This window comes from Lepus europaeus, chromosome 2, assembly GCF_033115175.1.
Source record: "Lepus europaeus isolate LE1 chromosome 2, mLepTim1.pri, whole genome shotgun sequence".
Classification (NCBI taxonomy): Eukaryota; Metazoa; Chordata; class Mammalia; order Lagomorpha; family Leporidae; genus Lepus; species Lepus europaeus.
In genome coordinates, this window is record NC_084828.1 from 67,547,311 (window position 1) to 67,691,464 (window position 144,154).

At 40.3% G+C, this 144,154-nt stretch overlaps 2 protein-coding genes across 2 annotated transcripts; one reads left to right on the plus strand and one right to left on the minus strand.

The window, feature by feature from the left end:
- The first annotated feature begins 4,752 nt into the window (after positions 1-4,752).
- Positions 4,753-121,451, plus strand: CD96 (CD96 molecule). The gene is made up of 15 exons (XM_062207887.1): positions 4,753-4,985; positions 6,823-7,179; positions 20,671-20,795; positions 45,626-45,830; positions 50,136-50,191; positions 61,001-61,091; positions 62,580-62,765; positions 69,433-69,501; positions 97,372-97,434; positions 97,555-97,614; positions 98,446-98,517; positions 113,709-113,774; positions 114,831-114,920; positions 117,240-117,363; positions 119,280-121,451. Exons 1-15 carry the CDS (start codon positions 4,925-4,927, stop codon positions 119,386-119,388), a joined length of 1,734 nt encoding a protein of 577 aa, XP_062063871.1. The 5' UTR covers positions 4,753-4,924; the 3' UTR covers positions 119,389-121,451.
- On the minus strand, positions 55,317-55,973 carry ZBED2 (zinc finger BED-type containing 2). The gene has a single exon (XM_062176607.1). The coding sequence runs from the start codon at positions 55,971-55,973 to the stop codon at positions 55,317-55,319; it is 657 nt and encodes a 218-aa protein (XP_062032591.1).
- Positions 121,452-144,154: the final 22,703 nt, after the last annotated feature.

The following is a 144,154-nucleotide window of genomic DNA, read 5'->3' on the forward strand; positions in this document are numbered from 1 at the left end:
GTTGCCTATTCACCTGGGCCCTGCCTTGTATCACCAGATCTTTTAGAGCACATGGATGCTATCTCTGCACCTAAATTTGAGTTTTATCCTTTGTATTTCTAACTATTCTAGAACTATACCTTAAGAATTGGCTCTAGAATGGCACCATAGCTCAACAGGCTAATCCTCTGCCTTGCAGCGCCGGCACACCGGGTTCTAGTCCTGGTCAGGACACTGGATTCTGTCCTGGTTGCCCCTCTTCCAGGCCAGCTCTCTGCTGTGGCCAGGGAGTGCAGTGGAGGATGGCCCTGCACCCCATGGGAGAACAGGAGTAGCACCTGGCTCCTGGCTTCGGATCAGCGCGGTGCGCCGGCCGCAGCGGTCATTGGAGGGTGAACCAACGGCAAAGGAAGACCTTTCTCTCTGTCTCTCTCTCTCACTGTCCACTCTGCCTGTCACAAAAAAAAAAAAAAAATGACTCTCAATACATATTTTTTTAATTACCTGAAACATTAAGCATCTTAGTTTCTAAGCATTTTGGGAAAATCAATCAAGCAAAGCTATGATACTTCATTTTTAATGTAAGTAAAGAATAAATTCCAAGAAAAAACAGTAATAGTTGAGTTGATTACCCTGCAAACCACAAAAGTAGGTTTACTTTTTGCTCAGGTTCCTATTTCTGAAAATGTCCTTTTATCATTGAGTATGTTTAGATAGAGCATTTAAACAGTTTGCCCAAGACATATAACCATGGCTTGCTTGGTAGCAAAAATAATGTGTGTTCCTGCTTCCCTTTGTGAAGAATTGAATTTCCCTCTGAAGTTCAAGAAGTTCAGGATTTCTTTTTGTGTGTGAAACTGGCTGCTTCTGTTTTCTCTTTACATGCCGCAGACTGTAATCTAAGGCAGAAGAAATGTTGAGCAATTGGGAGTTGGTGAGTAGGCAGGATAACAGAAGAGATTGACATGACTTCCTCAGAAGAGTTATTTTTAAGTATAGAGAATGCCTATCCCCATGCTGAAAGGGCCTTTAGAAAATATTACCAGGACTGAAAGGCAATGGGGGCAACTCCCGCACCTGAGGTGTGCTGTTCTGCAGGGCACTGCTGCCACCTGCTGCATGCAAACAGCCATAGAGTAGCTGTTGGCTGGCTCTTGTAGCCACCAAGCACCACATGCGTTCAGCTAATATTTTGTGAGTGTATGAAATTTTTCTTCTCTCTTAGCCTGGGAAGATTGCGAAGAAAACTCAGTCAAATCTGATGTCTCCAAGCCACAGAAATTTCTCAGTTTAAGAACCGTGAACCAGGCCCTTGAATAACACTCAGGCAGTGCAGATTTGCTTAGTAGCCATTGATCAGGTACCTTATATAGGGTAGCCCAACTCCAATAAGAAGGATTCTGGGGTCGGTGTCATGGCACAGCAGGTTAAGCTGCTGGCTGGGACATGGGCATCCCATATCAGAGCGCAGGTTCAGTCCTAGTTGTTCCACTTCCAACCAGCTCCCTGCTAGTATGTCTGGAAAAGCAGCAGAAGATGGCCCAAGTGTCTGAGCACTGGCCACCCACATGCGAGAACTGATAGAGTTCTAGTCTCTGGCTTCAGTCTGGCCCAGCCTCCAAAAATGGAGACATTTAGGGGTGAACCAGCAGAGAGAATTTCTCTCTCCCTCTCTCCTCCTCTTTCACTCCCTCTCTCTCTCCCTCTCTGTCTGTAACTCTTTCTTTCAAATAAATAATTTTTTTTAAAAAAAAAAGCAAAGATTCTACTTAATGTAATTCTATTCTATGTAGCTCTGGCAAATAAATTGCAATTCTCTTTTTTCCTAGTGTGAATTTTTTTTTTTTTAATATTTGCTTCACTTTGATGTAATTAAATATAGGAGACCTCTAAATACTCCAAAGCTCTTATTGTTCAACAAAGTTCAATTTTATTTGTTTCTTCTTAGGTAATTTCCTCCTAATATGTCAAAGAGAGTGAGGTGATGGAACCCCTTCTCCTGGCTTGTAATATATCCTGATCTAATAGGGACACCAGCTTGCGGACCAGGGTTTTCATACTATACATCCTTGCATCTTTTTGAAGCTAAGTGGCATCATTTTGCTATACTGGGATTTTCACCGGGGAAAAGAAAAGAGGAGAGAACCCAGAGCAATCACGTCCCTTCCAGTCCTTTGGTGAAGGACTGTAAGCCTACTAGCCCTCCTGGAGACATCATTGTTAGCAGCAACTGACCCCATGTCCAAGTGACCTGAAAAATATAGGGAGGGGGGTGGCAACAAAGGTTCGGGGAAAGTCAGTAACTTCATCTACTGGCCTTTGCAGGAAACATCATTAACTGAGTAGTAATGAATCAGCATGGTAATTATCGTGGCAAGGGTTTGCAGGGGTTGTGGTAGGAGACAGCCTAGGCATCCAGGAAGACAGTAGCCCTTGTTTAACCACATGCAAGTCTCTCCTCCCTCTGTAGAGTCTAATATTCCAAAGGGGAAGGATGATTCCTTATGTCTTAGCATTACCCATACATAAAGACATTCTACCCAAAATTAGCTCTCCCTGGGCACATACGAATAATTTCCTTGGGAAGACAATTCATCCTGCTGCTTTGTCTTCAGTGTTTCATGGTGGTGCTATATTCTTTTTTTTTTCAATTACAGGTATATTTATTAGTTAGGTTTAATATTTTTTTCTTTTTTTTAACTTTTATTTAATGAATATAAATTTCCAAAGTACAGCTTATGGATTACAATGGCTTTCCCTCCCCCCCCCCATAACTTCCCTCCCACCCACAACCCTCCCCTTTCCCACTCCCTCTCCCCTTCCATTCACATCAAGATTCGTTTTCAATTCTCTTTATATACAGAAGATCAGTTTAGTATATATTAAGTAAAGATTTCAACATTTTGCCCCCTCATAGTAACACAAAGTGAAAAATACTGTTGGAGTACTAGTTATGGCATTAAATCACAATGTACTGCACATTAAGGACAGAGATCCTACATGATATTTTTTAAAAATTGATTAATTTTCTATGAAATTTCCAATTTAAAACCAAGGGTTTTTTTTTTTTTCATTTTCAATTATCTTTATATACAGAAGATCAACTCAGTATATACTAAGATTTCATCAGTTTGCACCCACACAGAAACACAAAGTGTAAAAATACTGTTTCAGTACTAATTATAGCATTACTTCACATTAGACAACACATTAAGGACAGATCCCACATGAGACGTAAGTACACAGTGACTCCTGTTGCTGACTTAACAATTTGACACTCTTGTTTACGGCATCAGTAATCTCCCTAGGCTCTAGTCATGAGTTGCCAAGGCTATGGAAGCTTTTAGGATTTGCTGACTTTGATCTTATTCCGAAAGGGTCATAGTCAAAGTGGAAGTTCTCTCCTCCCTTCAGAGAAAGGTACCTCCTTCTTTGATGACCCTGTTCTTTCCACTGGGATCTCACAGAGATCTTTCATTTAGGTTTTCTTGCTTTTTATTTTTTCCAGAATGTCTTGGCTTTCCATGTCTATAATACTCTCATGGGATCTTGAGCCAGATCCGAATGCTTTAAGGGCTGATTCTGAGGCCAGAGTGCTATTTAGGACATCTGCCATTCTATGAGTCTGCTGTGTATCCCGCTTCCCATGTTGGATCGTTCTCTCCCTTTTTGATTCTATCAGTTAGTATTAGCAGACATTAGTCTTGTTTGTGTGATCCCTTTGACTCTTAGACCTATCAATGTGATCAATTGTGAACTGAAGTTGATCACTTGGACTAGTGAGATGGCATTGGTACATGCCACCTTGATGGGATTGTATTGGAATCCCCTGGTGCCTATATTCTCTAAATGAGATTAGGACCACAGTGTTTCACCAGTTTGCCATATGGTTGTACGGAGACACATGTTGATTCATTGGTTTTCTTTGTCCTTTAAATTGTCCTGCAGTTTTCATCCTGGTGTATTTCTTAGTGCCAGAGGAGTGAAGAAAGCCTGCTGTATCTGCAGCCCTGATTTGGCCAGGGATAGACATGGTGTGCTTGCATGAATAATCCAATGTTTTCTCCAAAGGGTCGCTTCCCTGAAATCCAGCAGCAGTCCTTTATAAGCAGAAGCACCTGGACAGGTGTAACAGGCTGGGAAGCTAGTTGGGCTGGGAGATTCTCTGCCTTTGGAGTCTCACTGTTGCTGTTTTGCTCTATGTTGTTTTTGGCTTAGGTAGAGATAAATTCTTCTGCCATCAGCAAAAAGGAATCCAGCTAGTGTGGGGGAGACTTCCCACTCTGACTTCCAGCCCATCCCAGAAAAGCGGTAGAAAAGGAGTCCCCACTTAGTCACTCCCAGGAGCTGTGGATTTCCCCCCAAAAGAGAGATCAGAAAAAGAGGTTTACTGGCAGCCGCGACTTACTCCTTATTACTTTTCAGATTTTATTAAAATTAAAGGTGTCGATTCTTTGTTCTTTCACCCCAGAGCAACTCAGGAAAGAAAACATATCTTCAGATTGAACAGCAAAACTATTATGAAAGACACCAAGTGCACATTTGTTAGATGACTTAACGCTCTTGAAAAAAACGTATAAACAGCACGCTGCAGATTTCCTTCCTTTGGATTTTAGAAGCAGCTTGACTGACAAGGAGATTCTGAGTGAGAGACTTTGGATACTGAAAAGCCTTTCAAAGGTGATACACAAGATTTCAGAGAACAAGTTCAACATTGTTCTCTTGAATGTTATACTTAGCCCTGAACCACAATACTTTCCTGTCTGTGTTTCATTTCCTGGGGGCTTGCCAAGTGATAAACAGACCCACGCATGTGGTAGATTTGGGGTTTTGGTTTTTGCGTGTTTTTTTAGCACGAATAGGGGGCTGACGTTTGCTTAGTTAAAGACATCAATTGACTTCTGGGATGATTGTGGAAATGCTGGTGTAAGGTCTTCAGGAGACAATGGAGAAAACATGGACATTCTGTGCTGTCTATTCCATCATCCAGATTCATTTTGTCAGGGGTAAGCCTTCTGGTTGTCCTTTCTTGTCAGAACGGCTGCTTTCAGGGCCTCTGTTCATTTAAAATGCCTTGTGACTGCTACTGAAATTGATCACAAAGGGCGAATCGTTACTGAGGTTTTCAGTTATGTATGTAAGTGGCAGCTATTGCAGAGATGTTCGAGTTGGAAGGAATGACTAACGAACATTGCAAACAAGAAAGGAATGAGTGGTTGGGGCCTCAGCTCCGAGGCATTTTCACCCGTTTCCTGCCTAAAAGGATCTCTGGAGTAATTGGGAAATTGTGCTTCTTGGAAACGAAATGCTCTCCAAATGATATAACAACACCGGAAACTGAAAAAATAAAAATCATATCGTCCATGCTCAGAGAGCTGTGCTTAACTATTCTGTCTCAAATATCCCTTTTCTTTCGGATGTAACAAGCATTTCTCCTCCCAGTACCAAGGTCCTCGGGAGTTGAAAATATGTTGAATTTTAATGAGGCATGTATTGGTACAAATCCGGGAGACAAAGTGGAGTCCTAATGACAATGGGAACCAGAGCCTACAGGACCTACTTAAAAACAGAAGGAAGAAAGATTAGTTCTGCATTCCATCATGCGAGGGGATGTTAGTGAGCCTGAGTATCTTAAGAATTAACTGTGCTTTTCTGCTATAGCCAAATAGCTTTTAAGTAGAATTTCTAAAGGAAATAATGTAGATAGCATCAGAGGCATAGCAATAGGCAAAGGAGAGCTCTCACAGGAAGTTAGAATAATCTAACTGCTGTCTCCCCAAACTTTTGCATCCACAAAAGTGTAATAATCCCCATTTGTCAAGTACCTTTGAGAGTCTTGTTTCTTCTCAGTTGCTTGTCATCTTTTATCTTTTCCTGCTGTGAGCTTCCGGTGGTACTTGTCACAATAATATATCAGTTCTGTAACAGTGTTCCATGTTAATTCAAAAACGGAGGCCAACACTATTGAATGTGTGTCAAAGGCACGATGCTTATCAGAGTTGAAGTGAGCTTTACCACTGGGTCAGATTACTGAGGCGAGCAAGCATCTTCTCCTTTATGTTGATTATTTCAGAGTGTTAATTGAGAGGTATTGAGTGGAATTTCAATGCAGGTGTTTTCTTCCCTCTCCACCTTAGTGATCTAGCTAAATGGAAAAGATGGTCCTTTGAATTCTCATATACAGAAAGTCAGATTTCTTATCCTCATCAACTGTATTAAATTTGGAGGTTAGACAGGTTATAGAAGGATTAGTTTTTGGACAACCAAGTTCATCTTTCTACTGGATGTGTGACTTTGAACAAAGAGCTTCATCTCTCTGATTCAATTTCCATGTTGTTGGAGGCTTAAAAACATCACTTTCATATTGTGTAAGCAGGATTAAACAATCTACCATAAAAAAGCACTGTATACATATGTACTTATGTATTTTCTAAACTTGTTGCATACATAGCCAGCATTTTTACAGTTTCAGAAAGCACTACTTGGATGCTATATTGAGCTGTTGATTTATAACCAAAAAAGTCAATTATATATTACATGTAAGAATCATTGTCTTACTAAGTTTGCCAGTGGGATTCAATTTTTGAATAGGCTTCATTTTACTCAAGTCAGAATCCCGAAATCAGTTTTTTACAGAATAGTATGTATTCAGAAGTCAGCAATTGCTCTAGTTTTCCTAAGTAAATGCCTTCTCACACACATTGAGTCTATGCCTCTCTATTCAGAGAATATCCAGCTCCCTTCCCACTTGCTCCCTCACCTCACTGAAGTGACCAGCTTTCAAATTAAGAGCCAACTCCATGTGAATTGTGCAAACGGATGACTCCTATCTTTCCTTTTCAGGAGTATGGGAAGAAGTAGTCAACGCAAGAGAAGACGTTTATGCTCTGCCTGGCTCTGATGTTGAACTGACCTGCCATATTCAGAATAAAGGTCTCTTGGTGCAGATGCAGTGGTCCAAGGTCACAGATAAAGTGGACATGATCGCCATTTATCATCCCCAACACGGCTTCTACTGTGCCCATGGCAGTCCTTGTGAGTCTCTAGTGGCTTTCACGGAAGCTCCTGGAAAAGTGACAAAATGGACACTCTTCTTAAGAAATATATCTTCCTCAGTAGGTGGGAATTATGAGTGCAGCTTTACTGTGTTTCCAGAGGGCATTCAGACTAAAACCTACAACCTTCTTATTCAGAGACATGGTAAGTATAACTGGCACAGGGAAGGAAACCCAAGCTTCCATTCAACTGTCATTCATTCAACAGATATATTTTATGAACCCATCATGGTGCTGAGCATAAAAAGGTTGAGAAGAAAGATGTACTGTCTGAAAAGGGAGATGGGAATTGATCAAATAAGTCCACAGTTAAATGCAAAATTTAATAAATGTAAAATATATCAATTGTAACAATGAGTGTCAATCATAAGGATTCTGACAGTCTCATAAAAAAGCATAGAACAGGGGCCAGAAATTTGTCCCCGAGGAAATAATACCTGATAGAAGTCTGAAGAGTGAGTAGACATTAGTACATCTGGGGTAGTAGTAGTGGGTAATCCAAGGACAGGAAACAACTTGAATGAATTTCTTCCGTATATTGGAGGAAAATGTCAGTGGGGCTGTAGATATGGTAAGGGCCAGATCATACCCCACCTGAAATCATGTTCAAAACTTTGATTTTTGCTAATCTATGGAAAGACATTGAACAATTTCCACCAAAAGAGTGGCTTTGCATTTCATAGCCTTATTATATTTGTGCTATCAAAAGGTGATACTGGATTCAGGATGAACATGGGGTGAAAGTAGAAGGAGAAGGTAGAGACAAATTAGAAGACCATCCCACTAGTCCAAAGGAGAGAAAAGAGTAGTTTGGGTGGACACAGAAAGAAAATGACATATTTTATGTATTGAGCATAAAAGATATGACTTGATTACAAAATGGTCATATGACCAAGGCAGTAGAATAAAAATTGAAGGTGACATCCAAATAGCTGGAATGCATACCTGTATTATGGTACCTTTCACTGAGATGAAGGCAAAGGAAGTGCATTGGGTTTGACGGTGAATTGATAAAAGTGATGTGGGTTTATTTAGTATGTAACGGTGCCAATAAAATTGTTGGACATGGAACAGTCACATCATACATACTTCAGGGGTCTGCATTTAGAGCATGAATCCTACATTTAGGTTCTAGCTTCTTTGTGGCTAGAAATAAATTTGACTTGGGGCCTGTTGTATAAATTTTCTAAGCCCATTTGGAAAATGATGATAATGATACTTGCCTTAAATTACCTATGCTAAAGTAAGTTATTTCCATTTCTACTAAAGGAAAGGAATGAAAATGAAAGTTAGCAAATCTAAAATATGCTGGAAATGGGATATTTTAAACCCAGAGGCAAAGTGGCCTGGTAATATAAGAAAAACCAACAATAAGAACACAAAACTTATGAAGGCCATGCTAAAGCTCTCTTAGTCAAAGCTTGTTTTTAGAAGAGAAAATTAAACCTAGTTTAATTCATAACTGAGTAGAGTGGGTGGAGTTGATTTGAAGAGAAACAGGAGACCTATATAGAGCAATGTCTAACTATACATACTTTGGAGTCAGGTAGCCTGGAACTTTTTTTATTTATTTGAAAGTCAGAATTACAGAGAGAGGAGAGAGAGAGAGAGAGAGAGAGAGAGAGAGAGAGGTGTCTTCCATCCGATGGTTCAGTCCCCAATTGGCTGCAATGGCTGGAGCTGCACCCATCCGAAGCCAGGAGCTTCTTCTCCCACACGGGTGCAGGAGCCCAAGGGCTTGGGCCATCTTCACTGCCCTCACAGGCCACAACAGAGAGCTGGATCGGAAGTGGAGCAGCCAGGTCTCTAAACGGTGCGCACAAGGGATGCTGGCACTTCAGGCCAGGGCATTAACCCACTACGCCACACTGCCGGCCCCCGGTAGCCTGGATTTGAACATTGACTCTGTCACTTACTGTGTATGTATATTGCTGTTGAGTTATTTCAAGTCTCTAACTTTTGTTTTCTTACATAAAACCTCCTTTGGGGGTACCATTAGATGACTAAATGAGATTATCTGTGTAGAGCACTTAGCACAATTCCCACCAAAAGGTAGCAGTCTGGAAATGGTAGCTTTTGTTAAAAGTAGTAATAATAATACAGAGTGGACTCTATTTCCTCAATTCTTATTTTAAAAAATTTCTCTTCCCTCTTTTTGTATTGTGGCCTAATTGGGAATCCAATATGGCATTTTCTATACATTAACACGAGTACATATTGATCCTGGCTTTGGACACACATCCTGTTCTTCCTTTCTGTATCAGTAGACAATACTATTATGTATGTGAGATTCAACCACTTCTCCACTGAGAATTAGCAACATGGACTGATGTACTCAAGAGAAAATAGAGCATGTGGTAATTCAAAATGAAAATAGCAGTGGAGATGAGGTAGCGTATTATTCGGAAAGAAGAGTGATGCTGCCTTCAAGGAAAGCATAGCCTTTGTTGTTGGAAAATTTCCTATCTTCTGATTGGTACTGTGCTGCTGATCATCTAGATCAGATGAAAGCTACTGATTTCAGGGTTACAGAAATGGTTCTGATACTGTGTTTTTGGATACAAAGGAAGAAAAATAGAAAATAACAACACAGAAGTGAAACAAATTCTTCAACACAACTGAAAAAAAATGTAAGTGTGGTATGGCACTAAGGAACAGGCACTTAACCCAGAGGAGTCAACTGCCATTCTGGAGTCCCACTGAGTCACTACCCAATGGCAAGCCATCTTTCTCGCCTCTGCTAGTTTTTTCTTTCCTTGCATCTTCTCCTCTCACTTGTATCATTCCCCTCTTATGCCTCTGTCATCTTTAAGTTTGTGAACTAGTTGGGTAAGCAAAGCACACATGCAGTACAAACAATTTGAAGCACATAAACAGATGCAAATTGAAGTGGTGTGTTAGAATTGAAAATGAAAATAGTGAGGGACCAGAGGCCGTTGGGTTAATCACCTCTTCCTGTTTCCTTTCTGTTGTCGTTTGAGTCATTCTCCCTTGTCTACTCACAAAACAGTGTGTGTCTAAATCCTGTTCCCATATTCCCTGGGGGCCTAACTGAGAAGGGATTCTGTTCTCTTTCCACAGTATTTTGTCCCTGTGTCTTAGCAGTGGATGAGAATGGGGATATAATAAACAGTTCGGCATTTGTTTCTTTTTCATTTTCATTGATAGATGTCCCTCCTAGTTTAGGAGATGTTGAATTATTCCAATAAATGCAGGTCTCTGAGTTAAGCCTTGGATTATTATATATACATTTCTATAATTTGAATGCTACTGCCTCTCATAGATTTAATATTTTTAAAATTTTTTTTGAAAGGCAGAGAGATATCTGCTGATTCTCTCCAAAATGCTCATGACATACAAAGCTGGGCCAGACCCAAGCCAGAATTCCAAAATTAAATTTGGGTCTCCAATGGGTGTCAGAGTCTCCAAGTATCTGAGCCATCATCTCTTCCTCCAAGAGTATACATTAACAGGAAGCTAGAAAAGAAAGAACCAGGACTTGAATTAGCCACTTTAATGAGGGAGTCAAGCATCCCAAGCACCTTCTTAACTGCTGTGCCAAAGGTTCACCCCAAGACTGTAAGATTTTGATGCATTTAGAAATCTGTAGTTATTAGGATCAATTTTAAGAGTACAACATGGCTTTAGCTCACAAAATTACATCAAAAGCCATAAAGAATTGTTAATGTTATTGGAAGGAGTATTAGTAATGGGAGTACTAGGAAGAGAAGTAATGATGATACAAGTAGTAATAATAGTATCAATATAATCCTGATAAAATACTGTTAATAAGCTAACACATAAAAATGGTCTGTCTGGAGACCAGTTTGCTATCAAATTTGAATGTTGACTTACCTTAAATTCTTGTGTTTGGTCTTCATCTTCCAAATGTTTTTTGAGTTTTTAAGAAGCAAGGCATCAAGGACACAGCAGTGTGCACTACAGGCAAATCGTGTCCTCACGAAGTCCAATCAGAGGACACAGACATTAGTCAAAAAACAGCCAAATGCCAAACTGCAATAGTGAGAAGTGCTCTTGCAATGAGGAAGTAGACAAGATGTGAGAGGCTGTCACAGGAAAACCAGGAATGATTTCCTGCCAAGTACTGCTCAAGCAAGAGTTAATCAGGAGAGAGTGGAGAGCACAGAAATTTACAGCAAGGAACAGGACGTAGAAGGCTCTGTGATAACAGTAAGTTATGGTACTCGATTATTCCAAATCTTTGGTACAAAATGGGGAACTTTAAGAGGAATTATGACTGGATCACAGGGATTGAAGGAAAGAAAGTTGAAGATGAGACTAAAGAGACTGGTTGCTTCAGTGAAGCGGTTTGGTTTTAATCCTAACAGTGGTAGAAAATAATTGAAAACATGGTTGTTTTGATTGGCTTTTTGGTTGTTTTGTTTTAAAAATGCATTTTGGTGGCCAAAGTTCAGGAAATTAATTGTGAAAGGTATAGAAGATAGAATAAACCAATTAGAAGGCAATAGCAGAAATCTAGATGAGAAATGCTGGTAATATTTAGTAGAGCCATGTGAAGTACTTGGATGTGAAGCTGAGACATGGGAAATATCAGATAACCAGATGGATATACAATTCCTGATTTAGGGAGGATGTGTAAATTAAAGACACAAATTGATGAGTCACCTAAGTATATGTGGTAACTATATAATATGGCAGTGAAAGAAACCATCCAGGAAGAGAAAATCAAGTGAGGAATGTAATGTGGTGCTTTAACAGAGTGATGAATGGGAAAAGATGAGTTTTTTTTTTTTAATTTTTTATTTCATAAATGTGAATTTACAAAGTGCAACTTTTGTATTGTTGTGGCTTCCCCCCCAACCTCCCTCCCTCCCGTGGCCCTCCCCTCTCCCTCTCCCATCCCACCCTTTATCAAGTTTCATTTTCAATTACCTTCATATACTGAAGATCAACTTAGTATATACTAAGCAAGGATTTCAACAGGCTGCCCTCACACAACCGCACAAGGTATAGGGTATTGTTCGATTAGTAGTGTTTTTAAGTTTCATAGTAAAACACATTAAGGACAGAGATCCTACGTGGGGAGCATGTACCCAGTGACTCCCGTTGTTGATTTAACAATTGGCACTCTTATTTATGATGTCAGCAATCACCCGAGACTCTTGCTATGAGCTTTCTAGGCTATGGAAGTCCTTTGAGTTTACCGACTCTGAACTTGTTTAGTCAAGGCCGTGTCACAGTGGAGGTTCCTTCCTCCCTTCAGAGAAAGGTGCCTCTCTCTTTGATGGCCTGTTCCTTCTGCTGGGGTCTTGTTCACCAGGGTCTTTCATTTAGATTGTTTTTTGCCACCGTGTCATGGCTTTCCATGCCTGTGAGACTCTCATGGACCTTTTAGCCAGATCCGAATGTCCCAAGGGTTGATTCTGAGGCAGGAGTGCTGTTTTGGGCGTTTGCCATTCTATGAGTCTGCTGTGTGTCCTGCTTTCCCCGCAGGATCATTCTCTCCCTTTTAATTCTATCCTTCATTATTTGCTTACACTGGTCTTCTTTGTGAAATCTCTTCGACACATACCCTAAGGAAAAGATGAGTTTTCAAAGGATAGAGAAGAGTAACCAAAGAGACAAGAGTGAAGTCAGGAAAGAATGAGGTCATGGAAATCTAGAAATAAAACATTGCATACAAGAAAACATAATTCATTCTGAGGTTTCTGAGATGACAAAATGATTATTGCATTATACATAGAAACATAGAGGTTACTATCACCTAACAGGAGCTGTTCTGGTGGCATTGTAAACTGAAAGTCGTGTTACAGAGAGTGAAGAGCAGTGAGTAGGAAGCAAGGAAATGGGGACAATGAGTTTTGACACAACTTCCAAGAAATTGGTCAATAACAATGGGAAGGTATGAATGTCCAAATGAAGGTCTCAGTCTTATTATTGTAGTGATTTTAATTAATGTAGAACACTTGGCTGCAACAGGTCAACAGGCAGGATCCTTTTGAGAAAGAATAGCTAAGTACACCATGGAGAAGGTAAAATAAATCAACTAAGGTTTTTAAGAAGATTCATAATAAAGGTAGTCTGACTAACATGAAGGGGCAAATAAAGGACAGCTATTTTGAAATTGAAACTGGAGAGAGGGAAAATAGAATGAGAATATATGATGTGGGGTGGAGAATGTTGTCTAAAATATAAAACAATAATTTTAAACTACAAAAGGAAGGAAGTTTTGGTGAAGGAGGCTGCAAAGTGTTTAAAGTAGAGCTATGGAGAGGGGAAAATGAGTTCACTAAGTAAATGTATTTTTATAATAAATAATGTTATGTGCTAGGCCATTTTTTCTTTAAATATTTAAATACATGTTCTACTCCCTCCTCTTTCAGCTCTCTTTTGAGAACTCCTATTACTGATGTGTTGGTACACTTGATGTTGTCCTATATTGTTCTGAAGCTCTGTTTATTTTCTACCAATTTTGTCCTTCATATTAGATGATTTATATCAACCAAAGTTCAAAAACACTGATTCTTTCCTATGCCACCTCAAATTTGCTGCTATGCACCTATAGTGACGTTTTTGTTTTTCTTATTGACTTTCCAAATCTAGAATACTCATTTGTTTCATTTGATAGTTTTGCATTTCTCTGGTAACATTTCCTATTTATTGAGTCATTGTCATTGTATTTTCTTTAATCACTTGAACATACTTATAATAGCTGCTTTGTAGTCTGTTAAATTCAACATTCGGGTTCACTTAGAGTCAGTTGCAATCAACTAATCTTTCACTTTCTTGTTCCCTTCATTTCTTTTTGTTGTTGTTGTTGTTCTTGAAAATGGATTCTTACATATATACAATGTATATATTTATATATGTATATAGAGTTGTTTTATAAATTATAGTAGCTTATCTGTATGTAAGTTATAAAATCTCTCTCCTTTGTAATTTGTGGCTATTGATGTCTCTGCTCCATTTTTTATAATTCTTATTTTTCAGTTTGTATTTCAAGGAGTTGCCTTGCATTTCTTTTGTGGATCTATCAATAATTTTGGTTAAAGTTGTACTCAAGCACCTTGCTCCTTTAGGAGTCTGCTCTTAGATGGGGGGGGGGGGTGGTACATTGTGTGTGGATTAGGGAGCGCTGGTATGTTGGTTAGGGCTACATTGTGTGTGCAGCTGACAGTTGCAGCCAGTTATCCTTGGCTTTCGGGCTGGAACTTCTCAGGTCTCCTCATTGAAGTGAGGAAAACCTATCACCTCCTAATACCACCACAATAGGAACATTTTGCATTTTGGAGGGCAGAAACTTTCAAATTATAGCCCACATGAGCCATTTACTCCATATGGGGCTACCAACTCGCGTTTATCAACTTTTAGTTGCTTTCTGTTTCTTACCAAGTTTGCTCCTGTGGGAGGACAAACCAAAGGGTTTTTGCCCCCATTCCTAATTGGCATTTGCCACTTTTGGAGGAGAAGTCACTGGTCGATGCTAATAAAATTACATATCTCAGCGACTAAACTGGAGATAGGAACGGATGGAGCCCTAGACATGAAGACTGAAAAACACCTGCTGTTTTTACTGAAGCTCTAGTGAGTGGCTGTTCAAGAAGAAATGGTTACTCAAATTAATGTTTACCTTATACTATACCTAGTGACTGAAATGCTTTTAACACATTTTCCCAGTGCTAGACTTGTATTTTTTCACTGAGCCCTTCATGCCCCTTAACCAGAAATCTTTCAATGCTACTCCTCATTTTTTATGGTTATATTGTATATTATTTTAAATATATTCATTATTAGTCCTTTGTTATAACAAGTATTTATTCTCTATACTAGAAGAGTACACCATCAACACTTGTCACTAGCCCCTGTGTAAATCTTTCTCCAGTATGAAATGTGCTCATTTGGAGAGTCCTCAGGAACTGCTCTTGAAAGCACTATTCTTTGGTTCTTGCATGGCCCTAACATTTTTTTGGTGGCTTCATATCAAGAGATTATTAATTTTTCAGGACACAAAATCCATGATGCATATTTTCTCTTTTGAGCATATTAGATACTTTATTTCATTATTTTCTGACATATGGCGACTATCAAAAAGATAATACAACCCAGTTTGCTTCCCCCATAGTTGACTCTGTTTTATACTTTTATCGGAATATTCTTAATGTTGTGCATTTTGGGTCTATTTTCCTGCTTTTTCAGTATATTCTTTTAATATGTATTTTCTGTTATTTTATGTTCAAATAAGTTTTTCTTGAATTATAGTTTTTAGTATTTGTTTTGTTTCATTGCTTAAATTTTTCCTGTAATGGTTTCTACTATATGTGCTATATATTTTGTCTTCTTTTCATATTTGAATTTTTATGCTTTTATTTTAAAATCATTATTAATTGCAAATTTTCTCTCATTCCATTTTAAAATTTATTTTAGTGCATTAGTTTTTGTATTTATATATTTTCTAGTTTGGTCTTTATCTCTGGAAAAATTTTTAAAATTATTATTTCCAATCCTGTCTTGAAGTCCGCCACCCATCTTTTGTAAGCTTTCTTTTTTCCAATAGATTCATTTACCAGTCTTTCCAAAATTTTCCACAGCTTTTATTTGAAAAATTTCTTTTAGCTCATTTTGAATAGTTAGGGTGTAGTTTGTATTAATTTTGTGGTCATGTCTTGCTTCTATGCTGTCACTGTTGTAGGAAAATTATTTTGTTCTCTCTTCTCCTTTTTCGAATCTTTGCAGGATGATTCTACCTCATTCCGTTTCTATTGCTCATGTTTAGGCTAGATGAACTTCTATTCTTATGGTAGAAGGGAGAGCCAGACTAGCTTGTTTAGTCTCTAGTGTCTCTAGTGCCCCCTCTTCTGTTACATTCCAGGTACTTCTGTACTTCCTTTGTTTCTATCCCTCTCTTTAATGTAAATGTTCTCTTTGGTTTCTGCTATTGCTCCACTAATTTGGATTCAGTTCTTTGGGGTTTTTTCTCAGTGTGGGATATGTCCGGAGATGTACCATCTGCTCCAGCACTGATAGTATTTTCTTGTTTCCCTTGAAAACACTGATGATTTGGTGCCTACAAACTGCCTTCTCCATCTCTGTTGCTATTCTCAGCTTAGTGTGCCTGTCTCGGTGATTACCAATTATTTGTTGAATGATCCATTTTCTAACTCTAAGAGACATAAGAAACCCAGCTGATTTTCCTGTTTCTTTCTGCACACTTGCTGATACCACAATGATCTAATGGCTCTTTGCCACTTATTAGTGTGGATATGCTATTATTTAATGTTCATGTAGATACTGTCCATGTTGTTTTAGTTTTGCTGTCTTAGTTACTTTATTTTTATAGGGAATTATCAAAAAATTATGCCACTTTTTACTGCTAATTTCCTATAATCTGAATATAGTTTACAAAAATTTAAGACTTATGTACTTGAGTAATGTGTACTATAATATAATTAACACATTGAGAGGATTTCATGGGCTTCACAAATATTAGAGCCTGTATAAATATCTGGTTAAAAATATAATTATGTTAATAAAACAAGGACAATAATTTCAAGAGTAAAATTAAGAAGCAGAAATGGTGATATGGAATACAGCCCCAAAATGTGATATTGGTGTACAAATCAGAAGTAATGTAATAGTTAAATACCTTTAAGGAGCAGAACTTCTTAAAATAAATCATGGGGCTTGAGTAATACAGTTGTCTCCCCATATCTTCAGATTCTGCACCTGCACATTCAATTAGTAACAGATCAAAAATATTTGGAAAAAATGTTTTTCCTAACACATACAAACATATTTATTGTCATTATTCCATAAATTATACAGTATAATAAGTAATTACATAATATTTATACTGTATTAGATATTATAAGTAATCTAGAGATGACAAAGTATTCAAGAGTTGGCAGGAATTTAAAACAGTGGTTAAAATGCCCATATCCCATATCAGAAGGCCTAGATTCCACTTAATTATAATCAGGTTCCTCTTGTCATTTCTATTTGCCTCCTAATGGGAAAACTTCTTCATGCTTTAGACAACTTCTTTCTTAGGTCCTCTAACAATGACCTTGTCCTTTGTTTTAGACCCTAGGATTTTAATCTTCTTGTTAGATTCACTTTTTCCAGACTTGAAACAGTGAAATTCTAGATGGCCATGTACATGAAACCTCAGATGGAAGCAGTTTCTGCAAGTTGGCACGGCATCCCCCACCGGCTTCTGGAACCCTGTCTTTACTGCTACTCTGCCTCTACTCAGCTTGAAGAAGCCAGAGCTGTCATTATCCCATATTCCCTAACAGAAGTTAGGCTCCATTCTTCCAGGAGAGAAAATGTAGGGAGTTAGACAGGTTAGTGGGCAGTCAGGTGTTCCTGATGGAGGTTTAAATGCGAAATGTTTTCCCTCCCTAGAGGTTGTCTTTAGCAAAGTCAAAAATGCCTGCCTGTCTTATTTCCTTAGGAATTTCCAGTCTTATGAGAATATCCTAGGACTGTGGATTCCCACTGAGTTCCCGGTTTACTGTAAAGCAAATTAAGCATCCCACCTATCTGATGGCTCTTTTTGTTTTATCATGAACAAGCCAGACAGGATAAAAGATTGCAAATCAAGTCTTTTTGATGGGTTTTGTCCCCACCTTATAATTGAATGTCAAGTTTTTTTCTTCCCTAAAATTGTGCTTAAATCTTCAGAACCATCATCCCCTTTGGGTTTTGCCTCTCTTGGAGCACCCCACTTCATGTACCCTGGCTGGGGGTCTCTGACTCTAATAAATCTTGCTTTCAAATCTCAAAAAAAAAGAAAAGAAAAGAAAAAGAAAAGAAAAGAAAAGAAAAAACACCTAGGTTCAACTGCCAGCTCTAGCTACCTATACTAGCTTTCTGCCAATGCCAAACTTAGTGGCTCAAGTAATTGAGTTCCTGACACCCAAATAGAAGATTTGGTTGAATTCCCTGGCCTATCCCTAGCTGTTGCAGTCATTTGGGGGAGTGAACCAGTAAATTGAACCTCTCTCTCTCTCTCTCTCCCTCTCTTCCTCCTTATCTCTCATTCTCTCTCTTGCAATCTCAAATAAATAGCTAAATTTTGAAAACTTATAAGAAGTATTCAAGAGCATATGTGTAAGTTACATGCAAATATTCCAGTGTTTTTATACAGAGTCTTCTACACATGTGGATTTTGGTATCTATTGGGATGCTAGAACCATATTTCCAAAGACACTGAGGTAAAACTGTATTTAAAAGCAACACTGGCAAACAAGGAAGGCACTGATCCCTCTCCTGAGCTTTAAGAATTAAGGGTACTAGAAAATACCATTATTTGATAATGATCTAAGAAGGTTTATCCTAATGAGAGGACCTGGATTCAATTAAAGAAAAGAAGAGGAAAGAGTTATCAGTAAAAAAGATAATGACAAATTGAAATATAACAAAGTTCAAAAAAGCTGGATATGGCATTTTTAAATTTATGCATTGTGGACTGTAGTATGAGAGTTCAATGCATGTATATATTGTATGCTGACCAAACAGGGTAATCAATTTTTCCCCTTTTTTTAATAGTACTTTGTGACTGAAGGCTTAGAACTCCTTTCTTCTATGAGTTCACACAGTATCTACTAGGTTATTATGAAATATAGTTTCCCACCATGTTGAGTAACTTACTCCTTCAATCTAACTCTGATTTGATATTCATTATCCAAACTCCAAATTCTATCTCCCATACCATTTCTAGCTTATAGTAATCAATATTTTGTGTTCAGATTGAGATATTTTTTTATTTTCCACATATGAGGGGGGACATGTGGCATTTGACTTACTGTGTCTGACTTATTTCACTTAACATGGTATCCTCCAGTTCCATTCATTTTGCTACAAATGACAGGATTTCATCTGCCACTGAGTAGTCTACTCAGATTTGCTGGAAAGTCACATCACATTTGCTTTACCCATTCATTTAGTGATGGACACTTTGGTTGATCTTATATCTTATCTATGGTGAACAGTGCTGCAATAACCATAGTGGAGAAAGTATCTCTTAAATACAATGATACAAATTTTTAAAACTGAGATACACCACATAGTAACATGAGAATGCTCCCATTAATAATACTTCTGGGAATTTATCTTAACTAACATTATAGTAAGTACTATCATTGCTAAATATCATATAATGGTTTAAAATTTTTTAAAACACTGAAAGAGGGCCAGCACTGTGGCACCATATGGGCGCCAGTTCATGTCCCAGCTGATCTTCGTCTGCTGCAGCTCTCTGCTCTGGCCTGGGAAAGCAGTAGAAGATGGCGCAAGTACTTGGGCCCCTGAACCTGCATGAGAGACCCAGAAAGAAGCTTCTGGCTCCTGGCTTCGGATTGGCTCAGTTCCAGCCACTGCTACTATTTGGGGAGTGAACCAACAGATGAAAGACTTTCTCTGTCTTTCTTTAACTGTCTGTAACTCTGCCTCTCAAATAAATAAATGATCTTTAAAAGAAAAAAAAAACTGAAAGCCAACAATTGTTTAATTAGAAATGATGAAAAAAAATATTAGGGCTTTATATGATGGAATTACATTAAGTCTCTAGATTGACAAATAGCTCAAGAGTGATGCAAAATATTTTTGCATAAGAATATAGTTAATATTTATTGGTAAATAGAATTGTACATGTACACAAAAAAGCTACGTGTGAGTAAAGATAAAATACATAAGACTTCTATCATGTTAGGATGATAAAGTTGCTTTCATTTATAAACTGTGCTTTGATGTCATTTTGGTTTAGTCACAAATGTGCGTGTATGTGTGTATATAATTCCCAAAGGGGGAATCGGATGTTCATCTCACATTATTTTAAAATCAAAGTGGTTCATTAATAATATGGATTCATAGTTTCCTTACATTTTTTCCTCATCATTTCTTTGTTGGCGAAAAGCTCATAAGCTCTAAAAATATTATTAGATAGGAAGACAGTGGAAGCATTGGGGTGCTATGAGTTGTGGGAAGAAGGGATGAATGGGAGCAGCACAGGACTTCTAGGGCCATGACACCACTCTATAGTATGGCAATGATGGATATAGGCCATGATACATTTGTCAAAGCCAAATAGAAAGATCCATGCTAAGAGTAAACCCTATGTAAACTGTGGACTTTGGATGATAGTTCAGTGTAGGTTCATGAATTATAACAAATGAGCTACCCTGGCTGTGGGTGGGTAGGAACAGGAGGTATATGTACATAGAGAGTCTCTGAACTTTCTGCTACATTTTGCTATCAATGCAACACTGTTCTAAAAATAAAATCTGTTAAAAAAAAGTTAAAGAAGACAATTAAGAGACTAGATTATAAAATTGTATATTCTATCTTATCAAGGAAAAGTTAACTTAAGATTAGAATTGTCAATTTAGAACAAAAGCAGAGAAACAATTCAAACTATAAAGTACATTCTATTAGTGTGCTTCCCTGTAATTTTTCAGTAATAAGCCACTCAGTGGCTACATTTTGCCATCTATACAAGGAGGACAATAGGAGGGCTTTGGCTTTTTACTTTGTAGGTGGACCCTGAAGATAAATGGATCTCTATACAAAAAAAGTGTTCTTGTCCTTTTGATAAAAAAAGCACTTTACAAACTAATTAAACATCCACATGTTTTCTCCCTTTGTTTTGTTATAGTTACACAGGATAAATGGAGAAGCAATCATACAATAGAAACAGAGATGAATCAGACTCTGAAAATACCATGCTTTCAAAATATCTCTGCAGAAATTTCATCTGAATTCACTGTTGCCTGGTTGGTGGTAAGTGTTGCCCTTTTCGGTAAATAACTGCAATGATCTTTAAATATTAATGAAGTAAAATGACTATCAACTAATAATAGAAAAGGGAGCATCCTGGATGAGAGGCATGCATTGTGCTGGGGGAAAGGGGAGGGCAATGGGAGGGCAGAGTGGACACTAAGTTCCTAATTACCAGGCAAGCCTCAGGTCTGTGAATGCAGTGGATTAAATTAGAATTAGCTCCATTACAATCTGTATAAAATTATTCCTGTGCATAAACTACTGAGAGGAAATGGCTTAGAGTTTAGATGAAATTAATTATTATCTGATAACCACACTATTACATTGTCACTGGCTCATTGAAAGAAATTATGAATGACTAATTGACCAAAAAAACCTGTACATGGATGAAATGGTCATTTTCCCCTCATTTCTAGTTTATAACCATTGTCTATATTTCCATTAAATTAGGTTCCTTTTATTTTTTACCTGTGAAATGTCTTCTTTGGTGAAGTCTTAAACCTTTTTACTATAACATAAGTTTTAAATAAGTTATCTAAAAATTTTTTAAAAAGACAATAAGAAAGGTAGAAGTAAGGAGAGTGGGAGGGAATAAGGGAATATTATTATGTTCTTAGACTTGTATCTACAAATCATACTGAATCTGTTAAGATTAATAGCAATGAAATATAAAAAAAACATTTTTTCATTTCAAAAAGAATTAGCTCCTGAATGTTAATTTCTGTATTGAACTATGTACCAAATTGTGATGACTATAGTTCATAATAACTTACTATGTATTTTGCAAGCATACAGAAGAAAGGGTCTCCAAGACTCCAGTGATAAAGTAATATCAGAAAAGAGGAAATGTTTATTTACCAGTACACATTCTATATAAGTACTGAAATATCTCGCTGTAACCCATAAATATATGCACTTATTTTTAGTAAAATAAATTATTTTAAACACAAAGAGAACAGAGTGAAATGGTGCCCTTGATACACACCACTTCAAGTAGAAGGCCCTACTCAAAAATATTTGCCTTTTAAACAACATAGGCAGAGCTATGGACTCCCTTTTCCTGGAAACCTTGAGAGTGAGTCCTATAAAATATACAACATTGATTTAGACTGGTAGGACAAACTTAATGCTTATAAAATGCAAGTAAAAAATATACATGAGGGAAGCAGGACTTTTAAAAACACAGTTATTGGTCATTTCTATTCATTTTGCAGGTGGCCTCAGGCCCACAGTCAACATGCTTTCTAACTTTTATCTAAAGCCATAAATCTAGAATGTTATGAAGAAGTTTCTAATTTTAAAAATGCTGTACAGAGAAAAAATAAGTAGTGGCTTATTATTTCAATGGAACAAATTACTTGGACACTCCAATATAAAATATTGTTAAGTTAAATTACAATAAGAGATTAGGAAAATATTAATAACTATTAACATGATAAAATGGATTTAAAAAGAGAGAAATCTATATGCTGCCTATAAGAACACATCTCACCAACGAAGATACACATAGACTGAAAGTGAAAGGATGGAAAAACATATTCCATGCAGATAGAAATAAAAGCCAAGCAGGAGTAGCCATCTTAATACCCATTAAAATAAACTTTAAGACAAATGCTGTTGGGGCCAGCATTGTGGCATAATAGGCTAAGCCACTGTTTGCAATGCTGGCACCCATATGGGCACTTGTTCAAGTCCCAGCTGCTCTACTTCTGATGCAGCTTCCTGCTAATGCCCCCTGGGAAAGCAGTGGAAGACGGCCCAAATGACTGAGCCACTGCACCCATGTGGGAAACCTGGATGAACCTCCTGGTTCCTGAATTTAGCCCAAGCCAGGCCAGCTGTTGTAGCCATTTGTGGAGTGAGCAAGGGAACAGAGGTTGTATCTCTCTATCTTTCTCTCTCTCTCTCTCTCTCTCTCTCTCAAACTCTGCCTTTCAAATAAAAAGAACTAATTCCAATTATTCTTAAACTATTCAAAATAATTGAAAGGGAAGGAGTCTTCCCAAACTCCTTCTATGAGCCAGCATCATCTTAATTCCAAAGCCAGAAAAAAAAAAAAAAACAAAGAAAAAAAACTATAGACCAATATCACTGATGAAATAGATACAAAAATCTTCAACAAAATACTAGCTAATTAAATCCATTAACATCAAAAATATCATCTGCCCAGACCAAGTGGGACTTTTCCAAGGGATGCAGAATAGTTCAACATACACAAGTGAATAAATGTGATACATCACATTAACAAATTGAAGGAAAAAAAAACATGATTATCTCAGCAGATGTGGAGGACATATTTGATAAAATATAACATTGTTTCATGATAAATACAAAACTATTAAAAAATGTGTATAGAAGAAACATTCCTCAACATAATCAAGAAAGTAAGACAAACTCTCAGTCACAATCATATTTTTGTCAAAGTTTATTTATTTATTTGAAAGTTACAGAGAGGCAGAGAAAGAGAGAAAATTCTTCCATCAGCTGGTTCACTCCCCAGAGAGCTGCAACTGCCAGAGCTGCATTGATCTGAAGCCAGAAGCCAGGAACTTCTTCCAGGTCCACCATGCAAGCACAGATGTACAAGGACTTGATCCGTCTTATACTGCTTTTCTAGTCCTATATATAGCAGAGAGCTAGATCAGAAGTGAAGCAGCAGGGACTTCAACGGGTACCATATGGGAGTCCAGCACTGCAGGCAGCAGCTTTATCCACTATGCCAGAGCACTGACCCCAAAATCATATTTAATGGGGAAAAAACTGGAAACATTTCCACTAAAATCTAGAACCAGACAAAGATGTCCACTTTCAACAATACTATTCAATATAATTCTGGAAGTTTTACCAGAGATATTAGGCATGAAAATAAAATCAAAGGGACACAAATTAGAAAGGAGTGAGTTATGTTAGTCCTGTTTGCAAATGACATGATTCTATATAGGGAACAAAAAGACTCCATTAAAACACTATTGGAACTCATAGAAGAGTGTGGTAAAATTTCAGGATTAAAATCAACACACACAAATCAATAGCCTTTGTATACACAATCAATCCCATAGCTGAGAATCAACTTATAAAATCAGTACCATTCACAATAGCTACAAAAAAAATGTAAATACCTTGGGATAAATCAAACTAAGGACATGAGAGACCTTTACAATAAAAATTAAAAAACATTAAGGAAAGAAAAAGAAGAAAATAGAAAGAAAGAAAGAAAGAAAGAAAGAAAGAAAGAAAGAAAGAAAGAAAAGAAAAAGAAAAAATTCCAGGTATGTGGATTGGAAAAATTAACACCATCAAAAAGTCCATACTACCCAAAGGAATTTACAGGTTCAATGCAATCTTTTTTTTTTTTTTTTTGGACAGGCAGAGTGGACAGTGAGAGGAGAGAGAGACAGAGAGAAAGGTCTTCCTTTGCCATTGGTTCACCCTCCAATGGCCACTGCGGTAGGTGCGCTGCAGCTGGCGCACCATGCTGATCCAAAGGCAGGAGCCAGGTGCTTCCTCCTGGTCTCCCATGCGGGTGCAGGGCCCAAGCACTTGGGCCATCCTCCACTTCACTCCCAGGCCACAGTAGAGAGCTGGACTGGAAGAGGGGCAACCGGGACAGAATCTGGCACCCCAACCGGGACTAAAACCCGGCATGCTGGTGCCACAGGCAGAGTATTAGCATATTGAGCCACAGCGCCAGCCTCAATGCAATCTTAATCAAAATAACAAGGATATTTTTCTCAGATCTAGAAAAAAAGGATCCTAAAATTCATATGTAAACAAATACCCTGAAGAACTAAAGTAACCTTAAACAATAAAAACAAAGCCAGAGGCATCATAATACCAGATTTCAACAAAGTACAGGGCAGTTATTCAACAAATGGTGTTAGTGAAATTGAATCTCCACATGAAAAGTATAAATAACAAGATCCTGGGGGAGCTCCAAGATGGCAGAATAGGGAGGGGGTACACTGATAGTCCGGGAAAAGATAGTTTAATAAAAGTGGAGTTACTGTAGTTTCAGGGAAGAGTTAGGGAAAAAACAGCAGAGGAAATTCTTCTGGAACTAGTGGGACATGGTGGACCTACATGGAGGGCATGGGTGTCCACAGCTTGGGAACCCAGCCACAGAATCTATGCACAGCACTGGAAAGGGAGGTGAGGTGAAACCTCAATACCCTGAGACACTGGTGAGAAAGTGGAAGGAAGAGCCTATAGGGAATGAGGCTTGAAGCCTCGTGGGGGAAAGTTCACCAGCCTAACTAGGAGAGAGAGAGAGAAAAAAAAATATATATATATATATACACACACATATAAATAAAAGGGGTCAGTATGAACACAATTCCCTCTCTCCACTCACCTTACAAAGGCAAGCAAGACAAAGAGCAGGTGCCCTTTTGGACGTACGTAAAAGCTGCGCGACCTCAGGGCTGCTCCCACCATCAGCCAAGCAGTAAAACCTGACTCTGGTGGGGAGAAATAACAGGAGGTTAGGACCTAGTGAATGTGTGGAGCTAATGAACTGAGACTGTGGGGAAAAAAAAAAGAGAGAGAGAGAGTGTGTGTGTGTGTGAGAGGACTCACGGAGTACTGGAGATGTGAGGACTCTCCAGAGATGCCACAATCTCAGTAACAGTGTGAACCGAGCTCACACTGAAGACTGCACAGATCCTTTGTGTGGTCCTTGGGACAGAGAAGACGAATATTATACCCACAGCGGCCAGAGCTCAGACACCCAATGCCTTCAACTCCACTCAGATGTGCAGAATTACTTCCCTTCTGAATAAAAAAGAGACAGACAGAGAGAAGATTTACCAGGCCTAACCTAGGTGTGTCACCTTTGGCATACCCTTAACCCTGAAGAACCAAATGGAGCTCCCTGGTCACACCCATCAGAACCCTCTAAGGATCCATCAAAAGCAGACAGTCCACTTAATCTAGGGACATAGAATACCAAGAAGACCCACCACAGCGAGGGTAAAAAAAAAAAAGAAGAAACCGAAGAATATCTCCACAATGCCAAGCAACAAATGCAGAAACCAAGGAAACAAGAACAAGGATGACATTGTGATGCCCCCAAATGAACAAGACACCCCAATTCAAGATTATGAAGACGATGAGATAGAAGAAATGCAAAACACAGATTTCAAAAAATTTATTATAAAAACATCTAGAAGTTCTCAAAAACAAATTCTTGAACTACAGAAATCCTTAATGGACAGGATAGAAAATCTCTCTCTTGAAAATGAAATATTAAGGAGGAATCAAAATGAAATGAAGCAACTAGTAGAACATGAAATTGTGATAGTGAAGAGAAATCAAAATGAAATGAAGAATTCAATAGATCAAATGACAAACACATTAGAGAGCCTTGAAAACAGAGTCAGTGAAACAGAAGAGAGAATATCGGACTTAGAAGACAGAGAACAGGAAAGGAAACAGGCAAACCAAAGAAAAGAGGAAATTAGAAATCTAAAAAATATTGTCTGGAATCTACAGGATGCTATTGAAAAAACCAACATTTGGGTTCTAGGAGTTCCTGAAAGCATGGAGAGAGAGAAAGGATTAGAAGGCCTTTTTAGTGAGATACTAGTAGAAAATTTCCCAGGTTTCGAGAAGGACAGAGACATCCTAGTACAGGAAGCCCATAGAACCCCTAATAAACATGAGCAAAAGAGATCCTCACCACAACACATAGTAATCAAACTCGCCACAGAGAAACATAAAGAAAAGATTCTAAAATGTGCAAGAGAGAAACGTCAGATTACTCTCAGAAGATCTCCAATTAGACTGACAGCACACTTCTCATCAGAAACCCTACAGGCCCAAAGGGAGTGGTGAGATATAGCGCAGGTACTAAGAGAGAAAATCTGCCAGCCCAGAATATTATATCCTGCAAAGCTCTCATTTGTGAATGAAGGTGAAATAAAGACCTTTCATAGCAAACAGAAATTGAAAGAATTTGTCGCCACTCATCCAGCCCTGCAAAAGATACTTAAAGATGTGCTACACACAGAAACACAGAAACACAGTCATCAATATGAAAGAAGGTAAAGGAAGGAAACCACACAGCAAAGGATCACAGGAAGTTCAAAGCATATACTAGAAAATTTCTTTGGGAAAATGACAGGGCAAAGTTACTACTTATCAATACTCACATTGAACATTAATGTCCTCAACTCTCCAGTTAAAAGACACAGACTGGCTGAATGGACTAAGGAACAAAACCCATCTATTTGCTGCCTACAAGAAACACATCTTTCCCACAAAGATACATGCAGACTGAAACTGAAAGGCTGGGAAAAGATATACCATGCCAACAGAAATGAAAAAAGAGCAGGCGTAGCCATCTTAATATCGGACAGCATAAACTTTAACACAAAAACTGTTAAGAGAGACAAAGAGGGCACTATATAATGATTAAGGGATCCATTCAACAGGAAGATGTAACTATTATAAATGTATATGCACCTAATTACAGGGCACCAGTTTATTTAAACGATATGTTAATGGACTTAAAGGGAGACGTAGACTCCAATACAATAGTACTGGGGGACGTCAATACTCCACTCACAGAAATAGACAGATCATCCAGACAGAAGATCAATAAGGAAACAGCAGATATAATCGACACTATACCCCAAATGGATCTAACAGATACTTACAAAACTTTCAAACCTACATTTAAAGAATTTACATTCTTCTCAGCAGTTAATGGAACCTTCTCTAGAATTGACCACATACTAGGCCATAAAGCAAGTCTCAGCAAATTCAAAAGAATTAGAATCATACCATGCAGCTTCTCAGACCACAGTGGAATGCAGTTGGAAATTAGCAACTCAGGAATCCCTAGAGCACGTGCAAACACATGGAGACTGAACAACATGCTCCTGAATGAACAATGGGTCATAGAAGAAATTAAAAGAGAAATCAAAAACTTTCTGGAAGTAAATGAGGATAGCAATACAACATATCAAAACTTATGGGATACAGCAAAAGCAGTGTTAAGAGGAAAGTTTATATCAACAGGTGCCTACATCAAGAAATTGGAAAGGCACCAAATAGATGAGCTTTCAATGCATCTCAAGGATCTAGAAAATCTGCAGCAAACCAGACCCAAAACTAGTAGGAGAAGAGAAATAATTAAAATCAGAGAAGAAATCAACAGGATTGAATCCAAAAAAAAAAAAATTACAAAAAATCAGCCAAACGAGGAGCTGGTCTTTTGAAAAAATAAACAAAATTGACACCCCATTGGCCCAACTAACTAAAAAAAGAAAGGACCCAAATCAATAAAATCAGGGATGAAAAAGTAAATGTAACAACAGACACCACAGAAATAAAAAGAATCATCAGAAATTACTACAAGGACTTGCATGCCAGCAATCAGGGATATCTATCAGAAATGGATAGATTCCTGGACACATACAACCTATCTAAATTGAACCAGGAAGACATAGAAAACCTAAACAGACCCATAACTGACACAGAAATTGAAATAGTCATAAAGGCCCTCCCAACAAAGAAAAGCCCAGGACCAGATGGATTCACTGCTGAATTCTACCAGATCTTTAAAGAAGAACTGACTCCAATTCTTCTCAAACTATTCAGAACAATCAAAAAAGAGGGAATCCTCCCAAATTCTTCTATGAAGCCAGCATCACCTTAATTCCTAAGCCAGAGAAAGATGCAGCATCGAAAGAAAATTACAGACCAATATCCCTGATGAACATGGACTCAAAAATACTCAATAAAATTCTGGCCAATAGAATGCAACAACACATCAGAAAGATCATCCACCCAGACCAAGTGGGATTCATCCCCGGTATGCAGGGATGGTTCAGTGTTCGCAAATCAATCAATGTGATACACCACATTAACAAACTGCAGAAGGAAAACCTTATGATTATCTCAATAGATGCAGAGAAAGCATTTGATAAAATACAACACACTTTCATGATGAAAACTCTAAGCGAATTGGGTATAGAGGGAACATTCCTCAATACAATCAAAGAAGCAATTTATGAAAAACCCACAGCCAGCATCATATTGAATGGGGAAAAGTTGGAAGCATTTATGCTGAGATCTGGTACCAAACAGGGATGCCCACTCTCACCACTGCTATTCAATATAGTTCTGGAAGTTTTAGCCAGAGCTATTAGGCAAGAAAAAGAAATTAAAGGGATACAGATTGGGAAGGAAGAACTCAAACTATCCCTCTTTGCGGACGACATGATTCTTCATTTAGGGGACCCAAAGAATTCTACTAAGAGACTATTGAAACTCATCGAAGAGTTTGGCAAAGTAGCAGGATATAAAATCAATGCACAAAAATCAACAGCCTTTGTATACACAGGCAATGCCACGCCTGAGGAAGAACTTCTAAGATCAATCCCATTCACAATAGCCACAAAAACAATCAGCTACCTTGGAATAAACTTATCCAAGGATGTTAAAGATCTCTACGATGAGAATTACAAAATCTTAAAGAAAGAAATAGAAGAGGATACCAAAAAATGAAAAAAAAAATCTGCCATGCTCATGGATTGGAAGAATCAATATCATCAAAATGTCCATTCTCCCAAAAGCAATTTATACATTCAATGCAATACCAATCAAAATACCAAAGGCATTCTTCTCAGATCTGGAAAAAATGATGCTGAAATTCATATGGTGACACAGGAGACCTCAAAAAGCTAAAGCAATCTTGTACAACAGAAACAAAGCTGAGGAATCACATTACCAGATTTCAGGGCATACTACAGGGCAGTTGTTATCAAAACAGCATGGTACTGGTACAGAAATAGATGGATAGACCAATGGAACAGAATAGAAACACCAGAAATCAATCCAAACATCTGCAGCCAACTTATACAAGGATCTAACACCAATTCCTGTAGTAAGGACAGTCTATTCAATAAATGGTGCTGGGAAAATTGGATTTCCATGTGCAGAAGCTTGAAGCAAGACCCATACCTTTCACCTTACACAAAAATCCACTCAACATGGATTAAAGACTTAAATCTATGACCCGACACCATCAAATTATTAGAGAACATTGGAGAAACCCTGCAAGATATTGGCAATGGCAAAGACTTCTTGGAAAAGACCCCAGAAACACAGGCAGTAAAAGCCAAAATTAACATTTGGGATTGCATCAAATTGAGAAGTTTCTGTACTACAAAAGAAACAGTCAGGGAGTGAAGAGGCAACCAACAGAATAGGAAAAATATTTGCAAACTATGCAACAGATAAAGGATTAATAACCAGAATCTACAAAGAGATCAAGACACTCCACAAAAAACAAGCAACCTACTTAAGAGATAGGCCAAGGACCTCAATAGACATTTTTCCAAAGAGGAAATCCAAATGCCCAACAGACACATGAAAAAATGTTCAGGATCACTAGCTATCAGTGAAATGCAAATCAAAACCACAATGAGGTTTCACCTCACCCCGCAGAGAATGGCTCACATTCAGAAAACTACCAACAACAGATGCTGTTTCTCCACAGAGGATGTGGAGAAAAAGGGACACTAACCCACTGTTGGTGGGAATGCAAACTGGTAAAGTCACTATGGAAGTCAGTCTGGAGATTCCTCAGAAACCTGAATATAACCCTACCACACAACCCAGCCATCCCACTCCTTGGAATTTACCCAAAGGAAATGAAATTGGCAAACAAAAAAGCCATCTGCACCTTAATGTTTATTGCAGCTCAATTCACAATAGCTAAGACCTGGAATCAATGCAAGTGCCTATCAACAGTTGACTGGATAAAGAAATTATGGGACATGTACTCTATAGAATACTATACAGCAGTAAAAAAAAAGAAAAAGAAAAAAAATGAAATCTGGTCATTTGCAACAAAATGGAGGAATCTGGAAAATATGATGCTGAGTGAAATAAGCCAGTCTCAAATGGACAAATATCATGTTCTCCCTGATTGGTGACAATCAACTGAGCACCAAAAAGGAAACCTGTTGAAGTGAAAGGGACACTATGAGAAACAGTGACTTGATCGGCCCTTGTCCTGATTGTTGATGAACAACTTACTACTTTATCCCTTTTAGTATTTTTTTGTTCTGCTTAAAACTATTGGTTGAACTCTGTAACTAACACACAATTATTCTTAGGTGTTTAAATTTAACTGAAAACTGATCTCTGTTAAATATAAGAGTGGGAATAAGAGAGGGAGGAGATGTACAATTTGGGACATGCTCAATCTGACTTGCCCCAAATGGTAGAGTTAGATACGTGCCAGGAGATTCCAATTCAATCCCTTCAAGGTGGCACGTACCAATGCCATCTCACTAGTCCAAGTGATCAGTTTAAGTTCATAATTAATCATAATGATAGGTCTAAGAGTCACAGGAATCACATAAACAAGACTATTGTCTGCTAATACTAACTGATAGAATTAAGAAGGAGAGAATGATCCAACATGGGAAGCAGGATACACAGCAGACTCATATAATGGCAGATGTCCTATTTAGCACTCTGGCCTCAGAATCAGCCCTTAAGGCATTCGGATCTGGTGAAGAGCCCATGAAAGTATTTTAGGCATGGAAAGCCAAGACACTCTGGAAAAAAAAAAACTAAATGAAAGATTTCTGCAAGTGAGATCCCAGTGGAAAGAACAGGCCATCAAAGAAGGAGGTACCTTTCTCTGAAGGGAGGAGAGAACTTCCACTTTGACTATGACCTTGTCTAAATATGATCAGAGTTGGTGAAGTCAAAAGGCTTCCATAGCCTTGGCAACTCATGACAAGAGCCTAGGGTGATTACTGATGCCATAAACAAGAGTGTCAATTTGTTAAGTCAACAACAGGAGTCACTGTGCACTTACTCCTCATGTAGGATCTCTGTCCCTAATGTGCTGTACATTGTGATTTAATGCTATAACTAGTAGTCAAACAGTATTTTTCACTTTGTATTTCTATGTGGGTGCAAACTGTTGAAATCTCTACTTAATATATACTAAATTGACATTCTGTATATAAAGATAATTGAAAATGAATCTTGATGGAGCCATGGCTCACTAGGCTAATCCTCTACCTGTGGCACCGGCATCCCAGGTTCTAGTGCCAGTTGAGGTGCTGGATTTTGTCCTGGTTGCTCTTCTTCATGTCCAGCTCTCTGCTGTGGCCCGGAAGTGCAGTGGAGGATGGCCCAGGTGCTTGGGCCCTGCACCTGCATGGGAGACCAGGAGGAAGCACCTGGCTCCTGGCTTCGGATCAGTGCAGTGCACTGGCTGCAACATGCCAGCTGTAGTGGCCACTTGGGGAGTGAACTAATGGAAAAGGAAGACCTTTCTCTCTATCTCTCTCTCACTGTCTAACTCTGCCTGTCAAAAAAAAAAAAAAAGAAAGAAAAGAAAATGAATCTTGATGTGAATGCAATGGGAGAGGGAGCAGGAGATGGGAGGGTTGTGGGTGGGAGGGAAGTTATGGGGGGGAAAAGCCATTGTAATCCATAAACTGTACTTTGGAAATTTATATTTATTAAATAAAAGTTTAAAAAAAAGATCCCAACCTTACACGCCGTACAAAATCCACTCACAATGGATCAAGGACCTAAACCAAAGACATTAAACCATCAAATTACTAGAGGAAATCATCGGGAAAGCATAGCAAGTCACTGGATAGGCAAAAACTTCCTGGATAAGATCCCAGCAGTATAGGCAATAAGAGCAAAAACAGACAAATGTGATTACATCAACCTAAGATTCTGATACACTACAAAGGAAACACTCAACATAGTGAAGAGGCAACCAATGGAATGTGAGAAAATAATTGCAAACTGAGCAACTGATAAAAGATTAATATCCAGAATGTATTAGGAACTTGTAAAAACTCAACAACAAAACAATCCAGTTAAGAAGTGTGCGAAGGACATTAACAGGCATTCTCAAAGAATGAAATACAAATAGCAAGCACATAAAAAGATGCTCAGGATCATTAGCCATCAGGGTAATGTAAATTAAAACAACAACACAGTTTCATGTCACCTAAGTTAGAATAGCTATCATCTAAAAATCAAAAAATAAAAAATTCTGGCAAAGATGTGTACAAAAAACTACCCTAATACACTGTAAATGGGAATGTAAACTAGTACAACCATTGTGGAAGACAGTATAGATATTCCTAAAAAATCTGAAAATAGATCTACCATATTACCAAGCCATCCGATTCCTGGGAATTTACCCAAAGGAAATAAAATCAACATATGAAAGAGGTATCTGTTCCCCCATGTTTATAGTGGCTCAATTCACAATAGCTAAGATATGGAATTAACCCTAATGTCTATCAACAGAATACTACTCTTCCATAAAATACTGTCTTTTGCAATAAAATGAATGAAACTGGAAATTATTATGTTTAGTGAGATAAGCAGATCCAAAAAGACAAATATCATGTTTTCTCTGATTTGTGGAAGTTAATATAGAGACTACAAAAAAAAAGGAAACCTGAGTATCTAAGAGTGAAATTCACATCTTGTGATTTGATTTGTGTTTATACTCTGTTGATATTTCTACAGAACATTGGTGTTTCTACTTTTCAGTTGTTGAACAATATAGGAGGAGGAGCATTAAGCCTATGATTGTAAATTGTCAATATATTATTGCAAAAATTAAAAGAAAAACAAACAGAAAGTAAGGAGAAGGAAAGGATGGAAATATCATTATGTTCTTAGAATTGTATCTATGAAATACATAAAGTCTGCTCTCTGTATAGTAATAAAATATAAAATAAAATATAAAATAGAGTTACTTAATAGAATATCCATTTAGATGATCCCGAATATGATTATATTAACTATTGATATTTCCATTAAAATAAAAACACAGAATTTAGAGTTTTACAAAACTCACATATTTCCAGGAATGTAACAACTAACGTTAATTCAAATGCTTGATTATTCACAGTAAAAATTACCTGGATATTTTCGGACTGGCCTAACAAAGAGACCATACACTAAAAAGATTTCTCTGGGGTTGTGCCAAGTCCAAACTAACTCAACTTGTAAAAGACAACCTTTTGGTAATTTTTATTGTATACATTTTTTGAAATAGCAAGTAATATGAAAAGAAAATAATACCCTCAAATAACTTTCCCAACCTGTTCTGTAATCTACAATGTCTTTTTGCCATCTGTCACAAAATATGTTTCATCTTTATAGGATTTGATTTCCAAGAGGTGAGGCATCTTGGGCATGATGTCTATTAATATGTAAATTAATTTCTTAAACATGATATGTTTTGGTTCTTGAAAAAATGTTCAAAGGGATGATGATTTGGGAGTGAAAGGCCACTGCAAAATACACTAAACACCAGAGTTAAAGGAAAAGTTTATTTTGTGGGGGAGAACTAACAGGCTGGATTGAGAGGGTGAGAGAGAAAGAGGTCATGTGTAGGAAAATAGATCTTACTATAGCTTTGTAGAGGTAAGGAAGTAGGAACAGCAAATCCCATTAGGGTGGATTAGAGCTGACACTTGTGGTTGAGTGATTTGGTCTTCCAGTAAGCCAGGCTAGGCCTAGCACTGAAGCTTACTGTACAAGATGGTGACTGGGACAGAGCCTTAAATGGCGCCCAAGGTTTAAAATGTCACCTCAGATAAGATGGTACCAGTTTACTAACATTCCCCCCTTTTGTTTTTAATAAAACAAATGTTGTATGGGATTACATTGACCCCAGAAGCCCAGAAGAGGTGGAGAGATGATGATCTATCTTCTAGAGCTACTTTCTACTGACATGGAACAACGAGTCACTCTATGCTGGCATGGGCAAGGTCTCAGGTCTCAATTTCCTGAGAACTAGGGAAAAGAAAACATCTTATTGGACCTGGCTAGAAAACAGAAAGAGAGTCACCAATTAAACAAAAGCTATCACAAAGAGATGCTGCAGGTTTTAAGCAGATTTTTAATATGATTTCCAAATACTTACTAACATATATGCATTGCAAAAAACCTCATTGCTTTGACAGAGAATCAGATTCTAATTTTATGTCAAACAAAAATAGATAGCCTTTGTATCCAAAAATTTCTTTCTTTCATAACATTCTGTAACTTTCAGACACCTTCTGCAACTTACTTAAACCTTTCTTTTTAATTCCAGTCTAGAATAAACCAGCCATCAGGATAAAGTAATTGTTACACACCATGTCCTTTTTTATTCAAAAAGAAAACTCTTTACTTTTTAACATTCCTTATCAAGAACACATTTCTATACTTGTGACCTTTCCATCTGTTGATTTCCTTGATCTACATTTTGAAATAACCTTTTAAAAATTTCCAAATTAAGACAACATTTTCTAAATAAGATAACATCAAATTTAAGCTTTAGTTACATTCAAGCCATGTTGAACTTTTTCATAGACAGTTTATGAAAATATATTTGTTTACAAACCCAAATAGTTTTTATATAGAATATAAGGTGCTAAGAGTACTATAATTTACATTTAGACACATTTATCATTTGCCTTTACCTAATTTACATTAATAATTACACCTAGATGACTAAAGATGTGGTCCAGGACTACATCTATACCTATGGAATGGGCTGGGTCAGTTTGATGAGTCTCGCTGGCATGGAGTTGGACCTGTTCCCAAAATCAACTTTGCTCCTATGGGAGGAGGGCATTAGAAAAGATCATAAGGCCGGCACCACGGCTCACTAGGCTAATCCTCCACCTGCAGCGCCGGCACCCCAGGTTCTAGTCCCGGTTGGGGTGCCGGATTCTGTCCTGGTTGCTCCTCTTCCAGTCCAGCTCTCTGCTGTGGCCCGGGAGGGCAGTGGAGGATGGCCTAGGTCCTTGGGCCCTGTACCCGCATGGGAGACCAGGAGGAAGCACCTGGCTCCTGGCTTCGGATCAGCACAGCGCGCCGGCCATAGCAGCCACTTGGGGGGTGAACTAATGGAAAAGGAAGACCTTTCTGTCTCTCTCTCTCTCTCTCACTATCTAACTCTGCCTGTCAAAAAATAATAATAATAATAAAAAGATCATAAAAACAAAGTAGGAGGTGGAGTTAGAGGCAAAAAACCTAGTTTTTGCTTGACTTGTGACAGGTCACTGAGTGAGAAGGAACATGGATCCTGACTATGCCCTCCACTCCCGTCACCTCCCGTAGGGGTAACAGAGAGGTTGACTCTCTGGCTGCCACACGAGAGCAAGTGACTCAGGGACTAGGGGTAAGAGACAGGGTTTGGGGGTTTGAGGAACCAGCAGTAAGGCAGGGACAATATGTTGGCTCAGTGGAATGGGGGAGGGTGAAAATTGGAACCAGGACTGGGTTTGAGATAAAGCAAAGGGCGCAAGAGGAGTAGAAATGGACAAGTACTGGTTTTGAGATAAGGGCAAGCAGGAGACTTGAGATGAGGCAAGGGGAGTAGAAACAGTTGCAGCCTCCTGGGATGCCTGGGCAGGGGGTACAGGTGCTGATGAGATAGAGCCAGAGTGGATGGTGCCAGAGCCGGCAGTGGGCTTTGATGTGGTGGCACATCTGTAGGATCTAAAGTAGAAGAAGTGGTTTTGGCCTTTTATTGGGAGCTTTGGAAGTTAAGATAACCTGAGCTGGAGAATACGAGGTGTAAATAGAGGGTTTAGAACAGAGATAGGAGAAAGCCTGAACATAAGGAATTTCCTGTCACCCTCCTGACCACTCACAGAAGTAGTAAAGATGGTGAATAATGCCAGGGTCAAATGTGCCAGTGAGCAGCCATTTGGACTGGTTGTTGTCAAGATCAAACATGGGCCATGCCTGATTACAGAAAGATGAGGCCATGGCATTTGAGATCTGGGGCCAATCTGAGAGGAACAAGATTATGTAGGAGGCAACTGGCAAGAGAATCGGACAGAAGGCAGGATGAGGAAGCTCCTGTAGCAACCTGTAGGGGTCAGACTGGCTGATAGCAGGCATCCCCGAGATCATGGCAGCCCAATGAGGAAAGTAAGGGAGCAGAGGGTGGGGGTTGTCACCTGCAACCACAGAGGCCCAGGGCATAAAGCCCATAGAAGAGAAACAGGGTTGAGTTGTCACCCACACCCGCTGTTGCCTGGGACACAAAGTCCGTAGAGGGGCATGAGTCCACAGGAGTTTTGGTGCCCAGTACCAGGACTTCAGGGCGAAGTCAGGTAGAACCACAACCCATAGAATGTTGCAGTGAGAGAATCTTCTGCCTACCCTGTCTTATCTCAGAACTTTGAAGGGCCAGTGTGTAGATGAAGATCATAGAGTGTTTTGTGGTGAAGAAGGAGGTCTTGGGGTATGTTTTGTGGCTGGCAGAAATCCAGGGTCGCAAAGCACCTCACATTCCCAAGGGGAGTGTAAGGTCGATGGGAGAGCCTGGATCCAAGTCACGGCACCAATGAAAGGCCACCACAAACACAAACACTGGCGTTAAAGGAAAAGTTTATTGTCGGGGAAGGGAGCGGGGACCCAGCAGGCTGGAGAGAGATAGAAAGAGAAAGAAGGCCTGTGAGGGAAAGCAGATCTTAGTATAGCTTTGCAGAGGTAAGGAAGTGGGGGCAGCAAATCCTGTTAGGGTGGGGGTGGAGCTGATGCTTGTTGTTGGGTGATTGGGTTGCCTGATTTCCAGTAAGCCAGGCTGGGCTTGGGTCCAAAGCTTACCCTACAAGAAGGCGACAGGGCCAGAGCCTAAAATGGTACCTGAGGTTTAAAATGGCACCTCAGATGAGACAGCACCAGTTTTACTAACAAGGAGAGCAGAAATCTGTCAAACATCAGGGAAATGGATATGCACCTGATACTTTTCTTACATTGTATTTTCCACCGGGAAAGCAAAAAATTCCTATCCTAACTATCCTAAATTCACTATCAGTGCCAACTGAATTAACAGGGCCTTACTATGGAAACTTTGCTGTCAAAAATTGGTCTGTGGTGTTGTTATCTTTCATATATGTCATCTGTTTTTCCAAGGAAATGTAAAACTTCAGTCAGCCTGTTAGGAAAAGAGTACAGATTGGCGCCTCCTCAGATGGGGCACGAAACATGTTAGGAAAAGAGGTGCAGAACAGAGAGGAGGCAGTATATAAATCTACAGCCAGACCAAATTTATTCAGAGAAAACAAATTTGTAGAGGAGGGTGATCAACTGCCGGTGTGCACATTGATGGACCATGCGACAGAAGGCCCTGACCCCAGGGGCCGGGCCTTTTTTTTATATTAGGGGGACTAGGGCTGGGGAAGGAAGCAGGAGGCAGCAGGTGGAGGTGAATTACTGGAACTGGTGTCTCGGCTGGCTGGCGATGCAGAGCCTCTGGCACCTGGGAAGGATGCCGGGGTGGGGTGTAAAGGCAATAGGATGTGAGACCCAATTGAGATTCAAGGGCAAGGAATACATTCCAATGTTTATCTATCTTTTGGGCAGTAAGCAAGAATGGCTGAGGCTGTGTCTTTGTTCCATCACAGCCTAAGTCTTTTTTTTTTTTTTTTTTTTTTTTTTTTTTTTGACAGGCAGAGTGGATAGTGAGAGAGAGAGACAGAGAGAAAGGTCTTCCTTTTTGCCGTTGGTTCACCCTCCAATGGCCGCTGCGGCCAGTGCATCATGCTGATCCGAAGCCAGGAGCCAGGTGCTTTTTCCTGGATAGCCTAAGTCTTTTATGTGACAAACATAAAAAACAAACTCCATCACTCACTTCAGAACTCCCCAGCATCTAGCACACATAGTATTTAGGACATAGACAATAAACACTTGATTAGCAAGTAATGGATTTATTCAATATGCCCCCTTTCCCACAGTCCTATTCATTGTCCTTACATTTCATTAGTGATTGTTAAATACATGCTGTTTCATTTGTTAATGAGTGTTGGATTACTAAGTATTAAATGCTAGATAATTGAGAAGGCATTTGTGTAGTAGTTTCCTTCAAAGAAACTAAGAAGTGTGCATCATAAAACGCAGCCAGGAAATTTAGGATAAATGAGATCCACAGTACACAGAATGTCACACAGTGAGAGGATGACCTTATCACCTACTAGAACCTCAAGCTCTGCTGTCATTCTAAGAATGCATCATGAGGGTCCAAAGCTGTGGCGCAGCGGGTTAAAGCCCTGGCCTGAAACGCCAGCATCCCATATGGGTGCCATTTCTGGTCCCGGCTGCTCCTCTTCTGATCCAGCTCTCTGCTATGGCCTGGGAAAGCAGTAGAGAATGGGCCAAGTCCTTGGGCTCCTGCACACACGTGGGAAACCTGGAAGAAGCTCCTGGCTCTGGCTTTGGATCGGCGCAGCTCTGGCCATTGTGGCTATCCGTGGAGTGAACCAGCGGATGGAAGACCTCTCTCTCTATCTCTACTTCACTCTGTAACTCTGACTTTCAATAAATAAAATAAATCTTTAAAAAAAAAAAAAAAGAAGAAGAAGAATGCATCATGATACAGGCAACTTGAGGAGTTGTTTTGAAAGAAAGTTCTCTTCAAAGGGAACATTTTGCTGGCAACCGTACTGATTAAATTCCTACTGTGCATTTGCTTTTCAAATGTCAAAATCTATTTGCTCCTTTGATTTACCTCTGTGCTCAACACTTTTGATGGCTCTGGGATTTAGCAAGTCTGATGGGAAACTATCTAATGTTGTCTTATTACAGAAAAAATTGCAGATCTTCTTGTTGTAACTTTTGCACGTCTGCAGAGGACATAAATAGCTCTTGTAATTCATATATTACATCTTCAATTTCTGGTTATAAAGACAATAATAATCATAATGATAAGTTGATTGTTCCTACAAATAATATAATGTGGACTAAAGAAGAAGATTAAAAAGCCAAGATGAATCGCTTCTCGGCCTTTTGGCTAAGATCTAGTGTAAAAAGCCAAGATGATGGAGATGAGCTCAGGAGAGCAGAAGCCTGCTGTACTAAGCTCAATAACTTCGGGAAGCTGCAAAAGCCTCCAACCCCAAATGCTTCATTGAATCCTGAAAGCAATTTTACAAACATACCTTGGTCACTGGAGACAATAGCTATGTCTTTATATATGGGTAATAGTATAAATATAATTCAAAACTGAATCTCTATTCAACTATGAAGCTAACAGAAAAGCTCTACTGAGAGTCCCAGTAACTGGAAAAAAAAAATTTGTGTGTACCTGATTCCATGTTATTCTAAAATGTTAAGGGAATAGATCCTTTGTCTGAAAAAAATACACTGCAGGATTGTGACTACACTGAAGTAGATAGAAATAGGCAGTGTATGTCACATTTATCTGGCAAGAGAGCTCACTAAGTAAACAAAAGATGTAACCCTTCTGTGGAAACTGAAGAACTGTGTGACTAGTGTGGTGATGTATAAGAAATCACAGAGTGTGTATGTTTAGATGAGATGCAGTTGGCAGATAAAGACCAAGTGATAGTTTCCCCATTGAATGTCTCAAGTCATCAGAGATATTCTGCATGCTTCCATTGGGAGCTTCCAAAATACATTATAATAATCTGTTTTCATTCTTCATGGTCTGAATTTCAGTTCCATCCGATAGCATGTGTGAATCTGTTTCGAGTGCTAGATCCTGCAAGGATTCAGACCCTCCAGGACATATTTCCTACCGTGACATAAGCCTTTAATTAAAATGTGAAAAATGTTAGCATTGAAGGAAAATAATGTTATTCTGACTAGCTAGGTTTAGGAAAGCTTATTAGGAAAGGTTATGTTGGGATCATTAAAGAGCATTTTGGATTGCAAAAGACAGGAGTGAACTGCACCATGGCACTAAAACCCTCCAGTACAACCCAGCGGTGTGGACTGGGGGCAGTGTTGAGGGACTATGTCCCGAAGTCAGTGGAAAAAAAGAAATTCATTTTTTTTCTTTAAATCATGAATAGAATGATAGGGATATTGTAGTTCCAATAGTTCAATGTTAGTGGCAAATAACTAATTACTACTACTTAAATATCTTCCATGTTAGTGGCACATAACTAAGTCCTACTACTTGCATATTTTTAAATGCTTATCTATAAATGTATCTTCTTAATATATTCTTCTTTAATATTTGTGCTATTACACAATTAAAAAGCAAAAGGGGACTAAAATTTGGATTCAATGTTGGTTTCCAATGCTTATGAGCAGTCTCACTATTTAGAAAGCAAAACTGTAATCTCTTATCTGGTGGCAGCTAATCCTGTCTTCATCAAAATAAGAAAATAAGTGCTAGCCAAACTACCAAGTGTTGGCAGCTAATAACAATGATTAGAAAAATATTGCATTAGGGCTAGTGTTCTAGGAAATGGACATGGGAAGCCTTGCAAGCAGCTGGCTTTGACAGCACAGGCTGGCTGGAGACTAAATGAAGGGATCATGAAGATAGGAAGTAGTGTATAGATAAAGGGTAGCAATTAATACAGTTAACAGCAGTTATCTAATGAAATATGTACACTCACAGCCTACCATGTGCTGTGGTCAACACAGGCAGCTCTAACATGGAGCTGGCACCAAGTCACCAAGTAGTACCAATCTCACTCTTCTGGATTGAAATTCTGATTCTAGTACAAAATTAGCCTCAGTAAAGGATTTGGGGATCTTCATGTCTTTAAGGAGCATAGGATAGCAGCTTTCCATGATTCATTGCGCCTCACTCAAACTACATCATATTAATTATTTTATCAAACTGCAATATAAATGCAATTGTTAATTATGCATTTGCTTGTCTTCTGTACCTCCTGATTTTGTATTTGGTTTTGTTTTCCTTCTGAATTTGTTTTCCTCAAGTAGATTGTAAAGCAGAAAAGGCCAAGGCTGTTTCCTTCTACTATTTTGCAAGGCTGTACTCGTTTACAGGAAAGTCATTAACAGTATGACTTTTGGAGGAAAATTATTATTATTATTACTACTTAGTAGCTGTATGACCCAAGGATTAGGATTAGGTAAGGTCAATAAGATCCTCAACCTTGATAGAAAAATTTAAGGGAGGACCAAAACAAGTTTAGTGAGCAGTGTGGATTTTTTTTTTACAAATACTGTATTGTCCAATACAGTAGCCATTAGTCACGTGTGTCTATGTAAGTTTAAATTTTGAGATTTATTTACTTATTTGAAAGTCAGAGCTACAGAGAGAGAGAGAAAGAGAGAGAGAGAGAGAGAGGTCTTCCATCTGCTGGTTTATTCCCTAGATGACCACAATTGCTAGCTCTAAGCTAGGCCAAAGCCAGGAGCCAGGAGCTTCTTCTGGGTCTACCACAGAGATGCAGGGCCCCCAGCACTTGAGCCATCATCTGCTGCTGTTCCCAGGCCACCAGAGACAAGCTGGATCAGAAGTGGAGCAGCTGGTCACAAATTTGTGCATTCATGGGATGTCAGAGTCATAGGTGGTGGTCCTACCCACTATGCCACAATTCCAGTCCCCAACTTGGATATTTTAATAAAATATTGTTTTTGAAAAATTTAAGGAAAACCCAACATAAACAAAATATCAAAATGTTGTATAAGGGTGGAGTTTTCTTTATTTTGAGATCTTGCTATATTTATATATAACAAGGAACAGTATTTTGCAGTTAGCATAGGATTCTTGGGTCTTCATAGCCATCCCAAAGACAGATATACACAAGGGTTGAAAGTAGTGGGAAAACAGATTGAGCAATGCATGGTTTCATCACTGTCTTAGTCCATTTTGTGTCCAAAATGCTTGAGAGTGATTATAAAGCACAGAAATTCTGTCATAGTTCTGGAAGTTGAGAAGTTTTAAATCCAGGGGCCAGCAGATTTAATCTCTCTGCTTCCAAGATAGTACCTTGAATGTTGCACAAAGTTTTAAATACTTATTAAAAATAGATAGAAGTAAAGGCTCTATACGTCTGTTTCCAGCAGACTAGTTACCAAGATCATTATAATCAGGTAGAAGTTGAAGGATGCTCCATGGCCCTTGTCATCAAAAGGGTCAATATATCATAAAAAGACCACTTTCAACCAGCAAATTGCCCAAACCCTGCAATCTGCAATTTACATAAAGACTTCTGGATTTCTGAATTTTCTTTTTTTTTTTAAATTTATTTGACAGGTAGAGTTGTAGACAGTGAGAGAGAGACAGAGAGAAAGGTCTTCCTTTTCCATTAGTTCACTCCCCAAATGGCCGCTATGGCCGGCGCTGCACCGATCCGAAGTCAGGAGCCTGGTGTTTCTTCCTGATCTCCCATGCAGGTGCAGGGGCCCAAGCACTTGGGCCATCCTCCACTGCCCTCCCGGGCCACAGCAGAGAGCTGGACTGGAAGAGGAGCAACCCGGACTAGAACCCGGCATCCATATGGAATGCTGGCGCCGGAGGCAGAGGATTAACCAAGTGAGCCACTGCACCAGCCCCTGAATTCTCTTTTAATTGTCTGGTACTACAAACTCAGAAAGCTGCTTTATTTTATTTTTTTTTAATGACTTGGTTTTATTAGCACATGTAGTCTCTGATGCTTATTTGTCCCTGGTTCTGAGCATCCTTGTTTTTTAATATTGTCACTTAAACTTATTTCATGTGACCTTTGAGTAAGTTACTTAACATTAGTTTAGTTTATTCCCCACTGTTGTAAGGAGTAAATAAGACTTGAAAGAACTTTGTACAGTGCCTAGAATATAGTAGGTCCTAAACAAATTTAAGCTATAACATAAAATTTTATCAGTGATCATAGTGTAATATTAGTATTATTTCTCCCTCTCCAGCTTCTAGGTATTTCTAGGTATTTCATTGTTTGTTTACCTGTGAGAGTTTGTTCCTCCTCCCCTCCCATTTGCTCTGTGAAGGTAGCCCCTCATATGCAAGTTTTTTCCATGACTCCCTTTATATCTATAAATATCTACATCTACACCATGGACTATAGGCCCTCTCAAAATCTCCTTATGTTGTGGGTTACGAGGTCCTGTTTGTAGCTGAATCCTATCTTTCCTGATGAGACAACAACCTCCTCTCTCTGCCATGGGCAACTGTCCAGAAAAAGTAAAATAAAAACAAAAACCTTTGGATAAGTTTGGAAAGGGGAGTAGGGGTAGGGGTGGTATGATCTTTTCTCTATCGATTAAACCACTGAGCCAGTCCCTTCCTGCTACCTAACAAAGTAAAGGTAGTTTGTTTCACCAGCCTCAAACCTCTGCCTGGGATTGCCCTTCTTCCCACAACATAGTGACAAAAGGAAGTGGCCCAAATGACAAGCCACTTACTAAATGACAAGGTACATTTTGACCTCCAAAAACCTCCAAAAATTATCCCCCTGCAGAAAGCAGGAGAATGTCAAGTGCATGGTGTTGTGCTGAAGGACCTGCAGGGGGAGACTACTTCCTAAAATACAGCCTCCAGGTACTTCTTGCTGCCAGAAATGCATTCACTCTTTCTACTGGCACCACCCAACCCTCAGGGCTCCTGGGAGAGCCCTAGTCTAGCGAAGAGAATCTTTCTCCCTTTGATTTTACTCTCTTTTACCAGGAAGACAACAGTACAGGCTCTTAAGTCTTTCTTTTAGAAGGTATAAAGATCCTTACGTTGTCACAGGGCTGAGACTTGAGCAGAATATGATTCTTTGTATGTACCCCACAGCGCTGTCCATGTGTACAGGTGATTCAGATCCTACAGAGAAGCAGTTATAGAACTGTATCTTACAGAGGCTTTACTAAGCATTTTCTGGAACTATCTATACAGTTAAACTATTTAAGAAGTCTGCTTTTGTGTTTCTGCCTATCCTTGAATTCACATATTTATCTGCTTTCCTTTTCTTTTACCTTGAATCTGTCTTTCAGGGACTCTGAGTCCCAGATGTTTGCTTTCATTATTTTGTGACTTTTTCCCCATCAAATGCATTCCCATTGACCCTCTTCTCTTTTCATTCCCTCCTTTGTCACTAGCACACAACAATTCAGATGTTGCTTAGAGTTAAGCCAGTGTTTGTCAGCCCTGGCTCTCCTGCAGACATTTCAATAAAAAGAGCAATTGAGTTAGAGTCACTGGAGGAGGAGTGTGTGCAGCAGAGCGTTCTCCAAGCAACTCACTGAGAACAATGAGTTACACTAAAGAGGTGCGAGACTTAAAACCTGTGTGTGCCCCAAGAATCCTGGCTGTTTCCTTGGTCAACACACTCACTGACATGACCAGCACTGTGACAGCCCAGCAAGTTTGTCCATGGACATTATGCATAGTGCACAGTGAGAGGGACTTTGCTTCACAGACCCAAGAAATGGTGTGGGATAGAGGAATCAAGAGTTAAAAATAAATCTTATCACCATAATTTACGTCTATGTCCTGCTCTTCACGTGTCTGCTTTGAAGTCGGTGCAAACACAGAAACAAGGCCAGAAGTGCTAGGACCATAATTAGGGTGAGGTAAAGAGGGGAGGTATTGTGTGGGGCACAATGAAGGAGGCCCTCACCTTCAGGTGCTGACTATGGCTGGCAAGAGTCCAAGGGCAAGTGCTTGCTTCTTTGAATTTTGTACACATTGTGCCTCTTTACCTCATCCTACTCCCAACGCTGCAGGGAGTGAAAAGGAGACCTTGTCTAAAGAGACTCTGGGAAGAGTCTTAGCATGAAGATGTCAGACACAAATGAAAACTGCGATCCACCGTTAGCCTTGCCCACTCTACCCCCAAACTCCACTGTAGATATGGAGCTTATGGAAGTCTTGAGGGGCAAAGTCTAGTGGGAAGGGCAGAAAGCTCCTTTTCCTGTTCGTATGCAGTGGCAGTGTTTTTATGGAAAATCAAGGGTAACTATTTTCTGGTAACATACTCAATACTTATTATTTCTAACTCTTCATTCACCCTATTTTACCAGAAATAAATGCACCTGTGCTTGTGAAACACCTAGTCTAGAGCTGGCACAGTCAAATGCTTCATAACCTGGCACTCTTTTTTTCTCATCAGGAGGTTAACGGGACTCAGGAAACGCTTGCCTCCCAAAAACACATCAACAAATCCGTGTTATTCAAAGACAGAGTCAAGATAGACCCACACTATGGACTCCACCTCTCTCCAGTCCAAATCCAAGATGATGGTCTGAAGTTCTCTTGCTGTGTTAAAAGCAGATATGGAGAAATATTGAGGAGCTCGACCACAGTCAAGGTTTTTGGTAAGGGTTTTTACTCTATGAACTCCCTGCTCTCCTTGCAATTTCTCTTGCTTTGTCCTCTCCAGAAAGGAAGGCTCCTTGTACTCTGGGGAGCATCCACAAGAGGGCAAATATTCAAGAAATCAGGCCAGGGGTTAAGATGCTTGCATCCCATATTGGAGTACCTGGATTTGAATCCCACTCAATTCCACACAACTTGCTGCTAATGCAACCCTGAGAGACAGCAAGTGATGGCCCAAGTAGTTGGGACCCTGCCCCCCTGTGAGAGACCCAACTTGAGTTCCTGGCTCCCAGCTTCAACCTAGCAAAGCCCTGGTCCTTACAGGCATTTGGGAAATGAAGCAACTGATCTCTCTCTCTCTCTCTCTCCCTCTCTCTGCCTTTCTATTTTTCTAATTTTTTAACTCTTACGCAGAAAATACTCTGGAATTCTGTTTTCCTTGATATTTGTCAATCTTATTAGGGATGGGGAGAAGGTAGGAATCTATAGGATAATGATTCAGTTAATAGAATAAAATCATACACAAATCATACATAGATCAGTTTCCTAGTGACGACTACTTTGCTTAAAATTTTAGTGTTCCCTGAGAACACTAGAAATAACCTTAGCTATAACTGCCAAAATCAAATTGCCTCATTGTCTAATTATCTTCATTAGACAAGGTTGAATAAGGCCAATGTAAGAACGGAAGGTGATAAACATAGCCCCAGAGCAACTCTGGAGGAGCTTGCCTCCTTCCTGCCAAGACAGCTGGGATGAGAGGAGTCCAGCCTCCCAGCAAAGGAGCCCACAGGGATGGCTCTCCAACCCCACTTTCTCTGTGGTATAGAGCTGAGCTGTGGAGTCCACTAAGGCTTCATTCAAAATGCAGAACCTCTGCAGGGTGCAAATTCAGGGTGAAAATATGGACATTCTATTTTGCCTGAGTGCAAGGAAATATTAGTGAGCAGATGCCTCTGGCTATGAATGTGTGTGTGTGTAAACAAGACCAGCATTTATAAAAGAGTTATGTTTAAAGGAAGACAAAGACAAAGGCAGTTATGTGGATGGGCAGTGAATTGTTTCTGAAAATGAGATAAACAAAGAGAAAATAACTTCATAAAACCTAAGGGCACGAAGTGTTAGATTTTTCCCCAGGTCTCTGAATGACAGAACAAACAAAATATGTTTTTATTTAGAATCTTATTGCATTATTATGGGAGGTCAAGAAATGAAAAAATCACCAAGCATTTGCGAAGATGAGAGTGGCTGCAGCCAGAATTTATTTAGTTCCAAGTCTCATGCTTATAACTTTCCCCTATGGCTCTCCCTTCTACCCCTGGCACTTAATCTCTCTCCCTCTCTCTTCCCCCCTCTCCTTTCACCCTGACTCTCTCCATGTCTCCTCAGGGATGGGCTGGGTTTTAATCACACACACCACCCCGCCTCTCCGCCGCCAGGACCAGATTACTTATGGAGCCTCAAAGGTGTCCTGTGAAGAGTTCGTAGTAGGCTGTTTTCATCTCCTTCGCCATCATCACCATTTGTTCACTGAGCAGGGTGTGACTGTCTTAGCACAAACATGAAACTGCCTCATCTGGCCTGATTATTGGCAAACCAACAAAGGCAGCCATCCAGGATATGGAAAGAAATATCAATTTTACATTAGGCAAGCTGTGTCCCAATTTAACCAGCATTTCTTGTGCCATAATATTATCTAATTGCCTTGTCAACATTTAAACTGTGTCCTCTGCCTGTTTGTTAAATTAAAATACCTTCATCATGGTCTTGGATATTTTTCACTCACATCTCACTCTTATCACCCCATCTGACTCTGCATTGCTCTTGCTTCTTTGAAGTCCTTTCAGTAGCTGCTTAAAAATAAGACCATATGGGCCGGCGCCACGGCTCACTAGGCTAATCCTCCGCCTTGCGGCGCCGGCACACCGGGTTCTAGTCCCGGTCGGGGCACCGATCCTGTCCCGGTCGCCCCTCTTCCAGGCCAGCTCTCTGGTGTGGCCTGGGAGGGCAGTGGAGGATGGCCCAAGTGCTTGGGCCCTGCACCCCATGGGAGACCAGGAGAAGCACCTGGCTCCTGCCATCGGATCAGGGCGGTGCGCCGGCCACAGCGCGCCTACCGCGGCGGCCATTGGAGGGTGAACCAACGGCAAAGGAAGACCTTTCTGTCTGTCTCTCTCTACTGTCCACTCTGCCTGTCAAAAAGTAAAAAAAAATAAAAATAAAAATAAAAAAAATAAGACCATATGCCCGCTTAGTCATGGAATTAAATTTTCCTGGCCTCCTGGCTTTCCCATTTAATACATGGACTGGATGGGTTGTGTTTGGACATAGTCTTATTCAGTCTTTAGCCTATTCATGGGTGTCATTCCATGTATGTCTTATATTGGCCCTGGCACAAGGGTCCAATGCAGAATTTATAAGTCTCACTTGGCATACTGTTTTTATTCCCCATACAGAAATAGCCAAAAACAAAACGTGGAAGCTTTGCAATAAATGCCCAGATGTATCACAGACCCATTCCATCTGCCCTAAAGCAGCTTCTTATTCCCAAATGTTCTTCCTTGCCCAGTTCTTCATCTTCCACCAGAGGTGACCCAAGCGCCAAGGCCACTTCCTGCATCTCCCTTACTGGTCTCCTTTGACTTCACTCTCTGTGCCAGGGAGCCACTTTTCCATCCCAATTTGCTCTCTTCCTCTCTCAAGCTCTAATTCTGATTGTCCAGAGGCACACAGGGGATCTGTGTGTGTCACTTCTGGGATTTCTCTCAATTTTCATTCTCTGAGATCCTTCTTTCTTTCTTTTTTTTTTTTTTTTTATTCCCTACCCGCCGCCTCTGAGATCCTTCTTTCTATGAGTATCTGCTAAGTAGAAGGTCAATGTATTCCTCATCCCCTTAGTGTGTCAGGGTTGCATCTTAGTTTGAGTTACATTGAAAGAAAATACTGAGATAAAGATTTGAGTAAATGACTTTATTTGAGAGATCGTCCTGTGAAACCCGAGGAGAGGAATGGAACAGTGAGCCAAGGAGGGAAAGTAAATCATTAGCACTGTGGGCTTAGAGTTCAGTCTCACCAGGGAGAGAATATAGGTCAGAGTCATACCAAATGAAGGGCCAAGAAGCCAGGGGATTCATCTGCCCAGTCCCCATCTACCATCACCATTAATTCCCTGGGTCTCCCAGCTTTTCCCACTTTTGAACTGAGTAAATCCTTAGGCCTTCTGTGTGTAGAGGTGAATGCCAAGTGGATGTAACAGACACTGACAGCATGTGGGATAAGGGTCATTTTTTTAAGATTATTTATTTATTTACTTACTTACTTATTCATTTATTTATTTGAAAAGCAGAGTAACAGAGAGGGAGAGAGAGAGAGAGAGAAAAGATCTTTCATCCACTGATCTGATTCTCCAATGTGAGGGGCCCAAATACTCAAACCATCTTCTGCTGCATTCCCAGACACCTTAGCAGGGATGCTTGATCACAAGCAGGGTAGCCAGGACTCAAACCTGCGCTCTGCAATAGGCTGCCCTTGCCCCACAACACCGGTCCCTGGCACAGGCGCTGTTACCGTTCCTTCCACTGGTTCCTGGAAGACCTGGTCTGCCATACCCAGGAAATCATGAAGTCACTTGGTTTCAGTGGACTCAATATCTAGGTTGTGTGGAGCACTGCTGGAAATGTGAAGCTGGATCAAATACTCCGGCTTTGAGGCATTTACAATCTAGCAGGAAAACAGCGTCACTGAAATAGCCCTGATATTTTCTAGTGCCAAACAATCAAACAAATAACGAATATTTTTCTGGTCCCCTTCAGGGTCCTGAAAACAATGGCATAGTTATAAGGCCTTTGAACATGTACAACATGCCTAGCTTCTCTCTCCCTGACACCTGCCCCTCCACCCTTTCACATCCCCAATTCCACTTGATTCAGCACTGATCATCACTCAGGGAGCAGCTACACATCTCGCTTTCCAAAAGCCTCCTTTATCCTCTGAGTTGAGGTAGAGACTTTTCTTAAAAACTTTCTTCAGCCCATGTGTCCTCAATTATTGCAGCTGTCTCAGTGTATTATAACTTACAGTTGTTTACCTGTTCTTTCCACGACAATGTAAATTTCTTGAGGACAGTGAATATAATTTGTTTACTTTTATTTCCTTGGTATCTAGTATACTGCCAGGCACATTGGGCATTTAATAACAAACATTTGATGAATGATAACTCTTTTACACAAGTGTATAGATATACACACTAAAGGCAGGATTGGGTGGTGTCAAGTGCTACTAACTGTGTTTTATTTGCCTTAAAGCTAAGCCAGAAATCCCCATGATCATGGAAAATAACTCCATGGGCTTTTTGGGGGAGGTAAGTAACTTTAAATCCTTTGGAAATCTATAGTATTATATGTGTTGCTGCATAGTTGCCAGGAATGTCCCCTTAAATGGCCTTCCTCCTTGGCCCCTGGACAAAAAACTGCTGATGGGGATGAAGGGAAGATGAACTGATTCTGGAAACCCAATGGGAATCGTTACTTTCAAATTTAGGCTCTCAGAATTGGAGATCTGCCTCCTTAGTTCTTAAATTCCTGAAAAAAAAGAAAGCAGTCCCAATTGTTTAAACTCATTTTTAATAAAAATTGAGATGGATACTGAGAGAAAAGTAGGGCAGAAAACAGTGTGAGTTCTTCGTGCAGAACTAAAGTTTTTGCGCTAATCCATTTCTTGTAGCAGTTCTCCCATTGTTTTTGTTTCTCAGTGACAAGAGAAAATGTGCCCTCTCGTGCTCCTGCAGAACATTGGCTATTTTTTTGGCAGCAGGAGGAAAGATAGGAAAGAAAGGAGAGAAGACTAGGTCTTCTGACTTCAGCTTCTTAGGAGTGGTTCCCAGCCGCCAGTCACTGGGGTTCGGACCCACTCCGGCTCCTCTTCTTATTGGCTTGGCCGTGGGGAAATTATTTCACATCGTTGCAGTTGGTTTTTCTATGTGAGGGGGGTAATATTAGCCGTCCATTATTGTTCATTCTAAGAATGGGAGTATTAAAGTTCTTAGCACGGTGTATGACATGTATTAAGTATTCAATTAAATGTCATTGTTGCTATTGTTATTACATTGTTGTTATTACTGTTATCTGTTTTAATCAGCTGTCTGGGGGCCTTCTGACTTCACCCAAGCTTTTTAGAACCACACATAAGGGTGAACCAATGGCAAAAAGGAAGACCTTTCTCTCTGTCTCTCTCTCTCACTATCCACTCGGCCTGTCAAAAAAAAAAAAAAAAAAAAGAACCACACATAAAATAAGTTTTCTCATTAATTCTCAAAGCATATCCTTTTACATGGAATAGGAGACAATTTTATTTTAGCTTCATTTCACCCTCAAGAACATAAAACAACCTATGATTTCGGGTCCCACTGAATATCAGACATATAATTTGACAGCTACACACAAATCATAGCTCAGATCTGTGGGACGATTTTGGAAAACTCTATATTCGCATTATCCATTTGTTTGTGTCTTGCCAATTTCATATATCAGTCTCTTAAATAGACACTGTATATATAAGAAACATTTAATCATTTTCATTCTAATACAAATGGGTTATTAAGTTTATTAGCAGGCTTCAATTGTTTAAATAAAACAAATAATCCAATGATTATTGTTCTTTGCCAGTGTTTTTCATTCTTAAAAGAATCACTTGCAGATTCTCAGTGCCAATGTTTATAGGTAAGATGGGCTCCATCCAGATGTAGAAATATATATTGGATCCAAGAATCACCATTTTATAAAACACTTTGCTTCATGTGCCATCAAATTTCCCTTTCTCTATCTGTACTAACCTAAGTACCAACTATGAAAATCAGAGAAATTTTCTACCTGGGGAATTAGTGAACAATCTGTCTCCAAACCTACAAAACCAGCTACAGGACATGACTTGTCTATGGGTCTTTTAAGATGTTGCCAAATGCTAGTTTCTCTGCACTCTAATATCTTTGTAATTCCTACTTTATTTTTAATTATTTACTAACTCTTCAAAGCTCTTTAGTTTTATCTCATGGCATTGCCAATGAGCCTCTGAAATAGGCAGGACATCTGTTGTTTTACAGATGAGGGTCTCTAATGAAGGGAGAGCTGGGATGTATGTTTATCACACTGCTATCCAGGCAAGAGGCTGTGACAAAAGGACATCCCGCTTCAGGATCAGAGGGCACCAGTAGCATGTCCTAACTTCACCTTGCTAATTATAGGTCCTCATCAAGTGGTTAATGTCCACCAACCTCAGCTAGCTCATCTCTAAAGCTAGGATCATAACCAATATTTCACAGGGTTTTTACAATTAAAATGTGTGCATAGTACTGGAGTCCCTGGTACACAGTAGCCATGCCAGAAATATTTCTTCCTTCCCCTTATTTGTCATTCACCCACACTCTTTCACCCCTTGCTTTCTCTGCACACACATTCATAAATCTCCTATGTCACTGACTCTGGAGACAGTGTGTGATAATGAAAAAACCCGAGAAGACTGCGGATTCTGATGGAACTAGCTTTGAATTCTCTTCCTTTGCTTATCAACTCAAGCACCTGAGACTTCAGTTCTAAACTTCCACGTTGTGAATGGGGACAAGGATTTCAACCTCACTGGAGTTAGGTGAGGATCAAATAAGATATATGCAAAGTACTCACCACCTGGCAACTGCAAATGTCCAGCAATGCCCACCACCCCCCTCCTTCCTCTGTGCTATAAATTCACTGCACTAGCAGCCTTCATTGGACTGGGAACTTGGTCAGTTTTGAGCTTTCTGTCTTATTAAATTTAGAAAGTTTATGACTATTCTAGTTCTTCAATATGGCTGACTCCGATTTTTCTGGAAAATAGTTTATTCTAACAATGATGCCTTTCAGACTCAGACATGCCAGAGCCATCCAAAGAGAGTGCCACTCATGTTTGTGTGCATTCCTGAGAGCAAGATTTCACCAGGGCGCCAACACAGCAGTCAGTCTCACTCCTGCAGCTGAAATGGGAAGGGAGTCTTGAAACGCAGCATTAGGGCCCCTCTAGGTAGCAGATTATTGCATTAGAGCAAAGGATGCTGAGTCAAATACCTCAATCCAGAGCTAATGATACAGCAGAGGGTGGCTCAAGAGAGATGCATGGAAACTTCAAGGTTTATTCAACAGTTTAGTCTTTTCACAAGCCTCTTACACATCTTTTACTCCTGTGGTTTATGCTAGAACCTGATTATCTCCATGAATGTTTATTTATTCCTTTATTATATTTGACAAAATTTAGAACCAAAAAATCTAAAGAAAACTACCTAATACGAAACATGGAAACTGAGTTGATTTGTGATTAAGATACCTAAAAAAGAAGAGAGTCTGTAACAATAGGAATCAGTAACACAGATACTATCCTCTTAAAAACCACACTGTGGATAACATCAGAATTCGGCATCAAAGCTCTAGTAGCTTTTTGCAAAATTCAGTTCTTTGTGTATTTATTTGGTTCTAGTTTGCACTGATAAGTACCTGGGTTTTCACCACAGATGGAGAGGGAACTAAAGGCCACCACACCCTTGCAGGGAAACAACAAGGAGAGTTAAAACTTTAGCAGTCAGATTTCTAAAAGAAACCATAAGAGAGAGACACATAGGTGAGGGATGAAGGAACAGGATGCTGTCATTCGTCAGGATGGTGTCAGCTTTCCCGGAGGTGGGCACCCATAAGGTACATGAGCAATCCTTGAGATAACGGCATATTGTTTTTATCTCCTCCTGTCCTCCCTAGCTCTCTCCCCACACACCCCCACCCCCAACTCAGCTAAAGCAGAAAAGATTCTGGAGGCAGCTCCAGAAATAAAAGAGCACCAATGCAAAGGCCAGAGTCACTTCCAGCTGGATTCTACTCCATTCCTTGACATTTTAGGCATCGCCTTAGTGACCCAGAAAAGATTCCTCTCCCTTTGGACTGTTAGACTCCCTTTTCTGAAAGCATCCCTGAACACTTAAAGATGAATAGTTTAAAAAAAAAAGCAAAGAACAATGGATTGGCAAGCAGTTAGCACTTCAAGGCAAAAGTAAAATCTAAAGCCTACTGCTCAAATGAGTGACTGGTCTGTGCATACAAAACAAATCCAAGTGAACTCATTAAAACTGACCTCAGGATCTAAGAAACCATGCTCTGCCCTTCACTCATGGGGATAATCACGGTCAATCTCTCTCTCCATGGTGCATGTTCCTACAGCACAGTCTTTCTCCCCCATCTTCACACATCTTCTCTATCTCTATTTCTACCTTGTTTACTTTCAGCCTCTGTTCTCTCCTTACTTACCCTCATCGTTTTGCTTCCTTTTCCTTGCTGAGTTTCGTTTATCACTTTCTCACCAGCTACAGATCTTCTTATGAAATTAGATTTAAAATTAAAATATTTGTATGTTTTTCATATTCTTTATTCTTTTCTTCTCTAATTTGGGTGGCAGAGAGACAGAAAGGAGGATCTTTCATTTGGTGATTCACTCCCCAAAATGCCTGCAAAGGCCAGGGCTGGCTAGAAGTCAGGAATGCAATCCAGGTCTTCGATGTGGGTGATAGGAACCCAAGCACTTGAGCCATTACTGATACCTCTCACAATATGCATCAGCAGAGAGCTGGAGTCAGAAGCAAGAGCTAGGAAATGAACCCAGCACTCTGACATAGGATATGTGTTTCCTAATCAGCATCTTCCCATCAAAGCTAAATGTCCATCCCACATTTGCTATCCTTAAAGTTTGAACCAAATGAGTTGAAAAGTCTTTAACTTTCTCTGTGCTGATTACACATGAAATAGTTTAAGTTTAGAATTGGTCAAAAAAACTCACAGGACTCAGGTGGGTTCATGATGAAACAGTTTTAATCCAAGCAGATGGTACAATAGTGCAGTAATGGGAGCAACAGATGTGTTTGGAAAGTCTGTAGTTCTCAGTCCCAAGCTTCTTTGTCTTCTCACTGCAGGCTCCTACAGAGCAAGCTTGCTATCCAGGTCTCACATCACAACCAGCATGCATGCAATGCCTCCATCCCAGGAAGCCTTGGCTCTACTCATGCTCGAGTCTCTGAGTGAGCAGGTCCTGTACGCTCAGGGTAGCTACCCAACCAGCCTGCACCATGAAACCACCAGCTCACTGAAACCAAGTGCCAAGATAAATCCAGTCATTCTTACTAACCATGTCTTGTGGACTTGTACATTCCACAATGATACAGGCCCAGGGAGGCAAACTACCATTCGTTTTTACTGAATTTTGAAATTTTGGCCAAGGGTCAGCACAGCTCTAGGAAGTGCACAGAGAAACATTTTGGTCGATTCATATCTGCTGAGATTAATGCCTGCTGGGCACTTTATCTTAAAAATAAAATCACACTAAGCTACTTTGCTTTATATTTGAGCAAGATCAGAAACGGCTCTTTGCTATGAGTCTAAAGTTAATGTTTTCAGAACTGATCCCCCACTTCCCAGCCCAATTTAGACAAAATGGAAGGGAAGTGCTGCTGCAGGCGGGTCTTTGTCCCTGTGGTGTGCCTCATTCTCAGCCCTCACCTTCCACTTCATCGCCAGGATGGCCCTTTCCACCTCCTCCAGGGCTCGCTCCCTCCTCTCCACTGCCCTCTCTCGCCATTCCACTGCCCTCTCCCCCCAAAGCACCTCCTTTTCCCTCTGACTTGCCCACAAAGCCAGGGTACCCACCTGCTCCAAGAGCCTGCCCCAGTCGCCCTCAATGCCTGCGGGGAGCTGAGGCCCTTGAGGCCTTGAGTCCTGGCACTGCCTTGCCTGTGCATGGCCACCCTTCTCTAGCTCTTCCCTGTGCATGCTTTTCAGGTGCTTCCACAGGGCTGTGGTGCCCACATTGACCCCAGGGCCACGGCTCACCTGCCTGCCACACAGACGGCAGGTGGCATATTGGTTGGGATGGTGCCCAGCACGAGCAGGGGCCAGGTGAAAATACTCCCATGCCTCAGAAAACCGGGTCCCCCTGTTTTGGGGCATTGAGGCGGGCAAGGCACTGGTAAAAGACCCAACCAGTTCTCCCGTCTCACGGATCTCCTCCTCCTCCTGCATCTCTAAGTCTCCTTTTGCCTTCAGTCTGGTCCCATCCTTTTCTTCCTCTTCCTGCCTCATCATGTCTCCTCCTCTTCAGGACATGCCTGTGTGCAAGTCAAAGTTTTAATTGAGCCACAGCTTAGAGGTGGATTTGGGAAGGAACTATGTTAACTCTGGGGGATTCACAATAATGGCTTCGCTGGAGAGTCAGACATGAGTCAGACACCTGTGAAATGGTCTATGAGGACATTCCCTCCATGCTCCAGCTACTTACTGATCCCTTCTTGAGAATGCCAGAAAGAAACAACATGTTGGTTTCTGTAGCAACGGCGTCCCCAGTCCAACAACTACAAAGTTCCTTAGTGAACTCAGGGCTCTTGACATCAACCAGCACAACAGGAATTCTTGAATACTGAAAATTGGATTCTCCCCAGCCTGCTCCCACTGCCTTTGCACTCCTTGTTTTGGAAGCAGGAGGAAGAGCCTCAGGGTTCAGGCTGTTCCAGACGCTCAGGGCTGGGCTTCACTGGGTCTTCCTCAGAGTAGGGAAAAGCAAGTGCAGATGGATGCTGATATAGGAAGCAATGCAGCTTCCCGGTTGTACCAAGTACTCCAGAAGCTGCAAGCTTGCCAGCATCTGGATAGAATGCTTCCCAGCGTGAGATCACTTTGTCCCTAAGGCAGTCCTTCTAAAGCTGGGCTTCCAAGCAGCAGGCCTCACTGTGTTCAGTGCAAGGAGCCAGATGTGCGGCACATCTGCACAGACATGGTGTTGCCTCTTTGTCCTCAGCAAGCAGTTCACCACACTCCATCTTCCCTGGCACAACCACCTGCAAAACCAACAGCCAATGAAATCTTCCCAAAATGGCTTATGCCAGATGTTTGGCTTATTTATACCATTTTAAAGGTAAACATATAAATGGAAAATTATGCTGCATATCAAAAAAGGCTTATTTTTCTCCTTTCTGCATCAGTTCATCAGTGAGTGAGAGCTTTATCCATCAAACTTTGCAACCCCAAACAGAAAATTACCCCGTAGTTACAAGTGAGTACTTACAGGCAAGCAAGGCTCTGAACTTGTGTCTGAGCCCTCTGGTGCAGAGTGACTGAGCTGCCTCACACCCTGGCAAATTAGCTGGCTCCTACCCCCAGGAGGAGGGCACCTCCACTTGTGGTATCCTCCCACTTCCAGGAGGGTTTGTCTCCAAGTGGGTGTGTCTCTGTTGGGTTTCTCTGCAACACTTAGACACAGGTGCAAATTCTTTCCTCATCCTTTCCACCACCAAAAGGATGTTCCTGGCAAGTGTCATACAGCAAAACACTCTGTCAAGCACCTCCAAGCCTTATTTCTGTTACTCCATGACTGAATTAGCTGCCCTCTCAACCGAAGACATTGAAGGAGGGAGAAGACCAAAATATGAGAAAGAAACTGCATGCATCAAGACACCTGTGGCTTCAAGTATTTTACCACATTTTCAGACCATGAGTCTTGATTTTGGGTCTGGCATCAGCGACTGCTGTAAATACAATGAGTAGAAAAGCCAAAGAGCTTGCAGGAAAGCAAAGATTAAGTGAAAGAAAACCCGTGAAATTCAAGGAAATACGGCAAAGTGTGTAACAGATTTTGAATGCTGTCTATGATATTATGTAACTACAAGCGGAAAAGCTAAAATGTGATCGGCCTCTACTCTCAGAAGGGAGGGAATAATGACCGCTTAAGCAAAATATATATTATTTATGCATATATAGTTGCATATATATTATTTATACATAAACGTGAGAAGGAAAACCTAAGAGAAGACAAGAACATTTTATAGAAGGTGTTGATGGAAGAAAATAATTTGCAATATAGTTTAAAAGATAGAAATGGCATAGCAGAAAATATGTAGAGACTGATGTTAAATTTGAAATGGGAGAAAAAGAGGATAAAATATTTCAAACACCAACAAAGAATTGGCAAGCAAATAGAGAAACTGTTCATTTGTTTGTTTTAAGATTTCCCTCTCTAGAGTAAAAAGCTAAATGTTTTCAAAGCAACTATAAAGAAAAGCCTTTTGGAAAAGGTACTGTTCAAGCTTAGACAAATTTAATGTAGGTTAACATACATGTGGTCATGACTTCAGCATTTCATCTGTGGGAAGAAGGAAATGATCAGCATTAGAGTCTGACTTGGGGTCATTTTATCTGACCAATCAGGTTCATCATGTTCCAACCGTCCACTGCCTTCCTTCTGCTTCTAGGGAAACATGCCCAGCTTCTACTTGGGCCTCAGATTCTCTGCCAAGGAACCCACTCCCATCCATTTGTCTTCAAGAATTTCCCACTACGTCTCAACATAGACCACCTGGAGAATTCATGCCTGTCTCTCTCTGCCCACATAACTTCACTTACTATATAATTCTTTGTGCTATTCGTCACTTATTCCACATGTACTTAAAATAATTTTATAAAAACCAATTATTTGGATTTTCTGTCCATACAACCAGCACACAAGGAGTGTGACTTGTGGTGACTCCTTGGATGAGAAGCATGTATGCGTGTGCACATATACCCTTGTATGTAGCTACTTCTTACTTTTTCAGATTTGTCATATATTTTCTGCTTATTCACTTAGGCCGAGTAGAAACTCCCAAATAAAAACAGATCCGATGACTCAGCAAAACTGTATATGTTTGACATTTGCAAAATCATTTGGCCTCAAGTTAAATTACTTTAGCCTATGACTTTTCAAGTTTAGAGAGACTGAGAGGGATTTTAGGACAAGAACCATATTCCTAATGCAAACCTTACAACACAGAATCTGGAGATAGCACCAAATATTTGAAACCTGAATCATTCTAGAAAATGTGAAACCAAAGAATCCACAAGTCAAATCTTTTTAACATTTTTAGAAGTTGATAAGAGATTCCTTCAGTGAGGGATACAGTTGTGTTTTCAAATAAGGTGACTCCCACTTGTTGCTGGTATGACCACATCATCATTTTTGGGTGGGTTATCTGAAAACAGGGGAAGAGTCATGAGAATGGTTGAAGGCACTTGATTGAATGCAAATATCTGCACCATTTTTTTTAAAATCACATCTCCTATGCCTCTAAATCCTTTCAACTGAAGATAAAAATCAATCTTAGGTATATTAGCAGATTAAATGATATGAGTTATTTCACTTAGTAAAAATATTTTTAAGAGTACTTGGCTTCACTTTCAATTTTCTAAGGGAGAACATGACATAATTCCATTGATCCACATCCCTGTTACATGCATGCATCCCATTATCTGTATAAAACAAGTGTTGAATGAGTGGAAGTAATAAAAACTAAGTCTTTGCCTCTACTCTCTTAAGTGTGATAGGTAACTTCCTTTAATGACCTTCTTGAGTTTTTGGGATTTCCACAGCAATGTACTAAGGGATGGTAAACTGCCCCTCAGTAGGATCTCATCAGGAAAAAAAATGTTACTCAGTATCCTTGAGTCTGTTTTCTCATCTCTATAGGCCCAAACCCTTTGGGAGTAACTAGGTTGTGGATCGACACCCAAGCATCCAAATTCAGTTAATTTCTCATTCCTTGACATGAAGTACAGTCACCAATTGTGGAAAATATTTAGGAGATAAGAACTAGAGCCAGCGATATGTAAAATATATATATCTCTGGATAAGAAAGTCAATAACTACAAATGAGATTATAATTTTATAGGGTCTCAGATAAAATAATGAATATCCAATAAATCGTATTAGATATTTTCACCAGGCTGAAGCATCATCCCCCAAAGAATAAATGCAGAGTTAGACATAAAATATGTGGGGTGAGTGTTTGGTGCACTGGTAAAGAAATAAAATATAACCAACCCAGCATAAGTTCTCTGTTTTATTAATATAACTACCTGTTCTCCCACTTTTTAAACTTCAGAACAGTGTGTTTTATCAGGAAGTATATTGGACTCTTCTTGAGGAGACACAGTTCCTAATTATGCCATTAATTTCTTTTCATTCTTTTAAGCACTTGGTACCTGGATTTTCTCATCTGTCAAATGATAATAAAGCATAGTAATAAGTCATGCTGTGCCCCTCCTATATGCTTAAGATGATAAAATATAAAATAAGAAAAACTTTTTATAAGCAAAAAGTAAGTTATTTACATAAAATAGTTCTATAACTCATACTGCAAATAGTATTTGACATTACTTGGGAAGCAAATCATGTGTGGATCAGTTTCAGCTTTTAATCTAAAAGAATATTCTTCTCTGGCCTCCTCCTGCTTTAACTCCTTCCTCTGGTACTTTCATTTCCATAGTACTCTTTTATTCAATCTACGAAGAGTTACAATTTTACTTTTCTTAGAATTCAGGATCTACACTTTAATATCAGTATTGCCCTAGATTCTTTTTTTAAGATTTTATTTATCCATTTGAGAGACAGAGTTACAAACACAGAGAGAGAGGTCTTCTGTCCACTGGTTCACTCCCCAAACTGCTGCAACAGCTGGACCAATCTGAAGCCAGGAGCCAGGAGCTTCCTCCAGGTCTTCCACATGGATGCAGAGGCCCAAGAACCTGGGCCATCTTCCGCTGCTTTCCCAGACCATCATCAGGGAGCTGGATCAGAAGTGGAGCAGACAGGACTTGAACTGGTGCCCACATGGGATGCCAGTGCTACAGGTGGAGGCTTAACCAGTTACATCCCATTGCAGGTCTCAGTCCTAGATTCCTAAATTGATCTAGGATTCTAGCCATATATTTATAGCATCTCTATTATAGCTAATTCATAATCCACACATAAACACAGACTCTTTTGAAGGTAGGCACTGCCTTGTAGCTGTCCAGTTGGAAATGGAGAAAATGAGGGTAGGGGGTTGTGCAGAGCTTAAGGCAGCATTTGGCGTGCCTGTATCCCACATCAGAGTGCCAGGCTTTGAGTCCAAGCTCCTCGCCTGATTTCAGCTTCCTGCAGATCAATACCTTTTGGGAGACCTAGATTGAATTTGCAGCCCCTGCTTTGGCCTGGCCCAGGCTCTGCTATTGTCAATTTGTCTCCTGAATAGTGGTGGAGATGTAAAGAAAACTAATTTCTCTGAATTTGCAAATAATCCTTTTCTGGTCTCCCTTTATCTCAGAGAACATTTACCTGCTCGCTAAAGAATGTATTTCCCAAAGCAAATCTCACATGGTTTATAGACGGAAGATCCCTTCAAGATGGAAATGAAGGTAAGGGAACAAATCAGTGGAAATGGGTATGACAAAGGATGAACTTGAGAAAGTATCATTGCCCAGGCTTGACCTTTGCATTTAAGAACACTTCTCATTCCAAATAAAATGTCATCTTTCCTACCAGATATCATTTTCTAATACTTTATCTGGGTCCTCCATGGAGGTAAGGGTAAAATTTCTCAGAATGAAAGAATACAATTGACTTCATCACAACACTTTCATTTCATTGTAAAAACAGGTATTCGGGGGAGGGCTTTTGGTCCAATGGTTAAGAGAGTACGGATTTGATACCTAGCCCCAGCTCTGGCTTGGGTTCTGACACCAGCTTCTGCTAACACAGCCTATTGGTAAATGCTCAAGCACCTGGGTTCCTGCCTCATGCCTGGACTGAATTCCCTGCTCCTGGGCTGTCCTGGAAATTTAGGGAATGAAACAGTGGATGGGTGTGCTCGCTCTCTATCTCTCTCCTCTCTCTCTCTCTCTCTCTTCCTCTCAAATAAAATTTTTAAAAATTTTCAGACATTTCCTAAGTGATAACAAAAAAGTTTAATTCAACATACACTTATTTATAAATTCTAGGACTTTGTAATATAGCCACCTATTCTTTCGTTGCTCTCTTCTTTCAATACATTGTGTTCAAATAACTTAGCATCACTGCCTTAAATCCATCTCAAAATAATTTCTACATTTTCTTGTAAGAATCTAGGGCAAGTGTTGGGAGGGGCCCTCAAGGAAATGGATGTGAAGGACTTGGCTCCTTAACAAGGCACATACTCACAGGGAGAATTAAAAGTTCCTGGAGCAGAAACACACACCGAGACAAGCTCAGCTGATAATTCACAAAGCTGTATTTTTCACAGGTGGTAACCATGATGGCTTCTTCCAGATTAACTGCAGTGATCACCTGCCTGGACGATAGCCTTTCTCCTGAGTCAATGTATTATTAAAATGACTGAGCCATGCATTTCCTGCTGCTTGATTATTTTTAATTGATAAAATTAAAAGCTTATATTGAAGGATGATTATAATACTCACTTGATGCTTTTGTTTATTGGTTTGTTATTGACTCATTTTAAAAATATTTACCTACAAAAATAGGTACATTACAGATCCATAACCAGCAGTGTCCCCAGAAGAGCCGTCCCAAACTCAGATCAGGTGTGAATCATCCCCTTCACTACTATGAATAAACAATACTGAGAAGATGAGAGGATCTGCAGCCAAACCCCTCCCACGCATGGTCACAAAGTAACATTATTAATCAACACCTTTCCCACCTGGCCATGAACCAGTGCCATCCAGTAGCCTGAGCCAACAGCTCAAGTTAATCTCTAGTCTGCTGGAAGTGACCTTGTCTGAACAGAAGCCACAGCTTGACAATGTTAGACCCTTCGTTATCATATATTCATAACGAAAGCCTGGACATCAGCATACAGCTCGTGCAGAAAATGTTGGTGACTACTCCTGTTCTTATCTGTCTTTTAGGAATACACATTACTAATGAAGAGAGAAAAGGCAAGGGTGGATTTTTGGAACTGAAGTCTGTTTTAACAAGTGTGCGTGGTAATCAGTCAGCCCAATCAAACAACCTAACCATTTGGTGTGCAGCTCTGTCTCCGGTCCCTGGAAATAAAGTGTGGACCATCTCGGAAAGGATCACTATTTCCTGGGGTGAGCTGTCTATCTTAAAATGTCAACAAGGATTAGCAAAACTTGACATATGTTCAAACATGTCTTATAGAACACCAATTACTGCTACAGTGTTTTAATCCCAAAAACTCTGTACATAATTCAAAATTAATGTTTCAAAATATCAGATCTTTGTGACAAACTATGATTCTACTGAAAAGAATGTCTTAAGATTTAAAAAGTAGATACCTGCCACGCCACAGTGCTGGCTCCAGTAATAATAGTAAACAATGATTATTTCCCTTTATATTCCTTACCTCTAGCATAGTGCTGGCGATACCAAAGAAGCGTAGTAACTGATGAATGCATCCATTATTTACAAATATTTAGGTTTCAAAGTTACAGTTGAATATGGATAGTGAAATGGAGATTGGAAATACTGGATATCACTTACTATTCAATAAGGCTCCATCATCAGCGGGGAGAAGGAGCCATTTTAATGGGATTTTGATGGATCTAGGAATGTGGGCTCTAATAGCTAACTTCTTAAATTCCAACCATTCCTTGATGTTTCCTTGCTCTGTGTCTTTGGACAGCCTTTAACCTCTGAGTTCCAATCTCCTCACTTTAAATATGGGAATGCTGAGAATTTGTACAATCAATTGGATTCAAATTGGACTTAAATAAAATAGAAAACCCAGATGTCTTTAGCACAACATCAGCACATAAGAAGGGCTCATACATGTGGGTGGTTATAGACAAATGATATTCTTTTAGGGCCTTAGAGTGGTTGTCTTCTAGGAAGAATGGTCTCTTCCGAACTGTGTGAAAAATGTATTACTGCACCCATGGGAAGTACTGATTCTATCCAGCTAAAACTATAAGTTATACTTTATGATATTATATTTGTTCTTAAATAATTGAAATAAACATCTGTTGAAGTTTATTTGGCTTCTTTAATGTTTGTATATATTTGCCCTGTCTTAGGAACCATGCTGTAAATTACAAATTCAAAGCATAATACAACATGTAAAAAAAAAAAAAAGTAGATGAACAGAAAATTCTATTAATAACTATTAAACATACATATTTAATAGTAATCTAATAAAGTTTAAATAGATTCTCAAATCATTGTTACAACTTCATAGGACAATCAACCTCTCCAACCACGGTATTCGTCAGATTTTCATCACTATAACAAAATACCTATAACAAGCTATTTATGAAAAGAGAGGCTCATTTTGGCTCATGGCTTTGGAGTTCACAGTGCAAGATCAAGCAGCCCTTTCAGATGGGTTTCTCTCTGGTGACACTGAAGGATGCATCGCCAGAATGTGTGCAGAGAAAGCATCACATATCAAGCTAGGAAGAGAGAGCAGTTGGGTTCAACTCATAACCAACCCTCTCATGAAAACTGTCTTCTAAGAACACATCCCCATTGACCTAAGGACTTCTCAGTAGGCCCACCTTCTAAACATCATAATTGAATTATGTTTACAGCCTCCTAGTACCAGTCACATACAACTTTAGGGCTTCAACTTTAAATATCTTCATGAGTGCAGGAGACAAATCCTATTCAAAGCATAGTGAGCACCCTGCTATTTTCATAGATATTGTAGTCTATCACATACTCATAAAAACACACAACAATTCATGAGGGAAAGAGTTTTCCTTTGTTCCAAGAACATAGTCTGCTAGATGGGCCCTGCCTGGCTTTTCCACAAATGTAGTGGTTTTGTTATGGGAGCATTAAATGAAGAATAGCTCATGTCTCAGCACACATATATCCCCGTGACCCAGACGCAGGTGCCATTCTGATGCCAGATTGCCTCTCCCCTGCAGCCCTCCTTGTGTGTACATGTACATGGATGAATGCATCATCCTGTGACGTTTCAGTTAACCATCAGAAATTGTGATGTATTTACTCTAAACAGCCTTTTCCACCTTCATCCAATTCCCTCAGGAATAAGGACACTTCACTCTAAGACATGAGTGGGACAGTACTCTTGGAACAATATGAAGTTAATTGGTTCTCATCCAGAGTAGCCAATGACTTTGGAAGGCTCCAAGGATATTAGCTAAGATCCTCATATCTCAAGGTCCTGAAGATAACCCTACTTTCCTGTTCTATATTTTAGAAACAGATCCAAAAAATAGTATCATGTAAGTTGCAAACTCTACTTGACTTCAAGATCAGAAAATCATGAATATTTTTAGCATAATAAAGAGGCACACTGATATTGATATACAAAATTTACTGTAATTTTATAGGGAAGTCCTCGATCTAGTATAATTTTAGGCTCTGAGCAGGTGGTTAATTTTAAACTTGCAAATCTCCTTTATGAGCAACTATTAAAGATAATAAGCCCTAAATGTTTCAGTTTCCGTAAATTACAGCTTACCTTCTGGTCACACTCAGACCTATGTTTGTGAATGATTTCGAAGATGCAGCCCAGTCTCTAGGAAGCAAATCTATCACTGTTTCATTTTGCCCATGTGTTAAAAGTTCTTACAAACATACTTCCAAACATCTGCTCCACCAGAGGAGTACTGCAGAATACTTTCTGAAGTCCAGAGCAGACGTCTGATACCTGCTGCATTAGACATTGCCTACCAGGTTATACTACTGTGGACAATATTCAGAGATAAAAACACAGAAGAAAAGCCTGCCACCTCTGAGGATGAGAGCCTGAGACATATCTGAGAATATGACAGGGGAGAAAGGAGATTTAGTGAGGGAACAGCAAGAATTTGGCTCCCTTGTGTTCCCAGAGAAGGGTAATGATATTGGAGACTGCAAGGTAACAGCCTTCTGAGATGCTTCCTTCCCCACCTACACCTTGTCTCCCAAGAAGTTCAAGCACTCCGTGATTTCTGTGCTAGAGAATTCAGAAAAGGGATAGGAACAAGGTAAGGTTGATCAGTGGCTCTTCATGCTGTTCTTTGAGCATCAGTGGCTGCAGAATTCCTGTGAATCCAATAGTAGTTACAAAAAAAAAAAAAAAACCCTTTCTTACACCAGTCAGAATGGTAGCAATGCAGAGTTTTGTCTTTTTGCCATGCTCAGAGTTGAGTTTGAGGTTTGTTTCATTGTTTTTGCTATTGTTTGTTTTTGTGTTTTATGAGAAAGGAGACTTTTTTTTTACCCAAAAGCTGAGTGAAATTTCCACTCAGCTGAGCAATATCCTGGCTCACCTTGGCCGTGACTGAAATTCATTTACTAAGTAGATTTCCAACTCTAATTGTTGACCTGAAGCCATTTTGAACAGAAAGAGAGAGAGAGAGGATTGATGATGATGATGACGTGTGTGTGTGTGTGATGGGGCCTGGGTGGAGGTTTGAGTGTGATGAGGAAAGAGGAGTGCAATGGGATTTCTCAATAATGGGACAAGATGACAACTGAACATTCAGGTGGGATAGGAAATGCCAGACAAATATTTCTTGTTTCAAGACTTCCCATATGCAGCCAGCCTCATACCCATGATTGATCCTGGGGGTCCTGTGTGTATCAGTAGAAAACTTTAACATGCATATAAATCAACCAAGCATCGCATTAAAAACACATGTCCTACTTCAGTAAATCTAGAGCGGGACCCAAGATTTTGCACTTCCAACAAGATCCAAAGACAAGCCTATTCTGCTGGTTTGTGGAACTTCTTTTGTGAAGACAGCACCTGCCACACTCTGGGACTTGGTTCATTTCTAGGTGTACCAGACGAGAGCTGATACAAGCTACAAGGAAGCCACAGAAATGAACTACCTTCCCTGTGGGACAGGCCCATGGCTGCTGCTGTCCAAGAGGTCATAGCAGACATACAAGGGAATGGATGATGTTTTAGGTCAGCTGTTCAACCCTTATAACTGTATGGTAAATGCAACATTCCGAAAACTAGCTGAAGTGTTCTAACTAGCATTAGAATTTGGCAAATCATTTCTTCCTCTTAAGTTTTCATCACTCCTTTCCATACTCTCAGAATTTTTTGTTTTGTTTTGTTTTTTGGACCACACTATAATTTCTACTTCACAGTTCAATCCAAAACCAGACATCTTTTGGCTTCAGGTTTTATGTTGAAATTACCTTTGTTATGGGGCAAAGTGTGCATCTCAAGATGTGCTGTGAAGCCGAGCCCCCCCTCACAGAGACACCATTTCATGCTGAGATATGGCAGAATAGTATCCTAAAACAGAAATGTTCAACCAATGAAAAATAAATGTTTCCTGTTGTGGAAATCTGAGATTAAGCAGGACCTATCAGTATCTTCTAGGCCAGGAGTAGAAAAACGTTTACTGTGAAGGCATGGAGGACTGTATGGTCACTATCTGAATTACTCTGTCACTGCAGTAAGAAAGCAACCATAGACAATAAGTAAACAAATGGAAAGACTGTGTTCTTATAAAACTTTATTTACACACAGAGACAATAGGCAGAATTTGACCGTGCATCACAGTTTTCTACCTTACACTCCAATCAGTCTATACAAAAAAGCTATTATTTTTCAGATCCATGGCTCATCTTATTAAGGTGCTACTTTGAAAAATTATGTTGATGGTGACCAGTAGTCAGATATGCACTTGGTCTTTCTTCAAATGTTAAGAATAGATTTGTATGCATTGATTCATCCACTTTCATTTGTCTGAATCCAGAAAGACAGTGGGAAATGAAACAATTACTCATCTTAAATGCCATACTTAACGAAATAGTTTGATAAGACCTTTACTGCAATAAACATGGAGAGATGAGCACATTACAAATTCCCATACCTCCTTAAGTTTGAGAAGAGAAATTTGAGGATGGAAAAATGTCAGAAAAAAATCATGAACCAAAACCAAAACCAAAAATCATGTAGAGTATAATGTGTTTGAGTATATTGAGTATATACACAAACATGTTGAGTATATTGGGTTGAAATATCACCATTGTATAAAGGGTATGATTTGAGAAAGATGGGAAAGATGATAGGGAACATTAGAAGTAGAGTGTAATAAGGAGCCAAAGCATGACCAGATTTGTATTTTATGTAGAAGAATTCAAACGTATTTAAGATGGTATGGGGGAAGAAGGCTATTTTGTTAATCTGATACACTCTGCATGTAACTATCCCCAATCTCCTCAGAGATTAACAAAATGAAATCATATGAGAACATTTCTAAAAGTCAATGGAAAATCGCATTAAAAGATAAGTTTGCTTTGGTGCAAAAAATTGAAACCCAGGCATATGAGGGATCTTGAAAAATTTCATGGAAAATGGATAGTTTTAAATCTACACATGGATTTCAAAAAAAATTTGCACCAAGATAAATTTATTTTAATTGCATTTTTCCATGAACATTTTGAAATGCTCTTATATATGAAAGCCAGTCAGAATCAGTTGTGAGCACTATCTTGAACCAACAGCAATGACAATATTACCAAGAATGAGAATAAAACAGATTTATCTAGATCACAAAACAAATTCCTATCAGGTGACATAATTAAGCAGTATGTATTTGTCCTTTAAAGTAAATAAAAGTAAATTATAGAATAGAAAACCAGCAGTATAACTCTAAATATGTAAGTAATTGACATAGATCATCTGATTGTGGAATTATATCTGATGACATTATATCTAGAAAAGTCACAAAATCCTCCAGTCTCAAAGTCACCTATCCACATTCAACCCATGTGTTTCTAAAGTAAAAATATCTGGGGCCAGCGCTGAGGCGCAGTGGGTTAATGCCTTGGCCTGAAGCGCCGGCATCCCACATGGGCACTGGTTTGAGACCCAGCTGCTCCTCTTCCAATCCAGCTCTCTGCTATGGCCTGAGAAAGCAGTAGAAGATGGCCCAACTCCTTGGGCCCCTGCACCCGCATGGGAGACCTGGATGAAACTCCTGGCTTCTGGCTTCAGATTGGTGCAGCTCCAACCATTGCGGCCAACTGGGGAGTGAACCATTGGATGGAAGACCTCTCTCCCTCTCTCTGCCTCTCTATGTAACTCCGACTTTCAAATAAATAAATAAATCTTTTTTAAAAATAAAATAAAAATATCCTTCTGACATTTGTAAATTGTTTTATATTAATAATAGGACTGTTCTAAAATAAAATGATAAGAACTTAAGGAATTAATCATGAATAAAAAATATAAGTAAAACAATGAATTCTAACCTCTATTTCAGCATCACTCCTCCCAAACATACATGCAAAGAAAAGTTGTAGCCAAACAAAAGCAAAATTTGAAACTTTAGGGAAAGCAGACTGATACTACAAATCTTAAATACTGGTGTTATATTGAATTTGATAATTGCATCATTGTTTCTACTCTTGCCAATTGAAAAGTATTGGGGAGTTTATGGATTTTGTAAATAGTATGTTTACTTTTCAAGCACTTTAAAATATTGACTGCTATAATGGTCTTGGTGAATGTCCTTTTCTCCAGGAAATTTTCCCAAACCTCTTGATTTTGACCAGTACCCCTTCACCGTATTCCCCTGGTACCCTGCTCCTCCATGAGCACAGCACTCAGGGCAGTGCCTGGCTACCTGTTTCTACTGTGTGCTCTTTATGGACAATCCCATGTCTCTCATTCACTGTCCCATCCCCACTACCTTGTGCATAACAGTTCCTCAGTACTGATTTGTTAGATGATGAATAATGAAATGTTAGGAGCTAATTCAATATCTTTCTATTACAGTATTTTGTTCATTGTAGGTATCTTTGTTGTCCTTTCAGATTCTGTGGCTCCCCCAGTAGATGCTACATTCAGTGTTACAGAATCTACCAACAGCATATCTCCTACAAGTAAGAACGTTTTCACACTACTTTTCTTTATTTCTCTCTCTTTTTTTTCTGTTCAGCTTCTGCAAAAGCCTTTATTTCTATTTTGTCTAAGGCTTGGGAAAAGGGCTTCAGGGTTGTTAAAAAGATGTCTCAAAGCTGGAGTGAGCAGCTAATGCAGAAACCCTGATATCAGGAAGTGCAGAGCCCCGACCCCCACCAAGACACTGAGCTCTGGCAATTCCTATTCATGCTGTAGGGTGAGCCTTCCCAAGAGGCATTAGTCCAGCTGGCTTGGGGACCACCAGCCCAGAGGTCAGTCAGTTGGTCATCATCATCTTGATGAATTTCATCCTCTCACTTGGGAAGTGGCTCCCCAAGAAGGCATAGAGATGGGAGTTGTACAGGCAGAACCCAGAGCATGTAAATTGGCTTGGTTCTGGTTCTTTTCCAGGGCTACAGTAGTGTCTCAGCATCAGGGATTTGAACCACTCACCTTGAGATAGTGCCTGTGCATCCTGAGAGAGGCTGTAACTGATGCACTGGTTTTGCATCTTCAAGAGGTGTTGGATGCCCTGAGACCTCTTCTCTGACAAATCACAGAATAAGTATCTAATGCCTTCCAGCCCTGAGAGGGGTAAGCATAGGAGGCCAACAGGTGCAAATCAACCAGATGGACCCCAGTGGACTAATTCTGAGTATCTGAGAAGTTATGGGTGGTCACCAACAAGGAGCTAATCACCAAAATCTGTTATCTGGTCCCAGAGAAAATAAATGCAGAGATGGTGGTTCCTGGAGTTGCAACTTGAGAGGAGGTTGGCGCTAGAAGAGGCAGGTCCTCAGATCTACTCTTGCTCAGTTGGAGCAAGAGGCAGATCCTTGGGTCTTGGGCGTGCTGCTTCAAATATTTTTTTCTTTCCATTAGCTATTAACCTTTTAACCAAGCAGGTAATGAAAAATTTTTAGCAAACTTAGTTGTAACATTTTAGATAAACATATTAAGTACTATTTTCATGGCTGCCAAGTTCCTTTACTTGCCCTAGGAAAATCAGGGTAAATAATATTCAGTAGGCAATTTAAATTCTGTATTCATTATTAAACAGACTAATAAATGGACAGTCCTCCTCCACAACTATATTCACAGTAGGGAGTTTAAGAAATTGGTTGTAAGTGGGGATCTTGTGTGCCAAATATAGTTAGATCATTTTAAATGGAAATTTGTTCTGGTTCAATGACAAAGCTCACTGGTGAGGATGATGAATCCAGACCTCTCCTTTGTGGCATCATTAATAATGAAGGTCAGCCTGGGTTAGTGTTGCTATGGCAGAGGAACAGCAGTGCTCTCAGAATTTGGCATTGGTGCCAACAAATCATAAATTCCTGTGTCCCTGGCCTTTATGTTAACAAAGAACCTTGGTGACATCTCTAATACAAAAACCTTACATTCTATGTAGAGTGGAAGTATGACTTTCATTTATTATTTAATTAAAACTTTCAATTTTAGCTCAAGTTGAGAAATGAAAATGGAATAAAACAAAAGCAATAAGTAGGAATGAACAATTCCTTTAGCCAGTAGCCTTTGGAGTGCAGCTTGCAGTCACTGTCATAAATTGATGGCTCTCAGAAAACAAGGCAGGTGGGACAATGATAAAAGTTTAGAAATCACCCATCAAAAATTTTACATCCTTCTGATTTTTCCTTGTTAGTGTTTTATAATTTTTCTTTTTCTCTGCTTTTTTTGAAGTTCCTTTTCCTTCCTCTTTTAGCTCATCATTCAGTATAAACTATAGTGTATTATGGCATTTCTCATACAGCAAGCAGCATATTCCATGATATTACCTCAGATCTCTGAAGTACTCTTACTAGTTGTCCATTAATTCTTTAAAATAACATCAAAACTTAGCAATGTATGAAACATATACTGTCTAAAAGTTTTCTGGTGATCAGGAACCCAGGAGTAGCTTAGCTGGGTGGCACTAACTCAGGTTCTTCCAAAGGGTGTGATCAAGCTGTTGACTGAAGCGTCAGTCATCTGATGGCTTGATGGGAACTGAGGAATCTGCACCTGTGCTCAAGAATGTTGGCAGGAGTTCACAGTTCCTTACCAGTTCAGGCTTTTTCTGGATATGCATATAATGTAGAGCTGGCTTCCCACAGACTAATTCAATAAACACAGTAACTAAGATGAAAGCCATAGTACTTTTATATGAATTCATCTCCAAAAGTGTGTCCCTGCACTTCTACTTTATTTTTTATTATTTTTTATTTTTCCCAAAGAAACCTTTTATTTAATGAGTACAAATTTCATAAGTACATTAGGAATATAGTGATTCTTTCTACCATACCCGCCCTCCCACCCTACTCCCATCCCACCTCCTCCACCCTCTACCATTCTCAGTCCCTTTTTCCATTAAGATTAATTTTCAATTAACTTTGTATGTAGCAGACCAACTCTGTACTAAGTAAAGATTTCAACAGTTTGCATACACACACACACACAAATGTTTGAGAACAATTTTTACAGTTAATTCTTATAACACAACTCATTGAGGACAGACGTCCTGCATGGGAAATAAGTGCACAGTGACTCCTGTTGTTAACTTAACAATTAACATCCTTATTATGACGTCAGTGATCACCAAGGTTCTTCACATGAGCTGCCAAGGCAATGGAAGCCTTTTGAATCCACAATATCCATCAGTATTTAGACAAGGCAATAAGCAAAAAGGAAGTTTTCTCCTGCATTTAAGATAAGTGCATCCTTTGATGGTCACTTCTTTCCACTGGGTCTCTCTCATAGAGACCCTTCATGTAGGACAATTTTTGCCACAGTGTCTTGGCTTTCCATGCCTGAAATGCTTTCATGGGCTTTTCAGCCAGACCAGAATGTTTTAAGGGCTGATTCTGAGATCAGAGTGCTATTTAAAGCGATTGTCATTCTATGAGTCTGCTATGTGGACTGCTTCCCATGTTGGAACATTCTCTCCTTTTGAATTCTATCATTATTACCAGACACTTGATCTATTTATATGATCCCTTTAACACTTAATCCTATCTATATGATCACTTTAACACTTAATATAGTCACTTTAACAGTTAAGATTGGTATTTTTCACCTAGCTGAATGAGATTTGGCAACATTTTAAACTGTACCCTTAGAATTAAGTCTGTAGGAATGTCTGCAAAACTATATAGCTTTATAGTCTCAAACTTCCTTCTCCCTCTCTTATTCCCACTCTTATTTTTTACCGAAATGTATTTTCAATTGACTTTATACACATATGATTAACTCTATGCTAAGTAAAGTGTTCAACAAATAGTATTAAGAAGAGAAAAAAAATGTTCCTTGACAATCAAGACAAGGGCTATACAAGTCATTGTTTCCCAAAGTGTCAATTTCACTTCTACAGATTGCCTTGCAGGTGCTCTATTAGTTATCACAGGTCAGGGAGAATATATGGTATTTGTCCCTTTGGGACTGGCTTATTTCACTAAGTATAATGTTTTCCAGATTCATCCATATTGGTGCAAATGACTGGATTTCATTTTTTCAACCACAATGTAGTATTCCATAAGGTACATATCCCATAATTTCTTTATCCAGCCTTCAGTTGACTGGCATTTATGTTGATTCCATGTCTTAGCTATTGTGAATTGAGCTGCAATAAACATGGGGATACAAATAACTTTTTTATTTAATGAATTCATTTCCCTTGGGTAAATTCCCAAGAGTGGGATGGCTATGTCATATGATGGGTCCATATTCAAATTTCTGAGATATCTCCAAACTGTCTTTCATAGTGGTTTCAACAGTTTACATTCCTACCAACAGTGGATTAGTGTGACTTTTTCACCATAACCACACCAGAATTTGTTGTTTGTTTATTTCTATATGAAAGCTATTCTAACTGTGGTGAGGTGAATTCTCATTGTTGTTTGGATGCCTAGTGATCCTGAACATTTTTTCGTGTGTCTGTTGACCATTTTGATTTCCTCTTTTGAAAATTGTCTGTGTAAGTTCTTGGCCCATTCTTAACTGGGTTGTTGATTATGTTGTTGTGGTGTTTCTTGATCTCTTTATATATTCTGGTTGTTAATCCTTTATCAACTGCATAGTTTGCAAATAATTTCTCCCATTCTGTTTGTTGCCTCTTTACTTTCCTGAGTGTTTCTTTTGCAATAAAGAAGCTTCTCAATTTGATGTAATCCCATTTGTGAATTTTTAGTTTTGATTGCCTGTGCCTCTGGGATCTTTTCTAAGAACTCTTTACCTATGCCAATGTCTTGAAGGGTTTCACCAATATTCTGTAATAATTTGATGGTATCAGGTCATAGATTTAGGTCTTTAATCCATTTTGATGGATTTTTGTGCAAGGTTAAGGTAGGGATCTTGTTTAATATTTCTCATGTGTAAATTCAGTTTTCCCAGCAGCATTAGTTGAATAGACTGTCCTTGCTCCAGGGATTGGTTGTAGTTTCTTGATCAAATATAAACTTGTTGTAGATGCTTGCATTGATTTCTTGTGATTCTATTCTGTTCCATTGGTCTATCCATCTGTTTTTGTACCACTACCAGGCTGTTTTGATTATAACTACCCTGTAGTATGTCTTCAAATATGATATTGTGATGCCTCCAGCTTTGTTTTTGTTGTATATGATTGCTTTAGCTATTCGGGGTCTCCTATGTTTTCACATGAATTTCAGCATCATTTTATCTAGATCTGGTATTAGATTGGTATTTTGATTGATATCACATTGAATCTGTAATTTGTTTTCAGAAGAATGATCATTTTGATGATATTGATTCTTTCAATCAATGAACATGGAAGATTTTTCCATTTTTGTGTATCTTCTATTACTTTCTTTAATGTTTTGTAATCCTCATCATATAGATCTTTGACATCCTTGGTTAAATTTATTCTAAAGTATTTGATTTTTTTGTAGCTATTGTAAGTAGATTTGAACTTACAAGTTCTTTCTCAGCTGTGCCATTGTCTGTGTATACAAAGGCTTTTGATTTTTGTGAGTTGATTTTATATCCTGCTACTTCACCAAACTCTTCTCTGAATTCTAATAGTCATTTGGTGGAGTCCTTTGGATCCTCCATATGTAGAATCATGTCATCTGAAAATAGGGATAGTTTGATATCCTGTTTCTCAATTTGTATCCCTTTGATTTCTTTTTCTGGTCTAATGACTCTGGCTAAAATTTCCAGGACTATATTGAATAGAAATGTTGATAGTGGGCATCCTTGTCTAATTCTGGATATCAGTAGGAAAGCTTCCAACTTCTCTCCATTCAATATGACTCTGGCTGTGAGTTTTGTCATAAAATGCCTTGATTGTGCTGAGGAATGTTCCTTCTATTCCAAATTTGCTTAAAGTTCTCATCATGAAATGATGTTGTATTTTATCAAATGCTTTCTCTGCATCTATTGAGATAATAATACTGTTTTTGTTCTGTAATTTGTTAATGTGATTTATCACATTGATTGATTTGCAAATGTTGAACCATCCCTGCATACTAAGGATAAATCCCAGTTGGTCTGCGTAAATGATCTTTCTGATGTGTTGTTGGATTCAATGGCTAGAATTTCGTTGAGGATTTTTGCATCTATGTTCATCAAGGAAATTGTATTTGCATATGCTCTAGAGATTCCTGAGTTGCTGATTTCCAGATTCATTCCATTGTGGTCTGAGAAGATGCATGATATGATTTCGATTTTTTGAATTTGCTGAGACTTGCTTTATGGCCTAGTATTTGTCTATCCTAGAGAAAGTTCCATTAACAAGTGAGAAAAATGTATATTCTGCAATAGTAGGATGAACAGTTCTGTGGATATCTGTTAAGTCCATTTGGTCTATGGTGTCAATTAATTCTGCTGTTGTATACTGATTTTCTGTCTGGTTGATCTGTCTATTGCTGAAAGTGGGGTATTGAAATCCCCATTACTATTGTATTTGAGTCTATGTCTCCCTTTAGGTCCTTTAACATTTCTTTTAAATATCCAGGTGCCCTATAATTAGGTGCATATATGTTTATAGTAATGACATATTCCTATTGAATTGATCCCTTAATCATTATATAGTGCACTTCTTTGTCTCTTTTAACAGTTTTTGTGTTAAAGTCTATTTTGTCTGTTATTAGGATGACTACACCAGCTGTTTTTCTTTGTTTGTTTGTTTGTTTGTTTGTTTCTATTGGCATGGAATATCCTTTTCCATCCCTTCACTTTCAGTCTGCATGCATCTTTGTCGCTGAGATGTGTTTCTTGTAGACAGCAAATTTATGATTTTTGTTTTTAATCCATTCAGTCAGTCTGTGTCTTTTAAGTGGAGAGTTGAGGACATTTACATTCAAGGTGACTATTAATAAGTAATGACTTTGCCCTGTCACTTTTCCAAAAATATTTCTGTTTTATACTTTGGATTTCCTTTGTAATTTTCCTGGGAGATATTCTTCCTTTACTTTATTTCATATTGATGAGCATGTTTCTGTGTTTCTATGCTCAGCACATCCTTAAGCATCTTTTACAGGACTAGACAGGTGGTGACAAATTCTTTTAATTTCTTTTTGTTATGGAAAGTATGGTTGACAGTTCTTTTCTCTTAAGACTTGAACTATATCTTGCCATTCTCTCCTAGCCTGTATGGTTTCTGATGAGAAGTCCATGGTGAGTCTAATTAGAGATCCTCTGAAAGTAATCCAGCGTTTCTCTCGTGCACATTTTAGAACCTTTCCCTTATGTTTTACTGTGGTGATTTTGATTACAGTGTGTCATGGTGAACATTTTTTTTCTTTCATGTCATATTAAGAGTTCAATGTGTTTCCTGTACTTGGATGTCCCTTTCTTTCTCCAAATTAGGGAAATTTTCCATTATTATTTTACTAAAAAGTCCTTCTAATCCTTTCTCTCTTTGCATGCCTTCAGGAACTTCTAGAACCTCCCCCACAACATGTTGGGTCATATGATAGTATCCTGTAGATTACAAACAGTATTTTTTTTAGTTTTCTAATTTCTTCTTCTTGTGTTTGGTCTGACTGCAAAATTTCCTGTGCTTTATCTTCTAAGTCAGATATTCTTTCTTCTGCTTCACCAATTCAGTTGTTAAGGCTTTCCACTACATTTTTTATTTGTTTTATTGAATTCTTCATTTCCAAGATTTCATTTTGATTTCTCCTTAAGATCTCTATTTCATGGGAGAAATTTTCTTTCATGTCATGTATGGATTTCATTAGTTCTTGCATTTGCTTCTGATTACTTCTGAGTAATCCTACAACCAATTTTTTTAATTCCTTTTCTGGCATTTCTTCCATCTCATTACCTTCACAATCTAGTATTGAAGTGCTGTGTTCTTTTGGGGCATCATGTTGTGTTCCTTATTCTTGTTCTTGAATTGGTGCATTTGTTATTTGGCATTTGTGGAGATTCTTCATTGGTTTCTTCTTTTTTTGTTCTTGTTGTGGTGGCTTTTATCTTTGGACTATGTCTGTTGATTATAGAATGTCTTTTTTCAGGGAATATCTAAAGGTTTATGGTGGGTGTGGCCAAGGAGCCCTGTCAGTTCTCTAGGGTGAAGGTCTGAGGTAACACACCCAGGTTTGATGTGGTAAATCTCCTCTTTTTTTTTATCAGAGGAGAGGTTTGTTCTAGTCTTCTGGCTTAGAGTCAGCTGAGCTCCTCTCCTCAAAGAAGACCAATGCCTGGTGCTAGCCCCAGTGGGTATGTTATTCATCCACTCTGCTACAAGGACCACACAAAGGATCTGTGCAGTCCTCAGTGCAAGCTCAGATTCCCCAGCAATGTCCCTCACCAGGTAACCAGGGAGCCCTGATTGTGTGGTGTTTCACACAATGACTGTCCAAATTCCCAGCCACACCCTGAGTCCTCCCATATAGCTTCAGTGTTTTCAAAGTCCTGGCACACAAGCCTCCCACAGTCTTGAGCACCTAGTCCCTGTCTTTTCTCTCCACTAGACTCAGGAGTCTCCAATTGGCTCATTCCTGGGCATGGACACAAGCTGGCACATCTGTTAAGTATGTCCAAAATGGCATCTGCTGTCTGTTGCTTATAACAGGATGCTGCTGCAAGGTGATCAAGGAGAGAGAAAACATATCCACACTTTGTTTTTTCTCCTCTAGTTTGTCAAGTGCACTATCCCCCCTGGGGCTCTAAGCCAGATTCCCTCTATGCTCTTCCTGCATCTTTTTTACCAGTTGCTTGGGCTGTTTCAGTCTGATTCACCTCACTCTCCAACACTGATGCAGAGGCTCTTGGCTGCTGGGGTCATGAATTGTGCATGTCCTCATCCTCCACATAAGTAACTGTGTTCGGAGCTTCAACCTGTGTGGAATTTCCTCCACTGTTTTTTCCCTAACTCTTCCCTGAGGTTGCACTCTTTACATTTTTTAAAACTATCTTCTCCTAGACTATCTCTGCTTTATTTTGTTCAGTAGAAGCAATTCACTTGGTCCTGTTTATCCTCAAGGGGAGGAGAATTAGACTCTATCCACTGAAGAGAAGAGCTGCAAAAAATTTGTGGGCAAATTAAAGTCACTATTTTTGTCATTTAGAAATGTCTGTACAAAAAATGCAATGTGTGGTTATTTCCTTATTGTGAGCAGTAGACAGAACAAACATCATTCTCGTTTTCTGAATGAGGACACAGAGATACTGACAGCTTTTTTTAATTTTTATAATTTCTTCTTCTTTTATTTGGTATGAGTAAAATTTCCAGAGATTTGTCTTCTAACTCAGTTTATTCTTTCTTCTGCCTCACCAAGTCTGTTATTAATGCTTTCCACTGCATTTTTTATTTGATCTATTGAATTCTTCATTTGTAATATTTCATTTTGATTTCTCTTTAAAGTCTCAATTTCATGGGAGAAATTTTCATTCATGCCATGTGTGGATTTATTTAATTTGTGGATTTGTTTTTGATTACTTCTAAGTAATCCTATGACTAATTTTTTGAATTCTGTTTCTGGCATTTTATCAATCTCTTCATCTTCACATTCTAATATTGAAGTATTGTTGTGTTCTTTTGGGGATGTCATGTTGTTTGCCTTATTCTACTTCTTAAATTTTTGTGTTTATTTTTAGGCAATTGTGGAGATATTTGCTGGTTCCCCATACACTGCCAGTGGCTTTTATCATAAGACTATGCCTCTGTGGCTTAGTGTAGCGTCTGCTCTTTCAGTGAATACCCAGAGGCATGTGCTGGGTGTGGCCAGGGTGCTCTGTTCAGTGCTCCAAGATGAAGGGAGTGTCCAAGGTGACACTCAAGTTAGGCATGGTAAATCTCTTCTTTTTTTTATCAGAAAGGAAGGCTTGATCAGTTCTTTTGGTATAGTCTCACACTCACCTCCTCTCCAAGGTGACCAATGCCTGGATGTAATATTCATCCGCACTGTCATAAGATCTACACGAAGGATCCTTGCAGTCCACAGTGTGAGCAAGGATCCCACACCAATGACCCTCCCCCAGCAATCAGGGATCCCCAAGCATGCTGGGGTCCCTGTTTGTGCTGTGCATCCACACCCTCTATGTAGATCCACAGTTTTCCTGTAAGTTGCATGGAGTTTCCACTGCCGTTTTCTCCCTAACTCTTCCCTGAGATTGTACTCTTTCCTCTTTTTTTTTTTTTTTGACAGGCAGAGTGGATAGTGAGAGAGACAGAGAGAAAGGTCTTCCTTTTTGCCATTGGTTCACCCTCCAATGGCCACCACGGCGGGCGCATCGTGCTGATCTGAAGCCAGGAGCCAGGCGCTTCTCCTGGTCTCCCATGCGGGTGCAGGACCCAAGCACTTGGGCCATCCTCCACTGCCTTCCTGGGCCATAGCAGAGAACTGGCCTAGAAGAGGGGCTAGAATCCGACGCCCCAACTGGGACTAGAACCCGGTGTGCCGGTGCCGCAAGGCGGAGGATTAGCCTGTTGAGCTACGGCGCCAGCTGACTCTTTCCTCTTTTTAAAACTACTTTTCTCTAGACTAGATTCATAAGCCCTCTCTCTCTTCCACCATGTTGGAATGGACAGCTTTAATGATTGCACAACTGATAAGTAACAAAGTCTGCATTTATACCCAAGTCTCCTGACCCTAAGTCTAGTTTTCGTTACTTTAAATAACACATTTTTCTCAACTGGTCTAAACACTTCATATTTGTTTTGTGTCCTAGCACACACTTAGCACAGAGTTAACAGTCAAAAAATAGTAGCTGAACAACTAAATGATTAAAAATTAATAAGAATAATGTTCTTTAACTATGTAGATATCATATGATGTTAAATGAAAAGACAATGTGTTTTTCTGCCTTCAAAAGGTTGCAGTTTACTTGAAAGAGATGGCATAGAGATACACAGCAGACTCATAGAATGGCAGATGTCCTAAACAGCACTCTGGCCTCAGAATCAGCCCTTAAGGCATTTGGATCTGGTGAAGAGCCCATGAGAGTTTTTCAGGCATGGAAAGCCAAGACACTCTGTCAAAAAAAAAAAAATGACCTTAATGAAAGATCTCTGCGAGTGAGATCCCAGTGGAAAGAACGGGCCATCAAAGAAGGAGGTACCTTTCTCTGAAGGGAGGAGAGAACTTCCACTTTGACTATGACCTTGTCTAAATATGATCAGAGTTGGTGAACTCAAAAGGCTTCCATAGCCTTGGCAACTCATGACAAGAGCCTAGGGTGATTACTGATGCCATAAACAAGAGTGTCAATTTGTTAAGTCAACAACAGGAGTCACTGTGCACTTACTCCTCATGTAGGATCTCTGTCCCTAATGTGCTGTACATTGTGATTTAATGCTATAACTAGTACTCCAACAGTATTTTTCACTTTGTATTTCTATGTGGGTGCAAACTGTTGAAATCTTTACTTAATATATACTAAACTGATCTTCTGTATATAAAGAGAATTGAAAATGAATCTTGATATGAATGGAAGGGGAGAGGGAGCGGGAAAGGGGAGGGTTGTGGGTGGAAGGGAAGTTATGGGGGTGGGGGCGGGAAAGCCATTGTAATCCATAAGCTGTACTTTGGAAATTTATATTCATTAAATAAAAGTTAAAAAAAAAGAAAGAAAGAGATGACATATACATGTAAAATAATAATTCAGGATGATAATGTTAAAGGTGGCATGCCTTATGGAGTTACAATGCCAGGGAGAAGTGCCTATCAGGAAGTGTTAAGGTTTTCATTAAGAAGGGTCCCTATGGGTTCACATGGTCAGAAAAAAAGAGATGAAATATTTTATCTTAGACGTGTACATATTTGACTCAAGGGAGGCAATGAAAGAGCTTGCTAAACATAGAAAACAAGCAAACAGTTGTGCATAGGCAAAGTTTCTTGGGGGCATTTAAGGAAACAGCAGTAAATAAGCTTGGCTTAGAGAGGTGGGACTGCATCACAGAAGGGGTGAAGATTGGGAATGGCAGAAAAAGACAGCCTTAAGCAACAAAGTTTGAGGACTTCAATGTTATCCTTTAGGAAATGGGGCAGGGACCCCACTGAACACGGTTTTAGAAAGGAAGTGATAAAGTTCATTGACCAAATATCTATTGGGCACCTGCTGTGCATCAGGTATTCTTCTAGATGCTAGGAATATAGTGGTGAACAAAACAGGGGGTGGCCCTCATGATGTGCACAGTCTGCTAGTTGAAAGCAAATATGAATGCCTTCTAAATGAGTTTCTTATTAAATTATTCTGCTTCCATTAGAAACACCCTTCTTATTTCTGTGGAGAAACTCAAAGCAAGAGAAAGTACAGTTGTCACCCGGAGGGAACCTGCAATTTCATATGAGTCTAGTGTCAGGAAGGGAAGAAAGCAGAATTTAGTAAATATGTTGCCTAAAAACTAGGGGAAAAAGTACTGCTAAATCAACTATCCTACCAAGGTGAGACAATTAGGAAGTTGCTGAAGATTCAAAAGACCTTAAAATAAGGTCCTGCCACACTGGTCCTAAGGATTGCTTTACAACATAGATTTTCACCCAGGGTAATTTTGTCCCCCAAGGGACATTCAAAAGTGTCTGGAGATATTTTTTATTGTCATATGGAGATGAAAATGTGCTACTGGCATCTAGTAGGTGAAGGCCAAGGATGCTTTTATTCATTATGTAGCACAGGACAGGACAATCCTGATAACACAGAATTTTCTGGTCCCAAATGTCAATAATACTGAGGTTGATAAACATGCTTCAAGTATAACTTCCACTTTGCAAAATCAAGATTGTAACAATAGATTATATTTGGAGCAATTTTCTGTCTTGTTTTTGTATGTTCAAAAAAAAAAAGGAATACTACTAAATGAATGGGTGCTTATATCTAAATAAAGCTCATCTTCTTATAATACTCACTGAATTGCTATTGAAAAATCCATATTTCGTCTAGGCAACCCAGAGAGTAATTGTGAAATCATGCAATGACTTGCCTGCCGAGAAGCTGGTAGCATTCACCTTTGCTTGTTTCTTTACAAAAGGAAGCGAGATGGAGCATGTTATGAAAACCACCTTCAAAAGGCTAGGGTTTCATTCCAAATCTTAAAATGTAATGAATTGTATTATTCAGTCATAATTATTAAACTACATATTTTATGCAGGCATCTAATTCTTTCATCCTTACTGAAGGAATATTTTCGAACAAATGTAGAAGGTCATGGAAGATACATGAATATTTTTTAACTACAGGAGGAGAACTTTATAACTCATAACAGACCGTAGGAGTTATCCAGGGAGCCCTCGCTCAAACCAACCAGAACCAATTAGTGTTTGCTGAGTCCCAGCTGCATTCTCAGCACTGTTCTAAGAAAAGACATGAGGCTGACAAGCTCAGTGGCGAGACGAGACAAACCCACACGGAACTATCAGACACCTGACACATTTCAGGTGGTATGGCGCTGCCATAGCTCAAGAGCCTCTTCTTCCCTTGGAGAGAGCCTAGAGTCTTCAATTCACTATGTATTGGCTGCTAGTTATGTAACAAGAGAACAGGCCTCACAAGCGCCAATCTTGAGTATAACAGCTATCCAAGGCATTTATTCATTCAACAGGTAACCACTGGCTGCCTACAGCGTGCCAGGGACTTTTGAGGTGCTGGGATACAGTGATGAACAGGAAGGGCAACTGCCTGTTGCACCACACTTACAATCTTGCCCAATCCTAACCCTATCTCCCATTCCACTGCCCACCAGGCCCCATTCCTTTTGACTCTGCCTCTTGTATTTTTGTCTGCACATGACCCTTAGACCTGATGACAGTGATGTTGCTATTAAGCTCTCCCTCACTAATAACTTAGCTAGTCCTCATGGTCTGTACTTTTCTACTCTGCATACTTTGAGTAAAACATGAGATCCAGTCTGACCCTAACCTTTGGCGGCTCCCTGGGTAGATACAGCTGATGCCTGGCAAGTGGATGATAGACACTGAAGGGCACAAAGGAAAGGAAGCAACTGCCCAGGAAATGCAATGAGATTAATGACTTACAAGTAAGCATATCAGAAATGGATGGCAAACCAACCTGGAAGAGGTCACTAGATGAAGTTAAGAGGAAATGGATCAGAAGATTAGTGGTAACTCAGAATGCGTGGCTCTGAAGTCAAGAAGGGGAGCCCAGAGAGACTCTGCAAAGCGACGAGAAGCCTCTGGTGATTTTTTTCTGTGACAGCAGCTTTTGACTCCGTTGCTGGCCATGCCATGCTTGTCTTCAGGTGCCAGCAGGACAACTCAGTTGCTGTCCATACTACCATGTGCATCCAGGTGCTATAAAGGAAGAAAAGGCAGTGAGTGCTAGGAGTGGAGTCAGGGAAGTCTGCACAAGGAGGCTGGAAGGAAATATTGACTCAGATGGAAGAGACAGGAGATGGGTCTTCAGATTATCGCCTCGAGCAAAGACAGAATCAAATGAATAGAAGTCATGAGAAGACAAGTAGGATGAGTGCTGACAGTGCTTGTTGGAGAGAGACCTGCCAGGTGGACTAGGCAAAGCAGACTCAAGGGGGAGGTGAGCTTATATTAATGCACAGTGATTAAGCCTTTGACTATAATATAAATTAAAAAGTATATTATCTCAAAAAAAAACATAAAAGTGATCAAAATTAGTGGCAATGAATTTGGGCTGTGATATGAACATTAATGAACAGCCACTGTGGCTCTTTTAGTGTGAGGGAAAATAGGAATAAAGCAGAGGCCGTGTGTGTGCTAAGTGATAGCTGCTAGAGCAGGGAGCAGGCGGATCAAACGCTGTCAGTGTGAAGTGGTTCAAATTGCTGACGACCTGAACCAGCCTGAGCACCCATAGACGTGGAGAAGACTCACCAGCACTGTCGGCCTCAATATGGGAGATAAATGAAAGGGCCGCAGAAGACTGTCACACAAGGGCCTGCCAGAGTTTCTTACTTCTGGCAACTACCTAAAATTTTACCAACTGTCCTGATGGTATGGTAGTACTAAGTAATAACAATAATGTTTGTTGCATCCCTCCAGTGTGCCTGGAACTGGAATTGTTGTAAACTAGTAACAATAGCAATATGATCTCATTCAATTCTCCCAACAACACAAATTTTCTGAGTCCCAAAGATGTTAAATATGTAAAACTCTTACCCAAAGTCGTGCAGAAAGCAGAGTCAAATGGAGCCCACACCATCCCCTTCAGATCTTAAGTCCTGCTACCTCCAAGTGTATGTGGCTTGTGCGCCATGTCTTCAGACACTGAACAGATCCCTCCTAGTGGAGAGCTGGCATCACGCCTGTGAAAAGGTTGACATGACAGTCCTGTCTGTATTAATGTCTCCCTTCTCTCCACCAGTGTTTTCCTGGGGAATGCAGTCTCTGAGGCAGGACTCACGTTTCCTCACTTGGCAGTGAATCAGAGAAAGGGACCCTCCCTCCTTCATTACCACTCCCACCACAACACAATTATAATGTAATTCTTCTTGTAGATTCGAATCTACAGAAGCCACATAAAACACTGTTGTCTTGAATTCTGGAGAAGTTTATTCATTATGGCTTTCTCTCCATGTTACATTACAGATTGGGAAAGAACTTCTCATTTTTTCCCACACTACCTCTCATAAGTCAATGTTGTCTTCTTGAGGACTAGTTTACTTTGGGCATTTATTTATTCAGTTGCTTTTCCCCTTTAGGATGAAGTACCTCAGGATAAAAGCTATCAGATGAGTTATTTTTCAGTTTATTTAATGATTATCGCATGTCTGAATATGCACTCAATGATGAGTGATTAGATCTCTCCTCTTTACTGTAATCTTCCTTCCCAGGAGTCTTAAACATTTTCTGGACCACTAACCCTCTGATACCTATTCCTCTTACCCATGCAACCAGCACAGATCCCAAACAATCTGTCTCCAATCTGAACACAGAGTTTTATACCAAGATGAGGATTTTACACCATATATCTTTTTTACGCTGGTCTGAAGGTACATATTCAGCTTATGCTAACCATGAGGATTGATGAGCTTCATTCAAATGTGTTTATCAGTCACTGGTCCGTATTATCTTAAGCAAAACTCCATCAATATCACTACAGTTTCTTAAAAAAAAAAAATTTGTCTGTTTTGAAAGTCAAGGTTACAGCTGGCACCACGGCTCACTAGGCTAGTCCTCCGCCTGTGGCGCCAGCACTCCAGGTTATAGTCCCGGTTGGGGCGCCGGATTCTGTCCGTAGCTCCTCTTCCTGTCCAGCTCTCTGCTGTGGCCCAGGAGTGCAGTGGAGGATGGCCCAAGTCCCTGGGCCCTGCACCCGCATGGGAGACCAAGAGAAACACCTGGCTCCTGGCTTGCTTCTGAATGGGAGCAACAAACTGTGGACTTCTTAAAAAAAAAAAAAAAAAGTCAAGGTTACAGAGAGAGGGGGAGGGACAGGGAGAACCATTTGCTGGTTCACTCCCTACCCTTAGATGGCCACAATGGCCTGGGCTAGATCAGGCCAAGGTGAGGATCTTCACCTGGGGCTCCTACATTGGTGGCAGGGACCCAAGCACTTGGTCCATCTTCTGCTACTTTTCTCAGGCCATTAGCAGGGAGCTGGATCAGAAGTAGAACAGAACCGGTGCCCAAAAGAGATGCCAGTGTTGCAGGAGGTGGCTTTATCTGCTATATCACAGCACCAGGCTCTTACCACAGCTTTTAAACATGACTTGTGCTGCAAATGGATTGATGGAGAGCAATTGCACATTTGTCAAAGAGAATTAGTAGATAAGTCTTGATAAGATAAGCCGATCAATAGATGCTATAGTGATAGAGCAGAAAGCCAAGTGAAAATATTGCTAAAATAAGTCAAATTTCCATGTTCAATTTTACAGGGGAATAAGGCAGTCTTAGATAATGAGGTCTGAGTAACCAGATCACTCAAACAGCAACCTGAACCTATAAATGACTTTAACCTTTGTACTTCGTTGATTAAATAAGCTGAACTGGGAAGGTTAGCAAAAAGTAATTTTACTTTTCCCCATCATGCCTTGTTCAAATGAGCTCTAGTGAGTAATTTCTTCTTGGCCTCTGAAAGAAATTGCAGACAGATTACTTGGCATTTGGGGTGATTTTCATATAATAAATGTCTGCTCCATTTTAACCACAAGAACAGACTTATGTCAATAATTTAAAAGGCTTGTCAAATGTAATGTAACTCACAAAAGTTAATTCAGTCCAGAACTTTCCTCTACGTCTCTCCTGCCACCAGCAAATCTGCCTCTGCTTACAAGGCCAGGACGTGTGAGGCTCTGTGCTTTATGTCTGCAATGGTGGAGAGAGGGCAGGGAGACACCATTGTGAGTCCTGGGCTGGGATCCATCCTCTCCTCCACTCCTAGCTGTTTACTTGGACTCTTCTTTTGGGTTCATGGGGTAGGAAGGAGAGGGGGGAGGCTGCTGGGGAGCGACCTCACTTGCCATACTGGTTGTAACCTGACTTAGGTGCCCTCTGGATGAGGAAAATACAAATGGCCGTATTGACTCCATTGAGTGCTTGGCAGAGTTCTCAGAAATCCTTGACTATCCTAGGGCTGCTGTCCGCTGGATGCAAGCCATGTGTCTCTCCCAGTCTTGCTCTTCCTTCCCTTCTGCAGCCTCAACTTCTGGAGGTCAGCTCCTCTCCGGGGCTCCTTTGTTTCTCTGTGTGCTTCCTGGCTGACATTTCTTTCATGGTACTCTGTTTTGTCTGGGAAAGGATGCAATTTTGGGCTGGCAATATGGCAGAGCAGGTTAAGCTACCACCTGCAGTGCCAGCATCCTGTATGGGTACCACTTTGAGTCCCAGCTGCATCACTTGAGCAGAAGATGGCTCAAGTCCTTGGGCCCCTGCACCCACGTGGGGGACCAAATGAAACTCCTGGCTCCCAGCCCTGGCTTTTGCAGCCATTTGGGGAGTGAATCAGCAGATGGAAAATCTTTGCCTCTCTCTTTCAATCAATTCTGACTTTCAAATAAATAAATAAACCTTTTGTTTAAAAAAAAAAAAAAAGGATGTACTTTTGCCTCCAACTTGAAGGAATTTCTCCTCTTTGTCAGTGTGGCCTTGTCTCTTCTCTAGGCCATTCAGAGCTGCTAGACAACCATGGAGTCCTTATATAGCCTCTTTGGCTGGCATCAAGCACCAATGTCCTTTTCCCAAAACCCAGAACACACAGACCAAGAGCTCCAGGTGGTTCTCTTGAAACTACACTTCACTTGGGCTAAGGGGAGGGGAGGCAGACACACAGGCCTCTGATAAGTCTCTCCAAAGAAATCTTCACCCTGGTTGAACACAACATTTTTTTTTTTTTTGCTTCCACTTCTGACAAAGCTTTGAGGTTAAAAGTGGAGCAGGAACAATAGAATCCTCCCCACACTATCTCACATGCACTTCTAGGTGGTCTAGAATATCACTTTCAAGGTGAAGATGATGTTGCCCTGTAATACTATTCTGAAACTTCGGGACCTCTTCTGAAATGAAAGTTTAAGGAATACCATTTGAAAGTTCTGTTCTACACTGTGCACTGAAAGGCAGAGTGAAAAGAAGGTTAATGAAAATGAAGCAAACAGAAAGTGATGGTTTACCCACAATGATCTTGATGGCAGAGAGTTGGATAGAAAATATAAAAAATCTTTGAAAGCATTATTCAAAGGTGAGGAATTTGGAGGAAAATGGAGAAAGACAAAAGGAACAAAGAAAGGGACAATAAATCAAAGAAACAGAAAAGGCAAGACATGCAAAGTTCTTAACACATTACTGGTTCATAGGAAGAAGCAATCTTGCATTTTATTATTTGTCTCCTTAAATATATGTTGGAACATAATCAGAAACCAAAGTAAGAAATGGATTAGTTGATTATCAATCAATTTGTCTTTGTCTAAGGGTTGTGTGTGTGTGTGCATGCGAATAAAAACATATAATCTAGGCCTTGAATTACATATCTTGATGGATATTGTTATAAATAAAAGCAGGCCCATCATTATCAATTCCAGTGATGGGAGGAGAGAAGTGGGCAGTGCAAAGGAGCAGATAACTACAAAGCTCACTCCACAAGCCACACATTGCATCCTATTTGCTAAATCCCCATCACCCTAGTCTCCCCTCATTGCTTTGTTTCAAATAAATTTGCCTTCTTGCTGTTCTTCCAACACACCAGGATTGCTCTTACCACAGGGCCTTTTCACATGCTGTTCCTTATGCTTTTCCTATGTCATTTCCCTGGCAAATTCTTCCTCCAATCATCCACATGGCTCATAGTCTTATCTAAAGTTTTGTTCAAATGAGGCTTTCCATGAAAATCCCATTGCAAACTGCAGCTCTCCCTACACTTCCTGTTCCCCTTCTGTATTTTTCTCCACAGCACCTTTTAGCATCCAGTATGATTTATTTGTTGTACTCCTTGCCACACAAAAGTAAATCCAATGATTACAGAATTTATTGTGTGAATAGTCTGCCGATCATTCCCATCTCCACCACCTAGAACAGTGATAATGCAGACTATCAATAAGTAAAAATAACTTAATAAGTACATTTTGCATGAAGGATCTTTTTTAAAGTATAAAAAAGGGGAAATTAATAAAGGAAGGATTTGGGGAGAATAGTAGGAGGCTTCCTAAAGAAAGTAGCATCTGGTTAGGACTTGAAAGCTGTGTGGTCTTAGGACCAGAATCTGAGATGTGATGACAGGAGAGAGGCATAGACAGAAGCCACCAGAAGTCTTCTATTCTGGTGGTTACACGTTAGTTCCATGGCTAAGCCTTGGCTCTGATGATGCTTACTGCGCCAAGGCTAACTCAATAAGGCTACCAGAATGGAATGGATGTAGCCTTTATTGTCAGACAGGCTTCAGTTCAGTTCCTTTCTCTGCCAGCTACTAGCTGTGTAATCCAGAGCAGGCCATGTAACTTTTCTAATACTACTTCCTTGTCTTAAAAAACAATGGGAGTAATATGTAGTTCCCAGGGTGGTTGTGAGTATCCAATGTGAAAATTCAGACAGAGCATAGATAAAGCTAAGATACACACAGAGGTCAGGCGTTTGTCCCAGTGGTTAAGACACCTGTGTCCCATGTCAAAATGCATTGATTCAAGTCTTGGCTCTGCTTCTGACTCCAGCTTCCCTGCTGTGAACACCCTGGAAGGCAGCAGCAGGGGGCTCCTGCCACCCCCATGAGAGAGCTAGATTCAGTTGCCAGCTCCCAGGTACAGTCACTGTGGTCATGTGGGGAGTAAACCAGCAGGTGGGAGTTCTCTCTATATCACTATCTGTTTCTTCGTATCATTAATTCATTAATTTTTTATTGAAAGACACACAAATCCTGGGCTGAGAAGGAATGCTATAATCAATGAAGATCCCAGCAAGCAAAATTAATCTAAAAATGAATCAAATCTATTATTGATATTATTTAATTCATTGCAGGAGGGAATAACAACCAAATCAATATTTAGGGTTTTTTTAGTTACCATTTTATCCTTTATCTCACATCAAATTGTTTATCTGCCCCCTTTATTTGGTATGTAGTAGAGTTTTAAATGATCCTTAATAAATAAATTGTTTGAAAAACATTCCAATAATTCTGAAAACTGAACCCATGATAAGGCCCCCAGAATCTCCCTGCCTTTCCTCCCCCTGCAGTCAGCTGCAGTCACTGGGAGACTGGGCAGTGTGCGCTAGAGACTCGATTCTGATCAGCAGTCTCACGGAGCTGACAGAGCTGGCTCGTATAGACCTTTGCTCATCCCCTTCAATAAGCTCATAATTGACTGAGGCTGAATTATGACTTCATTTAACATCCAATGACAGAGGCCAGTGTTGTGGCATATTGGATAAAGCCGCTGCCTGTAACGCCAGCATCCCACATGGATGCCAGTTCAAGTCCCGGCTGCCCCACTTCTGATCCAGCTCTCTGCTAATGGCAGCAAGCAACCGCCTGAGTACTTGGGTCCCTGCCACTCACATGGAGAACCAGATGAATCTCCAGGCTCCTGGCTTAGACCAAGCCCGGCCTTTGCGGCCATCTGGGGAGTAAACAAGTGGATGGAAGATCTCTCTCTCTCTCCCCCTCTCTCTTCCTCTGCCTTTTTTAAAAATCTAGTGATAATATAAAGATATGATTTTCTAACAGCAGTGAGAGTTTTTCAGAGTTAAAATAGAAATAGAATAGGAGATTTCAAATGTCATCTAACCTCATGGTAGTATCTGATTGACATTAGACGTGAAATTTTATAGGAAATAGCTTTCACTTCTAAAGTCCTTATTTTTCTTTTAAAAAAAAAAAAGGTTTATTTATTTATTTTAAAAGGCAGAACTAAAGGGGAGGGGGACAGAGGCAAAGATCCTCCATCTGCTGGTTCACTCCCCAAATGGGAGCAATAGCCAGGACTGGACCAGGCTGAAGCCAGAAGCCTGGAACTCCATCTGGGTCTCCCACATGAGTGGCAGGGGCCCAAGTACTTGGGCTATCTCCCACTGCTTTACAAGGCACCTTAGCAGGGGGTTGGATCAGAAGAAGAGCAGCAGGGACTCGAACTAGCATTCATATGGGATGCCAGTGGCAGCAAAAGTGGCAGCTTAACCTGCTGCACCACAACACCTGCCCCCGAACCACTTCTTTCCTGGAAACAGGATCATTATGGAGTATTTCTGAGTAACATTATTAACTTGCAAGAGTTAATAACAAGAAACATTTTCATTGATAAAGAAGTAAACTACCAGCAAACAAAGCAAGCACCACTCTATCTAATGGGCCTGGCATATTACTTGCCTAAATAATCTGTCATAACCAACTACCAAATATGTAGAGGTTTTTCTGTGTTGTAAAGTACAAATTTAGCCTTGAAATCAAAAAGACACAAAGCAATTAGTGTTATGAACAGGCTGAAACATGTGATCAATATAAATCATTCAAAAACTTAACTAAGGAACATAAAGAAAATTCTTTTAAAACAGTCTACTTGCTGTCAAGAGACAGGCAAATATGTCCTCTTATAGGTTCAGGATCTTCAGGTCAAGTTCTAGAAAGGGGTTCTTTTGCAGACAAAGAAAAAAGAAAAGAAAAGAAAAAAGACTCATAAGAAACAACCAACATTACTGCCACCAGCATGCCACAGTTTGATCCCTGTTCTCCTGCTGCTGTTGATAACTTGGAAATTCACTGTGACTGATAATTCCCCACAGGGCACACTCAGTTCAGCTCAATACACACGACTATAAAGGCCCAGCCCAGGAATGGACAGCTGCCAATCAGGACTACTCCCAACCCACTGTGTAAGTGAGGCCACGTGCAGGGCTCAGTGCTGGCAGTGCGCTCCCCCTGGAAGCTCCCACTTCCCCTCCCCTGCACCTTTCTCCCACTGCATTCCTCAGCAAAGTCTTCCTGGGCCTCTGACATGGCCTTCCTCCCTTACGTATGGGGATGGGGGTATCTGATTCTGTGCTTAATGTCCATCCTATGTGAACTCAAACTGCAGCAGGGCAGTATTCTCAATGCCAAGCACAACACCTGAAAGATACAGGCTCCCAAATGTTGGTCAAATAAATAAAAGGATGTTTGTTGGGAGTGGCAAGAAATGATGATATAGACTTTTAGAGGTCATGTCATGGAATGTGAAGGGGCTTGACCTTGGACCAAGGTGTAAAGAGGGGGGTAAGTGTGGATCTAATTTATCTAGGAACTAATAATTCTCTCGTTGGCTTCAACATTTTTCTATATGATGAATGAAGTCCCATAGTACAAGGATTATTTTTCTAATAACCTATGCAAGTTGGTACAGACCCTTAAGTTAAAGCTTAAAAAACTTCAACTGTAGTCCGATAAAACCGAAATAACCTCACACTCCCTGGGGACAGAAACTAGGTTTCATTGATCCTTTTGTTCCCAGCAGCTGGTGTATTCTCAGCCCCCAACAAACTCCACAGTCCTGCCTGGGAGACAACAGCTACTGTAGCACAGATGTCTGGTTGGGCTCAGACACAGCAACACGAGGCAGCGTGCCAGCCTGAGGTGTGCCCCCTGGGGGATCCCAGGCATCCCTGAACAAGTCAGATGGATCAAATGATGAACAATTCTTCCCTTGCTGTAAGCTGTGAGTGAGGATTTATGTCACATTCTTCTCTGACCTCCAGAGGAAAACATTTAATCAGTCTTTTTAGCACAAATGAAATGCCCAGTCAAATTAGACTTTCTCAGGATTCGTGCGCCTCCTGCCAGGGTTAAATCACGCAGTGCCAGTGAGGGCTGGTGCCCACTGTGGGTGACTGCAGTAGTCTGGAAGCTGTGTTGTTTCCAGGTAAGAGAAATCTTGAAAGGCTGCTGGCAACGGCTTATGAGGCTGAGATTTCCAGGTCATGGTATTACAGTTTAGAAATCGTACCGAGTTCTCGGGTAAAATTTCATTCCAGTTCTTTTTCTTCTTTATGATGAAGGCCATTATTATCATTTCACCGCTGTTAAAACCATTCCTTTGTATTCACCTCCCAAGGCAGTAAATACTTTTGGAGATATTCGGAGTGAGAAGACAAAGGAGGGAGGAGGGGAGGAGAAACCACTTCTCTCTACCAAGGAGAAAGAGCACATCGCATCTCTCATCATCCCAGTGTCCGAAAATTATTTATGCCTAGGTCATTTATTTTCTTCTATGTCTTTTTCATTGTCTCAAAAGCAAAATGGATAACTTAAAAAATACGTTAACAACACAACATTTTAAAAAGAGATAACTAAAGAAATTGCTGTAGAGAGACAAAAATAAACCTGTCTCAATGAGAGAAAGGAAAATCAGACTCATTCTGTGATGGTGAAATAAACTGATCATCCCCAAATCCAGTTGCTTCCAATGCAGAGGCTGTCTGGGCCCTCCTCTAGGGGGCGTAGTACAGCACAGCCTCAGCAATATTCTCACAGCAAGTGAACAGTGGTGGACTGTCCCCCAGCATCCAGGCTATGAGACTGTCACCCAGTGTGGTCCAGGGGGGAAAGGCAGTGCTCAAGGCTATAAGAACAATGATGCAGGGACCAGGAATGTGGTCTCGATGTTCAGTTCAAGCCTTTATCTACAAGTGCATCATATAGCCTTAAGTAGGTGGCCTCGTGCATTTTTTTTTTTCTATCAAATGTTGCTCTTGATGAGTGGTAAAAGACAATGAGCTGGAAGTTACAATTATTGCATAAGAATCTGGTATTGGTGGTTCATTTAGGTGAAAGAGAAGGGGATTGGTAGGTGACTGCCAGCAAGAAGTTACTACCCTATCACAAATCGAATGTGCCACCAAGCTGTTTTTCATTCACCCCTTAAAATTAGCCTCTTTCTGGTATAGCAGTTTTGAATATAGTTTTTTACATGGGCTATCCTGGGGAAAGAGGAACTGGTTACTTTAGATCAATCTCCTTCTACAAAGCCCAAGGGAAATGGGGCAAGTATGAAAGTCATCAGGAGATTCAGGTTGCCTCTTGTTAGGATCTGCTTGTATTATCAACACTGAACGAAATTGCAGATGACCTGCTTAATAGCTTCTAAGATATACTTCTTAGCATTTATCCCATGCCCAGCACTCTTATAAATACTTTAAGTATATGACAATTTTAATCATACCATCAATACCATCTGCAAGATCATAAATGTAGCAGCCAACTAAATAAACCAGAGTTCAGACCAAGGAAATCTGGCTCTAAAATGCATATTTTTAATGGTTAAGCTACATTGCTTTTGCAAATCCTCAAGCGGCTTGCAAATCTGTGCCCTAGCTGGCTTCATGCTGATGTGTCTCCTGCAGTGGCTTCCTAGTAACCAGGGGCTATATAGAAATCTATTTTGTTGGCAGCGTTTGACTACACTGACCCACCATCTAGCACATACTGTTCACTAACAGTATTTGTTGAATCTGACAGGCTCCTATAACACCGTACACCCACAGCTAACTTCTTGTCTCTCTGGCTCCCCCTTTTCAAACTCCTATCTCCTGGCATTCCTTATATGCAAACACAGCTCCTGGTTCTACCCTGGGCCCACTTCTCTTCTCCCTGGACCCACCCTCCATGGTTGTCTCAGCTACTCTGATCTTCACGTACATGCTAATGCCTCATAAACACATACTTGAGGCTGAATTGCACTTCTAAGATTTAAACTTCCAAGGTCAGCTTTCTGCTGGAATTGAATGTCTCATACACCCTAAAATCAATCCATCTAAAATTTAGTTCATTTTATGTCCTCCAGCTGCTTCCAAAACTGCTCCTTCTGTATTTTTCCTGTCTGTATTACCATGCTCTGAAAAGCTTCCCAAGTCAGAAAACTGGAAATCCCTCTCCCCCTACTCCCCACATCTAATCATCCTGCAAGTCCTGTTGAGTTCACTGTTTAAACGGCTTTTAACCCTGTTTCCATCTCTTGCTGCCCGTGGGCCTTCACTGAGGTCCAGGCCACCCTTGGGTTAGAGTGTCTTATAAAGACTTGTTGACTGCATTTGCTCCATGGGCTCTGTGGACTATGGCTCCTTCTTACGTCTCAACCTCACTTGTCCTTTCCCGTTTCACAGAGTCCCTCAGATACTGAACTGTGTCCATTCCCTTCCATCTTTTTTGTTCTCCCTGCTTCCTTGCTTCTTCCTCTCCTTTCCTTTCCTCTTCCTTTTCTCCACTCCCAACTTGTCTTTCTGATTCTGATCATCAATCAGGTCCTGCTTGGTTGTCATTTCTGCTAGGAAGACTTCCTGGGGCTCCCATATCTTGGCTGAGCTCCCCTCCTTTGGAACACAACAATAGATCGAATTTCTCTACCATGACACTTGTCACCTTGTACTATAAGTATGCCTTTACTGTTTGTAAGGTAAGAGAAACAAACTACAATAATGGTTTGTTTTGTTCATTGTGCCTTAATATAAACTAATTCATCCTTAATGCAAGAACCACTCAGGGCCAGGACAATGGGTAGGTGCTCTGTTCTACACACCCAGGAACCCAGGCTACTGGAAGTTTTGTCATCATCAAACTGTGACTTCCCAGTCACCTAGTATGATAGTATCTGCAGAGTAATTAGGAAAGACTGTGGCGGGTCATTTGTGGGAGGTTTTATGGGCCAAGTCTTGAAATGAAAACCACCATGCCCACTCATGTTCCATTATTTAGGACACAGCACATGCCACGCCTCACAGCACAGGAAGCTGGGCAAGGTAGTCTCTCTGTGCCAGAAAGGAGTGGGATTGGTGATCAGCCCAGTCGTCTGCCACACTGACCCCTATTCTTGCTAAACTATAAACTCCATGAAGGCAGGGGTAAAGTTTCTCTTTCTGTTCATTTCAAGCCCAATTCTAGTGTACAGTAGGCACTCAAGAAGTTCTTTTTGTACAAATGATGTTGTGCACACCACTATGCATATCCTGTTTTTAAATTTTCTTTCTTTCCCTCCTCTGCTGCCTATTCCTTTACATCTCTGATGCAGCATCTGATGAGCCAGCCTCCGATGCATGTTACAATATCTGACATATTTTATGGAGCCATTGTGTAGCAAGTGTCTCTTTGGAGTTCATTGGTATGCTGCTTTGCAGAAGCAATTATTGTGATCATATCTGTATGGAAACTACTTGTAGATGTATAAACCATGATGTCAGTTTATTCATTTACCATGTATATATTTTTAAGAGATTTTCTTATCCATGTTATTCCTATCTAAGGTATACCCTTTCCCAGAATTTAGGTGCCTGTGAAGGTAGGATGCCATGCACGAAACATACTAGCGATCATACTCACAGGGGCTTGTTGAGGATATTGGACACAGTAGGCAGCCACCTTCTTCTGAAAACCAAGGAAAATATTCCTTTTAATTACAATTTTTAAAAAGCTCTGAAAATTGACTACTTATACTTTATGATGGTCATAAATACATAATATATTCTCTTCATTTTTTAGTATTTACTGCTACAAAGTTCAGATCAAATGTGGGGCCATATCTACCAAAAATAAGGAGTGTCAGGAAATGCATTTTGTGTACTGTTCCCACTCAATTTCAACAGGACTCAGCAGATTTTTTTCTAACTATGTTTTCCTTGTCCTTATTTCCCCTTTCTCTTCAGTGTTTTTAACTTCTTGTATTGCATATTTATGTAAGCTACCTTAAGTGTGCTTTGGAGAGGAGACAGATTCATAAAATATACCCAAAATTGGTCATTTAAGGAGACATAAACAAGGAGTATAGTTGGATATTTTTCTTCCTCATTAGTCTACCTTGCTTCATCTCCAGATAATTTAAAATGAAGATGAACTATTCTTTCACTGTGGGAAAGAAGGAAAGTAAGAGAGTAGGAAGCAATAGATAGTGTAAAGATGGAGATAATTTTACAAGCTAAGGATGGAAGTAGGTGCATGCATTTGGCATAGCAATTACGTCATTACTTGAGACACCTGCATTCCACATCAGAGTCCCTGAGTTTGAATCCTAGCTCTGCTTCTGATTCCAGCTTCCTGCTAATGTAGATCTCGGGAGGCAGTAGATGATGGCTAAGATAGTTGGATTCCTGCCACCTGTGTGGGAGATGTAATTTGAGATCCTAGCACCTGGCCTGGGACTAGCCCACACTGGGCTGTTGTGGGCATTTGAAGAGTGAACCAGCACTTTGCCTTTCAATTTTTAAAAAATAGGGGGAAAAGGAACTGAAGTAAGTAAGAAACTGTAATTTGGTACATGAAAATATTTTAGACTATTTTTTAAAGATTTTAAAGATTTATTTCTTTATTTGAAAGGCTGAGTTACAGAGAGGCAGAGGGAGAGGGAGAGAGAGAGAGGGAGAGGGAGAGAGAGAGAGGGAGAGAGAGACCTTCTATCTGCTGGTTCACTCCCCAAATGGCCACAACATCCAGAGCTGAGCTGATCCAAAGTCCAAAGCCTGGAGCTTCTTCTGGGTCTCCCATGTGGGTGCAGAGGCCCAAAGACTTAAACCATCTTACACTGCTTTCCCAGGCCATAGCAGAGAACTGGATCAGAAGTGGAGCAGCTGGGATTTGAACCGGTACCCGTATGGGATGCCAGCACTGCAGGTGGTAGCTTTACCTGCTATGCCACAGCTGCAGCCCAAATATTTTATACTATTAATTCACTGTGGTATAAGTTTCATTAGAACAAGGACCTTGTCTTTATTGCTTATTGTAATATCCCAAGCATGTAAAGTCTGGCACATAGTGAACACTAAAAAAATTTACCAAAGTGTGACTACAGCACATTGGGTATTAGGAGAACTGAGTTAATAGAAAAGAAATAATATTGAATATTAGTAGGTAACCACAAGCATAGACCTTTTGGATGCAGTTTCATCATTTATAAAATTATGATGCTGCACTATGAATCCATTAAGATTCTTTCCAGCTCTAATAATCCATGCGCTCGTTAAATCTAATGACATAAATTTGTGAATGTAAATACTTACAGCAATCTGGTGATTTTGTTTTCAAAGTAGGCTATCCAGCTACATCTTCAATGACCCCCATGGACATGCCTTCATCTACCACCTCTCAAAGTGAGTATAGCAAACCTTGCATCCCACAACTCTAATAATCCATGCGCTCGTTAAATCTAATGACATAAATTTGTGAATGTAAATACTTACAGCAATCTGGTGATTTTGTTTTCAAAGTAGGCTATCCAGCTACATCTTCAATGACCCCCATGGACATGCCTTCATCTACCACCTCTCAAAGTGAGTATAGCAAACCTTGCATCCCAAGACTCACAAAAAGACAAAGCATGGATAGTTGTCTGACAAGCAGAGGTTAAGTTGCTGCTTAGAATGCCCCCATCTATATCATAGTACCTGTTGGAGTCCCAGCTCCTCCAGTTCCAATCCAGCTTCTTGCTGGTGCACATCCTGAGAGGCAGCAAATAATGACTCAAGTGTCTGTGTTCCTGCCACCCAGACCTCAATTGAGTTCCAGGCTCCTGGCTTCCAACTGGCACAGCTCTGGAAGTTGCAGGCATTTAGAGAGTGGATGAAAGGCCTGTGTGTCTCTCTGTCATTCAGCTTTGCAAATAAAATGAAAATACATTTTTAAAAAACAAAAGAGACAAAACACAATTTTTACTGTAGTTTCCATAATACTGAGATATGGGCAAAAAAAATTTCTATGTGATCTTGATATTTTGGTTTTGAGTTACTTTATAGTGACTCTATATTGATTTGACAATTCCTGTAATTTTAAAAACAGGAGTTGCTGGTTTGTTATTACACAGTCTCTTTCATTTGTCAAGGGGTTTTAGGGTAATAGGAAAGCAATCTTACAATTTTCCCAGTGATCTGAGATGGTGACAAGAAGAAAGAAAGAAAGCAAATCAGTGACAAGCTGGCATTGAACATAAACTACAGAGCTTTTGCTCTATATTAATATGCCACAGACCAATCCTGCCAGGGAAGCACAGTTTCAATTTCAGATTTCCCCAAAGTCACATAGATTAAAAATTCAGCACATCAAGGCAAAGTTAAATTGCAGCTGTATAAAAAAGTTGGATTCTGAAAAATAATTTTGTCTTTCAGCCAGCAATTCCCACGTGGCTACCCAAGACATCAGCTACTCCAGGACCTCCAGTGAGATAGATGCCGGGAAATGTTAAGTATAACCGTGGGCCCTGCAGAGTCCTCTGGGTCTCATTCATTCATTCCACACATGTATTGAACAGTTACCTTGTGTCTAGTACATAATCAAATGTGCAAATACTGAGAAAAAACATCTACCAAATTTGGAGCATTATTATAGGTTCAGGGTACACATCTCTGAGCAAAAAAGATCTCACTTCCAAATTCTGGAGGAGAGACAGACAAATGGTGGTCAGTGATAGCGGGAAAACAAAGCTAGGAAAGGAGATGGTGAGAATCAAGGGTGAGGGTAGGCTGCCATTATAAATGGACTGGTCTTGGAAAGTCTTGAGAAGCACACCATCTTAGCAAAGAGACAAGCAATGAGGCATAAAGAACAAACTGTAAGGTGCGGGCGTAAAGAGCGAACTAGGAAGAGCATGCATGTCACTAATAAAAATGAGAAGAGGGAGTCCAGTATGAGGCAAAAATGGATTGGTTGTTGCTGTAATTGGCCAACTGGCCAGCAGGTCTGTGAGTGCTGAATGGACACAGGCATGGACAGGGCCTGAAGAGGAAATACTCTGCTTGTGGTGGTAATAAGAAAATGCTCAGTGTGGTGGGCCAGTGACGAGGGAGGTGACTGGAGCAGAGGACAGAACATACTGCCTGCCGGGGATGTAGAGGTTGTAACCTAACAGCGAGGCACTTTGCCATTAAGAGCAAATGTGTCTGTCCTTTTGGAAAGCAATTAAGTTGTACTTTTAAAACCATTAAATGTCTTTTATACCAACCAGCTTTGTCGTCTCACCACGGGGAACTTGTTCTTAGGAAATAAAGAGAGAAAAGGAATATGCATGATACTGCTCTTTGTAACATTATTTATGTGATCTCATTCGGAAACCTCAGGCTCAAAGAGTTGAACTAATCATCGTCTTGAATTCACAACATACTCTTGCATCATAAGTCAATGCACGACTCTATAATTTAACATAGTTCTTTTTTTAAATATGTTAATGATGCAATAGATACATGCGAACTCAGTGCCCAATTACAGGAACTGAAAAGGCAGTGTTCAGAAGGGAGATCATAGGAAGAAATCCACAAATAAATATGTTAAAAATGGGTTGGCAGGTGACAGAAGGATTGCTTCAACAAATGAACCTGTGTATATTTTTTATTTATAAGAAAAAAGCATTAAAATTCACTCTTACCATTCATATTACATAAAAATCTCCATATAGTTTAAAATTTTTATATCAAAAGTAAAATCAGAACACGTAATAAAATAAAAGTGAATTTCCTCCAGGGTTTAGAGTGGGGAAGGTTATAACAGAGACACATAAGCACTAATTGTAAAAAAAAGTTGAAAAATTAGGATAGAATTAAGAAAACTGTGCTCATAAAGATACCTTTAAAAAAGTTTTAAATGAAAGCTATAATCTAGGAGAAAATATTTGCCATACATATAATTCAAAAGAGATCAAGAATATAAAATTAACAAAGAATCAAAATCAACAGTTTACAAAGAATTTCTATGTCTATAACAAAAATATGAAAAGCAATGGAAAATATACAAAAATGCACAACGTAATACATGAATATAAGTGGATGAAAGGAATGTATGCTTAATCCCTCTTCTAATCATAAAATGTAGATGGAGACCAGAAGGAGAAAACCATTTTTCACATTATCAGTTGGCAAAAAGTAAGAAGTCTGATATTGCCAATTGCTGAGCAGGATTTATTCAACATCCTATAAATATATTTTCTTATATATTACTGATGGGAGTATGAATTGTTATCGTTTTCCATCACATTGCACTGTATTTTAAAGCTGGACATGTGTATACCTTAGAGCTCAGAAATTATTTCCATATATATATATATATATATACACCCACAAAAGGTAATAGGTGTATGCAGGAAATATCTACACAAATATTGGGGGAAAATTCTGTTAATAAAAATTATAAACAATCAAAATGGACATGGTTAAAGAGAATAAGTTGTAGAATATTCATAAAATAACAAAGAATAGAGCAATGAAAACTGAGTGGATAACAACCATATAAGAGTATAAATGAATCCTAATAAAATTGTTTTGGGTTAAAACAAGCAGACATCTGGCCAAAGGAGTAGATATCAACAGTAGGTATCTGGCCTAGGAGTTAAGCCTCCAGGTGGGATACCCGGGTCCTGCATTGCAGTGCCTAGATTTGAGTCCTGGCTCACACAGTGGAAAGAAATGATCTGTTTAGTTGGAATATTTTGAACTTTTAGCTTGTTTGGCTCATTTATGTTGTCATTATAATATAAGGTCCCTTCAAAAAATTAGTGGAAAATAGAGTTAAAAGATGTTTATCTTTGGGGGAAAAAAAGAAATCCAGGCAAACATGGGTCTTTGAAAAGTTCCCAGAAATTGTGTATTATGAAAAAACTTTGTATGGATTTCAGCATCATGTGTGCCAGGAATGCCAAAATAAATCTTTGCCATCTTGTATATGCATGTGAGGCAAAGAGGTTACCCAAGTATTTTCTGCCCCAGAAGTTGTGGAACTGAAAGGATTTTTGGTGTATAACTTACACAGTATGCTCTTGTCTTATTAATAATCTCATAATAAATGAACTGGCTGTGGCCCTTCACATTTTTCCTTTTCTCATTTGAAAATTTCATCTCTCCTCAGACATGTCTATCATCCTTATCATAAAAGAGGCTTTAGAAAAGGTGGAACCTAGAAAAGGACCCTAAAGTCCCACAAAGGGTTTTTCCTCTGGCAGTGCAGACACACTTGGTTGCTTATGCAAGGATGAGAAGAGCTCATTAGCCAGTTGTCACTTTTTATCCACAAACTTAGAGGAAGAAGTCCCCAGCAGTACATCGTTCTATTTATAATCGTTCACGAAAACACATTAGGATACAACAAGTTAATATTGATTGCTAACTCCCAAACTGTTTCTGAAACACGTTTCTACTTGTGGGATTGGACCGTAATGTGACATCCAATATTGGATGATGCATTTGGCAAGATACGTGATTGGCGTTGGTAATAATATTTTTCCCTCAGTCTGTTTATTTCAGTAGTTATGAAATGTTCAGTGGCAGCAAAAGGATGATAATGATTTTCTGGTGAAATAAATCCACTATCAGTGTTTCTAGGGCCCTCACTATTTGTGAATATGTTTTACGGGAAATTTGGCTTGTGTGTGTGTTTTGCATAGCTCATATGTATTTGCATATCACTACACAGGTCTGATATATTGTGTTTATCCACATTTATGAGCACATGTTTGGGTAGATTCTTTTGTTGTCATTTTATTTATCAACTTGAAGAGGTCTGGGCTGAGATTCAAGAATATTGGAATCTAAATCCTAGTTCAGTTTCTGAGTTCCCTACAATCTGAAATACACAAATGCATATCTTCATTTAACCACCTTTGAGATGGAATAGTCAATCTGACCATCAAAATACCCAAAATATATAAGGTTAATGCACCCTGGAACACATTTTCATTGTGACACTCAGGTGATCAGGCCATGGAGCAGGAAATTTAATCTTAATTACTTTTTCTTTCTGATTTCCCTTTCCATCCTCCTGGTCCAGTGGAGCCTAAAGCCACATTCAAACCAGGCAATATATCTAAGTTAAGCAAGCAGTAAAATGATGTGGGTCTCCATGGGTCTCAATGCCTCCAGCTCACCCTATTATCAAATTCAACAAGTTCAAGTTGACCACCACCACACACACACACACACACACATACAATGCCTTATAGATCTCACAAGGAAAATTTATTCTGTTTCTTGACCATGCATTCCTTATGCTTTACAATTTACCTACCCTGCTCCTTAAATCTTTTAAATGCATTTATTATTCTACCTCTGGTCCTGGTTAGTTCTTCTCAGGCTCTTGGTAGCTGTACCCACTAATTTCCTGGCAAATCATTGTGTTTTTCACAGGCAGAGGGACAAGTGAGAGGCTAGAGAGGAGGGTCTGAGAGTCATGGCGAAAACCCAGCAATGCCAGTTCCTACAGCATTGCTGGCCACTGCTTCTATTTTAGGCTGTATGATAAACACTGCAGTACTTCTGTTCCCTGTTGTCTTGCACACTGTCCCTTTAAATTCACCATATTTGTCCGCAACTTCTAAAATCTCTTATGTGTTGGCTCACATCTCATTCCATTTTTTTCATCTTTAAAATACTGTTCTTCTCCCATTCTGTTGCCTAGCTCCTGTTAGATGAATTTCAAATTAAAGATTTATTCATCTGATTTAAAATTCTATCTTCTAGGATTTTGGATGCTTTCACTATAAAGAAATGTTAAATGTTTGTAAGCATGAATATACTTGCCCTGATTGGGTGTTATACAATACATACATATAATGGATCATCACATCACAAATATGCAGAAGTTTTATAAACAGTTTATTTTTTAACAACCTACAAAAATAATATAATAAAATAGAAGTACCTGGGCTCATCACAGATTTCTCCACAGCCAGGGCACAAGCCTCACACTTCCAAAGTGTGTGGGAAAATCATGGTTCTCAAGAGCAGGAGGAGCATGAGAGCCGTGTCTGAAGACCAGGTGGTCATGGGAAGGGTGGGAATAGGGGCTAGAACTGGTAGGTAAATGCTGGTGGTAGGCATGGTCCTAGCCTAGTACAATTCACTTTGAAGAGGAAGATAGGCAGAAGACTACGATTACTGAGAATCCAGGCCCTCCTCAGACCCCGAATCTCTGGATATTGTTTGCCACCTCTGCCATTGTTATAGAATAAAATCAAGGACCAAACTGCCTTAAGCAAGATTCATCATTGTAAAAAAACAATGCCAGAATTCTAGGAAAATTCAATTCACCACAGGAATTCTACAAGGGTGACAAATCATCTGTGGTTTTACAAGAGGAAGAGTGGCCACACATCAGCTAGTTATGGTCTTGATACGACACTCCAGGGGATTTTCCTACAAAAGGAAAAGATTTCTAACATGTTGTAATAGCAGTGACAATGATAAAGTGGTCACAGATGAATGTCAAAAAAGTTATTACAACTAAAGGAAAAATACTGTTATTGAAGTTGATCCTGCTTTTACATAGAAGAGAAACATTTTGCAGTAGAATGATTTGCTATCTTGCATAGTTTCTTCCTTGGATGAACTTTATCAAAAGCTAAATTTAAAGAAATTCTGGAAGAACCTGAAATTATGCTCAAGAAAGGCTACAGGAATATACTTGAGAAGCTCCAACTGCACGGTATTCCCCATGTTCACATTTCCAGGTGATCTTGATGTTCTAGAGAAGGTTAGTAGTCAAGCTGCTGTTTACCTTCCAAATGCCAAAATATTGTTCCATTCATAGATTTCATTGAACATGAGTACTCAAAAGGTTTAAAGAACTAGCCTATATATTTGACAAATATGAAAGTATCTTGAAGAACACAGAATATTTCAATTAAATAAAAAAACAACAGCAATATAATCCTGCTGAGACCCCCCCACGGACCTTAAGAATGGCAGGTGGCTGGGCCAGCGCCGCGGCTCAATAAGTTAATCCTCCACCTTGCGGCACCGGCACCCCAAGTTCTAGTCCCGGTCGGGGCACCGGATTCTGTCCCGGTTGCCCCTCTTCCAGGCCAGCTCTCTGCTGTGGCCAGGGAGTGCAGTGGAGGATGGCCCAAATGCTTGGGCCCTGCACCCCATGGGAGACCAGGAGAAACACCTGGCACCTGGCTCCTGGCTTCAGATCAGCGCCGGCCACAGCGCGCCGGCCGCGGCGGCCATTGGAGGGTGAATCAATGGCAAAAGGAAAACCTTTCTCTCTATCTCTCTCTCACTGCCCACTCTGCCTGTCAAAAAAAAAAAAAAAAAAGAATGGCAGGTGGCGATTTTGAATATGTTCTAAAATTATATATCTAAATGGGAGAGTAGATGGGCTTTCAGAAAAGTATTGTCTTAGTGAATGATGTGTCATTGGAGAAAGCTAGCTCTAGGGGTCTATAAGCAGTATTCTACAGGAATACCTCTCTCTCTCCCCCGTGTCTCCTGTGGGAGCCATCAATACAAAAAGTGCACATCTCTTTGTCTTGCTGACTCTTGTTTGGAATATATTTTTGGTCTTGAGTTTTTCCTTTCAATCCTTATTGAATCCATCAACTGGGAACTTATTCTCTGAATTTTTATTTATTGTATTTATTTGAAGGCCGGAGGAGAGAGAGAATAGAGACAGAGAGGAGAGTGAGAGACAGAGAGATCTTCTGTCTACTGGTTCACTGTCCAAAAACCCCTGGTAAGGGATGAGTCAGGCCAAAGCTAGGAGTCAGGAACTCAATCCAGGGCTCTCATGTGGGCGGCAGGACCCAGGTACTTGAGCCATACCTGCTGCCTCCCAGGGTGTGCAATTAGCAAGAAGCTGGAATCTGAAGTGAAGCAGAAACTTGAACACAAGCACTGCAATATGGGATGCAGGGGTCTCAAGTGCTGTCTCAATCACTCTACCAAATGCCTGCCCCACGGAAACTCCTTTCTCTTCACATCTCACACAATCCCCCCAGATCGCTTAAGATCAGGCTTAGAAAACCAACTCCGTACTTTTCCAATGTGGATTTTGTAGTTTAATTGTATTGGGCATTATTTTTAGGAATGTTTTTACACTTTACAAAAAAGCTTTACACCAGTTTAAAAAGAAGGTTTATAGGCCAGCGCCGCGGCTCACTAGGCTAATCCTCCGCCTGCGGCGCCGGCACCCTGGGTTCTAGTCCCGGTCGGGGCGCCGGGTTCTGTCCTGGTTGCTCCTCTTCCAGGCCAGCTCTCTGTTGTGGCCCAGGAGTGCAGTGGAGGATGGCCCAGTCTTTGGGCCCTGCACCCGCGTGGGAGACCAGGAGAGGCACCTGGCTCCTAGCTTCGGCCATTGGGGGGTGAACCAATGATAAAGAAAGACCTTTCTCTCTGTCTCTCTCTCTCACTGTCCACTCTGCCTGTCCAAAAATAAATAAATAAATAAGAAAAGAAGGTTTAGGAAATGGTCAAATAATTTCATAATTTTAAGTATTGCCAATTTGGTAACTTGTATTAATGTGCTGCTGGTATCATCCTCCCATGAATTGCCTAGAAAAGACTGACACTCTGCATTAGGTGAAAAAAAAAACTATTGGTGTCTGAATGTCACTAATCATTACAAAATGTTCTATATTGATAATAAACATGAAATGGAACATCTTTTGATTTTAAATACCATTTTCCTTGAAAGGATAGCACAATAATTTAGATGTTAACATACATCCAATTATCCTATCCCTATTGCAAATACACTTTAAAAAGATGCAAACACACTTTAAAGTGTTATAAAATAAAGACATTAAGCTCTGAAAATAAGAAGTTAAGGAGACACCATATTGAAAAAAAATAAAAAACACTATAAGGCCATCCAGAACAAACTGCCTTCTTCCTAATCTTACATAAATCCAGGACTAGTCCCATTTGCTTTCTCTCTCTTTTTAAAGATTTATTTATTTATTCAAAAGGCAGAGTTATTTATTCGAAAGGCAGAGAGAGAGAGAGAGAGAGAGAGAGAGGTCTTCCATCCTATGGTTCACTCCCCAGATGGCTATAATGGCCAGAGCTGAGCTAATCTGAAGCAAGGAACCAGGAGGTTCTTCCAGGACTCCCACGCAGCTGCAGGGGCCCAAATACTTGGGCCATCCTCCACTGCCTTCTCAAGCTACAGCAGAGAGCTGGAGTGGAAGAGGAGCAGCCAGAACTCAAACTGGTGCTCATATGGGATGCCGGCACTGCAGACAGTGGCTTTACCTGCTACACCACAGCGCTGGCCCACCAAATAGCTTTTTAATGGGTTGTCAGTTAATGAGTTTGTCAATCATATTCCAGACCAATAGCTTGATCATTAAAATGGAGATTAAGAGGGCCTGCTCAGGAGGTTAATCCACTGCTTGTAACAGGCATCCCATGTTGGAATGCCAGCACTAGTCCCAACTGCTCCACTTCCCATCCAGCTTCCTGCTCTTGTTTTTGGGAAGGCAGAAGATGATATCTCAAGTGCTTTCATGTGTGAGACTAGGATGGAGTTCCTTACCTTGGCTTTGGTCTGGTCCAAACATAGCTATTGTGGCCATTTGGGGACTGAACCAGCTCACGCTCACTCTCTTGCGCTTTTGCTCTCTCTCTCTCTTTCTCCCCTCCTCCTCTTCTACCTCCTTCTCCTCATCTTTTTCCCTCTCTGTTGCTCTACCTTTCAAATAAATAAATCATTAAAGAGGCATTAAAAGAAAAGCCCAATCCATCATCGTGTATAGACCTTAGTAACTGCCAAGAACAACAAAAAAAAAATTAGTCAGTCACATGTACAGGGTCAGAGAATTATATTGATAATAAGAGTGTCTCTCCTTGACATAGTCAGACTCAAAATAGCTGTGCGTGACGGGTTGTCCTGTGAGCAATCCCTAAAACCATTTACCTATGCTTCTTTGGAAGGGCCTGATAACATAGCTCTGTCAACAGCTGTAGCTGCTGTCGACATCCAGGGAGAAAAGGAGAAAAGGGAAGGCTAAGAGTATTTTTAAATCTTTGTTTTGTTTTGTTTTGGCTTTGCTTCTGCATTTTGGTCTTGACACTCAAGAAAGCACTTAGCTGAAAAAAATGTGTATGCTAATGTTTAAATAAAGGAATGTGGTATCTTTCTACTGATTATAACCTTATACTGTAGTTACTTTACTTTGCATTATGTTGGATGCCTGTTATCAGATACAGATATGTAGAACCTGCCAAGAAATGGAACTTCCTTGCTTGAGATGGGGCAATACTCAGGCTGATAGATCTATTTCAAAAGCCATATGCATGGCCTGAATTTGCTACCAGCCACTCAAAGGAAAGATTTGCCTCGGAATGCTTGAAAAGAATTAACCCTGCACCTACCAGAGCCTCGACCATAGGGGTCTGACCACTCACTGCCCATGCAGCTCTATTGACGGCTGAACAAGGATGTCAGCTGACCCACAGTAGAAGCTGTCTTCCTTTTGTGCATGTTCTAAAAAGGTATTCAACGCCTTCCTGGCACCTTTTCTCAACTAAAGACTACCATAAGACACCTGAGCCTTCATTCCATCCCATTCTTCTGGCTCATCTATGGGTTATGCCTGAGAATAGTCAGAACATGCTCTCTGTGTTTGCCTGCCAGTCCCTCTTCCTGCTTCCAAGTGGCTACCTTTAGTCCATTTGTGCTGTTATAACAGAATACCTCAGACTGGATTATTTATAAAAAACCGAAATTTATTTTCCAACTGTTCTGGAGACTGGGAAATTTAAGATCAAGACCCTGACATTTGGTGAGGGCATTCTTTTAAAAAAAAAAAAAAGTTATTTATTTATTTATTTGAGAGGCAAAATTACAAACAGAGAGAGAGAGATACAGAGAGAGGCCTTCCATTTTTTGGTTCACTCCCTAAATAGCCACAATGGACAGAGCTAGGCTGATCAGAAACCAGGGGCCAGGAGCTTCTTCTGGATCCCCTATGTGGGTGCAAGGGCCCAAACACTTGGGCCATCTTCCACTGCTTTCCCAGGCCATTATCAGGGAGCTGGATCAGAAGAGGAGCAGCTGGGATGTGATCCAGTGCTCACATGGGATGCCAGTTCTGCAGGCAGAGGCTTAATCTACTATACCACAGTGCCAGCCCCAGGGAGGACATTATTACTGTATCTTTACATAGCAAAAAATGGCAGGGAAGGTATGAATGCTCCATGAAGCCTCTTATCTAAAGGCCTTAGTTCCATTGATGAGGTAAGAGCTCTTGTGGTCTTGTACCTCTTCAAGGTCCCACTTCTTACCACCATCAAATTGGCAACACATGAATTTTGGGAGTGGCACATTCAAGCTACAGTAATCGATCCCTGGCCCCCCAAAAGTCATGTCCTTCTCACTCAAAAAAAAAAAAAACACATCCATTCCATTCTGATACCTCAAAAGATGTAATGTGTTTCAGCATCAAATTTAAAGTCTAAAGTCCAGAGTCCCATCTAGATATCATCTAAGTCAGAGATGGATGAGACTCACAGATACAATTCATCCTGAAGCAAATTCCCTTCCAACTCCAAGCCTATGAAATAAAATGAGTTATATGCTTCCAAAATACCATGGTGGGACAAGTGTGAGACAGATATTTATTTCTATTCTGAAAGGGAGAGATACATAAGAAAGTGTTGCAAAACACCCCCACAGCAATTTAGAGGAACAGTTATAGAACCCCTAAAACTGAGTGCACTTACCCAACATGCATCAAGCCAATAACTGACACTGCGGCCATCAGAAGACAGCAGGAGTGTCTTTGCAATGCACTGGTCAATTCCTGGACTCCCCAGTGAATATTCTAGTTCAAAGCTAGGGATGAACAAGGTGTGATCAGCTCATTTGTGGGTCTCTGGTTGGTGCACAGCACTCATAGTCTTCCTTTGATTGGTCAGAAACAGAATGCCAGTGTGCTTTTCTACAGATGTGATGGTAAGGTGGGTTCCAGCCAGGCTGGGGTCTATGGGAAGATAGTTATTACTCTGTTTGAACATGGCTTGAAGTTTCTGAAAAACACCTCAATTAAGTCTAGCCTCAGAATGTGAGCTAGAGGAGTGATAATTGAGCTCTGACAGTACCCTGCAGGGCCCACCTGACCCTGGTGCCACTCTTAATTCAGTGAATTGATGCTTAGAAAGGAGTTGGCTTGCAATTGCCACAGTGAAGACAGTAGGACTTGGTTACAAAAGGAGTGAAGATCCCAAGTAAATCTAAAACCCAGGCTACATGAGCTAGTGTTGTGTCACAGTGGGTAAAGCTGTGGCCTACAACACCAACATCCTATATCAAAGTGCTGATTCAAGTCCCAGCTGCTCTGCTTCTAATCCAGTTTCCTGCTAAAGTGCCTGGGAAAGCAGAAGATGGTTGGAGTACTTGAGTCCATGTCACCCACGTGTGACTCCCCACTGTGGCCATTTGGAGAATAACAAGACAGAAGGTCTCCCTTGCTATGTCTCTTCCTCTCTCTTTCTTCCTCTCCCTCTCCCATCACAGATTAATAAATAAATAAAACTTAAAAAATTTAAACCTAGACAACATTAGATCTTCAGACTTGAGAATGATGTCCTTGTCTGCTTCCCAGACACACTGAAGTCGGAGTCGGGGTCCCAAGGCTCCAGACACAGCCCACATAGCGGCTCTCGGTGGTTGCAGTCAGGTGCCTGCAGCTCTCCCAGGCTAGTGTTGCATGCTGGTGTCCCTATAGATCTGAGGAGTCAGGAGTGACTGCTCCCACAACTTTGCTAGGCACTGGCCTATTAGGGGCTCTCTGCAGTAGCTTTGCCCCTGTAGCAAGTGTCTGCCTGGACTTGGAGGCTGTCAGAGATGTCATCTGAAATGCAGGGGGAAGAGGACATGCCTCCAAGATTCTTGCACTCTGTAAGCCCCTAGAATAAGTGGCACGCAGATATTGTCAAGAGTTACAGGTTGCACCTTCTGGAAATGGGTACCAATTCTCACTTGAGCCAACCTGAGCCACAGCTGGGGCTGCCAAGGAGCAACATGCCAGAAAGCAGGGGCAGCAAGCTCTGAGGTCCCATAAGTGCTCTGAGATCCTCCTTTGAACCTGTTCTGTCCTTGAGGCCCTGTGATGTGCACAGTACCCTGGGAGATCTCTGGAATGCCTTCCATGTCATTCTTTCATTGTCATGAAAGACAATTTGTCTTCCTTCTATTATTCACGATGATCTCTGTATGAAATATTCACTTGGCCACAGCCTTGGTTTTCTCTTCTAAACATACGGTTTCATTCTTTACGTGACCAGATTAAGAATTTCCTAAATCTTTACATTCGGCTTCCATTTTGATTCCATTGTTAACTATTTTCCCTTCTTGGATGTCAATGTAAGTTAAGAGAAGCAACAAAGCTCTAGAGAAGTTAAATACAGCCAGGCGACAATTTTCTGCTTAGAGATTTCTTCCACCAAATAGTCTATCCATCACTCAGAACTTCTACCCTCCACAAACTCCTAGGATGTGGACATAATGCAGTCAAATTATTTTCCACTTTATAATAAGGATGCCTTTTCCCCCATTTTCCAATAAGATTTTTCTCATTTCTTCCCTAGGCCCCATCAAAATAGCATTTTTTTGTCCCTATTTCTACCATCATCTTGGTCATGTCCATCATCACTAAGAAGGCTGGCTGTCTACAGCTCTGCTCTCCTTCTGAGTCCTCTCCAGAATCACCTACAGTGCTCTTGGCAGTACAGAACTTGTGTAGCATTCACTTCAAAGCTGCTCCATCATGTGCCCATTTCCCAGTCAAGGTTTTTAGGTATTTGTTATAGCAACAGGCTACCCCTGGTACCAATTTCTGTCTTGGTGTATTTGTACTGCTTTAACAAACAGAATTACAGAGTCTGTTATTAGCTAACAGTTGTGAAGGCTGAGAAGTCCAGGATCAAGGCACTGGAAATCTGTGGGGCCATCCTGCTGGCTCCTCACATTGCAGAAGGCAGCAAGCCCAGGCCAAACGCTGCTTGCATTCTCTTCTACAAGAATTGTTATATCATTCATGAGAGGAGTCCTCATGGCCCAATAACCTCTTTTTTTAGATCTTATTTATTTATTTTATTTGAGAGTTAGAGTTATAGACAGTGAGAGGGAGAGACAGAGAGAAAGGTCTTCCATCCACTGGTTCACTCCCCAGATGGCCACAATGGCCAGAGCTGCGCTAATCCGAAGCCAGGAGCCAGGTGCTTCTTCCCGGTTTCTCACATTGGTGCAGGGGCCCAAGGACTTGGGCCATCCTCCACTGCCTTCCCAGGCCACAGCAGAGAGCTGTACTGGAAGAGGAGCAGCCGGGACTAGAACCGGCACCCATATGGGATATGCTGGTGCCACAGGCAGAGGATAAACCTACTGCGCCATTGCGCCAGCCCCTCAATAACTTCTTACAAGCCTCAACTCCTAATGCTACCAGAATTTTGGAGATGAAACCTTTAAATAATAGCACTGGCTACATTCAAACCATCCTTACATATTTTCCTCTGGAAGGAGGAGAGAACTTTCACTTTGCACATGGCCTTGTCTAAATACTGAAGGAGTTTGTGGATTCAAAAGGATCCCATAGCCTTGGCTGCTCATGTCAAGAGCCTCGTGTGATCAGTGACATCATACATAAGAGTGTTAATTGTTAAATTAACAACAGGAGTCACAGTGCACTAACTTCCCATGCAGGATCTCTGTCCTCAAAGAGTTGCATTATGAGAGTTAATAGTAAAACTTGTTCTCAAAGATTTACTTCATATTAGTGTATTAAGTAGAGGATACTCTTATGTCTCATAAGTTATAGCAAAAGATGTATCATTCTTGGGTTCTTCTTTTTTTTTTTTAAATATTTATTTATTTATTTGAGAAGTAGAGTTATAGACAGTGAGAGGGAGAGACAGAGAGAAAGGTCTTCCTTCCGTTGCTTCATTTCCCAGATGGCCGCAACGGCCAGAGCTGTGCTTCTTCCTGGTCTCCCATGTGGATGCAGGGGCCCAAGCACTTGTTCCATCTTCTACTGCTTTCCCAGGCCATAGCAGAGAGCTGGACTGGAAGAGGGGCAGCCGTGACCTGAACCCACGCCCATGTGGAATGCCGGCACCGCAGGTGGAGGATTAACCTACTGTACCACAGGGCCAGCCCCTCTTGGGTTCTTCTTTAAAGTTAATTAAGGAGGCTGGTGCTGTAGCATAGCAGGTAAAGCCACTACCTGCAGTGTCAGCATCCCATAAAAGTCCAGTTCGAGTCCCAGCTGCTCCACTTCCAATGCAGTTCTCTGCTATGGCCTGGGAAAGCAGTAGAAGATGGCCCAAGTCCTTGGGCCCCTGCACCCATGTGGGAGACCCAGAAGAAGCTCTTGGCTCCTGGCTTTGTATTGGCCCAGCTCTGGCGGTTGAGACCATTTAGGGAGTAAACCTGCAGAAGGAAAACTTTCTCTCTCTCTCTCCTCACCTCCCTCTCCCTGCTTCTGCCTCTCTGAAACTCTGCCTTTCAAATAAATAAATAAATAAATATTTTAAAAAGATTTTAAAAAATAAAGTTAAGTTTCTAAAAAAAAAAAACACTTAAAAAAAGGAAGTGAAATCAACTTTGAGACGCAATGACATTGAATAGCCCTTGATTCAACTGTTGAGGAATTTTTTTTTATTCATACAATTTGTTGAACTCTTTACTTGGTATAAAGTTAATCTTCTGTGTATAAAGTTAACTGAAAATAGATCATAGTAAAAAATAAGACTGGGAATAGGAGAGGAGGAGGAAGAGTAATGGGATTGTGGGTGGAAGAGTGGGTACAGTGGGAAGAACCACTATGTTCCTAAAGTTGTATTTAAGAAGTGCATGAAGTTTGTATTACTTAAATAAAAGATTTCTTTGGGGAAAAATATGAACTGAAGAACCGTGGCATATGTTAGTGTAATGCTTTCTTGGGAGGGACTGTCCTTTGTAGCTACATTATATCTTTACTTCTTTTTTGACTTTAAAATGTTTCTTTAAAAATAAAAATAATGGTGACAGAAAAGAAAAAAAAAAACATTTTCACTAGAGACACCTGGATCACAAGCACCCCTCATCTACCCCTTTCTTTGGGGGACATTGTAATGTATGCTATAGGACGGTTTAATCAATGATCTTGTTGTAAGCATTTATTTTTTTTTTTTCGTTTTTTTTTTTTTTTTTTTTTGGTGAAAATGGTGAAGTCATCTTTATTTCAGTACTTGACAAAATACCCCATAAAATTCAAAACTTCTACCATTATACAAAAATAGGGCTCTACAAGTGACAGTATCTGTCTTCATCACCAGTAGCAAATATATTAGGCAGAAACATGTAACTTCAGTGGCCTTGGGAGAAAAGTGCAGGGCACTGCAAGCTACACGTTCAGCAGCATCATAATGCGCAAAAGTTTAATCTCACCCACCCAAGAAATACACAAGGTTCATAATTTAATCATTTAAATTAGCGTTCCACAAATATACAGGTAATTTGATGATTGTGCATGGATACATACACAATGCGCATATATACAAATTCCAGTTGTAAGCATTTATTAACACCTTTTTTTTTAATTGTCCAAGTCAACTATAGATTATGAAGATAAAATGGAATAACTGGTGTTCTATAGTTTGAGTCTTCCAATATCTTCTTCCTCTAGCAATTTCATGGACATCCAGCGAAACATACAGTTCATCCTCCTCCAACACAGGCTCAACCCTTCATGGTGAGTACCTGAGGAAGATTCGGGGACATTAAAGGTAGTGATCTTTTCTACTTGGGTGAGGAGGGAAAGCAACAACCAATAAGACGCCAATTTCAGATGGGCACTTAAAAATGTATCTTGATGATAAAAATGACAATGAAAATCAAAATTCTTCCCAGTCACTCAAGGAAATTAGTCAGAGACTAAGCTTTAGATTTTTCTCTAGTATATTTCAAAAGGAAATCTACAAAATAGCAACTTTTTAGTCAGTACATCTGAGAAAAAAGTTGTTTTTTTTTTTTTTTTTTGACAGGCAGAGTGGACAGTGAGAGAGAGAGACAGAGAGAAAGGTCTTCCTTTGCCGTTGGTTCACCCTCTAATGGCCGCTGCGGCCAGCGCATCTCGCTGATCCGAAGGCAGAAGCCAGGTGCTTCTCCTGGTCTCCCATGGGGTGCAGGGCCCAAGCACTTGGGCCATCCTCCACTGCACTCCCGGGCCACAGTAGAGAGCTGGCCTGGAAGAGGGGCAACAGGGACAGAATCCGGCGCTCCAACCAGGACTAGAACCCGGTGTGCCGGCACCGCAAGGCGGAAGATTAGCCTGTTGAGCCACGGCACCGGCTGAAAAAAGTATTTTAATTTTTAATTTTTCATTAGAAAATGGAATGATCAGTCAACATGGAGATGTCTGGTCTGACATTGCAAAGTAGTTTTATTCATCTTATCAAACACATTGGGATAGGAAGAATAGGTGTTTTTGATCAACTGAACTTCTGATAATCTGGTATAGAGATCGGGCTTATCTTTCAATTACTCCAACTTGTGGCATTGTCCCATGTCATTTATATTTCTCATGACGATCCTTTAGTATTCATTCAGTTGCTGTTACACAGATCTCAAGATCCCAACCTTGATGTAAGTTGGTCTTTAGTAAGTTTTACAATATCGTAGGGATGTTCAGGCCATTCAAATTGAGCTCTTCCAATAACACATGAAAGAAACCCAACCGTGACTTTATACCACTTGATCAGGTGAGATGGCTGCTAAGATCACTCAGCTATTCCCCTTGTATCCCCAGGTGATGTCTTCACCAGCACAAGCAGAACATTTTCAGAAGTTCCCACAACTGCCAGGGGATCTACTAAAAATAATCATATCTATATCACTGGTAAATAATTTTCCATTGTTTTGCATCTTAATGTTTTACTCACTCAATAAATTTCTACTGAGTACCTACCATTTGCCAAGCACTGTGCTGTTTATTGAGTATACAGTGATAACATTAGCCTTCTGAAGAGAATAATCTATTAGAGATAATATATAGTAAGTAAATAATCATATGTTAAATTTATTGGTAAATAACCGTACAAATAAATTTGTGACAGCTACTATGGTAGGTGTTGACAGAGTTTAACAGGAAGATCTGATTTTAATTGAAGGCCGGGAAAGGACTTTAACTTATAATCTGAAAAATAGATAACAATTAGCCAGCTGAAAAACAACAAGAAATGTTTCAGGCCTGTGAAAACAACAATGCAAGAAAGATATTTTTGGGACAAAAAGTATTCCTATAATTTAATTAATAAAACTTGCCAATTCATAATATAGTCCCTTAATTTTTTATAATAAGAAAGCAAGGTATTGCTTTCTTATTAGGATCATTCCAATGTAAGTTCACAGGCATAATTAACTCTTTCACTTCAGGGGTGGAGGAACTCACTTCAGGTGATGAAATGTCCACCTGGGTGCTAAGTTTGTGCCTTGTAGAAGGCTGTATAGACTTCAGATCATTGGAGCATTCTCCTGCACAGATCTTGGGAACAGAGCTGAAAACTAAGGTCCTAAAGTCTTTTTTTTTTTTTTTTAAGATTTATTTATTTACTTGAAAGAGTTACACAGAGAGAGAAAGAGAGGCAGAGAGAGCGAGAAAGGTCTTCCATCCCCTGGTTCATTTCCCAAATGGTGTAATGACTTGATGAAAATAAAGCTTTGTTTGCTACTGTGTTGACCATCTGTGCAAGCTGTGAGTGTGTGTGTTCATGTGTGTGATCATGCTACTCTAGAGGTTTGATCTGTAAACTCTAGCCTCTTGTGTAGATGAGAATGTCATATGCTTAAGTAATATAGAGCTACATGAGCTTCCAGGATACCCCCAGTGTTTACATGGACAGAGCTGAGTTAGGATAAGCAAAGAAAGACCTTGGATCCCTGAATGTGTTATTTGTAAAGGAAAAATCTTAAGCACTGACTAGCCAGAGCTAACTGCAATTCAAACCATGTAAAATATTTTTAAAAATGGCAACTAATATTTTAATATTTTAAATTTAGCTCTTTTTTTTTTTTTTTTTTTGGTATACAAAAAGCAGTATAATAAAAACTGGGCAGGACTGGGCACTGGCCTAACAGTTAGCATTCTAATTAGTATATCCCACATCAGAGTGTCTCAGTTCCTTCACCAGCTCCATCTCTTGACTGCAGCTTCCTGCTAATACAGACTCTGACACAAACACATATGGATGCCCTGGATTCCATTCCCAGCTCTCAGCTTTGGTCTCCCAGCCAGTGTGAGCATCTGGGGAGTGAACCAGCAGCTGGGAGTGACTGTTCTCCTTCTGTCTTTGTTTCACTTTCTCTGGATCAAATAAATAATAAAAATGAAAACTGGGTAAAAAATCTTGTCTCCGCCTATAAATAATTTACCATATAAATTAAACAATGAAAAAAAATCCAGATAATATTTTCCCAAATGAACTGGTTCAATTCCTGGCTGCTCTAGTTCTGATCCAGCTCCCTGCTGATGCACCTGAGAAAGCAGCAGAGGATGGCCCAAATCATAGGCCCCTGAACCCACCTGGAAGACCCTGAAGGAGTTCCTGGCTCCTGGCTTCAGCTTGGCCCAGTCCTGGCCAATGTGGCCCTTTGGGGAGTGAACCAGTGGATGCAAGATCTCTCTGTCTCCCTCTGTCACTCTCTCTCTCTCTCTCTCTCTCTCTCTCTCTCTGCCTCTGTAACTCTGCTTTTCAAATAAATAAATAAATCTTTAAAAAAATTTCCCCAAATGATCCATGTGATTTAAATGTCTAACTATTTATCTGGAATGTAGAAATTTCACTGGAGTGTTGTTAGAAATAACAAAGGCCTGGAAATAATTTAACTTTTTAATGTTAAGAAACCAATTAAATAAACTATGGTGGATCCATTAGGGAATTATCCAGTCATTTAATAAAATGCTGTAAATCTGTATGCATTGCTATGGAAAGTATTCCAAGAATGTTTTTTCAAGAAGCCAAGGACAGAACAGGATGTATAGCATGCCCCCATTTGTAATAAAAAAGATATACAATGTTCACAATGCATATATATGCCTTATATCCATAAGCATTTCTGTTAGGACACATAATTGACAGGCATAGACGTGCCCTCAGAGTGCGATTGCAGTCAGTGAACAACCCCCACTGAGGTTCATCTTTCTCTATGTCTTTTTCAGGTATTGAGCTTGATAGACCTAAAGATGGGATATCCTGGCCGGTGATCGTTGCATTTTTGCTCTTTTTCTGTGTGGTATCGTTTGGTCTTGGAATAAGAAAATGGTGTCAATACCAAAAGGAAATGTGAGTACAAGAGTAAGATATTTAGGAACTGATAATTTTTCATTACGAAATATTCTCTCAGCAGAAAATACGATTACTCTGTGGAGATCCTCTCACACTGTGCTGAGAACGAAGGCTCACAGAAGTTCAGAGAGGTCTTCTAGCGCTCCCAGCATCACACAGTTGGGATCAAATGCACAACTCCTGCTCGGTATCCCTCTCTGCATTGGCTGGCTGAGCTGTAATGCTCATCAAACGGAGCAAGTCAGTGGGCATGAAATGAGAGCTGAGCCTCTCCTTACCCCAAAACTAAAACTGACTTTTCTTTTAATCCTCATTATTTTTTCATTTTCATGCATCTTTGAACTGCCTGGGCTGAGCTGAGCCTAGATGTTCAAGTGTGAAATTGAGTGAGAAAGGTAATTTTAAGAGATTTCCAACTGCTATTCATCAGACTGGGCTTTTACTGTACTGTTTCCTGTTTCCCCAAGGGGAAAAGCAACCAAGCATTGGGTTACTCCCACTCTGTTTGTCTTATTAAAGTTTTTTTCCAAAACTCTTTTCCACTCAGCATTTAGAAATGGCTTGTAAAGTTAAACCTCATTTTTCTGCTCTCTGTTTGGATCAGTCTGGATTAGGCTGTGTTCAGAGGAGACCCCGCAATACACAGAGATGATCTTCCATGTCTTACTGCTATTATCTGTGATAACACTTACCCATGTGCAGTAAGCCCTTTTACTTTTCGTAGTGTATCCTTGAAGACTAAGAGAGTGTTTTATGGTGGATAAAGCACTAAACTAATAGTTATAAATTCTGAATTCTCATCCAAGGACTACATGTTGGCCACCATTCAAGAAATTCATTATTTCTCTAAAAACTAAAGTACAAGTTTCTCAGACTTGTATCCACCTTTTGATATATGTTCAGTCTCTATTAAATCATCAAAACAAAGTGATAAGGCTAAGGGGAGCTTTATATTAAAATGAGCAAGTGGGAATCTGACTATCTGAATTGGTGTTTGTAAGATGTTCTATAGTCAAATGTCTGTATAATATACAGATGAAAATATCTCTCTCTCTCTCTCTCTCTCTGGTTCTCTCAAAATTAAGATACTATGAACTGTCATGGCATAGAGATGTTAGAGTCATTGACATAAAGATGCTTACAGATATATGTGTATTCCTTGATGTCAATATAGCTGGAGCATTTTCACAGCTAAATTCAATTCTAACCTGTATGCTCAGTGCATATCCAACAGAGATGAGTTGTGCTTATATAAAACACTGCTTTGTACAAGGATGACTTTGAGAATGCTCATTGATTCAGACAGAAGGAATTCAGATATCATTCAGCCAGTACCAACCAATGCAGGGGGATTCAGAAGAGCTTTACTTCCTGGTTATGCCATATTCTCACAGAACACAGTGTGTGGGTAAAGGTTGGTAGTAGAGTTGGCAAAGCAAATATTTTAAAAGTTCAAGTCTTAAGTTCCAGAATTTTAAAATGTAGTCTGTGGAGGAAGACCAAATATTTCCTTGCATAAGAGAAAAACTTCCTCTATTAGGAGGCAGTTGCTATGGAGAATATCAGTTCAGGTTGAGAGCCTTCAGTTACTGGTCTGATTGGCTTAGACAAGTTGCTTACAACTGCTAAGCTTCGATTTTATCGGTAGCATGAGGAGAGTGATATGAATTCTCAGATACAAAATAAATAATGTTATGATAAAAATGTTTTGCAAACTATAAAATTCATATAAATATTAATTAGTGATATGATCATGATGTTTAAATGGCTAATAGCACTAACAAACATAGTGTTAATCCTAGTTCTGGAAGAACTAGGAGGGTGTATCGCTTTCTTACCAATCTGTGTCCTGCTTTTAGAAATAAATACCACTTCACATTCTTAGCATTCAAAGAGCAATGTTTTGTTCCTAGCATGGAAAGACCCCCACCTTTCAAGCCACCTCCACCTCCAATCAAGTACACCTGCATTCAAGAGCCAATTGGAAGTGATCTGCCTTATCAGGAGATGGAGACACTCTAGTCCTTTGAGACTTTGTCACATAGCGAAATTCTGGAATACTATCGAGAAGGTAGATGTTTTGCTTTATGAATATAATTGCCCTCCAGCCAAGCCTCTGCTGCAGATGGAATGCATGTCAGAATTGAATAACTTGTTTTCCCAGCAACTCACCCTGTTTCATCTGCATATGCCTGAAATTCAAACAAGAGTGAGAGGCTGTGTCATGTCCACACCCAACACCATCTGTAAGGATTTTCTTGCTTTTGTAAAAGGTGCATATTAGACTGCTGTCATTAAAAAATGCTTGCAGTGTTTTTGTTTACTTCTCAAGTTAAAGGAGCAACCGTAGTTTCAAGCATATGCCCACACTCAGTCCTCTTCTTTGAACATCTTCCAGCATCCTAAACTATTTGCCAAAATTACAAGAATTTTGGAGTTTTGCTGCACTCCCCAAGAGAATTATAAGAAGAAAAAAATGGGAGACTTCCAGCATGAGTTACCAATAATGAAAAAGTACAGCCTTCCAACAGAAATTTTGTCATTTATTTTCAGTAGAGAAAAACTGAAAGCATTGGACAAGAGCCACACTCTGAGCCCACTTTCACCCTTCCTTCCACTGTGTTCAGTCCAGTCTCCTGCCTCATGGACCAAGATAAGGAGGAGCCAAAGAAATAACTAGTCAAGAGTCAAGTAGCTTAGAAGATACAAGACTTCACTGGCTTCTAAAATTATACCAGCTAAAACTTACTTCATTCTTGGCTCTGCCTCTGTGTATGTAGGTGTGTGTGTTCATAGTATGTATCAAAGTAGTATCAAATTATTATGTAAGCAAGCTGGTGCCCTAACCCCATTCTAATCCATCTAATTCTCATGATCCTGTTGTTCATCTTGGGACTTCCTGTTCATCCAGCATGCCTGTTTTGATCTGTCGTAAAACAGAAAAAGAGCTTCAAATGAGACTAACACTGATGAATTAGCCCTGCTCCTACCAACATTTTACAAAGCAAATCAAGCAGAATATACAAGTGACAGAGAATAAACTTAGTCAAACATTCTCTGTGTCCAGCAACAGTTTGTCAATGAATAAGCTACTGATCCCTCTTGTCTCCCTATCCCCCACACACTCTGCCCCAGGAAGAAAGAACAGAAGTTGGGGGCAGGTATAATGATAGGTCAATTTTGTATGGATTTCAGTCTGTAAAGGAATCCTTGGTTCATTTTCAGTACACTTACCCCTGACTGCACATGAGAAGAAGTTTGAGGGTTTGTATTGCATTTTTTTAAGTAACCATGGCTGTCGAACTCCTGGTCAAGTCAATCAGAACCTCAGAGGAGTAAGACACAGACATAAGCACTCTGATGTTCAGTCAAAAGTGAGAACTGCTGACCCAGTGAAAGCCCCTACTCATTGATAAGAATTTTGGTCAGGAATTTACCTCTTTTTGTGGCCAACCTCCAAGACAACTCCCAATGATTCTTGTATTCTGTTAGTCATACCCACGTGGTTCCTCCAACACTAACCTGTGTAACCCGAGAGTAATCAGAGTAAGCAACCAAGGCACCTAGGATGCAAAATTTTTAAAAGCATTCATACTCAGAGTCACACACTTACATAATCTTGACAGTGAATGTCAGTCCCAGGCTTGTCATAACCAGTAGATCATGTAGAAATGGGCAGAGTGTGACTTCAAAGCTAGATTGTAAAATACATTGTAATTTCCACCTTGATTTCTCTGATCATGGGCTCTGGCAGAAGCCCATCCTCACACCAGGAAGACACTCAAGCAGCACTATTAGGATGCCCAACTGAGCAGGAATAGAGATCCCCTTGTGAAGGAACTGATGCCTCCTACTAACAACAGGCATCAACTACCAGCCACAGAGGTGAGCTGTCTTGGAAAAGGAGCACTGTTAAGTCTTCAGAAAAATCACAATCTCCCTTGATCTTTTGACTGGGACCTTGTAAGAGTCAAAATCCCCCAGCTAAGCCTTTTCTGATTTTCTGGCCCCTAGACACCATGTATAATAAATGTCTATTTTTTAATATTGCTATACCTGTTTATAATTCGTTACATAGCAACACATAACTACTACAGCTCAATACATGGAAAAAAATAATGAATGCTTGCCTTAACTTTAATGTCTCATTAGTTCTCAAACAACAAAAATTAGTTCCATATATGACTGTTGCTTCATTGTGTATTTTTATTTAGTGTGACTTAATAATCAGCAGCTTGTGTAACAGTCATTGCTATTTTATTTTTATTATCCCATTAGGAGATATGAATACATCAGAGGTATAAGGGTAAAAAGCAAGAGTGGAGACATTTAGATTTTTTTCAGTAAAGGGAGAAATAGCTTTGCAGTACAGCATAAGTTCATATAATTTTTCAATCTGTCATATGACAGATGTCTTATAATGTTCTTATGTTAGCTCTTCTTCAATGGATAATTTTTAGTCCTGGAAGTTCTGGTCAACATTTGCAAATTCACCTACCTCTTAAATAGAGTGAACAGTTGCTTATCCACAGAAGGATGTTCAGTTAGTGATTCAAAGAAACTTTCCATAAGCCTGCAAAACAGAGGAATTTCAGATGCTGTTTAGGTAGTGCTATGAACTTGACATCTCTCATTTGAATAAAATGATAGTGTCACCTGCACCTTAAACTATGTACAAGCAGATTCACAGCACCTGTCTCAAACCAACAACTTCTCATTCTAGAAGTGAACAGAGTTCTGCCCTATAGGAGACATATCAATGTAATACCAAAGGTTTCTGTATGTCTTCATCACCACCTTCATTTTCACTAGAAAATGCGAAAGAGAGGAGAGAGAGAATGAGAAGTCTTTCATCCACTGATAAATTTCCCAAATGGGATCAATAGCCAAGTCTGGGCCAAGCTGAAGACAGGATCTAGGAAATCCATCCTGCTCTCCCACACAGGTGGCAAGGGCACAGTATTTTAGCCATCTTCTACTGCCAGTACTTAAGCCATCTTCCACTGCCTTCCCAGGTATATTAGCAAGAAGCTGGCTCAGGAGCAGAGCAGCCAGGACTCAAAAGAGCATTCTGATATGGGATGCTGACACTGCAAGTGGCAGATTAATGAGCTGTACCACAAAACCAACCCCCTAAGATTTTTTTTATCACTCATCTCCAAAGCACTTTGTTAGAATCCATTATTATTCAAAATATTCATTTACTTAACCACCTGCATCATGAAAACACCTAGAATTTGAGCATGGGCATGTGACATGTTTTAGGCAGTGGAATATCATGAGAATGACTATCCCAAAGCTTGCAAAGTGCTTGTGTGATTGGACTTAGTTTGATGTGCTATACTGTTGCCATGACAACCACACATTGGCCCATTAGTGCCAAGAAGATGATAAAGAGACTCATGGTGTAGAGCAGAACCACCAATTCCAGGCCCAGGTTACATCAATCAATCCCTAGCTGAGCTACCTCAACAGGCATATAAGCTAGATATTGCTCAATGCCACTAAAATTCTGTGATTGTTAACATCATCATTATAATAACAGTTCACCTATACACATAGTCCAGGGGTAGGCATGTTTGATCCTGTGTAAGTGACTAGGCTAAGGGATAAATTGTATGCTTTCATACAAAACAGCCTTTTCTTTGATTGTTTCAGCATGCATTTTGTTCTAACTAAAGACAATGTAATTGGGTTCACCAATTAACTTTGCATTATAGCATAAAAACAGCACATCTGATCTGAACAAGTACTAGAGGTCATCTTATAAATAAAATTGACTTACTCAAAATTATGCAATTAAAAGTGGTAGAACCAAAATGATGGCCCATCTCTCTGACTTCCTGTCTAGGGAGCGATCAATCTCTAATTGCTTTGGCATCACTTTTTATTTTTTATTATAGAGAAGGGCTGCCTTATGTGCATTTAAACAAACACTGATTTTTTAATGCCCAGAAGTATTTTCCAAAAATTGTGACAGAAGACAAAGAAATGTAGAAATAATTGGCCCCTGGGGGTGGAATGGCCTAGAAAATGTGAAATAAAAAAAAAAAAAGACTAGGAAATGAAAGGAGGAAAAAGAGTAATCAAGATCAGAATCTGGAAAGAAGATTCAGAGAAACCAAGGCCAGGCAGTGAAGAGAACATTGCCGCAGAGGCTCTGAGCAGGAGAATTGGTCCTTGAAGGTAGTGCTCTAAGCACCAGAACATAGGGGAGTGGGTTTGGCTTGAACCTGGGGGTTAAATCTGCAGAAACATGGACATTTTGTTCTTTCTGAGATGAGGGTTCAAATGCAGTGTAATTGAGGTTTTAGCAATAACAATTATAGCTATGTAAACAGCTAAGGGTGAATATCCAACAGAAAACCTGAAATAGTGGACAAAAGTTACCACCATGGGCACAAAGGACCTTAACTAGCAGAGATGGGCTGCTGTTCCAGCCAGAGAGAGACACACGGTGAGATGATGGGAGCAGGGCAGTTTATTTCCCGACATCTGCAATGAGATGTTTTCCTTGGATCCTGTAATTACTAGCAAGGCTGCATACTTCATCCAGGAAGGCATTAGCAGAGAGCGGGAGAATAGGACCTTAGGCACAGTCAGGGTCAAGGAACAGTTTTAGAATTATCCTTAACTACTCTCCATGTGTCTATGAAGGGTCTTGACATTAGTTGGGTACAAATCAACAGAGAAATGGGGAAAGCAGTACTAAATATTTCTCCCCGGAAGGCATTTTGTGCCTTTCCATCTCTGTGATGTTCTTTGCTGCTTCTGTTCACACAGGCTCCTCATGTTTGCTCAAAGGCTCTGTAAGGTTGTGACTATAGGTTGGGACATGGAAGAGAAGAAAAGAGCATTACAACACAAAGAAGAGAACATGAATGAGACTGCATCCAGCTACCCTTAGCAGAAGCCAGGAACCTGTGCGCATATGCTCTGAGGTTTTTCAGACTATTTCTCATTCACTTTCCAAAGAAGACATATAACCAAGTACAGCAGACTACCGTAATATGCCATTCAGTTATTGCCTGAGAATACTTAAAAGTGCAAAGAAGACAAGGTGAAGGGCACGGAACAGCAGTCATGTGAATTCTGAGGACAAATGCTGTGCTTTCGTGTCTCTCAAGGGCCCATGTGTTAAGGCTTGGTCCCCAGGGTGAAGCTATTGGAAGGGCGGTGGAAACGTAGGAGGTGGGGCCTAATAGAAGATAGTTAGGTCAATGGGTGTGTGCCCTCAGAAGGCAGCTCTTATCTTACCCCTTGAGGTCTTGTGAGAGGGACCTCATAACAGCCCAAGTTGGGGTCCACCCACCCCCTGTGCTCTGGGCTCACCATGTGCACACTCCCATCATTCACCGTGGGCCCTTCACCAAGACCAAAGCACGCACCAGGCCATTTGGACTCTGAGCCACCAAAACTGTGAGTTACATAAACCTCTGTTCTTTATAAAGTTAGACTGCCTCAGTTGTTTGCTATAATTTATATATTATTGAAAAAAAGTAATAAATTTAACAGTGTACCTGAGAATCTTGAAAAGTCATCTATAAGAGTTCACCCCACTAGTCTGTACTTTCTGTCTTTAAAATGTAAACATAAATGGCAAGAGTAAAGGGATTTGAGAATTACAATTCTGGGAGAACAATTTTTGTCTCACTAGTTTGGAATAAGCATAATTCTATTCTCAAAGGGAATTGGTTGTTTTGGATTTTTTCTTATACTCACAGAGGTTCCACTAATTCAATGGAACATGCTTCGAAGACTAATAGTTCTGAATCTAATACAATTGAAAGTATGAATATGAATTGATCTTAATTTTGTGGCTAGTTAATAGGAAAGTGTGACAAGCACTGTTCCTGAATACTTTTTTTTTCCTAAAAGATTTATTTATTATTTATTTGAAAGGCAGAGCTACACAGAGAGAGGAGAGGCAGAGAGAGAGAAAGAGCAGTCTTCCATGTGCTGATTCACTCCTCAGATGGCCACAATGGCTGGAACTGTGCCGATCTAAAACCAGGAGCAAGGAGCTTCCTCTGGATCTCCCATGCACATGCAGGGGCCTCCAGTGCCTTCCAGGCCATAACAGAGAGCTGGAGTGGAAGTAGAGCAGCCAGGACTCGAACCGGTGACCATATGGGTTGCCATCACTGTAGGAGGCAGCTTTACCTGCTACACCACAGCACTGACCCCCCTGAATACTTCTTATGGATAGCCAATTTATGATTTGCAAATACTGCACTCAATATTTGATGTTAAAAAAAAAAAATCTAAGAACTGCTTCTTGTCTTCAAAGTAGTTTAGTGGGAGAGGCAGACATTTTAAAAATAAACAGAGTTTGGCCGGCACCGTGGCTTAACAGGCTAATCCTCCACCTTGCGGTGCCGGCACACCAGGTTCTAGTCCCGGTCAGGGCGCCGGATTCTATCCCGGTTGCCTCTCTCCCAGGCCAGCTCTCTGCTATGGCCCAGGAAGGCAGTGGAAGATGGCCCAAGTCCTTGGGCCCTGCACCCGCATGGGAGACCAGGAGAAGCGCCTGGCTCCTGGCTTCAGATCAGCACGATGCGCCCGCCGCAGCGGCCATTGGTGAGGGTGAACCAACGGCAAAAAGGAAGACCTTTCTCTCTGTCTCTCTCTCTCACTATCCACTCTGCCTGTCAAAAAATTAAATAAATTTTTAAAAAAATAAGCAGAGTTTGATACATATGAAGATAAAATTATGTACAAAGAAGAGCACAGATTGAAAAAGAGGATACTGGGGCCATCACGCCATAACAGGTGAAGCTGCTGCATCCAACATCGGCATGTCATATAGGCTCCAGTGTGTGTCCCAGCTACTCCACTTCTGATTCAGCTTCCTGCTAATGGCCTGGGAAAAGTAGCAGAAGATGGATGGCACAAGGGCTTAGTCCCCTGACATCCTGGATGAAGCTACTGGCTCCTGGCTTTGGCCTAGCCCAGTGCTGGCCATTAGCGCTATCTGGGAATGAACTAAGATATGGAAAAGATCTCTCTCTCTTTCTCTTCTCTCTCTCTCTCTCTCTCTCCTTTCTCCCTCCCCCCCCCATAACTCTTTCAAATAAATATATAAATAAATAAATATATAAATAAATAAATAAATGTTTTTTAGAGGTTATCATGTCGGAGCAGGCGCTGTGGCACAGCTGGTTAACACCCTGGCCTGAAGCGCCGGCATCCCATATGGACGCCGGTTCGACTCCTGGCTGCTCCACTTCCGATCCAGCTCTCTGCTATGGCCTGGAAAAGCAGTGGGAGATGGCCCAAGTCCTTGGGCCCCTGCACCCACATAGGACGCCCAGAAGAAGCTCCTGGCTCCTGGCTCCTGGCGCAGCTCCAGTCGTTGTGGCCAATTGGAGAGTGAACCATCAGATGGAAGACCTCTCTCTCTCTCTCTCTCTCTCTCTCTCTCTCTCTGCCTCTCCTCTCTCTGTGTAACTCTGGCTTTCAAATAAATAAATAAATCTTAAAAAAAATAAAGGTTATCATGTCAGAGACAGAGTGTAGGAAATATTTTTAAAAGGTTTCAGTAAGGAAGCTGTTAGATGAGGCAAGGGCACTTGGCAGAACCCCTGATGTCTGAGATAACAGTGCTATGAATTGTAAACCTAACTAATGAGTATACCAGATATGCAACAAGAATTTAATAATAAAGAGTTGTTTTATATAACACCATATAAGTAGGGCTAGAAGGGAAAAGCATGAAATTAATCTCCATAGATGATTAAAAGGTCTTTGGCACAATTCAGCATACATTCCTAATAAAATCTCTGGAGAAAACGGAATATTTCCTTACCTATCTGTGATCCATAATATACGCATGCATATCTACATCCATACAAGTCAATGTCACCCTGGAAGAAGGTATTTCAAAAATTGATGAAAAAACTGAATTAAAAGATACATTCATTTTGGTGCCAAAAAAATTGAAATGCATGCATAGTTTTTTCATGGTACACATTTTCCATGAACGTTTTGAAGAGCTCTTGTGATAATATGGACTAAGAGAACATAGGGAAGAACCCCTTCTATATGGAAGGATGGATTGAAACTTGAATTATCAATGTGAACTCATGATTTCCTCTAGCTGTGTGTCTGTGTGTATGTGCATGGATCAAGGTGGTGTCCTTCCCAAGTATCACATGTATAAGCCCGTGATGTTCATCTGTCCTTCACTGGTAATATAAATTTTTGTTACCACTGTGCAAGTGTATGTGTGTGTATGCATGTGTGTGTTGTGTTGTATGCAAATATGTCTATATTTCCTAGACATTTCTATTCAAAGGATCAAGAAGCAAAGATCTCCCACTTGTAATGAGCACTTCTAGCATCCAGATGGTCTCTCCTATAACTTCCTGCTGAAAGGGCCAGAACTTCTCAGAGAAATGTCAGATTAAGGGCAAAAGGAGATATAAATTAACTTAAGACATCTTATTGTGGGTCTGGAGCTATGCCACAGTGGTTAAAGCCCCAGCCTGCAGTACCGGCATCACGTATGGGTGCTGGTTCAAGTCCCGGCTGCTCCGTGTCCAATCCAGCTTCCTGCTAATGCACCTGGGAAAGCAGCAGAGGATGGCCCAAGTCCTTGGGCCCTGCACCCATGAGAGAGATCTGGAAGAAGCTCCTGGCTCCTGGCTTTGGATCAGCTCAGTTCCAGCCTTTGAGATCATTTGGGGAGTGAACCAGCAGATGGAAGTCCTCTCTCTATATATATATAACTCTGTCTTTCAAATAGATAAAAATAAATCCTAAAAAAAAACCTTGCTGCATCTGAAAATAAGAACATAGTCTAAATAGTGCTGCAGGTATGTCAGAAAGATGCAGGAGTCAGCTTGGAGGGACGTCCACTGGGTAAATCTAACATAATTTGAGCACTAAGTATCACTAAGTACACTAAAGAAATAGAAACCACTGAGAAAAAGGAGGAGTTCATGAGCCCTAACCTGTAACACATGGCACATATACAGGTGGGTAGATAGACATTGAGGGAGAGGGAGAGAAACCAGAAGGAAGGGAAGCAGGGGTGCTGAGTAAGCCAGGAAATAGAGGAGTGCTGGAATTGGAAAATACCATTTTGTAATCATCATACTAAAGATTGCATCAGTCTAGAGTCATCAGTGGATACTAAATCATGGGGGAAATAAAATGAAGATCAAGGAAAAAGAAACAGTAATTATGAGGTGGGGAAATTAGATGACAACTTGACCCAGTGGTCAAAATCACCGTCACCATGGAGGAACATCATGTTCCTGCAGATGGAATACTCTGAGAGGACGCATCACCTATGCTGAAGGCCAGAGAATGAATCAACTAAATCCAATGGCAAAGTAACACAAAATAGAAATGTTCTATTAAAAAGGGAGGGGACTGTATTTTTCCACAATGTCAGCATCTAAAAGATAAGGAAAGGCTCTAAATGTTTTTAGATTAAAGGAAGCTAAAGTGACAGTACAATTAATTGCAATACCTAAATCTGGACTGGATCCTGGACTGGAAGGGAAAAAATGCTATGAAGGACATTATTAGATGAGCTGACAGCATTGGAATGTGTGCAGAAGACTTGCTGAAAGTGTTGATAACTCTGCTGTTATTTTATAAAAGAATTTTCCTGTTCCTAGGAAGTATATAGCAATATAAGTCTAAGGTGTAGGAGACTACTCCAAAAAGTTTGTAGAAGAATGGAGTTAGATGGTAAGTTTATTCTCACGCAAAAAGCATCTGAAATCTATGCATAGTTTTTTCCCCAATACACTCTTTCCATGAGCTTGTCAAAGACCCCTTCTGTTAGCATGAAATTAGGAAAGAATCCTATGTGAACACAGGTACATTTTCAAACTGGAAGTACAAATGTGAACTTGTGATTTTTTTTCAGTATATGTTTGTGTGAGTGTGTGTATGCATGTGTATGTGCATGGGATAAGGTGAATAAGATAGTGTCATTCCCAGGTATCACATCTGTCAGCCCATGATGTCATATTTCCCTCACAATTAGACATGCATGCATGTGTGCATACGCATATAGACAAAAAAAGGGAAAAAATGATACAGAAAAGAGAGTAACCTGTTAAAAATAGATGAATATAGATCAAAGAAATGTGTGAATTTATGTTTTGGGATTTTTTTAAGTTTGAAATTATTTCCAAATAGAAAGTTTAAATTAAAATGCTTAAGCAAGATATTACCTAAAGATCAGAAATTTGACTTGAAACCAGACTGTTTTTCCAATGTTGGAATCCTTAGTGTGCAAAGATCTATTTCTTTGGGGCAAGTGTTCCTTCTCTTTTCTCTGAACACTGCTTAATCTGAAATTTCAGAAGAAAATAAATGAGGATTGGTCCTGCAAGTTTACTTTTTTCTTTCATTTCTGGGCCTTGTTCTGCCCTAGGTACTGGCTGGGATCCACTGAAACTTCAATCATTTTTTCTTTCTTCAGGAAATGAATAGAGCCTTTTGATTTTCCCAGAACTCCAGGGCAAGCTTACCCTCTCACCATTAAACCACTTCATATCCACAGCAACTAAGCTGTGTCTTTTCAGACTTTGCCAAGACAGAGACTTCCGTTCTTCCCCCCAGTCCTTGGGCAGTGTTTTTTGTTGCCACCACTGTAGGACGTGTGGAAACTTGAAGTTGACATAAGCCCCTGCGGCAAGATCATGCGTACACAGCACTGCCAGATGCAGAATTCCTTTTAGAATTCCCACTTGGAGCAGGAGCTGGAGCAGCAGACACCCTAATCACTTTCCCTTCTCCTCCTAGAGAAATTTATCTGTCACTTCAAATTTTCAATACACAGCTTGACTAATATTTATCTATTCAATAAGTGCTTAATTTAAAGGTGATCACTCATCTACTGAGATGAAAGTTTTTAGTTTGCTTTTGTTGCTTTGGTATAATGTTTAAATCAAAACTTGCGATGTCACCCATAGTTGAAGCAAAGCAAGCTGTGAATTCCTGTTAGGCCCAAATGTCCTCAAAGGTGAGAAGTTATCTTGTACATCCTAGCACCTCCCGAGAGCAAGGAGAGCTTGGTTAAGTACTGTGTGAAAGAATCACCTGTGATGAAGGAGGAGTGAACAGAAGAAAGCAAATGCCTTGTGGAATGGAGAATTAGTTAAAAATTGGTGACAATCTGTCTCTCAAGTGAGCTAAACTTGTTTTGACTCACTCCATGTCAATGATCAATACATCTACTGCAAATCTATGTTCTGGGGCCGGTGCTGTGGCGTAGCATGTAAAGCCCCCACCTGAAGTGCCAGCATCCCATATGGGCACCGGTTCTAATCCTGGCTGCTCCACTTCTGATCCAGCTCTCTGCTATGGCCTGGGAAAGCAATGGATGATGGCTCAAGTCCTTGGGCCCCTGCACCTGCGTTGGAGACCCTGAAGAAGCTCCTGGCTTTGGATCGGAGCAGCTCCAACCATTGCTGCCAATTGGGGAGTGAACCAACAGATGGAAGACCCCTCTCTCTCCCTCTGCCTCTCCTTCTCTCTCTGTGTAACTCTGACTTTCAAATGAATAAATAAATCTTTTTAAAAAATAAACCTATGTTCTTCTTCTCAACATCCTCATTGTATCAGGTCAGTCAGGATAGGAAGGATAAAGGCCTAAATCTAAATGGTTTGGCAGATGCCTGAAATTGAACAGGCCACTGGCTCAGTTCCCATGTTCAGCTCAGATTGGTAGAATCAGGTGGGTACCCATAGGTGCGAAGAAAAATCCAGATCCAAAGAGTTGGAGGACTGAATTAAGTAGATGCAGAACACCAGTCTAGCCAGGTGAGGAACTGAGACCTAAAACTCTGAGAGCCAGAACAGAGCATAGTAAGCCAAAGAAAAGCCACTGGAGTTTGGATCCTGGGTCCGAGGCCTCTTTGTCTCCAGCCTCCTTTGTGTGAATTGATCAGGCTGCAATATTGTACATTTGGTCCGAGAAGGACAGATCAGACCTTCAGGTAAAACTTGCTCCCGCTGGAGTCGGGAGCAGAGAATTAAGCCTCAGAGGGAAGTCTTGGGTCCCCTTCTCTCTTTAAGGAGGTGGTTCTTCCTTGGGTGGTGAGAGAAGCTTCTTCTGCATCTCTCATTCTCTGCTTGCTATTACCCCTTGTCACCTAAGGCCTGGGCAAATGGACACTATTCAGAGTCTTGATCTCAATCCACCTTTAGTCTCTCATCTTTCTGTACCTGGTGAGACCATGAGTGAACCAAGAAAAATGTCGTGTGTGTAACTGACTTCTTTCATGGTAGGAGACACAAATACCCAAGGATATGGCTGTGTCCAAGAGGGACTGAGAGCCACATAACAAATGTAGCACATCTGGAACATCATTATATTCAAGGGTGAGTGTGGCTACATAATAACACAGGCACTTATACAGACAACAAAACTTGAATGAATTTGTGAAAACAAACCATGCAACTTGAAAGGAATGCCATGATCAGTGCTTTGCCCTATGGGGCTCTGGGAAGTGAGTATTTACTCTTCTCCACAGTTAGGGCCTCACTGATGGAAGAACTGAGTAGCTGTAGCCAAGGGCCACTCACACACCAGTCCTGCCACTCTGATAGTGTGGAAGCCCTGAGACTCCCTCCAGTCTGCTCATATCCCTCACTCTTAGGTTGGCTTCTTGAGATCCAAGTGTTTCAGCCTGAGTGTTGCATATAGAAAGAGGGTAGACAAAATTCAAGCTGCCTACAGAGGCAAAAATGTATAGCAATATAAATGCTTTATTAGAAAACTCCCAAAACCACTAGGCCAAGCTTTTGCTGGTGGTAGCATTTTAGAATCTCAGATCCATATTTATATCCAAGAAGTTCTAATAGTCACAGTCCCAGCAAAAGAGAGAGATTTGAGTGAGGAAAGGTAATAGAGAGGAAGCAAAACTTGGATGTGTAAATGTAAAAGTTACGTACAGCAGGCAGAGAGGGAAAAACAATACAGCTAAAGAGACCCTGATGTCCACCTGATTCAATCCTCCACTCCCTCTACCACATTACTATCTTATTGCAAAGCTTGCCTTGGATGCTTCCAGACACAGGGGCTCACATGCTCCTCTGCATCATCATATTGCCTACACTGACTTCTAGAACATTCTTCATGGCTAGAAAGCTGTGTGAGATAAGCTTGATTTCCTCTGCTACTCAGAGGAAGAGGAAGCTGTGGGCGCATATAGATGGCTGAGATAAACTACAGCTTCCTCCATGATAATCTTCCGCAATTTGGGGGAGGGTACAGCCAGTCTGGTGGCTGGGTTGGGTGGTTAGCGGCAGAGACTTAGCAGATCATAATCCTTTAAAACCAATATCATCAAAATGAACTTATTTTTTTAAAAGATTTATTTATTTATTTATTTATTTGAAAGAGTTACACACAGAGAGGAGAGGCAGAGAGAGGCAGAGAGAGACAGAGAGAGAGAGAGAGAGAGAGAGAGAGGTCTTCCATCTGATGGTTCACTCCCCAGATGGCTGCAATGGCCCGAGCTGTGCCAATCCGAAGCCAGGAGCCAGGAGCTTCTCCCAGGTCTCTCACATGGGTGCAGGGGCCCAAGGACCTGGGCCATCTTCTACTGCTTTCCTGGGCCATAGCAGAGAGCTGGACAAGAAGTGGAGCAGCCGGGTCTCACACCGGTGCCCATATGGGATGCTGGCACTTCAGGCCAGGGCATTGACCCACTGCGCCACAGCGCTGGCCCCTCAAAATGAACTTATTAAGGTCTGTTGATTACAATTCAACATTCAAAAAGAATTGATCAGTGAAAACCAACAAAGACTCAGGATTTTTATGTATATTGTAATATACTTACTTCAATTATAAATTACTGTTGTTGGACAAAGTGGTTTGCACAAACTTGTAATTTCAATATATAAAATGTTGGGAGAGTGGAAATGAGTGTTTGGCCCAGCAGTGAAGATGCCTACGTGCTGTACCAGAGTGCTTGATTCAATTCCTGGCTCTCCAGATCCATTGTCCTGCTGGCCAACACTCTGGAAGGCAGCATTGTGTTCCTGGCTCCTGGCTTTCGTCTAGTCTGCACCTGGATATTGCAGACATTCAGAGAGTAGGCCAGTGGTTTGGAGATCTCTTTCTGCCTCTTTCTCTGTCTCTATGCCTTTCAAATAAAATGAAATAATTTAAAAAAAAAATGAGAAGCAAGGATAAGATCTACCCTCAATTACCTTGGTATTTAGTCCATGAAACAATGCACCATGCAGTAGTGTTGTTTAAAAGAATTCATTCCTAGCAGGCACCGAGGCTCACTAGGCTAATCCTCCACCTGTGGCGCCGGCACTCCAGGTTCTAGTCCCGGTCAGGGCACCGGATTCTGTCCTGGTTGCCCCTCTTCCAGGCCAGCTCTCTGCTGTGGCCCGGGAGTGCAGAGGAGGATGGCCCAAGTGCTTAGGCCCTGCACCCCATGGAAGAGCAGGATAAGTACCTGGCTCCTGCCTTCAGATCAGTGCGGTGCGCTGGCCGTGGTGGCCATTGGAGGATGAACCAATGGCAAAAGGAAGACCTTTCTCTCTGTCTCTCTCTCTCACTGTCCACTCTGCCTGTGGGGGGGAAAAAAAAAAAAGAATTCATTCCTAGGGCCAGCATTGTCCTGAAGGAGGTAAATTAGCCCACTGCATGCAACACCGGCATCCCCTATGGGCTCTGGTTCATGTCCTGGCTGCTCCACTTCTGATCCAGCTCCCTGCTAATGGCCTGAGAAACGCAGAAGAAGATGGCCCAAGTGCTTGGGTCCCTGGTATGCCTGTGGGAAATCCGGCAGAAGCTCCTGGCTCCTGGCTTCAGCCTAGCCCAGCACCAGCCATTGTGGTCATCTGAGGAGTAACCAGCAGATGGAAAACCTCTCTACTTTCAAATAAATAAGTAAAAAAAAAATTCTTTGCTCTTCAAGATTAAATTTGGTAAGGGACAACAAATGTGTAGAGGTCATTGGAGTCATAACTGAAGTTCAAGTGAATACTAATGCACACATGAATACAACAAGGTCTCATAATTCTGATAACTTCAGCAACCTTGAAGTCTGGTGTTCTGAAAGAAAATAAAAGATGAGAGGAGGACAGCAGCTGGTTTTCCTGACAATTAATTAGAGACCCACTGTTTCTGCCAAAATATTCCTCTCTAGCTGCATAAATTGATACAACATGAGTAAGAACTCCTTACTCTGACATTCTTCCTAGTTTAGCTTTTTTTAAACAAATTGATGTTTCAAGCCTTCATCTCAAATACTTGGGATATAAAAATCCTCTGGGGAATGTATTTAAAAGGCAGGAGAGAAAATGCCACCTCCAGAGGATCTGTTGCAGTAGTGTTGGCCTTTTACCCGAATCTGATTCAGAAGGGCTGGACTTTGTCCCACGAATGCGTATTTTGCATAAGCTTTCAGATGTTCTCATGCTGGTGTGTATAGACATTTTTAAGATAATTGAAACTGAAAGGGAATTTCTTGTGAGCCTGAAGTGTGCCATTACTACCAGCAGGTGGCTCCATAACATCTTAAATCAGAGACTGTGCAGTTGACTGACAAGCTGGAAATAAAGGCTTTTTCTTTTCTCTCAAATACCTTTTTGAGAGTTAGAGGTGAAGTGGAAGGGGGTATGGACGGGGGGAGGAATATGGTGTGGTAAGAAGAAGTCAATGAATGTTAAAGTGAATTTTGGAATCATTACTTGTTGATAGTTCCTTACAAAAGTATTGTAGAATAACACTGCTATTGTTAAAGGAATTTTTGCTTTAAAGTATAGCAGAAACACTTGACTTCAATGAATTCAAATGGCAAACAGACAATTAGGGTCTTCCTGAACATTGGGCCTTCAAATCTGGGAGAAATAATCTCACGGCGGGCCGCCACACACTCACTGTCATCTCATTGCAGAATTCCAATTGTGGGCCTCAAATACCAGATGGAAGTGGGGCATCGTCCATATCACTACCGCCTGCATCAGCTACTGCTGATCTATCCCTCAGGTTCTCAAGGACACACCACCTGGGTGTAGGCAGGGAACGCATCACAGTCACAGCGACAAAACAATGGTCTCTGGCTCTAGCCATCATTAGCAAAGTAACTGGGACCCAGCCCCCTGCTTCTGCCCTGTGATGTCTGTCACTGGACAGTGGATCATCTGGTCACAGGACAGTGCACCTGGGTACCTGCCTGTCCTTGGAGGCTCCTGAAGGTCCCTAGGAGGAGCAATGATGCCACATATCTTGGAGGTAATTGCTGCTGCTATCATCATGTCCCCAGCACCAGCCCCATTGTTGACATTTCATCTTCTACTCGGATCCTTAGCACAGTCTCACAGGTTGAGCTGGGAGTGGGAGATTGACAACGACTAGGAATAATCTCTGTGGAGGTGAACCACAGAGCAAAGTTTATTCTCTATCCCAACTCTTGGTCCTGGGTTCCTCATTTCCCACACCACACCCATTTTTGCCACACACTCCGCTCCCAGTCAGAAAATAAACAAATAAACAAAGCACCTTGGATGAGACATCACCATGCAATTCAAAGTATCCTCTAACCTAACTCCCCTCCAAGCTAAGTCCCCTAATAGGTGCCTAGGCCCTTTGATTATGTTTAGAGTCTGTTCATTCCTCATCTTGCACACAGCCTGGGAGGTAAAGCTGGGTAGATCTTAGCTCTGGGCACAGGAGACAGTCCCAGCCCCAACATCATTAAATCCATGTTTGTTTTGAGGCTCTTTGGGTGCCTTCAATGGATTAAAACTCCAGGCCAGCTTATCCTGCCAACCAGACATGCCTGAATGGTAAACTGTTCAGGCGCTTGCTCTGGGACCCTCATTACTCATTTATGACTTGAATCCAAACAAAACAGACTGTTTTCAAAATACAGACACTTCAAAATGTAATGTAGTCTCTAAGGAAAAGCCAACGCTCAGGGCAACTCTACAAGAATTCAGTGGGGTCCCTGGTCAAGTAGAGGAGAAAGAATTTCCAGAAATGAAAACAAAATATGTAGATGAAGTCATAGAAACAGGTTTGATTGTAGGCAATCAAAACAGTTTGATGAGGCCTTCAAGGAATGAAAACTAATTCCAGAAGTAATCAGGCTGCCCACCCAGGCCTTGGAATTACCGATCCTAGGAGGAGCCCATGGCTGAGATAAGCATGAAAAAAGGCCACACCCTCAATGTCTGGGTGCTCAGGCTCAGCACGACTTCCCCTTGCAGGATTGATCCTAATGATTTTCTGGCTCGCTTTCCTCAGTCATCCTGCCATAGTAATCCTCCAAAGCACAATATGAGCTGTTTTACCCCCCTTCTCAGAAGCCTCTGGTCCAAACCCTCTAATATGCTTTGCTCATAAAAAGCCTTCATTTGGTTTACAGTGATAATCGGTAACATACCATGGGAAGTCCCTGGCACAGTGACTGGGAGAGACCTGGGGTCACAGCTCTACACGGAACAGCCCTGAGACCTTGCCAGCGTTGGGTACCCTCTAAGCCCCAGTGTCCTGAGTAAAACAGGAATACTTATATGCTGTGCCAACCCATCAGGCTCTCATGGACGTTAAATGAGAGGCCACATGTTGTGTTTGCCACTCATCCCATGTGTCACTCTAGTATATTTTCCATGCTGCACACTTTGCACTCATTGTTGTAGCTCTGCTTATTTTCTCAGATGCACAACCCTTTCCCGAGACAAACTATCCACCCCTTTCTATGATCAGAAACTTTTCTCAAAACCTGAGCCCTGGCCCTTTCCCCAATCTAGTCCTCTTTAATTGTTCCCATGTATCTGTTATTCCTTAATCTGCCTCAGATTCCAATATGCAGTTCATTCACTTGACTATGTTTTCTACTGGATTATAGATTATTTGAGCATTTAACTTTTCTTTCATTCCTAGTATGTAGCAGAATGATCTGTGTTTGATTGCAACTATCCACTAAAATTGACTTACTTTAAAATTTTACTCCACCTATTAATTTAGATTCCTTTCCTTTTGATGAATTTTACAATTTGATATATATGGAAATGTTTTCTAAATACCAAGATCTTCAAAATGTTCATGGTGAAAAAAGTGTGCATAGATTTCAAAAAATTTTGTACCAAAATAAACTCATACTAACTTGTTATAGCATCTTTGAGCAGGATTTAGTTTGAGGCACTAGGAAGTATAAGACATGATTTGATAAAAGCTCTATCTATCTGAGCAACATGAATTCTGCAAAAATTAAAGCAAGAACAATCATTAAATTGATAATGAAGTTTGGATGGAGTAATGGTGAAAGTTTACAATTGATATCTTATGTTAAGAAGGTGTCAGATGATGTTGAAGATAAAGCCTAGAGCAGTAGACCATCTACATCAATTCATGAGCAAAACATGAATCTTGATTGTGCCCTAAATGGAGAGGATAAATGATTAACATCAGAAACAATAGCGTTCAGCTTTCACAATTTTGGCTGAAAAGTTAAAATGAAGCAAACTTTCCGCTCAATAGGTGCCACAAGTCACACACACCCAGATCAGCTGCAGACAAGACCAGAAAGCTCAAGGAAAATTTTAAACACGTGGGATCAGATCCTGAAGCATGTCTTCAGAATTGTAACAGATGAAACATGACTTTACCAGCATAATTCTGAAGGTACAACACAATCAAAACAATAGCTACCAAGAGGCACACATGGCCCAGTCAAAGCAAAAGTGAACTTGTCAAGAGCAAAGGTTGTTGCAAAAGTATCTGGGGATGTTCAAGGAAGTTTGCTTGCTGACTCTCTGGAGGACCAAAGAATGAAAGAAACATCTGCATATTCAACAATGTTTTAAGAAAATCAGCCAACCATTTATAAGTATATATGTATATATTTTTCCTAGAAATATATATATTATTGGAAATATATAAATATATATTAGTATGTAATATCATTAATTATATAATATACATTAGTATATTACATATGTTATAATATAGTAATACATAATATACATAGTGTGTTATATAATATGTTATATAAAAATATTGCATATAATATAGTATTATGAGTCATGTAATATATTGATAAATATAATAATATATGAATATACATACATTCCTGGAAAGCTTCACCAGTGTCCTCTGCACTGATACTCCTGCTCATTCGTCTCATCAAACAAGGGCATTTGTGTGACAGTTTTCCTGGGAAATTGTGAGGCATCCATTGTATAGTCCTGATTTGACATCTTCTAGTTTCTTCTTTATTTTCGGTCTTAACAAATTTTGAAGAAAACCTATTTTTTCCATCAATTAATATGGTAAGGAAGACTTCTTTGCTATTAAATTTCCAGGATCTTTAAAGACAGACTACATGATTGTTATCATCATTTACAAAAGGGCCTTAAACATTCGGATCTGGCTGAAGAGCCCATGAGAGTATTTTAGGCATGGAAAACCAAGACACGCTGGGAAAAAAAAAAAAAAGAGACCTAAACAAAAGATCTCTGCGAGTGAGATCCCAGTGGAAAGAACGGGGCCATCAAAGAAGGAGGTACCTTTCTCTGAAGGGAGGAGAGAACTTCCACTTTGACTATGACCCTGTCGGAATAAGTCCGCGAACCCAAAAGGCTTCCATAGCCTTGGCAACTCATGACTAGAGCCTAGGGAGATTACTGACGCCATAAACAAGAGTGTCAAATTGTTAAATCAACAACAGGAGTCACTGTGTACTTACGTCTCATGTGGGATCCGTCCTTAATGTGTTGTCCAATGTGAAGTAATGCTATAACTAGTACTAAAACAGTATTTTTACACTTTGTGTTTCTGTGTGTTTGCAAACCGATGAAATCTTTTTTTTTCTTTTTTCTTTTTTTTTTCTTTTTTTTTTTAACTTTTATTTAATGAATATAAATTTCCAGTGTACAGCTTATGGATTACAGTGGCTTCCCCCTCCCATAACTTCCCTCCCACCCGCAACCCTCCCCTCTCCCGCTCCCTCTCCCCTTCCATTTGCATCAAGATTCATTTTCAATTCTCTTTATATACAGAAGATCAATTTAGTATAAAGGTTTCAACAGTTTGCACTCACATAGACACACAAAATGAAACATACTGTTTGAGTACTAGTTATAGCATCAAATCAAAATGTACAGCACATTAAGGACAGAGATCCCACATGAGGAGCAAGTGCACAGTGGCTCCTGTTGTTGACCCAACAAATTGACACTCTAGTTTATAAATCTTTACTTAGTATATACTGAATTGATCTTCTGTATATAAAGATAATTGAAAATAAAAAAAAACCTTGGTGTTAAATTGGAAATTGCATAGAAAATTAATTTTTAAAAAATATCATGTAGGATCTCTGTCCTTAATGTGCTGTACATTGTGATTTAATGCTATAACTAGTACTCAAACAGTATGTTTCACTTTGTGTTGATATGTGGGTGCAAACTGTTGAAATCTTTACTTAATATATACTAAACTGATCTTCCGTATATAAAGAGAATTGAAAATAAATCTTGATGTGAATGGAAGGGGAGAGGGAGCAGGAAAGGGGAGGGTTGCAGGTGGGAGGGAAGTTATGGAGGGTGGAGCCATTGTAATCCATAAGCTGTACTTTGGAAATTTATATTCATTAAATAAAAGTTTAAAAAAAAAAAAAAAAGGGCCTTAAAACTTGATGGAGCTTACACTGAGAAATAAAACTCATATCTTTTAATTTTTATCTATTATTTCAATTTTTCATGGACTTTTTGAAGTCCCCTCACATTAATTTTTATTTAAAAATTATTTTCCCCAAAATATCTGTGGCATAATAGACAAATATCAGTGATAATTTGGTTTCCATTACATAATATAACAAAAAATTATTCTTTTATACTTAGAGATTATTAACCTGGATTTTTTTTTTTCTCTTTTTTTAAACTTTATTTTAGCCATGTAGCCACGTGGCCCAACCACCAGCGTCAGCCCCACACCCATTCTAATGGGATTCACTGCTCCTGCTTCCCTGCCCACCGCCTGGCAAAGTTTTACAAGGACCTGTTCCTGAATATGTGGCTCTCTTTCTCTCTGCCTCTCTCTATCTCTGGATCTCTCTCTTACACTCTCCTTCTCCCTCTTTTCCTTCTTCGCCCCTTCCCCCTCTGGTCTGTCGGGTTTTCCCAATAAATCCTTTCCCTTAAATAAATAAATAAATAAATAATAAATTTATTTATTTTAAATGCAGAGTTACATAGATAGAATGAGAGCCAGGTTGGTATGGAGGGGGTTTCACGGGAAGCAAAAACCCAAAGGACCCGATGGCTCTGGGGTTTTTAAGTACAATTTCTGAGACAAAGCTGTCAATCAATAAGGTGGGAACTACCCCAACAATAGACCTGATTTACAATTCTTTATCGTATCTGGCATCACAAGGGTGGGATACCTAACTTGTTTTTATAATAAACTGTAAACTTAGGAATCACCACTCCCTTGCTATTCTCATGGTAAATTTGGAGATTTTTCAAGGAAGGAAGACAAAAATTTTGCTCTTGCTAAAGATAACCTTTTAGGGAGAAGCAAGCATTTTATACCCCAGATTCCACTGGGGCCACCCTGACTGTCTATTAACCCATCTGACTCCTCATATCTCCCCTCAACAAGAATGGACCCTAGCATCTGTTAGGGAGACTGGGTGATGATCACTCTGGCTGCTTCATGTTGAAAGTGTCTTCGTTGGGAAGGGCAGTCAAGACAGGGTACCAGCAGGAGGTGGCTTCCACAGGGGGATGCAGTGCCAGCTTGCAGAAACTGTTTCCATCGAGGTTTCAAGAGCATGGCCACCCAGAATTTACTTTGTCAAGTCTGAAGAAAATGAATCTAACAAGCAGTTCAAACTCACAGGATCTAAAACTGAGGACAGTGTTATTATTAGAAGACCTAAGAAAGGTGTCTAAAGCACAAGCAAGTTTTCTCATTGAGGGGCAAATAGAAACGGACAGAAAGGGGCCTGATAGTAATCAGGTGGGCTTTAAGACCTTGCTAGTTATGAGGCCAGACCTATCTGTCTCATCACATGAGGTACATCATAAGAGAGGCACCCTGTTGACTTCCATCACCTAGCTAGCCTGGAAGGAGAGCTGGCTTGAAGAGAAGGTAGGCGGCAGCTCTAAAAGGACGACATTTTTAGTTACTTTACAGTTCTGCATGCAATGTTGCTGACCCTACTTGGCCATCCCCTTGACAGCAGTGATTAGTTTGGAAGCTGGGCCGAGTGAAGGGCTTTTCAGCTGAGAGCCAACAAGGCCTGTGGCTCTGACCTGGAGCCCTTTGACACCAGGGCAGTTCTGTTTCCAGTGGCCCAGCTCTTGGCTGGCAGAGCTGCCAGGGCTCTTCATAAGGAACTTCTGCTGAAGCGCCAGCTTTCCACACCGAAAACCAATGCAGTGGACTGGCCTGTTGGTTTTCCTTCACTGTGTAAAGCAGCCATTAATTGGCCTGCCACCTCTCTTTACATTGCTTTTATTAGGCCATCTTCTGCAGCTTTCCCAAGCACATTAGCAGGAAACTGGATGGGAAGTGGAGCAGTCAGGACTCGAACCAGCACCCATATGGGATGCTGACACTGCAGACAGAAGCTTAACCCACTATGCCACAGCACCAGTCCCTGGATTATTTTTTTTCTTTTAAATATTTATTTATTTTAAAGGCAGAATGAGAGAAAAGGAGGACAGAGAGAGATTGTCCACACACTGGTTCTCTGCCCACATGCCCACAATATCCAGTGGTGGGCCAGGCAGAAACCAGGAACCAGGAATCCAATGATGGCATTTGGGCCGCCATCCACTACCTCCAAGCACATTAGCAGGAAACTGGCTCAGAAACACAGAATAGCTGGAACACAAACCAGGCACAGCAATATGGGATGTGGGTGTCTCAAGCAGTGACTTAACCCACTGAGCCACAATACCCAACCCTAGCTTGGATTCTTAATATGAACTTATTTTTTATTACAAAAATATTATAAGATTTTGAGAAAGAAGGGAAAAACAATGCACATTGCCAACTATTAAACCTGAGCCTATTACTGTTAAACCTGAACCTGTTTTGTAAGGCCTTTTTTTTTTAAAGATTTGTTTATTTTACTTGAAAGTTATAGTTACACAGAGAAAGAGATGCAGAGAGAGAGAAAGAGAGAGAGAGGTCTTCCATCCACAGGTTCACTCCCCAATTGGCTGCAATGGCCAGAGCTGTGCGATCAGAAGCCAGGAGCCAGGAGCTTCTTCCAGGTCTCCTACACGGGCGCATGGGCCCAAGGCCTTGGGCCACCCTCCCTGCTTTCCCAGGCCATAGCAGAGAGCTGGACTGGAAATGGAGCAGCCGGGACTCGAACCAGCACCCATATGGGATGCCGGCACTGCAAGTGGCGGCTTTACCCATTATGGCACAGCGCCGGCCCCTTGTAAGGTCTTGCTACTCATAGTCCTTACCAGTTGCATCAGAATTGTTTGGTTGCCTGTTAAAAAAGCAGAATATCAGGGCAGATGTTGTGGCACAGCAGGTTAAGTTGCCACTTGGAACTCCTGAATCCCATACAAGGGCACAAGTTCCAGTCCCAGCTACTCTGCATTTCCAATCCTGCTTCCTGCTGATTTACCTAAAGGGATGATCACCCAAGTACCTGGGTCTCCTCCACCCACGTGGAAGACCTGGATGGAGTTCCTGGTTCTTGTTTGGCTTGGTCCAGCACTGGTTGTTGCAGGCATTTGAGGAATGAGCCTGTAGAAGGAAGAGCTCTCTCCATCTCTGTCTTTCTCTCTCAACCCCCCCCCCCCATGGTGATTCTGCCTTTCAGATAAATCTTTTTTAAAATGCAGACTACCAGATCTATCTCAACCCCTTTCATCAGAATATGATTGCTTTGCACTTAAGGTCTGAAAAGCATTGCTCTGGTGCACTACCTAGAGCCCTGCAGAGCCTGTTTCACCAAGCATGTACTTGATTCCAACAACTGTCTACTGAACTTCTGCTACCTGCCGAGTGTTGATGCTCGGTTTTCATCTGCAAGTGTTCTCCCAGGACTGATTTGGGACTATTTGGAGACAGTGTCACCACCATCGCCACCATACCACCACCTACCCCCGTGCCCAGAACTGTTTTCTTGGGCAAATCAAGTTGTCCTGAACAGAAAAGCTGCCAATTTCATAGAATGGCAAAACAGCTCCTTCTGAAGTGATTCCAGTCCTCTTGCTTTCAAATTCTCACACAGTGATGCTGCCAAGTCTGTAAAGTTTGATGCTTTCTTACTATGTTCATGTCTTCCATTAAAAGCTGAAAAATAGAGGAAACAAGCACTGAAATCAACATTTCATAATAAAGCTTAAAGAAAACATTGTGTTTGCCTTAGGCAGCTTCCATAAACTTTTCTGTTTGGGAATTTGCATATATGTGTATATTTCAAATGTACATATATTACTATATATATTACAAGTATACATATATCTATTTAAGTTCAAAGTAGAGCTGGCATTTGGCACAGGGGTTAAGATGCAGCTTGGAGTACCTGCTTCCCTTATCAAATGCTGTGTCTGGTTTGAGTCTCAGTCCTATTTCTGATCCAGCTTGCTACTCACACACACCCTGGAAAGCAGCAGGTAATGGTTCAAGTACTTGGGTCCCTGCCACACACGTGCGAGATCTAGATTGAGTTTCTGGCTCCCGGCTTGGGTCTGATTTAGCTCTGCTTGTTGCAGGCATTTGGGAAGTGAACCAGCAGACAGAAGTTTCTTTTTGTGTCTCTGCCTTTTAAACTTAAAAATAAGAAATGAAAGTTCGAAGGAAGCCCAGATGATGACA

What these genes read in the sequence shown, in the direction of transcription:
- CD96 (XM_062207887.1), top strand. Translation starts at nt 4,925, where the DNA reads ATGGAGAAAACATGGACATTCTGTGCTGTCTATTCCATCATCCAGATT. An exon ending in CCATGGGCTTTTTGGGGGAG is followed by an intron (nt 50,192 to 61,000) that starts GTAAGTAACTTT and finishes CCTTTATCTCAG; the next exon opens with AGAACATTTACCTGCTCGCT. An exon ending in CACAGGCTCAACCCTTCATG is followed by an intron (nt 113,775 to 114,830) that starts GTGAGTACCTGA and finishes TTGTATCCCCAG; the next exon opens with GTGATGTCTTCACCAGCACA.
- ZBED2 (XM_062176607.1), bottom strand. Translation starts at nt 55,973, where the DNA reads ATGATGAGGCAGGAAGAGGAAGAAAAGGATGGGACCAGACTGAAGGCA.